The 144179-nt window shown below is 32.9% G+C and overlaps 6 protein-coding genes and 1 non-coding gene across 7 annotated transcripts; 4 read left to right on the plus strand and 3 right to left on the minus strand.

The window, feature by feature from the left end:
• Positions 1 to 24802: 24802 nt before the first annotated feature.
• LOC120076142 (uncharacterized) lies at positions 24803 to 38773 on the plus strand. The gene is made up of 2 exons (XM_090312679.1): positions 24803 to 24999; positions 38422 to 38773. The coding sequence occupies exons 1-2, from the start codon at positions 24803 to 24805 to the stop codon at positions 38771 to 38773; spliced, it is 549 nt and encodes a 182-aa protein (XP_090168805.1).
• A 32622-nt stretch (positions 38774 to 71395) lies between these two features.
• Positions 71396 to 72081, minus strand: LOC150038317 (monothiol glutaredoxin-S10-like). The gene has a single exon (XM_090306190.1). The coding sequence runs from the start codon at positions 71970 to 71972 to the stop codon at positions 71664 to 71666; it is 309 nt and encodes a 102-aa protein (XP_090162316.1). The 5' UTR covers positions 71973 to 72081; the 3' UTR covers positions 71396 to 71663.
• A 20699-nt stretch (positions 72082 to 92780) lies between these two features.
• On the plus strand, positions 92781 to 93445 carry LOC120091666 (Thioredoxin superfamily protein). The gene has a single exon (XM_039049771.2). The coding sequence runs from the start codon at positions 92897 to 92899 to the stop codon at positions 93203 to 93205; it is 309 nt and encodes a 102-aa protein (XP_038905699.2). The 5' UTR covers positions 92781 to 92896; the 3' UTR covers positions 93206 to 93445.
• Positions 93446 to 106526: 13081 nt separating this feature from the next.
• On the plus strand, positions 106527 to 113307 carry LOC120076871 (Galactose oxidase/kelch repeat superfamily protein). Its single transcript, XM_039030854.2, has 18 exons — positions 106527 to 106673; positions 106913 to 107100; positions 107383 to 107461; positions 107555 to 107713; positions 107826 to 107903; positions 108065 to 108169; positions 108373 to 108439; positions 108513 to 108574; positions 108665 to 108804; positions 108972 to 109098; positions 109203 to 109317; positions 109800 to 109888; positions 110366 to 110449; positions 110540 to 110597; positions 110686 to 110885; positions 111162 to 111656; positions 111764 to 111823; positions 112917 to 113307. Exons 2-18 carry the CDS (start codon positions 107060 to 107062, stop codon positions 112995 to 112997), a joined length of 2040 nt encoding a protein of 679 aa, XP_038886782.2. The 5' UTR covers positions 106527 to 106673; positions 106913 to 107059; the 3' UTR covers positions 112998 to 113307.
• A 3993-nt stretch (positions 113308 to 117300) lies between these two features.
• On the minus strand, positions 117301 to 123438 carry FASS (tonneau 2 (TON2)). Its single transcript, XM_039049669.2, has 12 exons — positions 123047 to 123438; positions 122129 to 122220; positions 121738 to 121800; positions 121539 to 121637; positions 121020 to 121178; positions 120278 to 120349; positions 120029 to 120161; positions 119767 to 119831; positions 118924 to 118999; positions 118602 to 118703; positions 118217 to 118406; positions 117301 to 117847 (listed from the first exon to the last, which is right to left on the minus strand). Exons 1-12 carry the CDS (start codon positions 123183 to 123185, stop codon positions 117610 to 117612), a joined length of 1428 nt encoding a protein of 475 aa, XP_038905597.2. The 5' UTR covers positions 123186 to 123438; the 3' UTR covers positions 117301 to 117609.
• LOC120070436 (small nucleolar RNA snoR104) lies at positions 117965 to 118081 on the minus strand. Its single transcript, XR_005479931.1, has one exon. It is a non-coding gene; the product is annotated as a small nucleolar RNA snoR104 (small nucleolar RNA).
• Positions 123439 to 131834: 8396 nt separating the features above from the next.
• Positions 131835 to 138611, plus strand: EMB269 (GTP1/OBG family protein). Its single transcript, XM_039038672.2, has 7 exons — positions 131835 to 133070; positions 134937 to 135210; positions 135488 to 135776; positions 135879 to 136038; positions 136537 to 136645; positions 137517 to 137654; positions 137970 to 138611. Exons 1-6 carry the CDS (start codon positions 131926 to 131928, stop codon positions 137607 to 137609), a joined length of 2070 nt encoding a protein of 689 aa, XP_038894600.2. The 5' UTR covers positions 131835 to 131925; the 3' UTR covers positions 137610 to 137654; positions 137970 to 138611.
• The last annotated feature ends 5568 nt before the right edge of the window (positions 138612 to 144179 follow it).

Here is a 144179-nt window from a genome sequence, read left to right on the forward strand (position 1 = left end):
AAAAAGACTATGGACAGAGACGCGAGCTTGTAAAATGATGAAATAATTGACTGCTTAACCACTTCTCTGAAGAATGCACTTGGTATTTATAGGGCATCAAAGGTGAAAGGCGGCTTCTCTCTCCTAGTTATACAGATGGGACAACTTTAATTCCTGACTGATGCGCCGGATAATTGTCATCAATAAACCTGGATGTACTTTGTGACTGTTATCGGCTGTCAACTTAATTTGGATCCGACTGCCGTCAGCTTTCTGTCCCATCGATCTTAATTGTCCTTTCGTTCGGATGTGTCCACCATGTTGGGGTGATTCTTCTTGGGTGAATGTGCGAGCACGATCAACTCAAAGTCTTGTGGTGAAGTTGCACTCAACCAATGTTTTCCTATGATCACATTCTTTGCATTGTGTTAATGCATTATTCTGCACAGAAATATAAAGATCAAGTGCTCTAATGGATTGGACGCATGTGACCGCAATATTATAGAATTTATGCTTAATGGGCGTAATTTAACATATTTCATCAATGCAATCCGATATTGTTTAAGGATTCAGCACTATGATAACATGTGTTTCCTCTGCGCTCAACGAAGACCAGGAGAATGTGTTGATGAGCATTCTAAGGAAGCATGTGCGAGCAATTGGCTGGATGCTCGCCGACATTAGAGAACTTAGCTCTTCGTACTGTATACACCGCATTCATCTTGAAGATGACCACAAAACAACAATTGAACATCAACGCAGAATCAAACCAGCGATGAAGAAGGTCGTCAAGAAGAAGATAATTAAATGGCTAGATGCGGGCAATATCTATCCTATAACAGATAGCACGTGGGTCAGCCCCGTGCAGTGTGTGCCGAAGAAGGGAGGCATGATGGTAGTCCGAATGAAAACAACGAATTAATATCGCAAAGAACCATCATTGGATGACGCATTTGCATGGACTACCACAAGCTGAATGTGGCCACAAAGAAAGATCATTTCCCTCTGCCATTCGTTGATCAAATGCTAGACCAACTAGCAGGGAATGACTTCTACTACTTTCTGGATGGTTATGCTAAATACAACCAAATTATGATAGCTTAAAAAGATCAAGACAAGACCACATTCACCTGCCCATATGGGACATTTGCTTTTCGCCGCATGCCGTTTGGCCTCGGCAATGCGCCAAGTACGTTCGAAAGGTGCATGATGGCCATCTTTTTCAATTATCTCGAGGACTCCATGAAAATATTTATGGACGACTTTTCTTTTTATGGGAACACTTATGAAGTCTGTCTAGCCAATTTGCAGAAGATACTGAAAAGATGCGTAGAGACGAATCTGGTGCTTAATTAAGAAAAATGTCATTTCATGGTGAAGAAGGGCATAGTGTTGGGACACAAAGTCTCCCGAGATGGGTTGGAGGTGGACAAAGCAAAAATCGAAGCAATTGGAAAACTTCCACCTCCAACTAGCTTAAAGGTTGTACGAAGCTTCTTGGGGCACACTGGATTCTACAGACGATTTGTCAAAGACTTTTCCAAAATAACACGTTGTTAAAGGTTGACAGAAAATTTGAGTTTGACAACAACTGCCTCAACACATTCAGAGTTTTCAAAGATGCGCTGATTACCGCATCCGTATTAATTACGTCGGACTAGACACTTCCTTTTGAGATAATGTGCGATGCAAGCGGGTATGCGATAGGAGCAGCTTTAGTGCAAAAGAGAAAAACAATCTTGCATCCCATCGCATATGCAAGTAAAACATTAAACCCTGCTCAGACAAATTATACTACCATAGAGAAAGAACTCTTGGCAGTAATTTTTGCGTTGGAAAATTTTCGGGCATATCTGTTGGGAACAAAGGTACTCATCCACACTGATCACTCGGCGATCAAATACTTAATGACAAAGAAGACGCAAAGTCGAGGTTGATCAGATGGGTTCTCCTCCTTCAAGAATTTGACATAGAAATAATTGACCGGAAGGGGACAGAGAACTAAATTGCGGATCACTTGTCTAGACTGGAAAATCTTGAGGTTGACCACAATGAATCTGGGGTGAGTGCGGTATTCTCGGATGAGCAGCTATTCCATATAGAAGAATTGCCCTAGTATGCAGACATAGTCAATTATTTGGTTTGCGAGCAATTTCCTGAAGATTACACCTACCACCAACAGAAGAAGCTAAAAAATGAATGCATACATTATTATTGGGATGAGCCGAATCTGTATAAAATAGGTGCAGACTAGATATTTCGATCATGCATACCAAATGTTGCTCAGCAACGCATATTATCGCAATGCCACGACTCACCATATGGTGGGCACTCTAGAAGGCAGCGCAACGCAACCAAAGTTTTGCAGAGTGGATTCTTCTGGCCTAGATTATTCAAGGATGCGGCTGACTATGCAATGAAGTGTGATCGGTGCCAACGCACAAGTAACATTTCATGGAAACATGCAATGCCAATGAACACTATCTTGGAGCTTGAATTGTTCGAAGTATGGGGGATTGATTTCATGGGACCATTCCCTCCTTCGAATGGTAAACATTATATTTTATTAGCCGTCGATTATGTATCCAAGTGAGTAGAGGCAATAGCATGCGCGACAAGTGATGCGGCGGTAGTCTCCCAATTCCTGAAGAAACATATTTTCACTAGTTTTGGCACTCCCCGTGCCATCATAAGTGATGAAGGATCCCACTTTTTCAACCGTAATATGAAGGAGCTACAGCGCAAATACAACATTCTCCACAAAGTGGCCACTGCATACCATCCGCAGACGAATGGTTAGGCCGAGATGTCCAATCGAGAAATTAAGCTGATACTTGAGAAGGTAGTAAGGCCTTCACGAACAGATTGGGCAACAAAGCTTTATGATGCGTTATGGGCATACCGGACCGCATTTAAAACATCCATAGGTATGTCCCCACATGCGTTGGTATTTGGTAAAGCATGTCATTTGCCTTTGGAGCTGGAATATAGGGCACTGTGGGCGGTAAAGAAGCTAAACTTTGATTTGAAGAAAGCAAAAGAAGCGCAAAAAATGCAACTGGTCGAGTTAGAAGAATGGAGGATTAACGCATATGAAAATGCGAAGATTTATAAGGAGCGCACCAAGCACTGGCATGACAAACGCATATGCGGTAAAAACCTTCAAGTCGGGCAAAAGGTCTTACTCTTCAACTCATGTCCGCGGCTCTTCCCGAAAAAATTAAAATCACGCTGGTCCGGACCCTTTATCTTTAAAGAAATATTCCCACATGGTGCGGTGGAGCTGATTACTGAGGATGGAAGCCGTACATTTAAGGTTAATGGACAGTGAGTTAAGGCATATTTGAGAGGTGATTTCCAGCCAGAAAAAGCCTCCGTGAAGCTGAAAAACCTGGAATACCTCTTACTTGATTCTTGAACTCTTATTCCTTCATCACTTTTATTATCATTTAGCTATCTGCATCTTACTCATTTTTCCTTCCAAAAAAAAAAAGAAAGAAAGAAAAGAAACTTGTTGTTTTGTTTAAAATTATTTGACCCCCTCTTTGTTTGTTTACAATGATTAAGGCACAAGATTGCAGAGATGTTACATGAAGCAGCAAGTTATCTCACTCCATCACCACAATCCAAAGAAAGATATCGCCGCAAAGATGGATGCGTCACTACACAATGTGGGCGATAACGCAAATTTGAGGGAGTATTCTTCCTTATCTTTATTTCAAATTTTGCGCTATCGCATCGCATGTTAGTTTTAAAATTTTATCACCGCATCCTCTTTGATTACCGCAATCATTCGACATAGATAAATTTAGTAAGATACCGCATGATGTCTCTTTGCGAGGTATGATTTCAATGATGAAAAATATGCTTCTATTTTCTTCGTATATACTAGAGTCAACTTAATCTTAAGATAGTCACCTCATAAAATATTTCTAAAAATTAGGGGTTTGCTAGCTTTCTTTCAAACTCTCTTTACGAAGCTTTCTAAGAACATCGCATGACTTATTTTAATCTTTTGGCAATGAGGACATTGTCGTATTTTAAATTTAAGGGTGAGGTATTTATTTTAGACCTTGCTATTCTATTAAAAAAAATGATGTTTTTCAGAATAACAACTCTACTGTCAACGCAATGGGAAACCCATGTTGATAAGAATTAAGTTGTAAAAGGCACTTACCCGTTGTTAGATGTCCGCATGACACACGTGGGGGCAAGCCAAAACAAAAGTAAGTCACTAAATGACCGCAACTCCACTGCCAAATAGGTATGAGTTTAATCTGAGAAAGAGTGCATTGCTCGTAGTTGGATGTCTGCATGACACCCGTGGGTGCAAGCCAAAACGAAGGCAAGGCACTTGGATCAGTGCAAGGTCAGAAAAAAATAACAATGAAAAAAATTTATGCAAGGATAAAATCATTTGACACCCCGGTGGAAAATTTTCTTTTTGAAATAAATCATGCGATGTTCCAGAATTTAGTAAAGTCCTTTTGAAGGGTAAGTTTGCAGTCCCTAGGTCTTAGAAATATTTTAAGAAAAAGACTTGAATAAGACTTAAGGAAATTATGGTATATAGGATTTGAACGTTGTATCCTTGAGAAATCTAGGAAAAGAACATTGCAGTTGACTTGCTAAAGGTCTTTAGTTTATGCTTGAGGACAAACATTGTTTAAATTTGGGAGTGTGATAACGGGCAGAAATGCACGTTATCATAGTGCTAAGTTCTTAGACAATGTTGGATTGCGTTGATAAAACATGTTAAATTGCGTCCATCAAGCATCAATTTTATAATATTGTGTTTGCATGCGTTCATCGCATTAGAACAGTTGATTTTTATATTTTTGTGCAAAATATGCGTTGATGCAATGCAAGAATTGCGATCATAGGAAATTATTGGTCGAGCGCAACTTCACCGCAAGACTTTGCGATGATTGTGTTCGCAAACATTTGCCCAAGAAGGATCGCCGCAACTTGGTCAGCGCAACATGGTAGGCGTATCTGGGTGAAAGGCTAATTAATCGTGATGGGACAGAAAGCTGATGACAATCGAATCTAAATTAAATTGATAGCCGATAACGATCACAAGTACATTCGGCTTTTCGATGACAAATATTCGGCGCATCAGTCAGGAATTAAAGCCGTCCCATCTGTGAAATCATGAGAAAGAAGCCGCTGTTCACCTCGGATGTTCTATAAATACCAAAGGCAGCCTTCGGAAAAGGGGTTCACCATTCTTTAGTTCGAAATTCATATGTTCGCACGTTCTTATTCATAGTTTTCTTTCATTTTAAGGCGGATGTGAAAGAGAAGGTTGTGCCATCAGATCGTTCCGGTAAGCTTGGGAGAGTGTCGAAAGCTTCAAGGACAGAGAGAGGGCCGACGCCTGCGGAAGCAAAAACATCTTTAGAACCAAATAGAGATTTCAGTGTAAAAGCCTCGGTCAACAAGGAATTGCTACTAGACTCTCTACCTTTAACTTCCATTGTTATTTTGTACTCAAACTCATTTGTAAAAATGGAATTTCCTTCTCTATATCTGTTCACTCTCTGTTATTCACGAATGAGTAGCTAAATCAGTTGAATGGATTGAGAAGCATTTAGCTAGCACAACTAGGGAATCTTCATGCCAAGCGATTATCTTGTATGATGTATACTTCATTTGTCCATTAGAGATACTCAGGAGAGTAGTCTAAGGACCGAATCTAGAGTTGGGAAGGTCAGGTTAGAATCTAGGCTGGGAAGAGTCAGATTAGAACGCATAATCAAGAAATAGGAGCTGAGGAATGAGCACTATTTGTTATCAATGCATCGCATGCATCCTATAAATAGGATATGATTGTATGCGGTCACTTTGCTTTTCTGCATTTTGCATCATCGCATAGGACAAGAGTAGAGACTTAGGGATAAGCTCTATGGACACTTTTGCATTCAACACATGCATCCTAGACTTAGGAGCATTGCATTTGCATTGGAAAATGAGTTGTTGTGCATGGTTGTAACATGATCGCATAGTCTGACGCATTCCCAAGTAACACTAGCTAAATATTTTCTCAACCCGTTTATCGCATACTCATTGCGTCTCTCACACAACTGACTTTTCTCAAATCTGCCGCATTTGTTTATTTTCTCATCAACGCAATTAATAACCAACCAACAATTTATTTACTTGGTTACCGCAAAGTTTTCATAAAAATTATCAACGCATCCTGCTTTCATAAGTCCCTAGGTTCGACCCTGGACTTACCAGGAAACTAAGTAGAATTTACACTTGGATTCTGCTGAGGAAACTCGAGTGCACAACAAAATTTCACCATCGCATATCATCCACATTTCCATTTCACAAAAATAAGCATCAAGTGAGTGTTACTGCCCGTGAAAGCTCATCAGGGCCTCTTAAGATTTGTTCTCGAAGGTCATCATGGAGGAATTTATACCACTCATCATCAGGATCGATTTCCTTTAGTGCGTTGGCGTCGTTGTGCTGACTTTCTTTGTCAGTTTGACGCTTACTAGCCTCACCAATGCATGATCGCCGCCTATTTCCAGTATAGGTGTTGGTAAGCTTGGGTCATTAGCAGTGACACGTGGTGGGCCTATGTTGGATTTAAGGGAGGATGGAGGTGTTGGTAGTCTGGTTGAAGTAAGAGCGATGAGAAGAGGGTAGTCTTTGGGAGTATGGGCTTTTCGAGCAAAGGTGGACATTTGTTCAGATCGACATCTAGCCTAGAAGACTTCCTTTGATCATCGTTGTTTTGGTTTGAGGCAAAGTCTGTTCTAGGCTGAGGCGATGGGGTTTAACTTTTGTGAGGCCGGGACCTTTCATAGTGGGGTTGCGCGATCATCCTTTCTTTAACCCTTGGTGAAATAGTCACCTTTCGTTTTTTTGGTTAAGAGGGCAGAGGAAGCGTTAGGATTTATTGGGGCTATCACTTGGTTGGCTGCTTGAGCTGGCTCTCAGATTGAGCTGGAAGTCCCATAAGGCAGCAAAGGGACTGACTTGTAAGAGTGCTTCTAACATTCACATCTTCTCCTTCCTCAAAACTTCGTTGCGCAATGCATAGTTTCGTAATTAACGACAGGAAGAAGAGCTACCCCATTGGCCTTGAGAATGATGACCATATCTGATATGCAATAATGCGACCAACATTGATTGGGATTAGCTACATTATGCAGTATATGGCCATCACTCTATCTCTTGATACGGAGTGATCGTACATTGGTGGGAGTAACTTTTTCTTGACGAAGTACAACCACATGTTTGCTTCAGGCACTAGGCTGTGTGGCGATAGCGTCTTGACCCCTTTTGCTGAAGTAGACCACTTCGTCCCTGGAAAAGCTACCACCTTCAATGCCTCTTTCTATTCTTCAAATGTAGGCGCTTCTATCACTCGGTTGTCTTCAGCGTTGAGGATATCTTCCAAATTATACAATTGATTTATCTTTTTAATATCAAACCCGATAGTTGTTTCACTAACATCCGCTCGTATTGATCTTTGTGAGGTTTTCCCTTATAAAATGTGGTCATTATTGATGGTTTGACCGTTTTTGCCTCTTAGAAGTCTTTCCATCCCAACGGGCTGATCACATCTATGATGAATGAAGGAAAATGTGCATTTTCAGGGAAGAACCCCATCTATATCAGTATTGAAGGCCTCTTCTTAAGCATTATCTCTTCTACCACCGCGGGCGCTTTGCCCTTATTTTCTCTTCTTGCCTTCGCTCTTTTTGGCGCCACTTCCTTCTTCAAGGTGTCGCCTACTTCAAACATTTTCTTCCTCCTTTCTGCTTTCCTTTTCTTCTTTTCTTTTCTCAAAAGTCTATTTTCCTCATGATTTTCTTTTTCAAATTGCACTTGATACGCTCGGTCTTCTTTTTTCAGGCCTTTTTATTCTCATCGCATTCTTCCCTCTACTCATTTTCAAATTCAAGCGCGGAGATATCCACATTATATAAGGATTTGTCTGATTGTGGTTGGGAAGATGCCCCTGCTTGTTCAATATCTTCATCGTGTATTTCATGGTGCATTTCTGTCACCGCAATGAGAGCCGTAGCTTCGATCCTTAGCCCTCTGAGGCTCTTTTTTACATTTTTAACCTTGCTCTCGATTTTCTCTAACAATTTCTCGGTAGATGATGTGGGAAAGATCACTTCATTGCTTCTCCTATTTCTCCCCATTGTGTTCTTTTGCTGCATAGGTTCGTCTTCTACATCTACAACATCAACGCATGCCACTTTCATCGCGTTGGTTTGTCTTCTTGCCTTTTTCTCTTCGAATGCGATGAACATCCTTCCTAAGTGCTCTTCCTTGATGCCTAACGGGCTCGGTACTTTAGATGTTAGCGCCTCAGGGCCACACACCGCATGGCCATAACCATGTTGAGTCATTTCAACACCAACCCTCTCCTTGCTCGGTTGGTTTACTACATTTCATCTTCGAGGGAGTTGAGTGATTTGAGGTTTTTCATAATATCTCTGTAGACTTCCCACTCGTCACATCGCCTCGCTTCATAGGCGTTGGATACTCTTGTTCGGAGGCATTCATGTAGTGATGAAGAATGAGACAATATTGGTTCAGGTCTACCGAGTGTGGGGTTGAAAGAGAGAGGAGACGCCACAGTGGGTGGTGGCGGCTGAAAAGGCAATGGGCTGAAGGCTGAATGAGGGGGAAACCACCTCATAAGAAGAGGAGGATGTGGCGGCGTGGATGGAAGAATGGGTGTTTTGGTGAGCCATTTGTGGAGGAAGAGAGCTATAACGTTCAGATAATGGGTTGGCTAGAAGGCTAGGGTTGCCGGAAAGTTCAGAAAGCTTTAGGGTTAGTTCGTTCAAAAGTACAGAGAGCTTGAGAGGAAGAAAAGGATTGGTTTAAATAAGCTTTCGAGTGGAAGAGAAAGCAATTTGATGTGTTGCTCGAGATTTGATGCAATGATGATTCACGCGCAATAAATGGATGGGAAAGAATGTCAGGCGGAACGTCCCTTCATTTATAGTTCCCTCACCTACGATGAGTTTGATAAGGATGCGTTGGATTGCAATCCCCACCCCAAGCTCATTACAACACTTGACGCATCTAAACCCCAATCGTCCCCTCCCCAAATTTATCCAATTCTACTGAGCAATCAAATGTTCCAAAAGTAGTAAATTAAACGAAAGGCAAAGAAAAAACAAGAAAATCATAAAAGGATACAAAAAAAAGATATAATGCATCCCTGAAAAAAAAATGTCATCGCTTCTCTAAAGGAACTCAGGAAAGAACCTTGAGGGGAAGCAAGATCATCCCAAATCCATTTTTCATTGAATGTAAGTTTTACAGTAAATTAAGAACAAGATATGCATTTACATAAATTATAGCATGCATTAATAAAGGAAAACTTAGGGTTTCAGAAACTCTTACCTTTGATGACTATTCTTCAAGAATCCCTCAAACAAGTCATGAACGGATCTCCTTCTCCAAAAAGGACACCACCAAACAAAGCCTCCTATATTCTCCTTAGGAATTGAGAATGGCAGAAGGTGTGGCCTCTGCCTTAGGGTTTTGGAAGAAGGAAGGAGATGGAGAGGAGGAGAAGGAGAAGAAGAACTTTTCTTCTCTTTTCGTTTTTCTAGAGAGTAATATTCTCTCAGTGTTTCATGGAGGAATATCAATTAGCACCATTCCTCTCTCTGACCCCTCTCATCACGTATTTGGCTGAGAGAAATTAGAGGGGGGAGGGAAGTTGTAACTCCCCCCCTTTAATTAATTAATATTAATTTAATAAAATAAAATAAATAATAATTATACATATAATAACGACATTATTATATGTATATAAACTATATGTTATATCCCATATAACACATAATCTATAGTTACATATTGTATCAAATACAATATAATTTATAGATGTATTTTCTTTCAACTATACATGACATTTAATATAAATCACATTTATAGTAAATTCACTTATATGAACCTCATTCATATAATTGACATTTGGATCATATCCAAATATTTAATTCCTCTCAAAATAAATCATATTTATATTAAATTTAATTACATGAATCACATTCATATAATTAGTATTTGAATCATATTCAAATTCCTATCATATTACTTTATATTATAATGTATCAAATACATTATATTAATTATATCACATATATAATTAATTCCCTTAATTAATTTTAACACTTCAAATTAATCCAAAAATAATTCTCAATTAAATCTTGTTGAGCTACAGAGGGGACCTTATGGACCTGTAGATTGAAACTCCAACGGTACTTGGATAATTAATTAAACTCTTTAATTAAATTACCCAACATCCATTAACTGCCAGTCATTCTACTACAGACCGATAGCTGCACTTTTTGCACTATAGATAATTTTTTATGTCCATTGGATATAACCAATCAATAGTGTGATGACCCTTCACAAATTGATCGTAAGTACAATTGGGCCAAAATTATCGTTTTGCCTCTGTAGTTACATATAACTCCTTAAGTACCACGGGTCCCCCTAATGAACAATAAATCATAGTCTAATTATGACCAAGTCCCTCTCGGGCAAGGAGAGGGTATGGTCAATATGTTCAAGCCCTGGAATTAGTCCTTAAGGGAGTAATTTATCTACTTGTCCCTGCATCGAGGAATGAGTGAATTCCATCTCATGTAGCTGTGTTTCCAGCTCCCCAGACAGACGAATCCTCAAAATGGTAAGATTATTGAGTTGGCAATCTGGCCACTTTCACCATACAAATCAAAGGACCGCCTTCATGAGCAGGAGTGCACAACTCACTCAGGATTCAGGTCATATCACCTATGGTCATTCTAGTGAAATGTAAGTCTCTATTATTAACGACGTTATATAAAGAGACTAATCATTTCGTGGTTAAGTCTTATACAAACTTTTTGTATAGGATACTCCCGCTCACACGTCTCTGTATGAATTATCAAGATCAGATCATTTGTAGTACTTTATAACACTTGTAATACCTACAAAGCGAGCCGTATCCATAGTGTCACCAAGATAAGGTACCCAATCTTATCCATCTACTACAAACCGTTTAGGTTATTATTTAAACAAGATCCACTTGTATGTATCTACATACTTGTTTAAATTACATAAAACAACCTTGGATCTTAATTTATTAGATCGAGTATATGATTATAAAATAAAACTTATTTTATTAACAACAATATGTTTATACAAAGTTTACAAACTACGAGATTACAAGGAGATTCAAGGCACCAACCAACATTTCAGCACCGAGACGCCTCGCACTTTATTACTCAAGTTTTCCCAAATCTATGGAGGCCTTTTCATGATCAAACTCGCCTCTATAGTAAGGTTTGATTCTTTGACCATTGACCTTAAATATGTTTATTCCATTCTTCATGCGTCAACTCTACCGTTCCATGAGGGTAGATTTCTTTTATGATGAAAGGTTCTGACCGTCGGGACTTTAGTTTTCCTGGAAATAAATGCAATCGTGAGTTAAATAGTAAAAATTTTTGGTCAATTTCAAAAGTTTTCTTGCTGATGCGTTGGTCGTGCCAACACTTCATGCGTTCCTTATAGATTTTGGCATTCTCGTAAGCTTGCAATCATCACTCATCCAATTCCAACAATTGTAGTTTTTTTGCTTCACCTGAAGCTTCCATGTTGAAGTTGGGTTTATTTGTTGCCTAAAATGCTTTATGTTTGAGTTTTAAAGGCAAATAAATAGCATGCCTTTCCAAAGACAATTGCATATGGGGACATCCCAATAAGTGTTTTGTAAATGGTGTGATATGTCCATAATGCCTCACCTAGTTTTTACACCCAATCCTTGCGCGTGACTTAATAACCTTCTTGAGTATTTACTTCATTTTGCGATTGGACACCTCAGCTTGACCATTTTTTTGATGATGGTAAGTTGTAGCTATCTTATAATGAACATTATACTTGACCAAGAGCTTACTTATGATGTGGCTGATGAAGTGAGTTCCTTCATCGCTTATGATAGCGTGATGGGTGCCAAAACAAGTAAAGAAATTCTTTTGCAGGAACTTCCAAACTGTGGCCGCATCGTTTGAGGCACATGAAATTGCTTCAACCTATTTCGATAAATAATCGACAACTACCAGAATGTAGCTATGGCCATTGGAGAGTGGGAATGGGCCTATGAAATCAATTCTTCATACATAAAATAGCTCAACTTCTAGAATGACGTTTAATGGCATCACATTCCTTTTAGAAATGTTCCCTGTGCCTGGCACCTACCGCATTTTATGACGTATTGACGGACGTCCTTGAATAATGTAGGCCAGTAGTACCGTTTTGCAGTACTTTTGCCGTTGTGCAGTGGCCACCGTATGGTGACTCATGACATTGGTACATAATGCAATGAAAGATGTCTCAATAACACATTGTCTTAAAATATTATAAGGGCCTCTCTTGTACAGATGTGGCTCATCCTAATAGTAGAACTTGCAGTCGTGCATGAGCTTCTTTTTTTGTTGTGATGTATAATCCCCTGGAAACTAAGTTAATTATCTAAAATTACTGAGTTTAAATTTCCCTCTCATTTGGAAAATTGGGATTAAATTGAAATAATTGAAAAAATTTTATTGGTTAAATTGAATTTAACTGATTAGATATTCGAACTGATTATCTTGAAAATATTGAATTTTGCTCCCATTTGATTTTGGATTTTAGGGCCAACTTAAAAAAAATTAAAAGAGATAATTAATTTCATATGGTTTTGAATTGATTTAATTTGTATCAAATTGATGGATCTTATGCCCTCTAATTTTGGTTTTTGAAGCCTAAATTAAGATAATTTGAAAAGTTAATTGATTTATAAATTTAATAGTATATTTGGAGATTTTGGAGATATTGTCATAAAATATTTTATTTATCTTTTCAAATTTGGAAAAAAATAATAAAAGAATTAAGATTTTTTTTTCAAAATTAAATGAGCGTGAAAAGAGGCCAAAAATTGGGAGAAATCAATTCGATTTTTCAGCGACAGCTTCCACAAAATTATCGATTTTTGGAGTTTGAACTGTTGGATCGTGCTCAAATTTGGTCAGTCTGTTAGAGACATATAGAATTTCATTTTGAACGATTGGATCATTGTTTGACGGTCTGGTTTGTTCGTAATAGCTGCTGAATAAAACCTGTAAAACTAAAAATTTCCCTTATCTCTCACTCTCGCAAACCCTCCTCATGCAAGACCCTCACTACCAGCTGCTAACCTAAACAATTTATACCATCCGACAGCAACACCCGCTGCCTATCTATGGTAGCCATGAGCCGATGCGCCATCAACCGCCACTATCTTTTCCAAAATCTTGAGAAAAACCTTGGGTAAGACTTGTTTTTTTCCTTATAATTTAAGAGGTGAAATTCACCCATTTGATTTTGGGTTAAATTAGTAACCTCTTTTTGGTGTGAAACTTAGATTAAAGATTTGAAAGTTTTGAGGCATTGACCATCAAGCTAGAGACCATTTTTCGTTTTGTAGAAAATTAATAATGGTCGGTAAGTTCTGGGTAAGAGCGGTTGAGTTTAGAAGGTTCTCGACTGCTCATTAAATTTTGGTTTTCTTTTTGGTTGATGCCGATTATATTTGGAATTTAGATCCAAGATTGGAGTACTTCAAAGTGTGCAATGTGCTGTCCAGCGGATTGAGTTCGTTCGGCAGGTAGTTTGGTAAACATTGTGATCCTTATTGTTGGTTGTCGGCCACTTATTGATTATTGGACTAAAAGAATGGTTTAATTTTAAGTATTTTGAAGGTTCTAAGTCGTTATCCATTGAGTTTTAAAATCTGCTAAGAGGATATTTTGGAGTTGAAATTCTGCGAGTATTTGTTGATCAAGTTTCGTTTGGGTAAGTTATTTAGTGACTGTTTGATTAAATTTGTATGTTTGGGTCCTGGTTCCAAAGACTGAAATTTAGTATTATGTCTGTGTTAAGGGACTCAATTCAAGACTTATTTGGTTGGAGATCATTAGCTTGGATTAATATATGAATTTGACTTCAAAGTAAGTAATTTTACTACTAGAACTACTCACGGGTCAGACACTGGATGTATGCTAGCATGATGGTTGAATGTTATGGTAGAATGACAGCATGATGAACTGATAGTTTAGTATAACCAATGTGTGTTCTTGCTTGAGGATCTGAAAGACGTATTTGTGCACATAGATACTTGAATGCTAGCATGAGATGGTATTGATTTCATGAGGTTGTATGTGATATGTGGATATTGAGGCATGTGTATGTTGTAGAACCATGATGTTGAGGCATATATATATTTCATAGAACCATATTGTGATAATTATGGTGTCGAGCCTATGATAGTGATTTTACTAATTAGTTAGAATGCCCACTAGGTTTGTGTTTCCTTCGAAATTCACCAGTTTGTGTTTCCTTTGGGATTCACCAGTTTGTGTTTCCTTTGGGATTCATCAGTTTTTGTTTCCTTCGGGATTCACAAGTTATTGTGTTTCCATCGAGATTCACCAGTTTGTGTTTCCTTCGGGATTCACTAGATATTGTGTTTCCTTCAGGATTCACCAGTTTGTGTTTCTTTCGGGATTCACTAGTTATTGTGTCTCCTTCAGGATTCACCAGTTTATGTTTCCTTCGGGATTCACCAGTTATTGTGTTTTCTTCGGGATTCACCAGATGTAGTGTGCATATTTAGCTACAGCAGGATAGAACTCAGTTTTTCATGTATGTATGTGTCCCATGAAGACTAGGACAATTTATATGTTCCACCAGAGGTAGGCATCTAAAGGACATAGATGCCTAACTTGACCCCAGTAGTGGAGTTACTTATTGAGTATTTTATACTCATTCTTTCTCATGTTGTTGTTTCAGGTAAAGGTAGAGATGCACTAGCGATGGACAAGCAGAATTCGTGATCGAGCCACTGGGACTAGTTTTATGCTTTCGCTCATGAGATTTAGATTTCCTTTTATGTTTTTCTTAACTTTCAGTTTTGATGTTTAAAACTTACTATTAAGAATCGTTTTCAGACTTATTTATTATCATTTATGATTTATGAGTACCCTACTGTTGTTTTTAATGTTTGAATTTAATGAAAGTCTTCTGAACTTACCTTATTTAATTAGCATTTATTTCACCATAACAGAGTGTCATTTTAAGTTCCATGCATACACGTATTTAGTAAAGGCCTAACTTAAGTCCTAGGGGGTTGGGTCGTTACACCCTAGGTCTCGCATTTTTTGAGGAATTATTGTGCTGCAATCTTGCGTCAATGCCACTGTCTCGTAATTGCCTATTTTTCTCTTTTTGGATATTATATCCTTAAGGAATTGGGCATATGCTAGCATTTGTTTTAACGCCTCTATGAGTGGGATATTAATGTGTAGTTATTTTAACACTCCTAGAAAGCGTTGAAACTAGCATTCAACATTTTTCTTTCTTAATCTCTGTGGGAATGGAGATAGTTGTACCTCATTTGATGTCATTGATTTAGAAGTTGTTGCAGATGTGTCTCTGTGTTCCTCTTGAGCTTCATGTGATGGCTGAATGTTGCTTTTATCAGAAGAATATTTGTGTGCTTCTTCAGGGGATTTATTTGACTTTTCCTTCACGGTTTTTGTTGTGATGCGTCCACTCCTTAATGTCACTGTTTAACATTTTTCTTTTCTTAAATTCCCCACACTACGAGGGATCTCTGTGGTGCTTGAAAGTGAACTTTGCGGTCTATTCTTCAATTCCCCTACAATTTGTCCCATTTGGATTCAAGGTTGCAAATCGACGTCTCTTGGTTTTGGAGGACTGATTCATTCTTTTGTATATTTTCCTTCAACAAAATTTTCAAAGGTAAGGTGGCTGGTGGTTGAGATTAGCTGGTTGCTTGTTGATGCCCATTTTGTCTTTGATGGAACACAGGTGGTCCATTTCTAGGGGCGTTGCGAGAGTATCCTTGTGGTTGCTGATTTCCTCCCCATGAAAAATTTGGGTGATTTCGTCAATCAGGGTTGTAGGTGTTGGAGAAAGGGTTATTTTTGATAAAGTAAACAGATTGTGGGTTGCGCCGATATACTTCAAACTAATGAGGTTTTTCACAAAGAATGCAACTTTCATTAGTCATCTGAGTAACTGCGTTCACTTGCCCATTTCTTGCGCTAGATTTGGTCATGGTCATCGCCTGTAGTAGGTTAGTCATCCCGCTCACTAGCATTTGAAGCATTGCGATGGCATCATTACTCTGCCTGTCATTTGACCATGAACCATTTTCATTTTCTTTCCAATCTTCATAATTCGAGATTCGATCAAGAATGTTTTTAGCTTTAACATATGTTTTTTCCAACAGCCCACTTGCTACAATGACATTAACTTCTATTTACGATGCTGAGTTTAGCCATAGTAGAAAATTTCCATTAGTAGGTAGTTAGGGAGTTCTTTATATAGGCAGTCTCTTACTAACCTCTTGAATCTTGCCCATGCATCACTGAGCGTTTCATTTTCTTCTTGCTGAAAATTTGTAATTGCCCTTCTCCTCTTCACATTTTCTGTTAATGGGAAGTATTTTGTCATAAACTTTTCTACTACTTGCTCCCAAGATGTGTGGTTCAAGTGAGTATGCCCACTTTCTGGAGTCATCGCACAATGAAAACGGGAATAATATAAGTCAAACTTCTTCCAGGGTGATGTTTGGTAATACAAATGTATTGCGAATTTCAATGAAACTCCTCAGATGGGCATGAGAATCTTCGCCACGCCTTCCCCCAAACTGGCCAGCTGTCTGAATCATTAGAAGCATTACAGGCTACATTACAAATATGGTTCCATCTAAAGCTAGTCGTATGATTCCTTGTGAGAAATCATACAAGTTAGGTGACACATAGTCCTTGATGGGCCTATTGCAATCATTTGCCAAAAGAATAGGGTTGACAAGGAGAACAACATTATTATTGATCACTGCATGTGATTCTTCCAGATGATCTCGCTGATCTGCCATTCTTTGAGCCCTATTCCTTTGTCGTATTCTTCTATTTTCTCTTTGTCTTCTGCGAAAAGTCCTTTCGATTTTTGGGTTGTATACAAGCTCGGACGTAGATCCATCACTCATCTTCTTCATGGGCAAAGGTACGATACTCTAACAACCGAGATCTGCAAAAATAAAAAACAATAGTCTTAGCACACTTGATTACCGTATTCCCCGACAACGGTGCCAAAAATTTGATGCGTTCATATCATGCGATGAAATGGATCGTGAAAATTGGGTTCTAACGCACTGTTTTATCTAGTTAAACCTAAGTATAAGCTCAACTAGGATCTTGGTAAGTCTAGGGTCGAACTTAGGGATTGATTTATTATGAATGTGTTGACCATTAATGTTCTAATCTTGATGTAATTTGAACACTAAACAGTGTATGCGATGTATTTTGATGCTATTATAATGCTAAGATTAATTTTAGTAATGGATGCGATAGGATTTTCACTTCAAGTGAAACAATGTATGCGATGAATGTGAAATTCAAATGAGAAATGGTAGGGTCGAGAAGAATATTCACTAACATTCCCTAAGCAAATATATAAATCATGCAAGTTCAAGCAGTGCACTCGATATTATAACCTGCACCTTTTAGCGTACATAGCCACCAATCCTATTTCTAGGATGCATGCGATGAGTGTATATTGTAAAAGATATTTCTTTATTTTTAAAGAACCTCTCTTCTTTTTTTATGAGTTCTAAATCTCTAGTTCATTCAAACCTAGATTTAATCTACTTAGAATAATCTCTCGAATTATTCAAACATTTCAATAAGTATGCATAAAACAAGTTGAACACATGGTTTAAATATTGTTTAGTTCATATTAGCTGCTTCTCAATCCATGAATGATTTAGTTACCCATAATGAAAATAGAAATAATAGGCGAGGAATAAACTAAATATGTATTCATATTAAGAAAAGAGGTTTTTCAACGTTTATACAATATAAATATACTAAGACAGGAAATAGAGATAGAGAAATAAGTCGTGGTGTGCAATTTCTTATTTTCTTCGGCTTTATCAATAAGTGTTTCACTAGAGTATTGAGAATGGAGTTCCTTTTCTGCCTTCAGAGGTGATTCTTAAGTTTTCCCTCAAGATCTACAAATGGTAGAAAGAGGAATGGAGTCTTTTGTAGAGTTTTCTTCCTATCCTCCCATGTTCTTTTGCATGGCGATTTCATGGTGTATGTGTAGGCGTTCAGAGGTAGCTTTTCCTCTCTTACTAATGATTATGCTGATAAGGTGCATTAAATTTTATACTCTGATGCAACCATCTGCTGCACGTTAGAAGTTCATTGGTTTTGTAGTAAAGTTTTCTTATCAGCTATCACTTGATCTTTGGTTTGTCCAACCGCCCACATGTCATGTCATATCTCATCGCCTGATACCACCGAATTGGCTGACTATGCGATCATATATCGGTGTTAAGAACTCATGCAATCGCATCGACATATTTTCTGCACCAAACAAAGTATGATTTTTAACCTTTTGTAGATAGATTAAGTTTTTTCGTTTGTATGATCGCATAATGTAATTATTTCCATAAATTCCTTATCAAGTTGTTGCATTTTCAAAGCTTTTTCCTAATTGTTTTAGATAAAAGAGGCAGAATAACTTGTATTTCTACGTGTTATCACATTTCAAACACAGTTTTCTTAAACCCAAACTACCTAAACCTTCCGGCCTAACTCCCAAACTTAATATTACCAGATTTAACATTTCAAACCTGCGCGCCAAACACCAATGTTTTTTTTCATATTTCTTTCTTTCTTTTTTCTTTTTTTTTTTTTTAGAAAAAGAGGAATAACCAAGGAACTCAAGTAAACGAACCAAGCACGGAGAACGGACTATCCTTGTTTAACGTAATAAAGATTCAAACTAACACATCTCGCCGTCTTCCATAGAAAAAGACCCGATAACTTAACTTATGCGCAACCGAGATCCCAATACGATTACAAAAAGAGAAACTAACACGCTCAGAGCATTGAACTTAAAACATAATAACAAAATTGATCTTTGACAAGTCAACAATCTCATGACTCAAAATCTCCTACAAGTCAACATGTCATGTTTACTTTTCTTTATTGTGTGTATATATATATATTCTTGAATGTCACCCTTTATTACAAAAATATCTTTATTATTTAAAAAATTCAATATTATCCTTCACATCTTATAAATGTTAAGTATTTCTTGGAGTAGAAATTATTTACAATGTCGGCCGAAAAGCCTCTAATATAAATTGTGATCCGAATATTGTGCCACAAAATTCTAAGTTACCATCACACTCGTTCGAATTCTCAAATTTCATTCAAAGAATTTCTTACTCCAACAAGATTCAAGAGTTTATTTTTTTTTAAAAAAAAAAATAGCTGGTATATATGTTAAATTACAAGTTTAGTTTTAAAACTTTGAAGTTTATGTCCATTTAGCCTCTAAGCTTTTAACTAGAGTGTCTTAACAAACAAATTTTGATTTTGTGTCCAATAAGTCCCCAAACTTTAAAAAGTGATTAATCATTGAACTTTTGATTTTGTGTCCAATATATCTTTAAAATTTTAATTGTGTGTTTGTGACCTAAAAATCCATCAATCTACTAGATACAAAATTGAAATTTTATATTTTTGTTAGTTATGAAATTAATAGATCAATTAATTATTAAAAATTTTAAACATGACAGCAAGTCAGCAAGTCAGCAACTTGAAAGCTTATAACTATATTATACCATTTTTAATTTAAAGACCATTATATACAAAATTAAGAGATTTAAAATCAATTGAACACTTATAAAAGTTCGAGAACAAAATACACTCTATTCTTAAAATCTTGAAAATAAACTTGTAATTTAATACACAATAAATAAATAAGTAAATAAATTACTCAGGTAAGTTACTGATTTTTTTCGAACTGGTGGAAGAATCACATCCCAATACCAAATATTAAAAAAATAAATAAAATAAATAAATAAAAATAAAAATAAAAATGGCTTAGTCAGCATAGTCAAAAAGTTGGTCGACAATGTTGGGTAAATGATTTTGAGGTAAATTTATTTCTATTTATATCGACAATCACGTTTTTTCTAGTTATCAAATTATTCAAGTCGATGATTACGTTTTTTTTAGTTATCAAATTATTCAAGTCGAAGCAGTATATAGGTGCGATATAGATCATAGATATGAAAAATCACAATCGTAACGGTGAAACTATGTTTGGACGAACAATCACGTTTCGTACCTTTTAAAATTTCATAAATTTCTATTTTGTATTCCCTTTTCAAATATTTACCATTCTAAATTTTTAAAAAAATAATTTTTTTCTTACCATACAATTATATATACATATATTCATTATAATTTATTTAATTTCATAATTATCTTTCAATTATTCATTCTCTAAATGTTCTCTAAAAATAATTATTTTAAGTCCATAAAATCCAATTTTTTAGAATTAAATATTGAAATGGAATGTTTAATCTTAATCAATAATTGAAAATAAATAAATAGATGTTCTAACCTCTTATTTTTTAAAATGAAAATTTAGATAATTAATTGGAATAATCTAAACCAATCTAATCCAAATATTTTATAGTTGGGTTGGGATCATCATTTAATTAGTATTACCGCATAAACATTATTATCCATAATTAGATAAACCTCTAAACTACTACAATTCTTTTCTTTTATTTTTATTTTGAAGATTCAAATCCCACACTTTATTATAGGGATATTAAAAAAATCCGATGCTCCGAAAAAATCAATCAACCAAATCCAACCAATGCAGTTTGGATTAGGTTATCAACTCATTTGATTTGAGATAGGTTGGGTTTAAATCAATGAATTTTTTTTTTTGTTAGGTTGATTCTAGGGTTCACCTAAAGTAATCCAAATCAATCTGAACCAATGCGAACAAACACAAATTTATTATTTACTTAAAATTGTATTTTTTTTACTTATGATACAACTATATACATATATATTTATTTTTATTTTGTTTAATTTCATTATCTTTTAGATAATTTATTCTTTAACAATTCATAAAAATAGTTTTATAGCACTTTGAAAATAAAACTTGCATTATATAAATTGAAATGGAATTGTTAATCTTAATTCAATATATAAAAATAATTAAATCAAATTTCTACATATTAACATTTTACTTATTTTTAGAACAAAAAATTAAATAAATAACATGAGCAATCTGAACCAATCCAACCCAAATATTTCATGGTTGGGATGGGTTGGGTTCTTTTTTCAATAAAGGTTATTTAAGTTAAGAAATTTACCATCCGAATAATTAGGTTGGGTTTAAAAAGTATTTCAACCCAACCTAATTCACCCCCGACCCACAAACACCTCTAATTCATCACATATTCAACATGTTTTTTTTTTTTAAAAAAAAAGTACCAATTCTAGAAACATAAATCTTTTATATATCTTTCCTTTTTCTTTCTAGAAGATCATTTGGGGTCTCTTTTTAATGGGTTTTGTCCATATCCTTTGAATCAATTTGCTCCATTGTTCTATATCCATTTTATATTTCAGGAATAGATGATATTAATAATTAATTGGGTTGCATATTATTTAAATATTAAAGCTATATATAGCTACCTATTAAATTTTCCACCTTATGTGAAAGAAAGAGAATCTAATATAGAGGGGGAATCAATTCCATCTTATAATTAGGTATGGTGAGAATTTTTCTATATTTGGAGAAAAAATAATTTTGACATTTTCACTTATTTTATACTGTGGTTTCTTTTTAATTGGATGCAGTAAAAAAAAAAAAAAAAAAAAAGTTACAAACATATCAATGGTCTAAAAGTGAAAAATATAGCTATGGAAGAACATCTCTACTTATATTATGAGGTCTTTTAAGTGAAAGTCGGTTGGTCATTTGAAGTTTGTAAATAATGGCACATTTTCCATAAAAAATTAAGTTATTTCATTTTATTTTTTCATATATCCAAAAAAAAAAAAGTAATTTCAATAATTCACCTCTATCATATGTTTTAAAAGAAACTGTACCTAAATTTACGAACACCTATTTGACACACAATTGAAAATTTAAAGATTTATTAGACATTTTTGAAAGCTTAAATAACAAATATATAGTAGAATGTTTGTGAGTTTTTAGGTTGAATTGAAGCACTTTTTATGCTCAACTCAATTATTAGGTTATAATTTTTTTTCAACCCAAATACCCTTATTAAGTAATTAACTCAACTCGACATGAAACATTAGACACTTTTGAAAGTTCATCGAAACAAATAGACATTATGGTACTTGTGGGTTTGGTCGAGTTGAAACACTTTTTAGATCAAATACAGATTGTTTGAATTGTAAGTTTTTTCAATCCAAATAACCCTATTAAATAACGAATCCATCCCAACACAACTATAAAACAGTTGGATTGGATCGATTCGGGTTATTCATGTTATTTATTTATATTTTTATGAAAAAGAAGTTAGATGTTATATGTAAAAAAATTATTTAATTATTTTCATATACTAAACTAAAATTATCGACTCAATTTCAATTTATATCAAGAATTTTTTCTCTCTAAATGGTTAAAAAGAATGTTTTTATGAGTTGATGGAGATTAAATTACCCAAAAAGACAATAAAATAGAAATAAATCTATGTTTTTAGAAATTTTTAAGTTGAGTTGATCGAGCATTTTCGATTCATCAGATTTTTTTAACAATTTTAAGAGACACAAACATCAAAATTTATGGACTAAACTTGAAATTTATGTTTATTTTCGCCCAATTTTCTTATATTATTTTTTTCACTTTCTTAAATAAACATTTGAATTCTTAATTAAATTCATAAAACAAAAACAATTTTAAAAAAATAATAGTAGAAAGTGAATAATAAAATAAAATAACTTAAGAATCGTATCTATAAGTTATTATTTTGGTCTGCTCACTATTTTGGCCTCCAATTATAATCGCCGACGATGTCAATTATTATAAATTCACAATTAACTACAACAATATTATCTGACTTATTTTTTTTTTGTTATGATGTTAACTATTTTTTATTTATCCTTTCTTTGTGTTATGATATTTCCGTAGACTAATATAATTTATACTTAAAACACATATTATTATACCTATAAACAATAGTGACAAACTGAACACACGAAAGTTTGCTATACATAAGTTGAACAAAACCTTCTGCTCTGGAAAATCAATTCTAATCCAACCATTCAGTTGAATTCAAACCTTCTCCATTTTGGGCTTATTGGGCCTAAACTTGCAATACCTATCTTCGGCCCAAATTTCAATCCAACATTAATAAGGTAATCGTTTGATTCACCCCCACAATTATTGAACTAAAAAGAAAAATAATAACAATCAATTTTCTTTCCAGAAAAGACACAAATGTGAACATATATCTATGTAAAGGTAATAAGAGGAGAATTCTTCTCTTTTATTTTCACCCTTACAATTTTTTACCATTTCTATTTGTTCCTATTCTATCTTTTCCGTTAAAACATTTCTAACATATATCTCATCCATCAAACTCTTTCATCGAAATACCCTTCTACTAAAGGATTTCATTCCTTCTACAATAACTACCTTAACTTTTTTATAGGATTTTATTTATATTATTACCAAAGATTGAAATGGAATCAGAGCGGACATGACTCTGAAATCTAGGGCCATCGTTGATATGACCAAGTGATAATTTCAAAATGATAATTTCAGGTTGAATTTCAAAACGATAATTCTAGATTCTTTTTGTTATCTCTTTTATTTTTGTTTGAATTACTTTTTGGAGAAAATGTTAATGGTCCTAAAATTTTTACTTTGGTTAACCGGACGATTTTTTGTGACTTTGTGTAGGTGTTGAGAGGCAACGATTTATGACATCGTTAATATTTTAGAAAATGTTGGAGTAACAAATTGGTTCTTGTTGTACTCTTTGTTCTTTTAGATGCATGTTTTTGTGCTTTTTTGTTTAGTAATTTCCATTTGATTATATTTTTTTGAGGAATAATTTTCATTTTCACTTAATTCTTTATAGAAAGACGAAGAATCCATATATTTTGATAAGATTTTTTGGCATTCCCAAGGCCGTCCGACAACAAGGTATCTGTATTCATTTGTTAAAATTCATATTTACTTTTTTTAAAATACATTATATATATATATATATATATATATATATATACAATCATTTTATTTTTATTAAATTCTTATGTTACTCTTTGTCAATACTATGAGTCTTTTCGAGTGTAGGTATCCATTCAAAAGTTAATAGATGTGACAATTCTAATTTTTAATTTACAAAATATATTTTTATGTTTCAAAATTAAAGTTTTATGTAGAATATATGCAACTGGTGTTGACGGGACGCTAATCTTCGAGCGTATGCGTTTGATGAGCATTGATTGATGCAAATGATGCTAACAAGATGTGAGGATGATGGATACACATCGAACAGATGCTTCTTTTCATGTAGGTGTGAGATGCATACATAAAACAATAAGTTTGCTTATGTTCTCACTACAAGAAAAGAGAGTTTTAATAATAATTTTTTTAGCAGCACGTGCAAATTTTGTCACTAAAGGTCAATTTATAACAACGTTTTGCAAAAATGTCATAAAAAATTCATTATTAGCAACATATCTTAAATTTGTGTCACTAAAAGAATTAGCAACACACCCATCAACGCCACTAAACATTAAAACTTTTAAGCAATACATTAAGATGAAAAAATGTATATATTATTGTTTAAAAAAAAAATTGTGGCTTTCCTAATTTTTTGACACTCATTCCTTTCCCTTCTCCCCTCTATTCCTTCCGTCCCTCTTAACTCATGCATCACTGCCAGGACGAACAGAGGTTTCTGCTCACCGCCAGCAACGAACGCTGTTGTTTACCGTTGCAAGAACCTGCTGCGAACCCACGAGATGAATGGCCTGCTGCGCAAAAATGGAACTCCTTGTTGCAAAAGGAACACCCTACTGCCAATATATCGCCAATGAATGGACACCTACTGCGAACGGATCGCTGGTGAACAACCTCCCTACTGTGAATGGACCATTGGTGACCGGATGTGTTGTCGAACCCACTCATTTTGGAACTCACACATCACAACCAATGAATGGGTTGAAATAAACCTACGAGATATTTGTTTCCACGTGATCCCACTCATTTTCAAGTGATTTTTGTGTGAAATTTTTATCAATTAGTACACATTTAACCTCGATTTCCAGACTCACGCAGCTCTTTGATGATTCCCACCTTCTTCTAACCACAAGGCACTTGTTTTTAGTGAACTACTCATTTTCAAGTACTTTTATGTGAAATTTCCATCAATTAGTACACTAGAAACACTTTTCGATAGTTTTCTACCTTTCCACAAACTAGATGTTGTTTTCGATAACCCACTCATTTTCAAGTTATTTTTATGTGCAATTTCCATCAATTAGTATGTATTTTATTAGTATATTTAGCCAATCAATTTTTCATCAAGAGCTTATTTTACGAACTCAACAAGTTTTAATTTCTAATTTTAAGAACATATGGGTTTGGTTATTTAGATTAATGCATGTTAGTTTCTTTATTTGTTGAGAAATGCTTCTTGTATATTAAAGATAATATGATAAAGAATTGAGAACCTTTGTACAAAATCCCTAAAATTGAAGTTAAGTTTAAGAATTTATGGATAGTTTTTCCCTAAAATTGAAGTTAAGTTTAAGAATTTATGGATAGTTTTCAATCTTTCCTTATATTAGTTCATGAAAAATAGAAAATTTGGTAAAATAGTTTTTTTTTTGCTGGTAGTGCAACAACTCTATTTAGGTATCTTCTCTCACTTTGAATATAGTATAGGGTAGTTTTAATGATTTGTAGCAAGTGATTTTAGCTTCGATTAAAAAATTTACTATATATCCCAACTCATCAATTTAAAACTGAATGTTATTAGTAATTTAACGTGGTATTGAAACATCTAGTAATTTAACTTTAAAATTATTTTGATCGCCTATTTTACAATTTACATATGACTTAGACTCCATTTTGATTTATAACTTAGGTACTTATTTGTATTTGTCCCCTCCCCCTTCCCCCTACTTTGTTTGGTCCATTTTAGTATGACACTAAAAAGTCATCCATCTAGTATGAGTTTTCTTGTTTGTGTTATGTTCTATGTTAATGAGTTTTCTTGAATTGGCGATGTTTAGCATGAGTATTCTATGTTATGCTTTTGACCCCCTAATCATATTTAGCATGAGTTACTTTGTTTGGTCCCTTTTAGTATGTCACTATGAAGTCATCCATCTAGAATGGATTTTCTTGTTTGTATTATCTTCTATGATAATGAGTTTTCTTGAATTGGCAATGTTTAGCATGAGTTTTCTCTATTGTGCTTTTGACCCCCCAATCATATTTAGGATAGTTACTTTGTTTGGTCCCTTTTAGTATGACACTATGAAGTCATCTGTCAACATGAGTTTTCTTGTTTGTGTTATGTTCTATGTTAATAAGTTTTCTTGAATTGGCAATGTTTAGCATGAGTTTTCTCTGTTTTGCATGGTTTTTGTTATTGATATTTAGAATATGGTCGTGCTTTTGACTCCCCCTCCCCCTCCCGCCCAAATCGTATTTAGGATAATTACTTTGTTTGGTTCCTTTTAGTATGAAATTTAAAGTTCATCCATCAATTTTTTTATCCTTACGTGCTTACATATTTCACTTCTTTGATTTCCGGCTTTGATGTCTCGATGTCTCCCGTACAAGATGTTTAAGTTCAACTTGGAGATGGGAATGGATAGAATTGGTATTGGCATTTTATACTTTTATTTCACAGTGATATTGCAATGCTTCAAAGACCTTCAGTTGAAATTTTTGTAATGAAAACTTGTGATAGCTAGTATTCTTTTTGTGATAGATAGTGCCGATACTAAATTTGTTCATATTATTGAAGTTTATTGATATAACTTGTAGCCAAGTTAGTATTATTTCTTTTTGTTTCAGTGATAGTCTGTGATATTGGGAATATGTATCTTCAATTATAACTTTTGGTTTAAATATAAATTGATTAGTTGATTCTTGATTTGCTCAAAAGATTATTATATTTTAAATTTTATAACAAGTTTATATATTAAATTGTGTATTATTTTTTAATTAATAAAATACTTTTACTGACGTTTTCTATAAAGTCAGTAAATTGTATCTTTAAAAAAAGCATCCAAAAATTTACAATGGCATAAAATATTCATTTTACCAACACTTGCAAAAGATACTTACAATGATCATTGATCTACATCTAGCAACAGTCTTATATGTTGCTAAAACATAACTTTCAGTGACAAAATGTCAGTGTCACTGTATATGACAAATAGTGACAAATAATGTGTTGCTAAAGTTAATATTTAGTGACGTATATGCGTCAGTAAAAAATTACTTTTAGCAACGTGTGCTAAACACGCCACTAAAACCTTTAGCTACGCGACAATGACGACATTTACAATGACGTGCTTCTACGTATTGCTAATACCTTTAGTGGTATTTTTGGGCTTACAACAATATTTTTTGTGCGCTACTAAAACTAACTTTTTTTTGTAGTGTTAGTTAAACAAAAAGTATTTCATAGAGCTAAAATGTAGGGAAAAATACAAGAATTTTTAAAGAGACAAGTCTAAAAGTAAATAAAGTAGATTTATATATAAAAAAGTTCGAAGATTAAAATTATGCACATGCGCATAAATTAATTACGAATCTTGAATTTTTACTTAAAAACTAGAATAAAGATTTCAAAACAATTAAAAAAATTTGAAATTACTGAATTTCAGTAGAGATGATTAGTTCTCAAATTAAAAATTTACATGTATTGTATTGGTTTTTTAAAATTAAAATATAATCTTAATTTTTTAAGTAATATTATATTACATTTTTTCATAAATTTTATGGAGAATAAAACAAACTTCAAATAATATTTAATTATGATAAAATGATCTTAAAAAAAAAAAAAATAAACCTCTTTTAGTTACTTTAAATTAAGACAAGATTTTATGATGCTATAAAGAGAATATTTATCTTACTATTTAATTCTTAATTTTTTTTTCATAAAATCCTCTTTTGTCATTCTGTTCAAGTAGTTACCAACAAAAAATAAATTGTTTGGTACTCTACAAAATATAATATAATTTCTTTGTTAAAAAACGATAATATAAAAATATAAAAAAATTGTTATATTTTCTAACTATTAAAAGTTTATGGTAATTAAAATAAAAATAATAATAATTTATTTATTACAGACTAAAAAATCACTATAGTTAAAAAAAAATTTTAATAAAGACTAAAGCTTTACATGCATATCCACGTGTTTCTTGACTAGCATTTTTAAAATTTACGAAGAGGATTGATAGAATTTTTTTTCTTAAGAGAAAGGTTAATCATAAACTAACAACTAATAGGACTAATTTTAACTTAAAATCAGTCCTATTAATGATTTAAGAATGGTTCTACATTAATTTCATAAAATAAATTCAAATATGATTACCAATTTTCCACTCTTAAAATTCTTATAATACTACAATAAATCTGGCCTTTTACAACTAATAAAATTCATTGCTAAAACTATATTTTTGTTGAAAAACATTTTAGTAATTAATATATATTGTTGCATTTATTAGACGCTAAAGGCATTCGGTGAAAGTTTTTTGCAACTTTCTGAACAAAATCGTCGCATCATGCAACAATTCTGACCAAAGTCACAAGCTGTGACGTCCAAGATGCCTAAACGAAAGTCACAGGATGCAACGTTTACTACAAAGTCGTAGGATGCGATGTTCTACATTAAAAAGTTGATAGATGCGATGTTTTTATGTTCATTGCATTGTTCGTTGTCTATGTTCTCGATGCAATACATGATGTTTTAAGTTATGTCTCAAATTTTAATAATATTTTAAAAAAATTAGTGGTGCAAATCTATCGTACTATATTAGAATATGTTTATAAAATATTTCATATCCACTACAAAAAAAAAAAAAAAAAAATCAACAAAGTTATTGCTACCAACAACTTCACAACTAAGTCCAAAATGTAGCCTACTACAAAGATTACAATAATAAGCTATGGTTTAGTCCTGCACACACGAATAGATACATGTTACATTATTTTAAAATGCAAGTCACATATTTCAACAATATCCAAAGTTAAATATCAAACTTAAACAAATTTACCATTTTACATAAGAAGATTAATCCATTTTATGTTATCACTCGGAAGTTGGTCTAAAACATAATTATCACGCAACTTAATTTCAAATCTAATTATTACAAAAACTTATCATGTCACAACAAACATAAATTCTCATTCACCAACTATAGTTTTCACAACAACAAATATGAAATATTCATTAGCTACTACATAATAAAAATTATAAACATATTTCTTAATCACGCATATTTTGCATTTATTCTTCTCTCTCCTCTCTCTCCCCCCCTAAAATATGTAGTTTTCATATATGTAATTTTCACCCCTAGAATAGTCGCTACAATTTCTTCATCACTCACTGGCGTACTTGAGTTTTCTAGCTCTAGTTTTAAGGCAATCATTTTTTTCCTATATGATTCAAAATAAACAAATAAATGTCATAAATATTAAAACATTTGAAACTAATATTATTTGTTAAAACACTTTAAATAATACTAACATATGCTTCATGTGTTGCATCGCCAATCCAACCTTTTGTAACAGAGCAATAAGTTTGGTAGAAGATGTCGATGGGACTTAAATAAGTACCATCATCCCCTATCTTCGAAAATATTATTCAATATTAGTAAGTAAAATAATATAGGTAACTATAGATAAAGTATAGTATCATAACTTTTGAGCTCGATGAGATAGAAATGATGTTGTTCCAGCATAATGATCGAAAGGAGTTTACTTCTACTACTTTTTGTTTTTGTTTTGATTTTTGTTTTTTGTTTTTTGTTTTTTGTTTTGTTTTTTTTTTTTTCACTTTTCGTGCATTATAATGTATAGTTATAAACAACTTGTTTATTTATATATTAGAAATTATTAATACTCCAATTTATCACACAAAAATTGTCATTCTTCAGTTGTAACACCTTTATACGGATGTTGACAAGCTTGCTCTGAATCACCCAATTTTCTATAATACTGGTATAATCTTGCTCTGTAGTCCTTAAATTGATTACCAATCTCATATCTAATGTAGCTTCTGATATGTGGTTGAGACTAGTATCTACTGCAAGATAACAATGTTATGACTTATGTTATAGCAATCCACAAGACAATTATCAAAATGTAGAATAGATAAAATAACACTAGAGATTGGTAACCCAATTTGGTGTAAATCACCTACGTCTGTGGTACAGTATACCCAAGGAAGATAATTTCACCAATGTTAATGATAAGTAATTACAGCACAATATTTATCTGTAATAGATGCACGACTACGGTGACTTTCGTATAACTTTATCACGCAACTAATAAACTAGGCTCCCCTAGGTGTGAGACTCATTCTCATGGTGTTTTAGACTCCCCCTAAGTTATATTAGTGAAGCAAATCTTAGGCTCCCTCTAAGATCGAGACTCTCTCTCTATAAGGCTTGAGCTTCCTTCAAGACGTGGACTCCTTTTCACTCGTGTTGTATCTTTCCTTCTAAAAGCTAAGTCCCCTTTGCTCGAATGGCCTAGGCTCCCCCTAAGCTTGAGAATCCCTTCTCAAAAGATCTTTTACTCTTGATGTGAAGAACACAAAGTACGTCTTTGAGAAAAAACACAACTTTGTCAATGTACTACAATGTTGACTTGATACACGTTGATTGTTTGATTCAATAAGAGCTTTTTACAATAATAAGAATCTTTTAAATATGAGCAGCAAAAACACATCGGACAACCCTAACTTCCATAGCAACCAAAACAACAACATTTGAAAATTATTTTCTTCGTCTTCTCCTCTTTCTTGGTCATGCTTAAAAAAAACTTGAGAAGATTTTACCAAGGGAGATATCATCCACATCGTCATCCTATGCATCAGAGCTTCCACTCTGACAAAGACCATTGTTCGTCACCTTATATTCGCCGTTTGAAGTGCGTAAGTGTACTTAACTTGAAGCTTAAGTCGTGTCTAAGGTCGAACGCAGGGATTTTATAATGTGACTCGTTGAATGATTAAATGATCTATTGTAGTAAAATGTAAATCGTAAGCAATGATGACGTGTTTATATTAAATATGTTAATAACTACAATGGTGATGGTGATGATGATGCGATGACTGTGAGATGATGACTAGGCGAGCAATACAAAAATAACAGGCGATGGAATGAGGTTGAAAAAAGATGCATAAAGTAGAGTCAAGAAGATTCACTAACAACTCCTTAAGCATAGCATACGTAAGCATTCATGTATCGATTTTTGTTAATGAACCCACCTCTCGATGTCAGAAGTTACATTTGTTCTATCCTTAGAATGCATACTGAGTTGATTGTTTCACAAAAGATCTAACTTTATCTCTAAAGCTAAATCTCTCTTTATTTAATTAAGTCTAAGTCACTTGCTCTTTCAAGTAGTTGACCATTTATACCTAATCGAGTTTTCACTAAATTAGGCATTAAAATAAATGTAGATTAAACAAGATGAATTATTTTACGTATGTATACTTTTGGAAAATGTTAAGTTATCTTCTCAATTCATTGAGAGTTTAGTTGCACATGGTAAAAGAGAAGGAGAATATGAGTGAGATGAAATGTATAGTAACCATATATATATAAAAAATAACAGAATTCTTAAATGTGATTCGTAATACGAAATATGAAATGAAATGCGAGAATAAAAATAATAGATAGAGATGTTAAGCTGTAGGTTGCAATCTCTTACTTCCTTTGGCTCAAACGTTACCTACTACTGTTGATTGCTTCGTAATAAACGGCGAATTCTCCCTCAGTTCTAGAGAAGAGACTAAGCTCTCACTTAGATTCTTCACTTAGAACTTATGAGATTGAAGATGGAGGTATTTTGGCAGAGCTTTTGCAATCTCTTGTAGAGCCTCTATGTCTTTTTCATGTGCTGCCACGAGCTATTTATAGGTATTGAAAATATATTATGAACATCTCTCTAATGATGATCTGACACTTTTACATTTAATTCCATGTCCTACTACGCCAGCTAATCGTGTCATAGATTCATTGGATTTGGCTTGCTTGGGTTGAGGTCGGTTACCAATTTGCTTTGTAATTTAACAGTTTGCCAACCACGTTATCGCTTTGTGGTTTTGTCGTGTACTAGAATCTTACTCGCATGGTTGTTCTATGTGTACAAGTTTTGTATCACCTTCCTTTTGTCTCTGTGATTAAGGCTGTAGCTTTCATCTTTTCATGAGAAACTTATTCCTTTTTTTCATCAAATCTTGCGTCGAAAAAAGTTAAAACTTTTAATTTCCAAGATATTATTTCTTCTAAATATGTGATCACGTAGCTTGGATTGTTTTTATGAATTCTCCTTGAGTTAACACATTTTCTTCTTATTTTCCTTAATTATTTTAAATAAAAGGTTAGGATAACTTGTATTTCTACAAGTTATCACACTTTCAAATTTAAAACAATACTTGTCCTCAAGCATATTTTTAGAACTTTAATTAGATTCTTAACTTGAGATGCAACATTAACTAGATGTCTCGACATGTTTCCAATGTTTAGGACTCGTTGGGCAAACTGATCACCCCAATGTTTTATTCTATTTCCCACAAAAGCATTTCTTTAGTCTATACGCAACAAGTTTAAGTCTCAAAATACCCTTACTCATTTCTAGACAATCTTTTTCTCCCTTTTCAGAATGGGCCTATGGTTCAAAGATTTACAAAAAAAAAAAAGAAAAAAAGAAAAAAAAGAAAAAAAGGTATTTAACTCCTTGTGTTATTGAGTGATCATGCGTTCATACGGGTGTCTTACCTTCGTTTTGACTTGTCCTCATGAGTGTCATGCGAACATCCAACTATGAGCAAGAGCTCTTTTCAAATTAAACTCCCGCCTTTGAAATTTTCTTTCAATTTACGCAATGGAGTTGTGCTTATCATTGATCATGATTCCCGCCTTCGTTTTGACTTACTCTCATAGGTGTCATCCAGACATCCAACCACGAGCAGGTTCTAATCTCAACGCTATTTATTATCATCATCACCATCATCACCATCATCATTATTATTATTGATGAAAACAAAAATTTGAACGCATTTAGCTCAAACCTCACCCCCTCCAAAATTTGAAGGCAGCAACGTCCTCATTGTTGAAATTGAGTTGAACGCCTAGCAAATATCAGAAATGCTTCCTAAGGCAAATTTCCTAAAACTAGAGTTGAACGCTTGATTGTTGAATCCTAAAGTATGGTTAGCATAAGTATCTTCATTGAGGTCATCATTGCAAACACACCAAGGTAGGAAGAAATAATTAAAGTAAAAAAAATAAATAGACTAAACACAAAAAAAAAAGAACATAATCCAAAAATGGATAACCAGTGACGTATTTATAATAATAGCAAATATAATATAGTGATCACAGGTACAAAATATAGAAAGAAGAAGGACAGAAACAACCAAAATAAGCAACATCCCAAAATTAATTTCTCCTTGCATCATTGTCATTATTGGGCGTGGGAGGATCGTTGTCATGCTGGAATGGTAGGGGTTGTTGAAGTATTGGTGGGATGACTGGGGCGGGGACGCGTTAGACAAAGTGTTAAGTTGTATGTTCTAAAACTCATCGTTTGTAAACATTAAACATATTATATTTTGTAATAAACATGTTATTGAGGTTTATTTAGTAAATATGTTATTGAATATGTGAATTGCACCTTTTAACCCTAAATCCAATAAACTAAGAACCCCTGGCTATAGCATGAATATTTGAACTATATATGGATGTTGGGATTGGTGTCCTAATTCTCCTGGTAGTCTCATAGTTCTTAAATACTCTATAAACATATTGTTATTAATAAAATAAGTGTTATAATATAAGCATTTACTCAATCCAATAAACTAAGATCCAATGTTATTTTATGTAACATAAGCATGTATGTGGAGACATACAAGTGGATCATGCCTTAAGTAATAACCTAAATGGTCTGCAGTATAAGGATAAAGGAGGGATACCTTATCCTTGTGACACTACGAATATGACCCGCTTTGTAGATGTTACAAGTGTTGTAAAGTGCTACAATGGTCTGATTCTGACCATTCATGTGGAGACATGTGAGCGAGGTATCATATACAAAGAGTTTATATAAGACCGGACCACAAAATGATTAGTCTCTTTATATAACGCCATTCATAATTGAGACTTACATTTCACTAAAATGACCATAGGTGACATGACCTTAATCCTGAATGAGTTGGGAACTCCTGCCTATGAGGGCGGTCCTTTGATTTGTTTGGGTGAGAGTGGCCAGATTGCCAACTCAACAAGCCTACCATTTTAGAGATTCGCCTGATTGGGGTGCTGGAAACTCATCTACACAAGACGAAATTCACTCATTCCCTGAAGTAAGGGTAAGTAGAAAAATTGTTCCCTTAAGGGCTGATTTTGGGTCTTGAACATAGTGGCCACACCCTCTCTTGGGAAGAGAGGACTCAATCATTGTAGAACTATGACTTATTGTTCATTAGAGGAATCAATGGTACTTAAGAAGTTAGATGTAACTATAGGGGAAAAACAGTGAATTGACCCAGTTGTACTGATGACCGATTTGTTAAGGGTCATTGCACTGTTGATTGGTTGTATGGACACAAAAATATATCTGTAGTGCAAAAAGTGCAGCTGTCGGTCTTTAGATGAGTGACCAATAGTTAACGGATGGTGGATCTCGTGATTAAAGAGTTTAGTAAGTTATTCACGGACCATTGAAGCTTCAAGCTACAGGTTCATAAGGTCTTCTTGGTAGCTCAATGGTTCAAGTTGAGAATTAGATTTTGGGTTAGTTTGAAGTGTTCAAATTAACAAGTTCGAGTATATAGCCAAAACGGTCTATAATATAGTGATAAGGCTAGATACCTCAACCTGGGGACACTGTGGATGTGGTCCACTTTGTATTTGATACAAATGATGTGATTCTGAATCGTTCATGTGGAGACAAGCGAGTGGGGGCATCCTATGTAATGAGTTTGCATAAGACCGAACCACGAAATAATCACTTTTACTTTATAACGTCGTTTATAGATAAGACTAACTATTTCAATTCGATGACCTAGGTAACTCGATCTTAATCCTGAGCTAACTATGAACTCTTGTTTACTCGGAATTATCCTATAATATGCATGGGTGAGAGTGGCTCAACATACCGACTCAATAAGTCTTCCATTTTAGGGGTAAGACCGGGTAGATAGTTGGGAACATAGTCCTGCAAGATGAAATTCTCTCCTACCTGATTTTAAGGATAGTAGATAGGTTGTTCTCTTAAGTGCTGACTCCAAGTCTTGAACAAGGGGCCGATCCTCTCATTGGCCTGAGAGAAACTCAATTTAGTGGTTGGACCACAAACCAATCGTTCATTAGAGTATCGGTGAGACTTAAGAGACAAGATGTAATTATAGGGGTAAAATGGTAATTTTGACCCAACTGTAATTATGTACAACCTCTGAAGGATCCATTTACTAATCATGGTTATATCAAGTAGACAGAAATATATCTATAACGAGGACAGTGTAGCTACTAGGATTTAATGGAGTGTCCCGGTAGTTAACGAATGTTGGTTAATTAGGTTAAAAAGTTTAGTCGGTTAACCTCAAATTATTGGAACTCATCATCTATATGTCCATTAGGTCCCCCTGCTAGTTTATATCGCACTAAACCTTAGAGCAGTGTGATGAGAGAATTTGAAACGTTCAAATTTGGTTTAGGGAATGATAGTTAATTATGTGCGATATAATTAACGTAATTATATAGTTTAATTGTTGAATTAAACGAAATTGGAGAGTTGTAAATATTTAAATTTAATTTAAATATTGTACACGTAAATGAGGATTCACGTTCAAGATTGGTGTTTTATTAATTTAATATTTGATATTAAATTAAATTGTTTAATTAATTATTTGAAATTAATTATTATTTTAATTATTTGAAATTAATTATTATAATTAATTGTATTTAAAATTGTTTTTAAAGAAATTTTAATATTTAAATTGATTTTATGTAAAACTAAATTTCATTTCAAAATTGGATTTTTGGAAATTCATTTTTTTTAATGAAATTGGAGTAAGTGGAATTATTCCACCTTCTCTACTTTGCTTAAACCCCTAAGCCCACCCACTTTTGCATGTTGAATTGGTGTCAACATGAGAAGCAATTCATTTTGCATGATTTATTTGACTAAAAAGAGAAATTGTTTTCTCAAGTTATTAGCTCCAAACTCTTCCAAAACTCTAAAATCCCCTTCAATTTCTTTATAAATTGGATCACACAATCCATTCTAAGGTCAAAGAATAGTGGAGAAGACTCTAGTGCTAGTCCACGACGAGTTCATGATCAGAATTAAGCAAGGGATTGCAGAGATCTACAAAGGTTGTGTTTCTGAAACCCTAATTACTTGTTATGAACATGCATGCTTTAATCTTAAAATTAATGTAGTTAAAGTGCTTATAATCCTGATTGCTTCCGCATGTGCGTTGAGCATGATTTAAGCATTCAATTTGCATTAATTTTAGCTTGGTAGGTGTTAATTCATGTGATGAATGTTGTAGTGGCTGAAGTGGATATATTACGGTTTTGACATTAAACTTTACCTTCAATTCTGTTGTAATTGTTGTAATTGGCCCCTTGTTTATGGGTTTTGATGTGTGAAGAAGGGTCTTTAAATTTGCTAAAGTATTCAGAGTTGTTCTTTAGCAAGGTGCGTGTGCGAGGAGCAATAGTCCAATTCGACCGGTTTGGCTCGATTCAGCCCATTTCGGTTTGGTTCAGTCTATTTTGGTGCCTTGGAGGTTCGGTTCAAGGGTTTTTTTAGCTGGTTTGGGTCGGTTCGAAGTGTTCGGGAGCGGTTCAAAGCTGTTTTTTGATCATTATTGTAATAATTTAGTTATTTGCTTGCATAGGATGCCAAAACCAATCCACTTCAGTGTGTTTAATTAATTTTGCATTTGAATGTATGTTTTAATTAAATTAAATCTTATTTATGTATAAAGTATGCCATGTAGATTTATAATCCTACCATAGGAAAGCATATTGCATGCATTGAAAGTATATTATAATTGTTATAATATATATTATGCATGTGTAGGATTTCATGGGATTTAATATAAGTTATTATATTAAATCATGAAATATGTGATGTATGTTATGGAGAATGTCTAAGTTATAAGTGTTACTAGATATTTCAAATATATAACAAAGATAAATGCATGCTCACCTAGGGTTGACAGATTACAACTTATTTTAATAGTTGAAATAGGTCGTTATCTTGTAAAACTTTGGTAACAAACTCACCCGACAAGATCCTGTCTAAGGTTGGAGGTACTTACGTTGACGGTTTATAAAACACCTGCCTTCTGAAGATCGAGCCGGTTCTTGAGTTTCGTTGACTCGGTTTTATGAGCATGCTTGAGCGATGTAAGGTAATAAATAGTTTATCACTTAGAAATCGTAAGTTAAATACAGTGTGAAAGTTATACTCGGATAAACACCTAGATTTAGGTTGTATTTAATTAGCCGGAATATACTTAAGTAAAAATTTACCCAAACTATCTAGAACACTTCGGAGGGAGATTATTGATATATATGATATATTATTTTTAGCTCTCACGTTCCTAAGAGTTCACACCGTGAGATTCATGTTTGGCTTTATGTCGTTTGTAAGTGACCGCTCCATTCAGAAAGTGTTTGCATGGGTCAATAACAAGGTGAATAGGAGAAGTTGTTCATAGTAAGTGGGTGACAGAAGCGTGTCAAAATATAATACAGTCTCCTCCATTAGGTTGCACTGTGAGATTCCCATGTTCCGACTGTGTGTCGTTTTTAAGTAATCACCCATTTGGAGGGTTGTTTCATAGGGATCGAAACAACACAAACTCCAGAAATGGATAGGGTCTCCTAGATCCATCTTAAGCATTGTCTATCCCTCTGTAGCTTATTGATACCGATCTATAGGATCTGAAAATGGCGGCTTACACTAATAAGAATTAGTAAGTATTAGTAAGTTCTTTACCAAAAAGCGACAACTAAATGTCTTGATTCAAGGAAGGAGTAATTGACTGCCCCTTGTTAGCGATTATTTTGACTCATTCAATGAGATATAGGTACCTTATTACTTTTACTGAAGCTTGATTGGATTTAAAAGCATTTCACTAATAGAACTTGTTTAATTTTTCAACATGTCTAGCTCAATCATTCAACTACTCGCTTCTAATAAATTAAACGACAACAATTACACAACTTGAAAATCTAATTTGAACACGATACTATTGATTGATGATCTTAGGTTCGTTTTAAATGAGGAATATTCTCCGACTCCCAGCTCATCAGTAAATCGAAATGTTCGGGATGCCTATGGTAGATGGGTTAGAGTAAATGAAAAAGCTGGAACCTATATCTTAATAAGCATATCGGATATTTTGACTAAGAAACATGAGAGAATGGTTACTGCTAAGGGGATCATGGATTCCTTACATGCAGTATTTGGACAACCATCCTCATCTGTCAGGCACGATACTCTCAAAGAGGTTTACAACTACCGCATAAAGGAAGGAACCTTCGTTAGAGAACATGTTATGGATATGGGGGTAGAAGTAAATAGTGCTGTCAGAGATAAGAAAGTTGAGAAAGCAAAGTAAGGTAAATATGATTTACTCGTTATTGAAACATGTTTAATAGAGAATGATACATTGACATGGATACTAGATTCAGGGTGCTGGAAATCTCTTAGAACTCAAAGTTCGTATTAAACATTCTATTTATCAATAATAATAAGTTGTTGATTTTTCATTCTATTATGAAAATCCAATAAACATATTCATGGCTATAGTCGGAATACTTTAACTTTATGTGGTGACATAAACAGGAATACTATAAATGGTCTAATAAGTATATAGATGAAATTGGGTATCTCATCCTGGTAACACTATTGGATGCGGCCCACTCTGTAGTTGTTACGGAGTTATAAAGTGCTACAAACGATGTGATCCACAGATCGTTCATGTTGAGACATGTGAGTGGGGGCATCCTATGCAATGAGTTTGCATATAGACTGAACCACGAAAATAGTTACTTTTCTTTATAATGACTGTTTACTGTTAAAACTGACTATTTTATTATTAAGTAACCTAGGTTAACTTGATCTTAATCCTGAGTTAGATATGAACTCCTGTTTGTTCGGGATTATACTTTGATCTACCTGGGTGAGAGTAGTTCAACAACATTGCTCAATAAGCCTCCCATTTTGGGGATAAAACCAGATGAATAGCTGGGGATATAGCCCTACAAGACGGAATTCACTCCTACCCGATTTAGGATTAGTAGATAGGTTGTTCTCTTAAGTACTGATTCCAGGTCTTGAACAATTGGGGCCCCATTTCTCTTGATAGAGAAAGAACTTGATTTATAAGCATTATGAATAAAAAATTGTTCATTAGAATGTCAATAGAAACTTAAGGAACAAGATGTTTTCATAGGGGTAAAACAGTGATCTTGACCTAGCTGTAATTACCAACGACCTATGAAGGATCGACTTACTTATTATGGTTATATCAAGTGGACATAATATATCTACAGTGAGGGGAGTTCAACTATGGGCTACGCTATAGTGGAGTGACCCATTAGTTAACAAATGGGGATTAATTCCGTATAATGAGTTTAGCCAATTAATCTCGAATCGTTAGAGCCTATGATCTGTAGATTCACGAAGTCTCCCTACTAGCTCGTAAATGGATAAGCTTTAGAGTAGCATGATAAGTTAATTTGAAACATTCAAATTAGAATTAAACGGAAGAGGAGAATTTATACTTAAATATGATTTAAATATATGAAGATGAATTTGTGTAAAAATTAATTTAATATTTGATATTAAATTAATTAGAATTATTTAAATAATTATTTATTAATTTTATCAGAAAATTAATTTATGAAATTAAGTTTATAAAATTAATAATATTTTCAGTTTTAAAATCAAATAGATTGATTGAAATCATTTGTTTTTTTTGGAAAAATTATAAAAATATGCACAAAATGGAAAAATAGTTTTTTCTATTACCATCTTCAACTAGCTCACTCAAAAACCATTCACTTTCTCTTCAATTACTCCAAGCATGAGTTGCACCTCATGTAGCCATCTTCTTTGCATGTTCAATACAATAAATAAAGAAGATTGGAGTGGAATTGTGGCATGCATTCAAAATATTTTTATTGAAAAATCGGCAGAAGAATTGTTCTTCAAATGGTTTTGTAGCAGTGAGCTTTACACCTAATTTCTATTTGTTCAAGTTGTTCTTGAGTCCCACAACTCATTCTAAAGCTTCAAGAGGATAGTGGAGAAGATCTTAAGGTGGTTCATGACAAGTTTTGGAGAAGACATCTGTTGAGGATCAAGATCTTGAAAAGTTCTACAAAGGTATGACTTTAAACCCTCTTATATTAGATGGGCATGCTTCAGTTTTTGCAAAAATTAATGAATTAGAACGCTTATTGATCCTTGTTACTTCCATTGCATGCTAATTTACTCTTACACAGGGGAGGCTAATCATATTTATGCTTTCGCTCAGGAAACTAATTGTTGGAGGCAGCTTGTAAAAGGCGAGATAACCTTCAAAGTTGGAACAAAAGAAGTTGTCTAAGCTAAAACAGTGGAAGACTTGAAGTTGTTTTTTAGAGATAGATTCATTTGACTTGAAAATATATTGCATGTTCCTATTATGAGAAGGAATTTAATATATATATCTTGTTTGTTAGAACAATTGTACAAAGTATCTTTTGAAATAAATGAAGTGTTCATTAGTTCAAGAGGTATTTAAATATATTATACAAAACTAGAAAACAACTTATATGTGTTAAAACCAACCGAGGCTAAAGCTATTTTGAATACTGAGATGTTTAAAATAGTTGAGACTCAAAATAGAAGACAAAAAGTTTCTCCTAGCACCTATCTTTGGCACTTAAGACTTTGACACATTAATCTCAATAGGATTGGGAGATTGGTCAAGAGTGGATTCCTAAGTCAGTTAGTGGACAACTCTTTACCTCCTATCTTAAGGGTAAACTAACCAAAAGATCTTTTACAAGAAAAGGACTTAGAGCCAAAAAAACCCTTAGAACTTTTACATTCAGACCTCTATGGTCCGATGAATGTCAAAGCATGAGGAGGGTATGCATATTCCATAAGTTTTATTGATGATTATTTAAGGTATGACTATGTTTATCTAATACATCATAAGTCTGAAACCCTTAAAATTTTTAATGAATATAAAGCTGAGGTTAAGAACCTGTTAGGTAAAACAATTAAAACACTTTGATCAGATCGAGGTGGAGAGTATATGGACTTGAGATTCCAAAACTATTTGATAAAACATGGAATCCAGTCTCAACCCACTGCACCTGGTACACCTCTACAGAATGGTGTACCAGAGAAGAGAAATAGAACCTTGTTAGACATGGTTTGTTCAATTATGAGCTATGCTCAGTTGCCTAATTCGTTTTGAGGATATGCAGTACATATTGCGAAATACATTTTGAACATGATTCCTTCAAAAAATGTTTTTGAAACACTGTATGAGTTATGGAGAGGGCGTAAAGGTAGTTTTCATCACTTCAGAATTTGGGGATGCTCGACACATATGTTAGTGCAAAACCAAAGAATTTGAAACATCGTTCAAAACAGTGCTCATTCGTAGGAAACCACAAAGAAACGAAAGGTGGTCTATTTTATGATCCTGAAGGTGACAAAGTGTTTGTAACGACAAACACTACATTCTTAGAGGAAAACCACACGAAAGATCATCAACCTCCCAATAAACTAGTATTGGATGAAATTTCTAAAGAAGCTACTGATAAACCAACAAAAGTTGTTGATCAAGTTGGTCCTTCAACAAGAGTTGCTGATGGAATAGGTACTTCTGGTCAGTTACATCCTTCATAAGAGTTGAGAGTGCCTCGACTAGTGGAAGGATTGTTCAACAGCCTGGTCGTTACAGGAGTTTAATAGAAACTTAGGTTATCATACCTGATGATGGTATTGAGGATCTATTGACCTATAAATAGGCAATGAATGATGTAGATCGAGACTGTGGATTAAAGCTGGATAGGGGTAAGACCTATTGGTAAGACCAGCCGGATATGTACTTCAATTCGGTCTGGAAACTTGTAGATCAGTCGGATAGGATAAGACCTATTGGTTGTAAATGGATCTACAAGAGGAAATGAGACCAAGCGGGTAAGGTACAAACCTGTAAGGCTCGACTGGTGGCAAAGGGTTATACCCAAAGAGAGAAGATGGACTATGAAGAAACCTTATCTCCTGTTGCCATGCTAAAGTCGATTAGAATACTTTTATCCATAGCCGCTTTTTATGATTATGAGATTTGGCAAATGGATGTCAAGACAACTTTTTTAAATGTCGATCTTGAAGAGAGTATCTATATAGTTAAACCATAAAGGTTTATTGAACAGAGTTTAGAATGCTACAGTTTTGTTGACAACACATTTAGAGCCTCGACCTCAACATGTTTAACATTTTGAACAATTTTATCAACATTAAATTCAATACCCAATGCAGTTAGACTGCTTTAAGTCAAATTATCTTTTGAAGAATTTGTAACATTAGAAACCCTACACCCTTTTACTCTACTTTCATCATTTTGAGTTTGATCATCATTCATAACATGCATGAAAACCCCAGGCAATGTAAAGTTTTCATTTCCAAAGTCAACAAGGGGAGGATCGATAGTTGGAGAATTCTGAGAATCATATGAAAGTTGAGAGGGATCAATTTTTACACCAGGACTCACAAGGTCCTCCATGGTCAGTCTAAGAGAGATCTCCCCCTTCTTTTTCTTTTTTCTTTCACTCGTTGTCATGTGACACAATTTTTTTCACTTTTCACCAGAAGAGGAAACAACATTACTTTGACGCGATGTCTCAACATCAGGATTTGAAATGTGATCAGCTTCAATAACATTAATTGGAGCATTTCGATCAGAAGATTCGCCAATATTTTTCCTGTTGGCCTTTTCTTTATAGCGCACAATTTTTTATTTAGAAGTGTGAGTTCCTCTTCGGGTACTCACCATTTTGTTTGGAACCACTAGAGAGAAATCACTGTTCAAAGGGGAAGTTCAAGAGAATGTGACATGCAAAAATTCAAAATCTTCTTTCCTACCAAAAGACAACTGACGAGAGTTATGATAGAAACACAAGCAGTACATGTTTCTCTACTTACAATGATCTGCCACACGACATGAACTACTAGAATGCCACAAGTCCTACGTCAGAGAAATGAAATGATGCCTGATGTCAATATGTTTTGTTCTACTCTGTTGAACTGGGTTCTTAGAAATAAATATTTATGGCACTCAAGTTTTCATAGTACAATGTCATAGTATTTTGCGAGACATCATATTCTTTAAGCATCTGTTTCATCTAGAAGCTGAGTGCAACTGCTTCAAGCAGCAACATATTCGGCTTCAGTAGTGGAGAAAGGCACACAATTCTGTTTCTTGCTGAACTAGGACACCAAATCATTTTCTAAAAGAAACATCCACCAGAAATACTTTTCTATCTTATGAGCTTCCAGCTCAATCCAACAAATGACTAGCTCTCGGTTTAACTTGATATCTGGCACAGACCCCTACAGCAAAAGCAATGCCAGGCCTACTAACAGTGAGATAAAGTGAACTGAGAATAATGCTTCAATACAGGCTCTAATCAACACAAGACCCATCAGAGTCATTATACATTTTAGCGTGAGTAGGAGCAGGGGTTCTCTTTGTACAAGAGGAACAAGGGTTCTCTTCATACAAGCCTTTTAAAGCCCAAGCTTTTTTACTAGGTCTTTTGCATGTTTTCTCTGAGAGATGAAAATTCCATGTTTAAGCTGCTTGATTTGGAGTCCCAAGAAAAATGTCAGTTCGCCCACCAAAGTCATTTCATATTTAGTCTGCATTTGATTTACAAATTGATCTACGAGAAGCTGAGACATTCCTCTGAACATAATAACATTCATATAAACTTTGGATATCACAAGATTCCTTTTTCTTCCTTCATAAACAACATTTTTTTTGTCAACTTCTCCTCTCACATATCCCTACTTAAGAGGAAATTCATATAAGTGAATGTACCAAGCACTAGGGGCTTACTACAGACCATACAAAGCTTTTTGAAGCTTATACACATGACCAATGTGAATAGGATCAACAAAGCCTTTAAGTTGTTCGGCGTAAACTTCTTCATTCAAGTACCCATTGAGAAAGGCACTTTAAACATCCATCTGATCAAAATTGAACTTTAGTAAATAAGCAATACTAAGCAAAACTATGATGGCTTCCAGACAAGCTACAGGGGCAAACATCTCATCAAAGTCTACACTCTTTATTTGAGAGTATCCTCGAGCAACAAAGCAAACTTTATTTCCTGGTGTCATAATATTTGCTGAAACGGGATGTGGAGCCAATGACCAGACCTGAAGTTTTTCAAACTGCACCAATTCTTCTTGCAGATGATTAGCCCAACACTAATCTTTTAAAGCTTTAGATGCTTGGGTTCCATAGGCAATGTGAAACAAATGTTGTCAATCATTTGGAGATAATACACCTTTTCTTTCTTCCTAGTGGAAATTCCAAACTCAACATCTCCTACTAGAAGGATGATTCTGTAAGGTTCTACTGAAAGGCCGTTTTGAATGTTTTATTATCATCTTCATTGCCTCAGACAGTACCATATTGATAAATTTTAGTCTTGAATTGTTATCAATATTTGGTGGAATCGTCGGCTTTGGTTTATGCACATCTGTCACAACAGACACAACATCATCTTCATTTGCCTCAGCATTAAATTTTTCTCCATCTGTATCATCTATAACAACATTGATAGATTTTATAACACACTTTGTATGCTTGTTAAAGACCTTATAAGCTTTGTTGTTTCTGAATAATCCAAGAATATTTCTTCATCACTTTTGAAATCCCCTTTTTTTTTATCTCAGTTAACTAATATAATAGGGACTGCCAAAAATATAAAAATATTTGATATTGGGTTTCCTCCACTTCTAAATTTTACAATGTCTAGCCAGTGCTAGGACGAATAGTAATTCGATTATTTATGTGGGAAGCAATACTCAGAGCCTCGGTCCAAAAATGATAAAAAAAAAAAAAAAAGGTCATAAGCATAAAGCATGACCATAACCATCTATTGTAGAGTGCGGTTTTCTATTCGAAAACTCCATTCTACTGAGGTGTGATGGGAGCAAAGAATTCTTGGTGTATTCCTTCATAATGACAACATTTAGCAAATTGACTGTTTTCAAACCCCTTTTCTCTCTTTGCAATTGAACACACGGTGTCTTGAGCACCTGAAACGACTCAAACTTTTCTCTTATGAATTTAACCCACATGTATCTAGAAAAAGCATCAACATAGACCATGACATATCTTTTTCCACTAAGGCTTTCAACCTGTATGGATCTCATGGGATCAACATGAGTCAGCTCAAGAATCCGATTTATATCAGTTACTTGTATCTGTTTATGAGACACTCTCGTTTGCTTCCCAACTTGGCATTCCTCACATATAACTCCTTCGTAGCTATTGACATTTTGAAGGTCAATCACAACATTTCTCATCACAACCATCTTTCAATTTAATGTCGATATGTCCAGGATGTTTGTGCAACAAGGCAGATTCACCTTGCTTAGAGACAAGACTCCTTTGTTTCGAGTCAGTAGGAGTTCACAGATTGTCTAATGAGTGCTTTCTTGTCATGACAAGAGATGTGACATTATTTGCAACAATACAACCATCTTTGGTAAAGTTCACTTTCAGCCCATGATAACAAAGTTGGCTTATGCTGATCAGGTTTGTCATCAAGCCCTCTACCAGCATCACATCATGAAGAATAGGTAATCCATAATATTTAAATTTTCCTTACCAACAATCTTCCCTGTGGCTCCATCACCAAATGTGACCTATTCTGATCCAATAGCCTTTATATCAAATACATAGCTCTTCTCACCAGTCATATGCCTTGAATACCCACTATATATAAAAAAAAAAAAAAAAAACAATCACCTTTGGTGGAGGATCGAAGAGATGTAAGAACCGCAATACAACGATTTGGGTTGGTTTTAATTTTCCACACCTTCTTCACAAGGGAAGAGATTGAGTTTTGATTGTAGACGCCCTTAGGAAATCTTGAGTGATTCTCACGTTTATGATACTCGTGTACCTTCTAGCAATAGGGTCTTTTATGGCCTCGTTTTCCACAAAAATGAAAGATCCAATGTACTTTATTTACATAATTCTTGTTTCGAGATTCACTTGTGGTAGAACATTCAAGCTATGAATTTCTCCAAGGCTCTTGCTTGTTGACAAAAATAATCTTATGTTTCCCTTTGTTTGAATATTGTCTCCCTTTTGAAGTATTGGAACCAGTAAACCCAATGCCACAAACATCCCTAGATATCTTACTTTCGTAGAGAATCTGTTCAAAGTGATCGATTCTGGAATTTAACACCCCTACAAATTTACACTTCCACCCTTTCTTAGCTTTAACTTAATTGAGTTCACATTTTAAGCTAGAGATAACAGATATGAGGCGAGTGTTATAAGCACTAAGAGATTATAATCTTTCCTTCTGAACATCAAGAGTCTTAGCATCCTTACATTCCTACTTGTAAAGATCACGATAGCCAGCTGCAATAGATGGGACATGAGTTTCTTCATCACCAATAGTTGTAGTGAAGTCATCTATGGAATGTTTATCTTATGAGCTATCAGATGAGATGCAACGGAAAAATCCTTCACATCTTCTTCTGGATCACTACTGTCATCAAACTCTTCATATGACAAGGTCAAATATAAATATTGTTGTCGTTTAAAAAATGTAGAGCATTCTACCTGATAATGACCAAATCCTTTGCATTCTCTACATCAAAACAGCTTATCTTTGTTTGTATCGTTCCATTCTAGTTTTTCAGAGTCCTTCTTGTACGAATGGAAGCCCTACTGCAGCGAAAGAAAAACACAAGATCATTGCTCGTTATTAATTTAGGTATTTTGAATTATCAGTACTCTAGAAATTCTAGAAATAATTATAGAGGCCAAAAATAAAAATAGCCTACCGTAAAATTAATCTAGGTTAAGCATGCAGTTGAATAATTCTACAAAAAAAAAAAAATAATAAATAAATCTTACTATCGTTGGACGACTCATACGAAGTGGCAAATTCTCTCTTCTGATTGAAATCAACACCACCACAAGTGTAGTCTTCCTATCCTCTGAAAAACCTTAAGGATTGATTTGTGGGAACCAAATATCAAAATTAGGGAAAGGATGGAAGAGGTTTTTTTAGAGATAATTGAGATAGAACCATTCTGTATCATCAGATCTATCACACAATACCTGTAAAAAATATGTTTTGTAGGTTTTGATCAAAGGAGAGAGAGAGAAACGTGGGAATCATCCCACGTTTTTGTTAACTCCCTGCATAAGAGTTAATTTTTTAATTTAATAATTAATTAAATCTTATTTAATTAATGATTTCATTTAAATCAAACATCTCTCACATAACCTTTGGTTTTAATTCAATTAATTTAATCAAATCAAATCAAATTAAGTTAAATAATTATTTAATTCTCCAATTAAATAATTACCAAATTAAATATCAAATATTTGACTTAACCTACAAATGAATCATATTCAGTTATATTTCTCTCATAACCTATGGTTGTAATATGCTTCAAATACACATTAATTATAATCTATAGTTTCAAGATGAACTCAATTCATATTAAATTAATATTTGAACTCTTTCAAATATTTAATTCTCCATAAATTATTTTTTAGTCATATTCAAAATTAAACTTATATTATAAAATTTAATTAAAATATAAACTTTATATTATAATGTATCATTATACATTGTATTATTTTCCCTAAGGGAATTTGGACATTTCAAACTTAATTCAAGACATAGTTACCTCAATTCCTTTTACGACTAGGAAGAGGACCTCCTGAACCTACAAATCAGAAGCTCCAACGATATAAGATTAATTGGCTAAACTCATTAATCATTAATCAATATTCATTAACAATGGGTAAACTTAACTAAAGAGCCACAATTGCACTATTCTCACTGTAGATATATTTATGTGTCCATGAATATAAACCAATAACAACAAGTTAGTCCTTCACAAGTGTTTGTAACACCAGCTAGGTCAAATTATCGTTTTACCCATAGGTTACCTCTATATTCTTAAGTACCAGTGCTCCTCTGGGTAGGGTCTTTTGTTCAGGTCCCAGAGACACCACTTAAGGGAACAATCATCTACTTACCTTAAAGGTGGGAATGAGTGAATTCCATTTTGTATTATTATGTTCCTAGCACCCCACTCGGTCTTGTCCCTAAAATGGTAAGCTTATTTAGTCAGCGAATTGGCCACTCTCATCCATACTAATCAAAGGATAGTCCCTCGTGAACAGGAGTTCATAATATACTCAGGATTAAGACTAAGTTGCATAGGTCATCCTATTGAAATAGGAACCTAACTAGTTAACGGTGCTAGATCTAGTGGTTACTATTTTGCAATCTAGTCTTATGCAAACTCATTGTATAGGATACCTCAACTTGCACGTCAACTACAAAAACGCATTGGATCATTGTGTTTGTATCAAATATAAAGTGGATCGTATCTATAGTGTTACCAGGATAAGGTACTCAACCTTATTCCTATACTATAGACACTTCAGGTTGTATCGTGAACATTAATCCTTGTATGTCTTTCCACATAGTTCAAGACTCATAAAGTAGCCTTGGATGTTAGTTTATTGGATTTAGGGTTATTAAGACAAAATAGACAAACAACACAAACAATAACATTTATTGAATTAATATCTTTCTCTTTATTGGTGACGATCAATTAATAACATTTACTATCTATGAGTTTTAGGGCATAAAACCCAAAAAAACTCCCACTTGAACTAAAACTCTAGTCAGTGGGTTGTACATGATATCAGGTTCTAAAAGGCAGAATTATTGTAAATAAATACAATAAACTAGGGCATCCATATACCCATTACACATCTTCCACTTGCCCTAGATTATACAATGTACACTTCTCATATACCTAGATTCTCTAGATGACCGTCAAACACTTTAGCCAAGAGAGAGCATTCATAAATAGATCAGCAACGACTACTTCCCCATTGTTGGCACAATTTAAGTTGTTGGGCAAGTTCATATTTGGAACCACTTCCAAATCACTTAGGAACTTCTTTAGCCAAACTGCTTCCTTTTCTGCTTCACAAGCAACTACATACTCAGCCTCCATAGTGGAATCTGCAATACATCCTTACTTGGAGCTATGCAACACTATAGTTCCCCTATTCAGGGAAAACACTGATTCTCACGTAGATTTTCTAGAATCCTTGTTAATTTGAAATCAGAGTCGGTTATTCTATAAGGATTAAATCCTTAACTCCATACACCAACTTATAGTCCCTTATTCTCCTAAGATACTTGAAGATGTTCTTAACCACAGTCCAATGGTCTAACCTCGGATTGGATTGGTACCTACTGACTATTCCCACTTCATAACAAATGTCTGGCCTAGTGTAGAGCATAACATACAATAAGCTGCCCACAATGTCTTAGGACACTGTTTCATAATGTCAATAAGGTACCCTACATCATTTCCAATGAGTAGGATATCGTCCACGTAAAGTACTAGAAAAGCTATTTTATCGTTGATGATTTTCTTATAGATACAAAGCTCATCAACGTTTTGATCAAAATCAAAAGATGTGATCATTGTATGAAATCTAATGTTCCAAGATTTGGATGCTTATTTCAACCCATAAATAGATCAATTCAGCTTGCAAACTTTTTTGCTTCTGACCTTGGGCTATGAACCCCTCAGGCTTAGACATAAAGATATTCTCTTCAAGATTTTCATTCAGAAAGGAAGTCTTGACATCCATTTTCCATATTTATAGTCATAATATGTGGCTATGGACAAGAGAATTCTTATATACTTAAGCATAGCAACATGGGAAAAAAAGTTTCCTCATAGTCAACCTCTTATCTCTAGAAGATAAAGTATGCCTATTTGTAGGCTACCCTAAGGAGACAAAAGGTGGTCCATTCTATGATCTTCGGGAAGATAAAGTATTTATATCAACAAATGCAACCTTCTTAGAGAAAGATCACATAAAGAATCATAAACCTCACAGTAAGCTAGTATTAAATGAAATGTCCACAGAAGCTATAGACAAATCAACAAGGTGTTGGGTTTTATATCCTAAAACTCGTAGTTTGTAAAGTTAAACATATTCTATTATCAATAAAGTTGTTATTGAATCTATAAATTACATACATAAAGTCCAAATCCAATAAACTAAGATACATGGCTATTACATGAATACTTGAATTTTATGTAGAGACATAAAGATGGATCAAGTTTGAGTAAATAGCCAAAACGGTCTATAATATATGAATTAGGTTGGGGGACCTTAGTCTAGTAACACTATCGAATGCGACCTACTCTGTAGAGATTACAAGTTGTTGTAAAGGTGCTACAAACAAAGTGATCCTGATTTGTTCATGTATTGACATGAGGAGTGGGGGCGTCCAATGTAATGAGTTTGCATAAGATTGGACCAAGAAATAAGTCACTCTTACTTTATAATGATGTTTACTATTTAAGACTGACTATTTCACTTAGATGACCTAGGTAACTCGATCTTAATCCTGGGCTAACTATAAACTCTTTTTTATACGGGATTATCTTTAGATTTGCATAGGTGAGGGTTGGTTCAACATTGCCGGCTCAATAAGCTTTCCATTTTAGGGAACATAGGGTGCAAGACGGAATTCATGCCTACCCGATTTGGGGTAAAACAGCACATTGACCCAATCGGTATTACAAACAACCTGTGATTGATCGACTTACAGGTTATGGTTAAATCATGTGGACACAAATATATCTACAGTGAGAAGAGTGTAACTACCAAGCTATAGTGGTATGACTAGATAGTTAACGAATACTGATTAATTCGATCTAAAGAGTTTAGCTAATTAATCTTAATCGTTGGAGCGTATGATCTGTAGGTCCATAATGAACACCTTGAATTATTAAATTGAGTGAATTTGGGATGATATCAATTTGAGTTGTTCAAATTGAAATTAGGGTTTTGAGTTTGAATTAATTCAAATTCAAATTAGGGTTTGCATAATTATATTTGATATAATTAAAGTTTAATTTATTGAAATTAAATGAAATTGGAGAGTTTATAATGCTTAAATATTGTTTTAAATATCAATTACATGAATTAAATTCATGTTTTAAATTTAGTATATGATTGATTTGATATTTGATATTAAATTGATTAATTAATTAAATATGTTTAATTAATTTCCATTTTTAAATTTCAATTTGAGAAATCGAAAATTGAAATATAACATTTGGTTAATTGAGAATTAATCAAATTAAATTTAATTATGGAAATTAATTTTTGAAAAATGAAAAGTAGGAGAAACTGGGTTTATCCCACTTTTCTCTAGCATGAGGTGTAATCCTCATGTTTGATCACAATTCCACTAAATTAGAAGAAGCAGCTACTGGCCATTAGTTTTTTGTTGATGCTTGCATGTTGTTGAAGTACAAAATACCTCCAATTTGTTGAGTAAGAGGGGATTGACTTAGAATTGAATACAAAAAAAATAGTTTTTTGCACTTCATCTTCTTCTCTCTTCAAACCTACAAAACACTTACGAAATTCATTCAAATCTGAGTTCCACCACTCAAATTTAAGGTTGATATTAGTAGAGAAGACCTTTTGGTGGTTCACAGACTTATTTAGAACTGAATTGGAGTAAAGAGCAGCTTGGATTTGAAGATTTCATTAAGAAAGGTATGTAACTTGAAACCCACTTAAATATGCATGTTTTAGAACTCAAATTAAAAGTAATTAGAGTGCTTATTGATTTTGTTTGCTTTCATTACTTGCTTGTGTATTCTATCAAATGGTATCAGAGTGTGATTTAAGTATTCAATTAACGTTAACTTGAGTTTTGGTTGGTGAATTTCTGAAGTTGCATGTTTGGACTAATATGACTGGTTTTTATCAAATTTGACATCAGATTCCTCTTTGATTTCCAAGTTAAGTTTGTAATTGTCTATTGATTAATGAGCTTATATGTGTGCTCTAAAGTCTGTAGTTTATTTGAAGTCATTGGAGTCTGAATTAAGCTGTAATTTAAAGATTGAAGTAAGCAAGGTCGAAGAGAAAATTTCTGGAGAATGGATTCTGCCAGGCAGTGTTGCAACGCTGCCCTTGAGCGTTGCAATGTTGTTCTTCGTGGCTGCCCAGATTGTGATGTTCTTCCCGTAGCATCGCAACGTTGGGATGTAGCGTCACAACGCTATTCATCCTAGCTAAGATCCAAGGCGCACACTCGAGCCGGTTCATGCAGGAGAGGCCTAGTTCGACTAGTTCAACCCGTTTTTTATACATTGGAGGTCTGGTTCGGGTCGAGTCGGACAATTCTACACCAAATTGAAGCTGTTTCTTAGCCTGTTTTTGTAATAATTTAATTATTATGCTTGCTTAAGATGCCAAAGTTGAACCATATCAGTATAATTTAAATAATTATGCATGTGATGTATGTTATATTTAAATTTAAACATGTTTGTGCATATCGTATGCTATTTAGATTTTAAATCTCACCATAGGAAGCATGTTACATGCATTATTTATATGTTATAAATTGTTATAATGCATGTTGTGGATGTATAAGCATGTCTAAGTTTTCTAAGTTGTTATAAAATTGAATTAAAAATTAAAATCCATAACAAAGATAAATTGCATACTCATGTAGGTTAAACACTTGTTTTAATAGTTAAAATATGTCGTTATCTTATAAATCACGGTTACAAACTCAACCAGTATAAGGCTGGAGGTTCTTAAGTTGACGATTTACGTAACACCTCCTACCTAGGGACTATGGTCGAATAATTGAGCATTGTTAACTGGGTCTATAAGTGTACGTGAGCGATGTGAGATAATAAAATGGTTTATCACCTAGACATTGTAGGTTAAAATCCAATCGTTATACTTGGATAAACCACATAGACTTGGGGTTGTTTTAATTAACCAAAAAGAACCTAAGTATAATTTCACCCAAATTAATAGAACACTTCAGTGGGAGTTTAATAACTTATATATGATAAAGTTATTAGAACACTTTAGTGGAGATTAATAACGTATATGGTATGTTATTTTTAGCTCTCACATCCCTAAGAGTTCACAATCGAGATTTAAACGGTACTTCGTGTCACCCTGGTAGTGACCTCCATTCGAAAAGTATTTGTATGAATCTAGATTCTGGCGAATAAGGAGAAGTCGTTCAAACATCAATAAAATATATGATAAATAGATTTCAACTTCCACATCTCCATATAGTTCACATTGTGAGATTCATATGAGGCTTCGTGTCACCCTACGAGTGATCTCCATTCGAAAAGTGTTTATATGAGTCAATAACAAGGTGAACGAGGGAAGTAGTTCATAGTAAGTTGGTGAAAGATATGTGTAAATGTGTCCTGCGGTCTCTTCCGCTAGTTTGGACCGTGAGATTTCTATGTTGCGCCTGCTGGTTTGCTTTAGACGACCCTTGCTAGTTATTTAACGACGACTATCCCCTTTGAGGGTTGTAACATAGGATTCAGAACAACTCTAGAAATGGATAGGAATTTCTTAGGTCCATTCTCAACCTTGACTCTCCATTTCGGTAGCATAGTTGAGACCAATCTCTGACGTCTTAAAACGAAAGGTTACACTTATAGAATTACTAAAGTATTAGTAATTTCTGATAAAAAAAAAAAAAAGGTAACTAAACTGTTATAGAAATAAGACTTATTCTGGAGATAGGGTTTGGTCAAATTTTTTTTGCTTAGTGAATGAGTATCTGACTGCCCCTCAGTAGATAGTATTCTAACTCACTAAAGTATCGTTGCAAATAAATAATAGTTATAGGTACATTATTACTTGTTTTGCTAAAAAATGGATTTATTTGCAATTTGCTAATTAGAATTTGTTTAAATTTTTCAGCATGTCGAAATCTTCTAGAATACTTGCTTCTAAATTAGTTAACGGTAAATTCAAATCGACATACAAATTACTAGCGGTTAATAGTTCTAAAAGGGCTTTAACAGAGGATTGTCCTCGATCTCCCAATTCATATAAAGTTTTGAACTATATAGGTGAGAATACAATATTCGAAAAATAAGATGAATATGATTTACTTGTTATCGAAGCATGTTTAGTGGAAAACCATAAGACCTGGATAATTGATTCAGGATCGCTGATCATGTCTGTACTTTCTCTCAGGAAACAAGTTCCTGGAGACAGCTGACAAAAGGCAAAACAATCTTTAAGGTAGGGATCAGTGAGGTTGTTTCAGCTAAAGCAGTGGGAGATATGAAGTTATTTGTAGGAGATAGATACATTTATCTTAAAAATATTTATTATATTTCTTCTATGGAAAGGAATATAATATCTATCTCTTATTTGCTAGAACAAAATTATAGAGCTTCTTTCGAAAATGTTGAAGTGTTCATCAATTCAAGAAATAACAAAAAAAATTTATGCAAAATTAGAAAATAACTCATATATGTTAAAAGACGTAAAGGTTGTTTTGAACATAGAGACCTTTAAAACTAATGAGACTCATAAGAAAAGGAAAATTTCTCCAAATGCCTTTCTTTGGCACTTGAGACTGGGTCATATAAATCTCCACTAAATGAGTTAGAAGATAATTTATTACCGCCATGTGAATCTTGTCTTGAGAGTAAAATGACTAAAATAAATTTTTCTGGAAAATGTCTTAGAGCTAAAGAATCCTTAGAGCTCGTATATTCTGACCTTTATGGTCCGATGAATATTAGAGCTAAAAGAGGGTATGAATATTTCATCACCTTTGTTGATGACTATTCAAGGTATGTGCATATTTACCTAATGCACCAAAAGTCTGAAACATTTGAAAAGTTCAAAGAATATAAAACTGAGGTTAAAAATCATTAGGTAAAAAGATTAAAACACTTCGATCAGATCGAGGTGGTGAGTATATAGACATGGAATTCCAGAACTATTTGATAGAACATGGAATCCAGTCTCAACTCACAGTACCTAGCACACCTCAGCAAAATGGTGTGGCGGAAAGGAGAAATAAAACTTTGTTAGATATAGTTTATCCATTATGAGTTATGCTCAGTTACCAAATTTTTTTTTGGGACACGCAGTTAAAAGTGCAGTGTATATTTTGTTCCTTTGAAAAGTGTTTCTAAAACACTTTACGAGCTCTGGAGAGGACGTAAAGGAAGTTTACATCACTTCAGGACTTGGGGTTGCCCGGCACACGTGTTGGTGCAAAATCCTAAAAATTTAGAACGTCGTTCAAAAGCTTGCCTATTTATAGGTTACCTAAAAGAAACAAAAGGTGGTTTCTTTTACAATCCTCAGAAAGACAAAATATTTGTATCGACAAATGTAACTTTCCTAGAGGAATACCACATAAAGAATCATCAACCTCGCAGTAAACTAGTAATAGATGAAATATCCAGAGACACGGCAAACACATCAACAAGAGTTGTTGACAGGAAGGGTCCATCAACAAGAGTTGTTGATGATATTAATACTTCACATTCTTCTCAAGAGTTTAGAATGTCTCGTCGTAGTGGAAAGGTTATGCAACAGCCTGATCGATACATGGGTTTACCTGAAACTCAAGTCATCATACCAGATGATGGCTTAGAAGATCCATTGACTTTCAAACAAGTGATGAATGATGTGGACAAAGACCAATGGATTAAAGCCAGGGACCTTGAAATGAAATCTATGTATTTAAATTCAGTTTGGGATCTTGTAGATCAACCTAAAGGGGTAAAACCCATCGGTTGCAAATGAATCTACAAGAAAAAATGAGATAAAGCTGGTAAGGTACATACCTACAAAGCTAGACTTGTGGCAAAAGGGTTTACCCAAAGAGAGGGAGTAGGCTATGAAGAAACCTTATCTCTGGTTTCCATGATCAAGTCAATAAGAATACTTTTGTCTATTTCCGCATTTTATGATTATGAAATATGCAAATGGATGTCAAGACAGCCTTTTCTAAATTGTTGTCTTGAAAAGAGTATCTACATGTCTCAACCATAAAGGTTTATTGAATAGGGTCAAGAGTATAAAGTTTACAAGTTTAATCGATCCATTTATGGGTAGAAACAAGCATCTAGATCCTGGAATATAAGATTTGATAATACAATCAAATTTTGTGGCTTTGAAGGATGTGACCTTCCCATTTTCAGATCCCAGAGTCAACAAGCTACCAAAAGGAAAGACAACTGTTGAAGTTTGCATTGTTCCGATCCCCATGATCAGACCATTCGAAGGGATGGTCGCTCTAGGATGACACGCAGGCGAACCATAGGAATCTCACAATGCAACATAATGGAAGAGACCGTAGGATACATTAACATGCATCCCTTTCCCACTTCCTATGAACACTTCCCCATTTACCTTGTTATTGACCCATGCAAATACTTTCCAAAGGGAGGTCGCACCCAAGGCAACGCGAAGCAGAACATGAATCTCATCGTGTGAACTCTTGGGGACGTGAGAGCTGAAATTTTGATATATCACATATACCAATATCCTCCCACGAAAGTATTCTAATATTTCTTTTTATTTTATTATATTTAGTTAAAAGTCGGCTAATGAATTTATCTAAGTCATTTTTAATTTGCTCAATATAACATTTATGTTGAATAATTTAACAATACTTGATTTCATTTATTAGACATTTTTAATAAAATCAATCATTTATTGTATGCTTATAAAATATTTGTCCAATTCACCTTCTGGGTCGGTTCCCGGATGGAGGTGTTCCGTTTTGTCAGCTTAAATACCCCCTCCTAGATAGAAACTTCCTTAGATGAAGGTCCTTTATGGGCAATTATTTTATAAATTTATTATTTTATTTATATTCATTTTAATCCTATTAAAACAAATTAAAAAGATTAACCTATTTCTAATCCTACTAGAAATAACATAAGTCTATGTTGATTAATTTTAAACTATTTAAAACTAATTAGGACCTATGTTTGCATGCAATTCTTGATTATAGATTTTAAACTATCTCATTAAAACTATAACACTTAAATTTTAATGAATATCTCATTAAAGATATTCACGCACGTCATTCCACTATTTATTATAACGATTTTAATATATAGTATGATGCATGAACATATTTAGGTTAATCATACATCACTAACATAACACTTATATCATCATGCATGAGCATGCTAATTTAATCATACATCTATATAATATAACCCTTATATTTAATTATGATGCATGTACATGTTTATCCTAAAGTGGGTATATTTGAATCTATATGACATACAATATGTAATATGAATTCAAATATTAATTTAAACATCTATCAATGCATAATTAAATTAACTTAAACAACAAAAATTAGACCAATTTTAATACCCTAATGAAAAATTAATTGATTAAATTAATATAACTATTATATTAATTTAATTAATTAATAATTAAATTAAATAATACATTAAAGAATTAGGTTAAAACAGCTGTTGAAAACGTATTGAGTGTGTCGCCTGCTTTCCGTCAACTCTCAGAGCATTGCAATGCTGTGACTGCTATGCGCTGCTGCTGCCTTTCAACGTTGCAATGTTGCGATAACAGCGTCGCGACACTGATTGGCATAATCATTCTGTTTTGTACGTTTTTGGCTCCAAATTTGCCCCGGACACCTTCATTTCTTCTCGATCTCTTCAGTAACCGTTGCTCTCTCAATCGGCACGGACCTACAGACTCAAAGCAAGAATTAAAATGCCTAAAAAAATACAACGGGCTCTGACAATTTAATCAAATTAAAAGTAATTTAGTACCAAAATTAAAAAAAAAAAACATTCAATTTTACAAACCGGCATTCAAACATTCCAAATGAAAAATATTAAACCCACCTCTAAACTGATTTTGTTTTGAAAAATACGAAAAACGAAGAAGCAAGAAATTGGCTCTAATACCAATTAAAGGGATCAGATCCCGCAACGAAGGTATTTTGTTAGAACGCCTTGCATCCTGCAATTCGATTTTTACATGAAATCATCATACTAAAACAGAATATAAACATGTAAATTAGCATGCTTTGGGAAAAGATTAGAACCATTCTTACCTTTGTAGATTCCCAAGTTCCAAGAACGATCCTCTCGAAGTTCCAACGAATAGCTCCTCCTACCGCTTTGATTACGAACGATTTCTTGAGTGATCTCAAACACAACCACGAGAATAACCTCGTTATTCTCTAGGATTTCAATAGAATGATAGATGGTATCCAATTGGGAGAGGGGGAGGAGAAAAGGCTTTTGGGGAGTAGAAAGGATTCTCTTTTTGTAGCTTCAAGAAAATTTTCCACAATAACACTTGTGTGTTGTGTATTATCTCTGTATCTTCAAAAGGGGCCACAAGTAGGTCTTTATATAAAGAATGGTCAAGCCTTTTTCCTAATCCTTTTCCTATTTCCCTTTTCCACAATTAATTAAAACTTATTTAATTAATTTAGCACAATTAAATAACACTTATTTAATTTAATTTGCACATTAATTAAATAACTATTTATACAATAAATCCAATTTAATATGTATATATTAATGATCATAAATATCGTATGTATATGTGCAATACCTCTCTATTAATTAATTCTTTATGAATCTAATTCACTTGAATTAATTAATCGAATCTTATTCAAATATTACTTTCCAATTTATTTTTAGCTATAGATCATATCCATAATCAATTATATATTAATCACATTAATATACGGTTTCCTCAAATTAATTTGAACAATTCAAATCATCCATCTTAAATATCCTCTAGTAAGCTAACAAGGGAACCTGATGTGTTAGGGAACCTGATGGACATGTAGATCAAAAGCTCCAACGATATGAGATTAATTGGCTAAACTCATTAACCATGTCAATCAATATTCGCTAACTGTGGGCGCACTCCACTAAAGACCCACAACTGCACTCTTCTTACTACAGATATATTTATGTATCTATCGATATAGATCAATAATTGCAAGTGAGTCATTCACGAGTGTTCGTAAATCCAATTAGGTCAAATTACTATTTTACCCTTGGGTTTCCTCTGACTCTTTAAGTATCAGTGCTTCTCTAATGAACAACCTATTTATCATCCAACCAATAAACATAAACCCTTCCTAGGCCAATGAGAAGGTAAGACCCTTTATTCAAGTCCCAGAGAAACCACTTAAAGGAACACTCATCTACTTACCCTTAATGCAAGAAGAAGTGAATTTCATCTTGTATTATTATGTTTCTAGCTCACCACTCAGTCTTGTCCCCAAAATGGTAGACATATTGGGTCGGAAAAATGGCCACTCTCACCCATACAAATCAAAGGATAATCCCTCATGAACAAGAGTTCATAATATACTCAGGATTAAGACTAAGTTTCCTAGGTCATCCTATTGAAATAGGAACCTACCTAGTTAACGGCGTTACATCTAGTGATTACTATTTCGCGGTCCAGTCTTATGGAAACACATCGCATAGAATACCTCCGCTTGCATGTTAATTACAAGAACGCGTTGGATCATTGTGTTTGTATCAAATATAAAGTGGGTCCGTATCTATAGTGTTACAAGGATAAGGTACCCAACCTTATCCTTATACTATAGACCCTTCAGACTGTATCTTGAACATTGATCCCTGTATGTTTTAACATATAGTTCAAGACTCATAAGACAACCTTGGATGTTAGTTTATTGGATTTAAGGTTATTAAGAAAAAATTGACAAACAATGCAAACAATATCATTTACTGAATTAACATCTATAACTCTTTATTGATGACGGTCAATTAATAATATTTACTATGTACGCATTTTATGGCATAAAACCCAACAAATAGGTCATCTATTTTAAGAACTTCAATATCATGACTATGACAGAAGTCATAAACCATACTCAATAACGAATCCCAATCAAACTCTCTTGTTTTCTGCAGTCTTTCTTTACAAATTTTGACTAAATTCATTGCATTCACAATATCTTGATATTTTCTTTGTAATGATTGGGACAAATCATTTGTGATTCTTAAGATAATTTTCAAAAAATATATATGAAAAACAAAGTCAAAAGATAGAATTGAACTTATTAGAGTTTTTGCTTCATATTTTTATTTTGAATTTGATCCACCTTGCACAATTGTCTTAAGTACATCAACTACTGGAGAAAACATTGTAATAAAACTCGTTAAAGTGTAGTAACGTAATCCCCATCAAGTATCTCCCAGTCGTTTAATCATTGTCTCCTAATTTATTCCTTGACCACTAAATATTTCATCATTATTTAAATCTTCAAAAATTTTCATTCTATGTTTCTCTCGTAGAATATCTCGATATTTTGCTGATGCCCCAATTACATTCGTCACATTTGTAACAATTAAAAGTAGACCAACAATTTCCACATGACCAGACATCCATTTAAAAAGTTTCAATATGTTGTTTTTCTTTCAAAAAAGCCTCACATTTACCGAAAAACCTTATTGTGTGCACTATTAGGACCACCAATATGAATATGCAATTTCTCTTTTTCCTTCCAATTAGAAAATCCTTCACTAACAAAACAGTCACCTCCTGACTCTTCACTTACTTCTAGTTTGAACAAATAGCAATGTAAACAAAATGCGGCATCATTTAAAATGTTATATTCTAACCAATTAGAATATTCACTAAATCAAATTGGGTTAAATCTTCTTGACTTTGTACCAAATTTCTTAAGTGGAAAAGTACAATTAAGAGGCTGACAATGACCATTTAGTAAATATGCTTTATAAACTTAATCTCGAATATTATAATTATAATCATAAATTTTGGTTCTTAGACCAGGATCTACGGGTAGTTCTTCTAGGTTGAATTCTGTATAAGATCGATCATAACTCAAAACATTTTTCTTCTTTGAAGATGATGCCTCCATTGTCTCTATTGTTTTTTTTTTTTTTTTATAATATCTCACCATATTAATTTTGAATTAACTCTACAAAATTATTAATAATAAAAATATTACATTATATTACATAGGTCCAAAAGCATGAAAACTAAGTCTAAGAATATTTTAAAAAGTTTGTGTATCCAAACGAGTGACAGTAAATAATCCTCTAACTTGAACTCTGAAATTAATTTTAAAAACCTATACGAGTAATGTGAATGTAAAAATAACATGAAAACAAATGAAAATATATAGAGTAATGTGAAATAAAAAATATGTACAAAAATTTAACGACACGATAAAAATATCTCTCCATTTTGAATTAGAGCTAACTCTACAAAAGTATTCACAATAAAAATATATATATATTAAAAACTATTATGTAGATTTTAAAATATAAGAACTAAAAAGTCTAAGAAGAATTTCAAACTTACAAATCAATAATATGATACGTATAGGCTGACGAGTAACAAATAAATTATCATATACAAATCTAAAACTGATATATATAACGAAAATGACGTGGGGAAAGAAAAGTAAACATTACCTATTCAAGAGTAAAAAAATCCACTTTTATTTCCAATAAATTCAAATGAAGTCCAATGAGAATCAAACTTGAGTCTTGTACAAATTCAATCAACCCTTTAACCACTAAACCACAAACAAGATTTAGTAATAAGAATGCATTTCTTAATAACATTATTAACTAACTTAATTAACACATGCATTTATTAATTGTACAAGTTCAATCACTTCTAAATTAATTAACACTTATTTATTTAATTAAACATAATTAAATAACATTTATTTAATTTAATTTGCACATTAATTAAAAAACTATTTATACATTAAATCCAATTTAATATGTATATATTAATGATCATAAACATCATATTATATGTGCAATACCTCTCTATTAATTAATTCTTTGTGAATCTAATTCACTTGAATTAATTAATCGAATCTTATTCAAATATTACTTTCTAATTTATTTTGAATTATAGATCATATTCATAATCAATTATATATTAATCACATTAATATATGATTTTCTCAAATTAATTTGAACAATTCAAATCATCCCTCTTAAATATCCTCTAGTGAGCTAACAATGGGACCTGGTGGACCTATAGATCAAAAGCTCCAACAATATGAGATTAATTGGCTAAACTCATTAACCATGTCAATCAATATTCGCTAACTGTGGATGCACTCCACTAAAGACTCACAACTGCACTCATCTCACTACAGATATATTTCTGTGTCTATGGATATAGACCAATAACTACAAGTTAGTCCTTCACGAGTGTTCGTAACTCCAGTTGTGTCAAATTATCGTTTTACCCTTGGATTACCCCTAACTCCTTAAGTACCAGTACTCCTCTAATGAACAACCTATTTATCATCCAACCAATAAACATAAACCTCTCCCGGGCCAATGAGAAGGTAAGGCCTTTTATACAAGTCCTGGAGACACCACTTAAAGGAACACTCATCTACTTACCCTTAATGCAAGAAGAAGTGAAGTTCATCTTGTATTATTATGTTCCTAGCTCACCACTCGGTCTTGTCCCCAAAATGGTAGACATATTGAGTCAGAAAACTGGCCACCTTCACCCATATAAATCAAAGGATAATCCCTCGTGAACAAGAGTTCATAATATACTCAAGATTAAGACTAAGTTGCTTAGGTCATCCTATTGAAATAGGAACCTAACTAGTTAACGGCGTTACATCTAGTGATTACTATTTCGCGGTCCAGTCTTATGCAAACTCATTGCATAGGATACCTTCGCTTGCATGTCAATTACACGAACGCGTTGGATCATTATGTTTGTATCAAGTATAAAGTGGGTTGTATCTATAGTGTTACCAGGATAAGGTACCTAATCTTATCCTTATACTATAGACCCTTCAGACTGTATCTTGAAAATTGATCCCTGTATGTTTTCACATATAGTTCAAGACTCATAAGGCAACCTTTGATGTTATTTTATTGGATTTAAGGTTATTAAGAAAAAATTGACAAACAATACAAACAATATCATTTATTGAATTAACATCTATAACTCTTTATTGATGACGGTCAATTAATAATATTTACTATGTACGCATTTTATGGCATAAAACCCAACAAATAGGTCATCCATTTTAAGAACTTCAATATCATTACTATGACAGAAGTCATAAACCATACTCAATAACGAATCACAATCAGACTCTCTTGTTTTCTGCAGTCTTTCTTTACAAATTTTGACTAAATTCATTACATTCACAATATCTTGATCTTTTCTTTGTAATGATTGGGACAAGTCATTTGTGATTCTCAAGATAATTTTCATAAAATGTATATGAAAAACAAAGTCAAAAGATAGAATCGAACTTATTAGAGTTTTTGCTTCATATTTTGTTCTGAATTTGATCCACCTTGCACAATTATCTTAAGTACATCAACAAAAAACATTGTAATAAAACGTTAAAGTGTAGTAACGTGATCCCCATCGAGTATGTCCCGGTCGTTTAATCATTATCTCCTAATTTAATCATCGACCACTAAATATTTCATCATTATTTAAAGCTTCAAAAAATTCCATTCTATGTTTCTCTCGTAGAATATCTCAACCTTTTGTTGATGCCCCAATTGCATTTGCCACATTTGTAACAATAAAAATCATACCAGCAATTTCCACATGAGTTTTAGCAGCAGGTAAGCGTTAATTGAAGCTAATGAGAAAAACAATGAATGTAAAAAGCATATTCATTTTCTTTCACCATAAATGCTTTCAATCCATTGAACTGGCCTTGCATATTACTTGCTCCATCATATCCTTGTCCTCATAATCGAGTTTGATACTCAACTCGTGCTTGGCCAGAAATCCTATTTAAAAAGTTTCAATATGTTGTTTCTGTTTCAAAAAAGCCTCACATTTACCCAAAACCTTATTGTGTGCACTATTAGGACCACCAATATGAATATACAGTTTCTCTTTTTCCTTCCAATTAGAAAATCCTTCACTAACAAAACATTCACCTCCTGACTCTTCACTTACTGCTGGTTTGAACAAATAGCAATGTAAACAAAATGTGGCATCATTTGAAATGTTATATCCTAACCAATTAGAATATTCACTAAACCAAATTGGGTTAAATCATCTTGACTTTGTACCAAATTTCTTAAGTGGAAAAGTACAATTAAGAGGCTGACAATGACCTTTTAGTAAATATGCTCTATGAACTTAATCTCAAATATTATAATTATAATTATAATCATAAATTTTGGTTCTTAGACCAAGATCTATGGGTAGTTCTTCTAGGTTGAATTTTATATAAGATCGATCATAATCCAAAACATTTTTCTTATTTGAAGATGATGCCTCTATTGTCTCTATTGTTGTTTTTCTTTTATAATATCTCACCATATTAATTTTGAATTAACTCTACAAAATTATTAATAATAAAAATATTACGTTCTATTATATAGGTCCAAAAGCATAAAAACTAAGTCTAAGAATATTTTAAAACTTACTTGCCAAGTTTGTATATCCAAATGAGTGACAATAAATAATCCTCTAACTTGAACTTTTAAATTAATTTTAAAAACCTATACGAGTAATGTGAATGTAAAAATAACATGGAAACAAATGAAAATATATAGAGTAATGTGAATATAAAAATTATGTACAAAAAATTAACAGCACAATAAAAATATCTCTCCATTTTAAATTAGAGCTAACTCTACAAAAGTATTCACAATAAATATATATATATATATATTAAAAACTATTGTGTAAATTTAAAAATATAAGAACTAAAAAATCTAAGAAGAATTTCAAACTTACAAATCAATAATATGATACGTATAGGCTGACGAGTAACAAAGAAATTATCATATACAAATCTAAAACTGATATATATAACGAAAATTACGTAGGGAAAGAAAAGTAAACATTACCTATTCAAGAGAACTTTGTTGAGAATTGAGATTAAAAGCTTCTCTAAATTTTGAAGGAAAAAAACTTCCACAGATTTTCTAATTTTTTGGAGACTGATTTGCAATTGCAACCTTAAAAGCTAAAACCTACTTTGTATTTTAATTTCATATTTTGATTTTTTTTTTTTTAAAAAAAATCCACTTTTAATCCAATAAATTCAAATGGAGTTCGGCGAGAATCAAACTCGAATCTTGTACAAGTTCAAACAACCCTTTAACCACTAATCCACTAACAGGATTGAGTAATAAAAGTGCATTTATTAATAATATTATTAACTATAACTTAAAAATTTATATTAAAAATACAAAAACTGTTAATTTGAGGGGGGCATGTGCTCCTGGCCCCTTTGTGGCTCTACCCTTAGTCGAAATGTATTTTCATCACTACCTGCGACATATTTATGGATAGTTGCAAGTTTTTTTTTGTAACGGTTTACTATTTACGCAATAGTTGTGCGATGATTTCGGTGGATCGTTGCAATCTTGCAACTTATTATTTTTTCGTCGCATTGCTAGAGACGAAAATTGAAAATTATCGACAACATTGCGATGATATGATAATAATCGCTATTTATTCATCGCTAAAGGCTAGATTACTTGTAATGTAATATTGTTATGCACAATTATATTTCTCAACATGATGACAAGTGATGAAGGATAATATCGATCTTCAAAAGAATTTCCAACTCTTATCTTCTACTTAGTTTCATCCTTATTTTCAAATCAAGTTGAACCGATCTCTTTTCTAAAGGGTTAAGAGATCTATTGTTTGAATTTTTGTGATTGATTGATTTGATTTACAATTTATTCTTGCTCAATAGTTGTTTGAGTTTATTTTGTTTTTAATGCTTCTTCACTTTTGGTCATAGGAGAGTTGATTCTAAAATTAGATTCTCTTGCTTAGTAGAATTAGGAAACATGCAATGGCAATATCCCATGAGGCACGCCTAAAGAATTCTTTGTTCATATTAAAACTTCAACATTTTATTCTAGATAGGGAATTTTATGAATTTGAAATAGAAATTATGAGGCCAACTTTTGCTCATAAGAAATAATTACATAAATTGGAATTCTTGTCTACAACCCAGGAACAAAATAACTGAAAATTAGTTGGCATAAATGGCATGGTTTTAATTTATTAAAATCATGCAGGTAAAATCAAATCCAAGCCTATTTTATCTTTTAAAAAAATATATATATTGTAACCTTTTATTTTAAATTTCGAAGGTCGGTTAAATTTTAGTTTATCTAAATATAAATTATGGTTAATTGTCCCTACTTTAGAATTTATATCTCAATCTTAGAGGACATGGAATGTAAAAAAAAAAAAAAAAAAATTAAAATTACAAATATAATAAAATGTCACTGTTTATTAATGGTAGACAGTAATAGACTACTATCATCTATGACTGTTTATCAATATATATCACAGATAGATTGTAACATTTTATTATATTTGAAAATATTTTCAACCGTTTTATCATTTAAAACAATTCTCCTTTTAAAAATAATTCGTGTATATATATATATTTTACAAAGGATTTGTATCTCCTTTTAAAGCATGGGACCGATAATCTCTTTAGTACAATAGAATGTGAGGGGATTTAAACCGTGAACCTCTTGGGTATTAATATATAGTATATGTCAGTTGAACTATGTTCGTTTCACTTTGGTACTGTTATTTTTTATGCAAATTTATGTTTATTATATAGTTTTTTCAAAGATTTTCTTTTATATATTATTATCATAAACTAGATAAGCCCTACAAAGCATTAGAAACCTACCTATGGATGAAATTAGAAAAAGCTAATTAATGGGATATTGGAATTTCCATGTATAGGAATCTATCCCATATTCTTAGCCAAAGAATATATTCTCTTTTCTTTCTTCTTTTTTTTTTTTTTTCTCATCCAAATTTATTTATTAATTTATTTGAAGCACATCCAATTTTATTTATTGATTAGACATTGGAATATAAAACAATCTTTTTCAAATGCTTACACACCACATCATCAATGTTGATGCATTTATATTGCATAATTCCTACGAATTTCTCCAATAAAAAGTGCTCGTGACGCTCACGTGGGCCCTAAAATTTCTTTTTTCCTATCTAATTTCTTTCCCTTACGTAAAATAAATAGATACATATGGAGATATGGAGATATGGAGATATCGAGAGTTTAAAATGTGGATGTCCACTAAAATTTTGATGTCCCAAATTATATAAAATTTTAGATAAAAATATAGAAAATGTTCATATTAATAGATGTTTTTTTTAAAAAAAAAAAATTATAAGAACAATTTTTTTAAAAGAAATATTTAAATTAGTAAACTAATTGTTATACTTTTTAAACTAATTAAAATATTTAGGTTTAAATACTATTTTAATTCCTTACACTTTGGATTTTGATTTATTTTGTTAGAATCGAATGTCGATTCTTGTGCCGTAGATAAACTCATTGCCTTGAAAGCAGATCGGCGCGACCTCGGTGTTAAATTGCCAAAGCCGGTTGCTCCCCAAAATTAACACAACTCTCAATCTTTGACGTGCACTTGTCGGAGAATGAGTTGGAATCGATTAAAATAATAAATCTAGAGAAGAAAACATGAGGAAGAACAAAAAGTGAAATATTTTTCGTCTCTTTTCTCAAAAACTAAGAATCATTCTTAAAGGAAATGGAGGAATAAAAAGTGTTTTTAGAATTAATTGAATAATTAAATAAAAATCTTTTACAATCAATTGAAGAATTAAGTTTCACCAATTAATTTTTGGAATTAATTTAAATAAACAATTACAAAACGGTTAAAAACTCTTTTCTTTTTGCTATAGGCTAAAAGCCCAAAGTCATTCCTAACACATTTTGGTCTCTACACTTTGACCGTGTTTATTTTGATTCATGTACGGTCAAAATGTTCATTTTGGTCCCTACATTTTTATTTCATTTTTTAGATATTAAAATGACCATTTTTTTAAAGTTTAAAGACCAAAATGAATTTAAATTGAAAGTACAAAAATCAAAATGAAATTTTGAAAGTACAGAAACAAAAATGAACCAAAGTTGAAAGTATAGTGATAAAAATGAACACTTTTAAAATGTAGGGACCAAAATGAACCAATACTCAAAGTATAGATACCACGATAGTATTCAAACTAAATATTTATTATTTATATTATATTCACATCATTGAGTTGCTTTCTCTTTATATGTTTGACTAATTTCTCTTATAATACAATGGAAATATCGATTCACCATTCATATTGAATAGACATATCAACCATGATTAGGTCAAGTTGCCAATTAACACTTTTGGTAATATCTTGCATCATCGTCTTAGACGATGATTATTACGATTATAATATTTTAATAATAAATTTCAAAACAACCATACATTTCTGACAAGGTTAAAAAACACAATATTAATAAAAAAAAAATTGTATGTTTTATTGAACTCAATATGACATATAGGAGAAAATAGAATAATATCGATTTATTTATTTTTACTTATTTGTGATTGTTAACAGATATTTTTCAAAAAGTTACAAGAACAAAAATATATATATATATATATATATATATATTTAAATTAGTAAACAAAATTTTTTATGCTTTTTAAACTAGTTAAAAAAATATTTAGTATTTATACTATATTCACAACATTTGATTGTTCTCTCTTCATATGTTTGATTAATTTCTCTTATGATATAATAGAAATATCGGTTCACCATTCATATTCAAGAGACATATCAATCATGATTATGTTAAGTTATCAATTACCGTTTTTGGTAATATCTTGCATCCTCCTCTTAGACGATGAAGAATACTATTACAATATTTTAATAATAAATTTCAAAACAACCATACGTTTTTTATAAGGTCAAAAAGAACCATTTTAATTATAAAAAAATCGTATTTTTTAATTGAAATTAAAATGACATGGGAGAAAATAGAATAATTTCTATTTATTTATTTGTGATTCTGCTTGAAAAAACTTAAATGGTTAGGTTATGAATAAAACCTAATATTTTTTATATATATTTTCACGTGTGTTTGCTCACGTGGTGCTCAACTCTTGGTCTAAGTATGAGAGACGATATTAAAAAGATATTCATATTCTTTTACTTGACTTTTATTTTTTTATTTTTTTTATTTTGGAGCATAATATCGTCATGAAATCTTCCATCTTTATTGTGTTGAATTACATTTTTCTGATAGCATCAAAACTTATACTTTCAGGTTTTTTTTTCTTTGGTGGTGTGTGTTTTTTTATTAGGACGGTGCTCATAAATAAACAAGTTTTCGTTTGATAATTATTTAATTGTTTTTATTTTTTAACCCTACAAACACATGTTTCACTTTAAAATTTTTTACTTTTTCGTCTAAAATATTTTTTTTATTTTTTAGAATTTGACTAAAATTCACTGTTTTATTCAAGAAATATGAATATTATTATAAGAAATTGAGAAATAAAATAGACCTTTAATAACTATTTAGTTTTTTGTTTTTATTTAAAAAATTAAGTATATTTCATCTCTCAATTTGTTTCTATTTTTCTTAAGTAAAAGAGTTTGATTTTTAGCCAAATTTCAAAATACAAAAAAAATATTTAAAAAATTAATAATTTCCAATGTTTAGCTTAATTTTTTTAAAACACTGATAAAAGTAGATTATAAAACAGACCTTAATAATTCCAGTGTTATGAGAAGTGAGAATTTGAAAGAAGACCCTCCTTTTGTTTTTCAATTTTCAATTTTTTATTTTGATTTTGAAAACATTAGTAAAGATAGTTAAAATAGTAAAAAAAAAATGAAAATAATATTTATAAACTTAATTTTAGAAAATTTATATCAATAAACCATTGAAAAATGTGGTTACAATCACATTACTCAACCCCAACCTCCTCTTTTTTTTTTGTTTTTACATGTCTACAATTTGTTGAAAATAAAACAAAATTTGAAAAAGTGCATTTATTTATACTTTTAAAATTTAACGGTAATAACAGTCCGACTATATCTTAGACACTCAAATATATAAATGAATAATTGAGGTGGTTTGATAATCATTTTATTTTTAGTTTTTAGTTTTTAAAAATTAAATTTATTTTCTTGATTTGCATATTTTTTTAATTACAATTGTTGAATTGTTAACCAAATTCTAAAAATAAAAACAAATTTTTAAAAGCTACATTTTTAGTTTTCAAAATTTGGATTTGTTTTTTAAACTATTGGTAAAAAACGATAACAAAGGAAGAAATTTGAAAATAGAAATAGTGTTTATAAGTTTAATTTAAAAAAATAAAACATCAAATGATTACTAAACAAGATTTAAATTATATGAAAGTTAATCTTGTTTAACAATTCTACTTAAAAAAATAGATCTTGTTTAACAATAATAAATATTTTTAAGTAGATCTTGTTTAACAATAATAAATATAGGTCTAATTTAATCGATAGAAACATTTGATAATCATAAAATCTTGCTTACCAGATTTTATATAACTGGATTATTATCTTTTTCCATCTACCCGATTTAACCCTCGACGATTTACATAATGTATGTATGAGTGTGTTAGATCCGTTAACTAACTATTTGATTTTTTTTTCCCAAAAGAATAACAACATTTTAGTTTTTAAAAATTCTACTCATAAACAATACTACCACCAATTAAATTTCTTTTTATTTTGTTATCTAATTTTATGGGTTATTTTAAATAATCAAGTCAAATTTTAAAAATTTAGAAAACAAAAAACAAAAAAAATGGTTTTTGGTTTAATTTAAAATTGGGCTATGAAATCTGTTAAGTTAAGAATAATAAAAATCATTAAAAAATTGTAAGAAAACAAGCATAATAAGAAAAATTGCAAAAAACACCAGTAAATTATGGTGATAGTTGCAATTACACCCTCAAACTTCTACAAATTTATAAGTTTGGGGACCTCATTTTAACAATTAAATTTAAGGATTCAATTTTTATTATTAAAATGTGTTTGGACCCAATTTTCACAATCGTATAACTTTAAGGGTCTAATTTTAATATTTATAAGTTCAATGAATCAGTTTTTATACAATTAAAAGTTTGAAGGTGTAATTTTGACTACCACCATATTTTAAAGGTGATTTTTACCATTTACCAAAAAAAAATATTAAAAAAATAAATAATTAACGAATGGAGCATAAATTAAAGTTTTCATACCATATATATCCTTGAAGTAAAAGTATTAAACTCTTCATAGATGGTAACTTCCCTTTGGAAAAACCTCATGAATTAAAAAAAAGAAAAAAAAAAAAAAAGTAAACTTAGCTTATGTCATCTACTATTCTCTTACCCACGTGGTGTATTTTCATTGGTCTAATAAACAAGTCAACTCTACTAAAATCTACGAGCGCGACTAGAAAAAATACACCACATCAGAAAGTCAAGTACGTCGGAGAATATCAAAGCCAAAGAGCTCCGGCTTCTTTGAGCAATTTGTTGAGACAGCCATTGAGGTGGAGGGTGATGATAGCATTGGCGGAGCCAACGAATCGGCCACCGATGAAGACGGCAGGGACGGCGGGGTTGCAGCCAAGGTGTAAAAGGGCCCATTCAATTTCTTTACCTCTTGAGTCCTCGTCGAGCTCGTACACGGCGGGGCTCACTCCTTGGTCGTAAAACAGTCTCTTGATTGCATGGCTCATGCAGCATGAGCTCTTGCTGAATATCACCACCGCCTTCTGTGACGCAACTTTCGCTATGCGTTCCATTTCAAATATATTCTTCTGTGCTTTGATACTCGGAAAGACACCGTCGGAAATCCTATCGTCTTCTCTCCTTCTTGCGAAGTATTGTAGAGGGAATTTTTATAGTTGAAGAAAGAAGAAAAACTATTGGTATATATATAGGCTACAGGTTGTGGACTGTATTTTTTTTTTCCTTTTTTTTTATTAGGTTTAGTTTTTTATATCTAAAAGTGACCTGCGTGGAGACGACTAATCGAATCTCTAGTCTTGAGATTGATATTACAAATGGGTATTTGTAGTAGGATTTTTTCTTTCTTTCATAATATATGAGATTGAGGAATAGAACATATGATCTGATAAAGTTCGACATTACAAGTTTTATGTCAGTTGAATTATACTCGTTTCAACAATAGGTATTTAATTTTTTTTTTTTTTTTTAATTTTTGGACTTTAAAATTTTATAACAAAAGGTTTAGGGAATTATTTTTTATGTTTAATGGATTTATAATTCTATCTTTGTTAATTGAAATTGTGGAGTAAACATTGAAATAAATTCAATTCAATGTTAGAGACCCACATATATTACATACGAAATTGAAAGTTTAAGAATTCATCATAATACAAAATCTAAATAGAATCTAATTCTGGGAAGTTCATAGATTTATTGAAAACTTTATTTTACAACGTTGAAAGTTGAAGAATATATATGTGGATAAGTGCCAGTTAGGTATTTAAATCAGGTAACAAATAAAATCAATTTTTTTATTATAAGAAAAGAAAAGTTAGGGGCGGTTTGACTTAGAAAAAATTTGAAACATAAAAATAAAGTGACATATTTAGCCTAAAAAGGGATTGAAACTAAAGAAAAAGCAAAGGTAGGGAGGGAAGAAGGATTGAGATATGGGGGAATGTTTTGGCTTTAGTAAAATGGAGTTTTTTTTAAAAAAATATATATTTATTATTTATTATTATTATTTAAAAGAAAAAAAAAAAAAGAGTCCTATTTTTGACATTGACATGTGTGGTTTGGTTCAAAACTGTCTCATAGTTGAGAGAGATAAAAAAGAATCTAAGTTAGATTTATAGAGACAAAAACCATACAGAGAACCCAAAAGCTTTAAATTTATTTTACAGTCCCTAGACATTTTTTTTTCTTAATTTGTGTTCAAAAGGTGAATTAATAAGTGATTAAATTTTCCATTTTATGTTTAATAGTTTATGCGTAGATTTTTGTCTTATATTAGATATAAAATTAAATTTTAAATTTAATAGGTTTCGAAACTTTAAATTTAGTGTCTGGTTGATTTTTAATTTTTTTAAAAAAAACATCGAAGAAAAGTCAAAAATTTTATTTGATACAATTTTATATTAGACCTTTCTAAAATTCAAAAGACTAAATTTGTTATTTAACTAATAAAAAGTAAAGTTTTACCTTATCACTTATATGTGTAATCTTTCAAGACTAAAATTGGTTAAATATATGTTTTAGTCATGTGATCATTTTTCCTAAAATGTTTTCTATTAGTTATTTATATATATATATATATATTTCATTTGGCTACTTTCTATTGTTCATGGTTAAAATTTGGCCAATTAAGGATAGACTTACCTAACAATATACTAACTAATGAAAGGATAAAATTTAGAGGAAAGTGATATGCTAAATTTCTAAGAAAAAGTAGTAATATGAATATCAAGTTTTTTTTTCCTCTCACATGACAATTTTTCTCCAATAATCTTTTAACCGATTCAATAAATATATTATATATCTCTCGTAAATTTATGTCATCAATCAATTTAACATTCACAAACCATAAAGGATGACTAAATTTAATATATATATATATATATAAATAGAAAGACTAAATTGGAACTTGTTAACTTTGAACGTTAAAGATCACGTTTATTCTTGAAGAAATGTAATAAATCAATGATAATTTGAAATGTGGTTCATTTGATTATGTGTTGTTGTTTACTTATGTTTCGTAATCATCATAAAATATGGGGTCTACCTCTAAATTTGTAATCGAAGAACACAATCCAATTAAAACGTGAAAAATGACCCGTCCGATTGGATTTCAAAATTACTTGAGATCCATTCGCAGATATTTTATTACTAAGAGATAGGGGTGTTCATGGGTTGGGTTGAGTTGGTTGAAAGACTTTTTAGACACAAGGTTGTACATTTTTTCAACTCAAATGACCCTTATTAAAAAATGAACTCAACCCAACCCAACCATGGTTTGAGTTAATCTGATCATTTATTTAAAATTTTGTTCTAAAAAAGAAGTAAAACGTAAATATGTAAAAAAACTAATTTAATTGTTTTCATATATTGAATTAAGATTAACAACTCAATTTCAATTTATATAGTGAAAATTTTCTTTCTAAAGTGCAAAAAAAACTACTTTTAGTTGTTGAAAAATAAATTGTTAAAAAAATATTGGAATTAAATAAAATTAAAATCAATATATGTATAAATAATTGTGTTATAAGTAATGAAAAAATTATTTTAAACAGGTTGATTCAAGTTGGTTTGGGTTATATTAGGTGAACCCAAGAACCAATCCAACCCATAAAATTTTCATTTATTTGAACCCAACCCAACCCAAATAAGTTGATAACTCAACCCAAACCACATGGATTAGGTTGGGTTAATCGGGTTTTTTTGAATATCCCTACTAAGAAAACATATATCATCCTTCCTTCTTCGCTCTCTCTAATGAACAACAACCCAAAAAAAAAATGAAGAAGATAATCTTGGGAGAATGTCAACTATATATCCCTAAGAAGAAAAAAAAACAAAAGGAAAAAGAGAGTGGGATTGGAATGTCGCCGCAGATGCGAAGAAAAATATGGTTTTTATTTTTTGCAATCCGAAATTAAAACTCCATTTTCCATAAGCTTCCATGAAAATGATTCTCCACAAAGAGACGTATGTATGGTCTAATAATATTCTTCAATTAGAAGATTTTGTGTGTTTCTTAAAAGATCAGAAAATTTTATTCCTTTTATATATTTATTTATATGATAGAGAAGAAGAAGACGACGACAAGTAGAAGATGATGAATGTATGAAAAGCAATAATGGGTTAGTACATTGATTATTCCACAAGAAGGATAAAAAAAAGTTTGACATGTATATGGTGGTTAATAATTGCCTAAATTCATGTAATATGTAATTTTTATTTTAAAAAATATAAGACTTTAAAAAAAAAGTGTGTAAAAAGAAAGGGGAGTTACATGAGAGCATATGCAATGGAGGGGGAAATAATTTGCTAAGAGAGTTTGAGAGTTTGAAGACTAAAGTATAGAGATTATACGTATATACGAATATATAAATTAACAATAAATTGTTAATCAGTTGTTAAGGATTTGAGAAATCCTATGATTTGAAGTCGAAGTGCATTATTGAAAGTTGTTTTTAGAGAAAACATGCCCCACGTACGCATTGAGTACTTCGACATTCCACCCCAAGATACAACACCTTACAAGAAAGTTTGTGTGCAACGTTAAGCAATCTTGTGAATTTTTATTGGACTTGTAAGCTCATGAAAAACCTTTTGGAATCGTATTATTTAAATCAAGAATTTTCTATGTGAATAATATTTCTATATAAACTAAATTCACTCCTTACGATGATTAAGAACATAAAAAGACCTAACCAGATTCCACAATTTCCTTAAAAAGAGGAGGAAACGGACTCATTCTCATCCACTAACTAAACATTTAACATTTAAGATAAAAGAAGTAATTAAGATAAACTTAAAAATAAAATAAAATAATCGTTAAATTATCATCAAAGGGATAAATAAGAAAATATTAATGCAAAAGAATTCGATCATGTTGAGAGTTATCGCTTGAAGAGAAGAATGAAATTCTTTGGAAGAAGAATGAAATTCTTTGGAAAAAACAAACCATGTTTTTATCCTTCAACTTGGTCAAATATAATTTACTCTTCTATTTTTATCATATTCCACTTTCAACTTGAATATTAAACACTGTAAATTTATCTTAAACTTCAAGAGGGTCTCCTTTTTTTCATTTTTTTTTTTTAAAAAAAGAAGGTTGAAAAAAATCTTCTGATGTGCATTCAATAAAATCGATATATAGAATTTAAAGAACAAATACACAAAAACAACTATTATTAAATTGTTTAAAGCTTAGATTGACCAAAAAAAAAAATCAAATAGAAAATGAAATTAGTTGACAGTGAAAATTAAAATAACTTTAATTTTTTTTTCACACAATTATATAATCCAACAACTTTGAGAGCTTTTGGAGCGAGTTGGTTTTTATAGTCGTAGGTTATAATAATTTGTGTTTCGGATGTAAATTATTTTAATTTGAATTATAATAGTATGTGTTCGAAGTGTAAATTATTTTAGTTTGAGAAGAAAACAATAAATACTATAGCAAAAAATAAAAAAATGATGAAGGTAAAATAGTAAAAATGGTAGCAAATAGTAAATATTGTAGCAATGGAAGTTTTGAAAAAGTATTGACTATAAATAGTATTTACTATAGCAAGATCGTGGTTATTATACCCTTAGGATAATTCTTATCCCAAATGCATCATCTAAATTATTGGACAAGTAAACTAACAGTTGACAATAAAAAAAAAAGATAGCAAATGCCAAATTCGTTTTATAGAATTGATGACACAATCTATTCTAAAACTAGGCAAATTATGCCCCTAAATCGTTATCATTGAGATTCTATATATTACCAATAGTTGATGTACGATCTAACTAGTTAAGTAATATTAAAGTGAGATTTGCGCCTTCATAATGTAACATTCTTTAATAATATATGTAGAAGAAAATCAATCTTTTGATCGACCTTTAAAAAGGAAATCGATGTTTTTATTAATTAAGTTATGTTCCCATGACACGTTTTAATAAATAGGAAAAAAAAATCAATTTAGAGTCTCAATGTAAATAGAAAAAAAAAATTATTGGAGTTGCATAATTAGTACTTAAAAGCCCCAGTTAATAATTTTGTATATTTTAAGATTCGATTTTTTCAATTTAGAGTCTCAATCAATTTGTGTATGATTTCTTCCTATGGACTGTTCTACGCAAAAACCTCAACACTATGGAGACGCTATAGAAAAGATTAGTGAGTTTCTCTTCAAATCCAAATTGGTGCCCGTTATGCAAACAAAATGGTAAAAATATGGCGGATCATCTTTTTATCCATTGTAGGGTGGCCAATATCCTTTGGAATAGACCTCAAAATTTGTTGGGGATCAATATCAATAATAGAAAAGACTTGCTCACTCTCTAAAAAATCTATGCTATTTGAATTTCAATTCTAAAAAAAAACATCATCTTCAATTCATCGGTTATTATATGATGGACTATATAGCTCGAAAGAAACAATCACACGTTCAACAACTCTTACAGTTATAATGCGAAATTATGGAAAAACATATGCTCTTTGACAAGTTGCTAGACATACCGATCAAAGCTCTTCAAAGATCATAACTCCTCCCCCATCTCTCTTAATCTTGCTGCTTTTATGTAATTTACTATCTTCTTGGGGATTTCTCTCTAGCCCATATATGCCCTTTTGTTTTGATTTCCCTTTGTTTTCTCAATATACCAATAAATATTCTGGAATGTGATGATGGTGCTAAGAATGTGTCTATTGGGGTTGATGCCCTAAACTCTCGTAGAGTCTTGTAATTTGTAAACACTTGTATGAACAAACGCTTGTGATGTAATAATATGAGATATTTTCTTCACTATTGTCTATGAAATATGAGATATTTTAGTTGCATTTACCACAAACTAATAAACTAAGATCCCTGGTTGTCGTTGTAACTTAAGCATGTATGTGAAGACATACAAGTGGTTCATGTCTTAAGTGATAACCTAAATAGTCTGTAGTATATGGATAAAGAAGGGAAACCTTATCCTTGTGACACTACGGATACGGCCCGCTTTGTAGATGTTACAAGTGTTGTAAAGTGCTACAGATGGTCTGATTCTGATCATTCATGTAGAGACATGCGAGTGGAGGTGTCATATACAAAGGAATTTGTATAAGACTGGACCACGAAGTGTTTAGTCTCGTTATATAACGCCGTTCATGACAGAGACTTTTATTTCACTAGGATGACCATAAGTAACATGACCTTAATCCTGAGTGAGTTGAGAACTCCTACCTATGAGGGTGGTTCTTTGATTTGCATGGGTGCAAATGGCCATATAGTCGACTCAGACCCACCACTTTGGGGATTCATCTGATTGGGGAGCTAGAAACTCAGCTACACAATATGGAATTCACGCTTTCCCCGAAGCAGGGGTAAGTAGATAGATTGCTCCCTTAAGGGCTAATTTCGGGGCTTGAACGATGTGGCGCCACACATCTTCTCATGGCCCGAGAGGTGTCCACTCATAGTAAGACTATGATGTATTGTTCATTAAAGGGATCAGTGGTACTTAAGGAGTTAGATGTAACTACAGGGGCAAAACGGTAAATTGGTCCAATTGTACTTACGAGCATTTGTGAAGGGTTATCGTACTGTTCACTGTTATATCTGATGGATATAGAAATATATCTGTAGTGAGAAGAGTGCAATTGACGATCTTTAGTGGAATGCCTAGTAGTTAACGGATGGTGGATCTTGTGACTAAAGAGTTTAGTCAGCTATTCACGTACTATTGGAGCTTCAAGCTACAGGTTCATAAGGTCCCCTTGGTAGCTTAATTGATTCAAGTTGAGAATCAGTTTTTGGGTCAGTTTGAAGTGTTCAAATTGACAAGAGTGAGTTTGATTATATATGATATGATTAAATTGGTTCGGTTATATGTGATATAATTGATATGATGTATGAGTTACATTAATTGGAGGAATTTGATATAAGTATGATTTATATCAAGTAAACGAGAAAAAGACTTTGGTTTAAATGTTACATATGATGTGATATTAAAACTATAGGTTATAAATATAATATGATAACTTAGTTATTATATTTATTTATAATTAAAACAATTATGAGATAATTGTGAGTGGTTTCTCCTTTAACCGTGTATGAAGTGGGAGGTTATATTCAGTTTTCATAACTGAAGGATAAAATGAAAAAAAATTTCATTTTGTAAAGAATTGCTTCATTAAGTACACTGCTAATCGTTTAGCTCACGAGAGACTACTCGACCACCTTCAAGTGTTTGTCTAAACGATCGTGTACACGCGTCATTCTCTAAACTAGCATTTTACCAAAGCAAATGACATTTTTGTAATTATTCATTTCTTCTCCACTTAGGGCTGGAAATAGTGTGACTGATTGGCCAAAAGAAAAACGCAGTAGCCGCCTGAGAGAAGAGCCATCGCAGCCATCTAAACAAAAGGCAAGGAGCAGCCGCCTGGACTTTGAGGAATCGGGAAGCCGCCGGTCCATGCAGTCGAAGAGAAGGGAGTCGTCGTTCTATTCATCGTCCGATTTTGACGTCAGCGGTCTGAGAAAGCGGCGGGTTCCAGTTCGACAGCGTGGGTTGGTGTCCGTCGGCTTCGCAGGTTGTTGTCTGGTCAGCTCCGATCTAGTGGGTGCCGGGTTCGAGCGTGCGGTCTGGTCTGGTCAGTTTCAGTGTTTTTCGATCGGCAGGTTGTCAGCGAGAGAGAGACGCGCGGGTCATGTGCGTGGTTCGCCGGTCAGAGGCGGTAGTGCACTGTTTTGGACTATTTTGCAGCGGGTTGTTCTCGGTGGCAGAGACGACGTCTAGTGCAGATCTCTCGGTATCAGTGGATATTAAATTATAGATTAGTTTATTGTTGATTATCTGTAATTGTAAATTCCTTATTGCTCATAATAAATTAATTCAAGTTAGTTCTCAAAGTGGATGTAGACCAAACTGGTCGAACCACTATATATTCTTTACTGCTGATTTATTTCTGCTAATTGTTTGCATTCTGTTTGGCCATTTAAGTTAGGTTCAGAAACTCTCACATAAACGCTCGTTTGGCAAGCAAGATTCACTAAACGATCGTGTAAACGATCAAGCCTGTTTTTCCTAAACGATCATGTACCTACCGACTCTTACTAAATGATCAAGCACAAAGTCTATACGATAGACAGTATACTCTCCTGCTTGCTTGGTTGTATATTGTGATCGTAGTTTCCTCCAACCCTCTACCAAATTCATAACAGAGCCCACACCTCCTAGATTTTCACATCGAGAATACCAAGGTTACTAAGTGGTGGTGTCCAAGAGGTTTGTTCATGGAGAAGATTGTTCGTGATTGACCAGACGATTGGGTAGACGATCGCAGCGATAGCGAGAGGTTGCTGTTCCAAGTTCTTCAAATGTATGTCTCTCGTTTCCTTTGTATTTAATTTCTAAAGCATGCCGTAATTTTTTCTAAGATGTATAACTAGTTTGTATGTTAGTGAATGCTTGTAATTCTATCACAATGAATTTGGATCGATCGTGCTTCCACTCATGGGTTCTCTTTGATAAGAGTTCCTTCAGTGTCAACCTAATTGAGATATTTTAGTGTGCCTACTGACTCACACAATTGTATCTTTCTCAAAAAAAAAAAAAAAAAAGAAAAGAAAATAGAGGTATGGAAATGGTAGAATCAAATGAAGGAGCAACTTGTCATTAATAGGAGTTGTGTTTTTCATATATTAGTATTCATTTATTTTTCTCTACATATATAGAAAGAATTACATTAGTCACTAATACATCCATAAGTCAGTTGAGTTGTGTACGTTTTAACTACAATGTAATAAGTTAATAACATAAACTTATGTTTTAAAATAATATGTTAAGTTCTATCATAAATATAGGTATCAGTCTATTCTCTAGGCAAAATAATTTATCGTTAAATTAGTTATAATTTCAAAATTGTAAGGTATGTTTGGTCCAAGAAGTTTGCGTGGTCATTTGTACCCGATAAGTTTTACGACTAAACAATTTCACTTTTTATTTTGAACATCTCCAGAGTCTTTATCATTAATTACGATCATCAACTTAATAATGACGATTGAACAAATGTAAACTGATTCGTCACTATATACCATGCATCAAATATTATGTAGATGAAACTAGACAACTAAGAGAATAAACAATGTACATTCCTTTTTTTTTTCTTGGACAGAAAACAATGTACCTTCCCTTTTGAATAACTTATCAAATCTCTTTTCATAGATTGTGTTACGAACTCATCGAACAAAATGCATCTGACAAGTAGAATAGTGGGAAGATCCACGTGGAATAATGAAAATTCCAGTGGATAAATAGGGTTAATTAATCAATTAATTAATTAGATGATAACAATGAAATATTTAAGATGAAAAAGCAGAAAGAATGTTTTTTTTTAGAGAGAGAGAGAGAGAATAATTAGATAAATTAAAAATAATAAATAGCGGAAAGGGAGAACAGAAACACGTGAAAATAGCGATGGGTCATTGGAGAAAATATGGAAAAACAAAATATCATTTTAGGGCATATTTAAGATTATTATACTTTCTTTTGGAAAAAAAATATTATTATACTCCATGCACTAGTTTCATTCTAAGGGCATGTCAAAGAGTTATGTTGATCTTTTTACTTTAAAATTGCTCATTCGTTTAAATTTGTTATATTTTAATCGTCGTTTTATTTTATATTTATAACAAATTATTGACATCGTTTTCTATATGTATACTAACATATTAATTATATGAATATGATTTCAAGATATGTGATTAAGGGACGACAAGTAGATATGTTAAATAAAAATAATATAGCAAGAACCAAAATGGTCGTTTTCTAAAAGTCTTAGGGACTAAAATAGATATTTAAGAAATTTAATGATTATAAAAAATAATTAAAATTAAAAGTTAATTAAGAAAAATAGTATTTAAACTAAGATCGGATAAAATGGATATGTTCAAGAAAAAGATAGTCTAAAATACTATTTTAATTAATATACTTTAGGAATGGTTTAGTTTTAGTCATTGTCCTTTTAAATCTCCATCAATTTTAGCCTTTATATTTTTAGTAAATTTTAAATGCAGACCTTACCGTTAGTTTATCGTTGATATATATAATAAAAAATATTATTAATTAACTAATTACAATAAAATTAATTTCGATAAATAAAATTTAAGATTTATAAAAAATATATAACCTAAACTCGAATGGATCGTGTACATATTCACTACTATAAAAACAACATTACTTGACGCTTGCAATTTAGAAGTACTTAACGTTTTTATGAAAAAATGTTAAGTAATATGTAAAAACGTCAAAAATAATGAAAAATGTGAAGGATTTGCAAGTTTTTCGGATTTTTTTTACACTGACTAAGTACTTGATAGTTAAAAACCGTCAAGTTCAATTTTGTTTTCTTGTCATTTTTAAAACATCAAATCTAACTAATTTTCTTAAATTCTAAAAAATCCTTGCGCGCAATTTTGGCTTCCATCGTATGCGGAAAGAAAATCGATCGACACCCACGCTTTTGGCTTCGTCGCCTTTCATTGTCTTCAAAGTTCTTCCCAAAAGTTCGGGTTTGACACTTGCAATCGGTGGTTCCACACTACCGCCGGTGGTTCCACGCAGCTGCATCGACGATAGTACTGACGCAAACCCCCTGTAAGTTCAATTCACACATTTCGATTCTACTTGCTTTCTTCTTTTTAAAATGGATGGTACTCTCTCTGTAGTTTAGGTTTTTCAGCTCTTTGTAATGGATGGTGCTCTCTCTGACTGATGTTTATCTCTATTTTCTCGGTGGTTTTCTCTCTTTCTCTTCTAGTTTGGTCTTTGTTTTCTTGGTTGGTCTGGTTTTATTTAGAGATTTTTGGCATTGTTCTTGCACAAATGTGAATCACATTTAGGTCCTAAAATGTTTGTTTGGTCCTATTTGATGTTTTATTTGGAGATTTTTGGCGTTGGCCTGCTCTAATTTTTCCTAGAATGTTTGTTTGGTCCTAAAATGTGTTTAGTTCTTAAAGATAGAATTGGTTGGTTTTACGAACTTTGCATTGTAGTTTGTAGCTTCACACCCATTGAAAGCTAGAATGTTTGACCCAGAGATACTTGTGTAAATGGTTGCACTGGAAATTAATTAGTAAGTGACAAATCTCTTTAAACATCTCTAATTTCTATTGATTTGGTCAATATATCTCACTACCTCTGGTATTCATCACCTAAGACATGACTTTGGTCAAAGTTGTCACCTAATTTGTTACCCACACTTTATTTGTGGAAGATTAATTAGTAAGTGACATTTGTAAGTGTCATGCTTTAATATAAAGAATATAATTTTATCGAAAGTTAATTATTAATCGTCATCTTTTCTTACTAGATTTACAATTATGGATAAATCATGGATGCACAAGAGTAGATTATCCAAATATTATGAATTGAGTGCAGAAAACTTCATCAACTTTGAACTTTCTAATACAAATAATGCCTTTGTTTGTTGTCATTGTTTGAAATTTGAGAATTGTAAAAACCAAAGTCGCAATGGTATTAGAGATCATTTATACGTCAATGGAATTGATGAAAGTGATAAAATTTGGTTTTGGCATGGTGAACAACTACCTATCTCATCCTTACATGGGAAATCTTATAAGTTTGACACCTACATGTATGAAGAGAACGATGTTGGAAATATAAAAGACATAGTTGAAGTTGCTCATGAGGAATATTCAAAAGGCCCAAATAAATTTGAGAAATTGCTTAATGATGTTAAAACTATTATACGAAGGATGCAAAAGATTCACCAAGTTGTCTACATTGGTCAAGTTGTATAATTTAAAAGTTAGACATGGATGGAGTGATATTAATTTTTCAGAACTACTCAAAACTTTAAAAGAAATTTTGCCTACTACCAATGAGCTCCCAGCATCAATGTATGATACAAAGAAAACATTAGGTGCACTAGGAATGAATTATGAAAAAATTCATGCATGCTCTAACGATTGTTATTTGTATAGAAAAGAATATGCTAATGCAATTGAATGTTCTGAATGTGGTAAATCAAGATAGAAGTATGCTAAGAATGCAAACAAAGGGGAAAAAAACAAATTCCTGCAAAAGTTGTATGGTATTTTCCACCAATTCCACGATTTAAAAGACTATTTAGAAGTATTGATTGTGCTAAGAATTTGATTTGACATGCTAATGAATGAGAAGTAGATGGTACGAAATCCTACAGACTCTCCGACCTGGAAGTTGGTAGTTTTATGTGGTCAGACTTGATTCTAAACCTAGGAATCTTCGTTTAGCATTGTCAGCGGAATAAACTCACGCGGTGAAATGAGTTCTAAATATAGTTGTCGACTCGTAGTGATAGTTATTTATAATCTTCCCCCATGGTTGTGCATGAAAAGGAAATTCATGATGCTATCAATGTTGATATCGGGTCTAAAGCAACCAGTTGATGACATCAGGACATACTTAGCACTACTAATTGAAGATTTATAACTCTGGAGGGAAAGTGGTGTTGAATGTTATTATACTTATCAAGAAGAACTATTCAATTTAAGAGCAGTTTTATTATGGACAACCAATGATTTTCCTACATATGGAAATCTTAGTAGATGTAGTGTGAAAGGGTATAAAACATGTCCAATTTTTGGAGATAATACGTCTTTTATAAGATTGAAATATGGGAAGAAAATGACATACCTTAGACATCGAAGATTTTTAGTACGCAATCATCCATACTCGTCAAAAGAAGTCATGTAATGGTTAAAATGAGTTTGGAACAATGTCTGAATCTTTGTCTAGAGAGGTTATATATTCAATAATAAAATATCTTGAATTTCCAAAAGGAAAGAGGAAGAATAAAAAGCAACCTGCGAAAAAAAACACAGAGTTGTTGGAACAGATTGTTTTCTTTTCCTTTTTTTTTTTTTTTTTTTTTTTTTGAGCTACCACATTGGAAAAATCTTTATGTTAGACATTGTCTAGATGTGATGCACATTGAAAAAAAATGTTTGCATGAATATATTGGGTACGCTTCTTAATATTCCCAAAAAAAATAGGGATGGATTGAAAAAAATGTTTGCATGAAAAAGTAAGGTGATACAACATCTGCACGTGGATCTTGCTCCAAACCAAGATTGACATATGAGATTAAATCTGAAAATAAATTGAAAAAGAAGGTAAAGATGAATGATGCTATGCAAGAGGACAAGGTGAATATGGACATGATCATTCTGAATGATGAACGTGAGAATTTCAATAATGGAAGCAAACATGAATAAACTTTAAAGGTAATTAGTTAAGTTTGCTCAATTTATTGCACTGGTTGATGTTTGCATTATGAATTCTACTATCAATTTGCCACTACCTTTAAAATCAATATTTAGGTTTGCTAAAAAGATAATGGCCAAAGAGTTTGTCATTTCTTTTCAACTAACTATTGAGCTATTTGGTATTAATAGAAAGAGTTATGTTTTGCGGGAGGATATTATTGATTTCTGTAGCATGAGAGAAGTTAAGACTTTGACGTTGGTAGCATATATGATGTAAGTAATATAATGTCATTTGTTTAGGTATTCAAATTTAGTATAGGTACTCCTTTATTAACTTTTAATCTTTTATATGTACTTGCACTCAAAAGATTACATATTTGTTGACTCATCCCTTATATCTGTTGGACATCACTTAAGAAATTAGAGTTCAGAACCTATGTAGCAGATTAATGACTTCACAAGAAAACCAAATCGTTTTTGCTCCTTTTAATCCAGGGTTAGTAAAGTTTTACTAGTCAATTCATTGAAAGTTCTTATACTAACAGTAAATGTATACTACTTATATTTTATTTAGTGGTCATTGGGCACTACTGGCTATTAACGCATATGATGATATCTTCTATTATCTTGATTCATTACGAACATCATCTCGAGTAGATATCAGATACATAACAAACATGTAAGTTAACTTCTTGTCCTATGATGTTGTTCGTCATTTTAAAGTTTACATTATTTTATTATTTTGTGGGTATTACTTGACAATAAGGCTATTATGATCTTTCGATCTTAGAAAAATATTCAAAAAGGTTGAAAAAAACATTATGAAAAACCGTAAAGGAAAATATAAACATATTTTAGTTTATGCATATGTAGGTTATTCCTAGTGTATATGCAACATAAATTATTTTAGTTTATGTATTATTGCAGTGTTCTTTATAAGTTGGAACCACTAAATGTGGATACTATGTGATGAGGTACATGAGAGATATTATCATCAAAGGGAGCAAAGTAGTCACAAATTCGGTATGTTGTTAATTAATACCTATTTGCATTATTCTCGGTAGTTCAAATATATAACATTTGACAAAATAAGTATTGACTTCAATATTTGGGCTTTATATTAGATTGATACGAGGGACTCGTACAATCAATTTGAGTTGGACAAAGTGCGAGTAGAGCTAGCTGAATTTTTGGATTCCCATATAGATGGTGATGATCTATATGTTTTGGATATTTACATTCAATTTTTTGAAGATATGGGTTAGACTTATATTATTGATATTGGATATAGGGGTAGAATGTGCATATTGTAATTCTGGAAATGTGTGTGTTGATCATATGAGGTACCTAGACCTATATAGTTGTTGTAATTTTGGAATTGTAGATATTTTGGTTTGTTCTTTTGGGATTGAACATTCTTTTTGAAATTGTTCACATGCATGGTGGGTTTGATAGTCTTCTATAGAACTTACAAATTAGCTATATTGTTCATGTATGGACTTTGTTCTGAATTTTGTAAACATTTTATGTTGTAAGTATATATAACGATAACTATGTTCAAGGATATATATGCAATTTTCTTACCTAGGTTGGTGGAAAGTTTCAAATGATTGAACAAGTTTAAAGAGTTCAATATATGTGTTGTTTGTAATTTCTATATCATTTTTGGACTTCAAAATAGGAAATTATACAGATAATTTCTAATAGTACAATTTTGAAAGGAAAAAAAACACGCTTGACAGGCAAAACATGTCAAGTATTCCTTTTAACTTGCCAGTTTTTGGGTGTCAAGAAGAAATTATATTTGACAAGTAAAAATTGTCAAGTAATGAAAAACTTGATCTATAATAAATGTTAAAAATTTAGATACTTGACAGTTAAAATAAGTCAAAAGATCTCATATACTTGACACTTATAACGTATCAAGTAAATTACAGTTTGACGCTTTTAGACAGTCAAAAATTTCTCTTATTCTTGATATTTTAAAAATATCAAGTAACACTGATACTTGACTAAAAAAAAATCGTGAAGTAATACAATTTTTGTAGCAGTGATTATGGCACAAACAAAGCGAGGTGGAAACGTCATTTTTATAGCTAAGGCTGAAAAAAGTTGACATTCTTTTTTGGGCATTTTGATTAGCACCACACCCAAATTATTGTGCCCACTTGGCCTTAATGTGCTTATAGAATTGAATTGTGATTATTATTTGCATCTTATCCCCACAACAAAATAAAATGACATATTTATCCCCCTTTTTCTATATGGTTCTTTAGCCCATCGTCATAATAATAAGAATAATAGTTATTATAAATCCAAAAAAAGAAATTGATAATTGTTATTATTATATGGATGTGGTTTGAGAGTTTGATAATTCGATGATACATGTATATACATAGTCGATTTCTAGAAAGAGGACAAAATTTTACATCTTCTTAATTTTCTTTCATTTGGTGTCACTATCCTACCAACCTCATCGTCTTCCACCATCTTGTGAAATAGTATAAGATCATCTCTTAAGCCTAAAAATAGGACAAGAAATGTACTTTATTCTATATATATATATATATTTAAAACTACATATATTTTCTTTTCAAATATCTCCACAATGGTATGATATTGTCCACTTTAGACATAAATCCTCATGGCTTTGTTTTTTGTTTCGATCATGTCCCCTCGAACAAAGGACCATCGATAGAGTTCAACCATGGATCATACCATGACTACTTCCAAGGCTCCACTATACATCTTTGTTCGGCACCGAGGATTCTATCGAGCATGGTTAATTCAAGAGCATGGCTCTGATACCACTTGACAGGGACAAGACCCCCAAACTATCTCCACAATGATATGATATTGTCCACTTTGAGCATAAACCCTCATGGCTTTATTTTTTGTTTCACCCCAAAAGGCCTCATACCAATGGAGATAGTCATCCTCACTTATATACCCATGATCCTCCTCTTATCTAACTAATGTGGGACTTTGGTCGTATTTCCAACAATATATTTTATTCTAAAGAGAATTGAGAGACCCCTCTCTCTTTGTGTGTGTATGTATAATCATGATATATGACAATTTGTTTGTGAATTTGATGGTTTGATATCAATTTGAGTAATTGAGATTCATCTATTTGAGAAAACTTAGAGTGAGTGGAACTATAAGACAAGATCATGATATTGTCTAAAATTTAGGTAGCTAGTGACTGTGTGATGTATTGTGTCTTGTTTTTGGAAGTGATGTTGTTGGAAAAAGTAGTGGTACTTGGTAGTTTAAAATGGTACCCCCTCTACCATATATTATGTCTTGCAAGAAGAGACATTATTAGCCATTAATTGTCCCTAAGAGTATACATGATTAAGAAAGTTAGACAAAGATCGTTGTAGAGTATTTCAGTGATATAATTAGTTAATTACAAATTTCGGGCACTTTAATGTCCATCCAAAAGAAATACATAATATGTGTTGTTAATCAATGTCATAACTTTATAAGTTTAAATTTAGAAGTAGAAATAAGAAGAAAAAGAAATTAGAACCTCTTAGTTTATCACTAACTTCCTAATTTACATTACTATTAGATTGGAGAAGTTTTGATTAATATATCTATATATAGAGAGAGTGAGAGAGAGAGTTCAACAACATGTGGGGTTGGAGAATTCGAACGACTCTTGACCTCTTGATCAAGAGTGTAGTTGAATTATATGTTTAATTATTTATTGCTTTTCAAGTATGCAAATCATCATATACCCAAGTGTTAGTGTTTAGTATCTTATATATACTTAAATGAAAATATATACGTTATAATTAAACGATAAAGGTAATGATGTGTGACAATATACATACATATGTATCATCCTAAAGAACCAACTTGGGTTTGGTAAGGCCAAAGTAACCCCTCACCAACCCCATCGGGTAACATGTGAATAAAAATATGGCCTTTGGATGTAGAACAGGGACATTTTATGGGTATGGGCCTCGGCATCCATCCACATAAAAGTCAATGTGCATGCATGTATATGCCCTAATGTTTCTTTGCAAATCCTATGGAAGATCAGAATATTTTTAGGTACATCTTTTTTTCTTGGTACAATCTTTTTTATGCCCTAAAAATATATACTTCCACCTTCTTTTTTTTTCATTTTACATACTTTTTGTATATTTCTACCTTTTTTTCATTTTTTTATAAAAGCATACCACACTAACATTGTGAAATTCCTACACACCACTAATATTATTTCTCTTTCCATTTTAAAAATTAGTTTATCATTTTTTTTTATTTTATTCTTATCCTTTGTGTCTGTTTCATGCCAAAAGACATTTGTCAAATGTTAATTGAAGTATGAAAAAGTTATAATACGACCAATAATTAGGTGTAGTCTAGGATGCACCTAATCTCATGCTTCTTTTTTAACATAATATAAATAAATTTTTTTTAAAAAAAATCTATTGAATTTTGTTTGCCACTTGGCATAGTTGCATCCAAATATTTTTCTTATAATATTATTGGAGTTGTAGCTGTGTGATCTATGTTATAAATTATAGTAAATTACAAGTTAGACTTCAAACTCTAAAGTTTGTGTTTTTTTGGTTTCTAAATTTTTAAAAGTGTCTAAAATGTTACTAAATTTTCAATTTTGTGTATAATAGATCGCATGAACTTTAAAAATATTCAATATGTTTTTGAATTTTCAATTTTGTGTATATTAAGTCTCAATATATTTGAAGTTTTTAGAAATTGATTGACCTATTAGATATAAATTTTATGAAACATTAAACTTTTAATTTTGTATCTAGAATATTCCTGCATTTTAAAAAAGATCGAATAGGCGAAAATCTAATAAGAGATACATTCAGAAATCTATTAGATACAATTTAAAATAAGTTTAAGAATTCATTAGATATTTTTTGAAGTTTAAAGACTTATTAAACCTACAACTTAAAGTTCATAGATATATTAGACACTTTTAAAAATTTAGAACTAAAAATAACCTTCATAAAATCTAGAACTAAATTTGTAATTTAAGTCTTATTAATAAAAAAAAATAATAATGATAAATTTGTTGAATGAAAGGATCAAAACTCATATTTATCCGTCTTAATGTAATACAAAATGTAATGATTATGCTAAAAGTTTTATTGTAATTAATCAAGTCCTGTGAATAAATCTATAAACATACATATAAATTGAATTATAATTATTTACCGTTCAACTGATATATGATATATGTTAACGATGAACAAATTAATAGTAGAAAAAAAATGGTGAAGTAAAGATTAGTTGAATAGGAGTTTGAAGTTCTATAGAAATGAGAATAATTTAATCTCGAAAATAGCATTGTAATTTAATTTAAATATCCATCTATCAGCACTCCCCTAATATAACAAAAATTTGCTTCATAAACTTTTAAGTGGTTGCTTCACAATTTGATTCGTTAATACCATTGGACTCTACATTATTATAATGATGGTAATAAGTGGTTGATGATTATACATGAGAGTAATAAATCTCCGGCACCCATTCGAATATACGTTAATAGATCATACATATAAGACATCATTTTAAAAGTCGATGGTTCAATCTTATTATAATTTATTGGCAATTTTTGAACTAACAAGATTATTCTCTATTTTAATGCACACCCACACAATATAGCAAGATACATTATTCAAATAGCCAGTATCACCAGTTTTATGTCATAATTAGATATTCAGAAAAAAATAGATAGACAAAAGAAGATATAAGTAGAGACAGACAATAATGAAAATTTCATATTAGGGTTTCCAACCCAGTAGACGTACTTTGACGTATAGAAAACATAAACATAAATTAAATAATACAATTAAAAATATTATAACGCATATTTTCTTTTTTAGATATAGAAGAAAGACATTAAAATTATAGTTTTTGCTATACATCCAACAATTTAGATTATAGATTGTTTTATGTCAACCGCTACCTAATTGAGATTTGAAAACATATGTTTTGAATCACAGTTGGATTATGCTTATATAGACGACAATAGTTATAGAGTAAAAAAAAAATGAGTATGTATCAATTACGGTCGAACTAAACTTTTTTTACCGTTAATCTGGAATGTTTTAGATTTAAAAATTAAAATAAAGGTATTAAATTTATGTGGTGAGAGGGGGGCGTCACAATGGCATCGTATAGTATATGGAAAAAGTTTGGATAAAGTTTGGGGACCTCACATAGCATCTCGAATCCACCCCCGCTACCCCAACAACACTCCTTTAAAAATATTTAAAACCAATAATTTCCACATCATAAATTATTGTTTAATAATAAATTTAATTATTAATTATGGTAACTATCCCATTTTAAAAGCAAAACCAATTGAATTGAATTCAAAATTAACATTTTTGCGGATCCTTTATTAAAATTAAATCTAATCTTATTGAACTTAATTAAGTGGTTATGGATAAATACTCATTTTCTTGAGATATGAAGTTTGAGTCGTACTATAATTATTGTACTAAGAAAAATAACTTCATTAAAACGGTCAAAATATACTACTAAGTGTATTTATTTTGGTTGATTTTTTTCATTAAAAACTTGTATATATACAAATAATAATAATGGAAAATTTTTAAAATTTAAATATTATTTTAGTTATTGTCCTTACGACTTAGTTCATTTTGGTATTTTTAAAATATTCCATTTGATTCATGTACTTTCAAAATATCTATTTTAGTTACTGTAATTCTAAAAACCAACCAATTTGATCCCTTTTGCAAAAAATTTAATGGAAAAGTTTTTTTTGAAAAAAAATGATAGAAATAAAAGTTAAGGAACTCCACACACATATTTCTAAATTTCACATTAAAACTTTTATGTGCCCGTATACATAGGAATTAAATTAAATCAAATTTGAAGTTATATAAATCAAATCCAACATTTTAAAAGTATATGAAAAAATCCAATCAAAACAAAAATTTATAGAGTTTAATAGAGAATTTTGAAAACAATTATAACTTTTTAAATAATATTTAAATTATCAAAATGAACATAACTCAACTGACATAAAAATTATAGTATCAATATAGATGTTAGAGCTTCAACCTCCCTCCACCAATATTGTCAAAAGTAATAATAATAATATTTGGATTTGGATTAAACTTTTTCATTCTTTAATTATAGATTTAATATTTATAATATTTATATTATATTATATTGAAAAAAACAATGGATAAAATTTTAAGCAGCGATGATGTGTGGTGCCGTACGAAGGACAAGTCTCTATTTTCCGCATTGCAATTGCAAAGATTCCGACGTTGTCGTTTTACTTTATATCTTCCCAATCCAACATGTCGTCACTGTACCTTTAAAGAATTTTAAACTTGAAATTACATATTTGTCCTTTTATTTTAATTATTTGGTTTGTAAAGTTCTACTTTCTTCTAATTAAATTTAAAATATTTGGGGGAAAGAAGTGCATTTGATATTATTATCTTAAAGCGTGATTGTGAAACCAACCAAAATATATTATCTAGTGGAACATTCTTATTTGATTTCCTTTTCAATCATTTTCTTTCTTTCCCAAAAGCCAATTCATTCTTTTACCTTTCCTCTCATATTTCTTTCCCTAAAGAAATCCCTTATAAATAGCCTTCTCTCACTACCTCAAATCCTCGGTTCTCGTTCGTTTCTACATTGCATACATTGTTTTAGTCGGAGGAAAAAAAATATTTAACGTTAATTTAAAAAGCTATATATACTTTTTTACAATGGATAGAGTCACAAGGTTGATTTCAGAGAGGCCAGTAGTGATCTTCAGCAAGAGTACGTGTTGCATGAGCCACACTATCATGAGGTTGCTGAGTGGTTTTGGAGTTAACCCAGCAGTGCATGAACTAGATCAGATCTCGAGAGGTAGAGAGGTCGAGCAAGCTCTCTCTAGGCTCGGATTCAACCCTATTGTTCCTGCTGTCTTCATTGGTGGTGAATTAGTCGGTGGTGCTAATGAAGTCATGAGTCTTCACCTCAATCGATCCTTAATTCCCATGCTTAGAAGAGCTGGTGCTTTATGGGTTTGAGCTTCATCCTACATCGAATAAATTGACCAGCACAATAATTCACCTACTTAGATAAGAACTAGTGTTTTATGGGTTTGAGCTTCTTATTACATCAAGTAAATTGAATCTCATTGGACTATTGTGATAATCAATACCTTATATATATAATGTATGTAACTGCCCCTTTTTGTAGTACTTTAGTGCAATGTCATGGTAGTCTCTTTTGTGGAATAAAAATTAGGCATTTTGCTTTTTTATCAAGTTGAGGGCATATTTTTTACACACCCCCATCATCTTAAAGCAATTTGGGCATTGAACTTTTTTGTGAAGATTAGGACCTTCATTTTTTTCCCACTAATAGGTGAGATCATTCCTTATTTGAGTTCTTCCACTTTTGGATAATTATTATCTTTCAAACTAAATCATTCTTATTAACTAATCTTATGGAAAAAAAAACAAATAAACAAATGTCAAATAATTATATATATCTACCTCGGTTTCAAAATTCACATAGAATATTTAATATATTAGATAAGTGTGGTAGTTGTTCAAATTTTGTGGTCTAAATATATATGAGTTTTTTTGTCCGTTGTTTCATGAGGTTAGTCGAAGTACGTGTGTGTGTATATATATATATATATATATCAAATTTGATATGACTGTCAAGTAGAAGTAATATTGATAGAAATTTTAAAGTTGTATGAATTTTTCCATCTAGTATTACCAAAGTACCTACTTATTCCATTTATAATTTGGAACGTCATAAAATGATATATCTACATTAATTAACTTTGTGAAGATTCAATCATAAATTTCAACAAATAATTTAGCTCTAACATAAGTTTTTATCAACTTTATATTGTACATATATTTTTATAATTCATTAAACGAATAAGATAAAACTTTATTGTGGTGATATATAAAACTTTATTGTGATGATATTTAGAGCAAGAACTTTTGAAGGTTAAAATTGCAACGTGCCTATTTAAGTTTAAGATTGAATTACAATCTTTATCTAAATTTTGAAGTACAATTTGATGAAGTTACAAGTATATGGTAAAAACTGACCTAACATAATAAATTTAGGGATCATAATTGATTATTCATTCATTTTTTTTAATTCAACCACTAAGAGGATGAAAGATAAAATTATTAACTTTTGACAGTGATATTTGGATTGACAAAATACGCTAAAACAATTGTGAAAAAACCAAACCATTCTTTTTGGAGTAGTCAAAGGTAGTTCCTTAAAGACATAAAACTAGAAACGAAATTTGATATTAATATATTAAACAAGAGGTTAGCTAGTTGTTATTATTATTATTATTTTGGAAAAACGAACTTCATTTAAACAATTAATCACCAACATAATCCTCATGGAGAATAGAGGATAACCATTCAGGATACAGGACTCCCAATAGGTCTCATACACTTCTTGAACAGAAGAAGAAGGTAGGATACCAAAAGATCAAAAATAGCAAGCAAGCGAGTAAGCCACAACATTACAAGAACAAGAATAATTCTTTGTGATCTCAATCATACTGATAACCGGCACAAATGCTAGTTATTATAAGCCTTTTATTTAGAATTATGAGGGCTAACAAGTAGAAAATGCGGTGATAATACTTAGAATTTGTGAAAAATTAAGTTTTGCGTCGATCAGAACCTAAATCCTCACTAACCCCAATATTATGCGTTATTCCGTGTCAAAGTGTCTATTTTTGTAACTATCATAGGAATCAAACGCATGCGCTAGAAACAAGCAATCACAAAATCAAACGCATGCGCTAAAGCCAGGCGACCGCAAAGACAGTCGCATTTGGTGAAGCCGAGCTATCGCATAGACGAATGCATGCGGTGATTTTATACATTCATCACAGGGATGTTGCGGCCATCAACCGCATGCGTCCATCGCATGGAAGTTGCGGCTATCGATCGAATGCATTCATCACTTGGAGATTAATGCGTTATTTTATGAGGTGGAATTATGGATGAAATGCGGTGATAGAAATGTGTTGAGCACTCAAGTTTTCTCAATGGAATCCAAGTGTAAACCCCACTGAGTTTTCTGGTAAGTCTAGGGTCGAACTCAGGGACTTGGGAAAACAATATGCAATGATAATTTTTCAAAAAGACTTTGCCGTAACCAGTAACTCAATAATTGTTTGGTTTGTTGTTTGCGGTAATAAAAATAAACAAATGCGGCGGAGTTTCGAAAAGAGTTGATAATACAAAAAATGCGATGAGTATGCAGTGAACGGATTGAGAAGGGATTCGGCTAACACTTCCTAGGATGCGTTCATGCTATGCGATCATGCAACACACATACAATAGTAAACCACCTCTCGATGCGAATGCTACGACTTCTAATGTTAGAACATATGCGATATATGCGATAAGTCTATAGGACCTACACATAAGCCTCTATTCTTATTTATGCGATGATAAAATGATACACACACAAATAAGGCGACCACATAATATCATACCTATCTCTAAGGTACATGCGATGCAGGTTGACAAACAGAGCTTATCTCTAAGTCCCTATCTCTTGCTTATGCAGATCTAATCTTGCTCTCTCGAGTTTAGATTCTAACCTAGCTCTCTCGAGTCTTTAGGTTCTTTCTTTAGACTCTTTCTCGAGTAGCTCTAAAAGGGTTTTGGGCATAACATAAAACAAGATAATCGCATGCAATGAAGATCCTAGGTCATGTTAGCTTATTTCTTTTCAACCCATTCGATTAGTTTAGCTACTCATGCGTGTTAAGAGAGTGAACAGATGTAGAATAAGAACTTCCATTGTATAAATATAAAGTTGAAGTACAAAATAAACATGCAAGAAGAGAATAAAGAGCCTGGTAGTAATCTCTTGCTTCCCAAGCTTTTACACTATCTTTTCTACTCATGATCAAAAGATAACCTCGCTCTCGCGAGAGTCAGCCCGCTCTTTTCTTTCTCAACAACTTGATGACGGGAAATTAGATGTCAATTTCTCAACAACTAAGATTCCATGGACGCAATATGCGATGCATGTTCTTGAAGTATGTATTGATTGTCATGCGTCGATGATCATGCGTTAGAATGACTATGCGTTAACAAATGTATGCGATGACCATGCATCCTGTCACAAGTTTTCTTGCACTCATGCCAAGTATAACGCGAATGCAAGTTTATAGGATGATCCGAGATCGAACTCAGGGACTTGTAGCTAGATGAATGCGGTAATGTGCATGTGGCGGTTGAATAAAAGAATCGATGAGAGGTTTCTAAGCTAACACTACTCCTAATTAGCAGACAACGCAATGAGAGTATAAAAAAGAGGCAGATACACGACAACTCATGGCATGAAATAAATGAATGGGAAAATAGATAAAATGTAAAGATGATTTCATTGCAACCCTTAAGAGTGATCGTAAGGGCAACCCTAGTCAACGCAAGCCATGCGATCATGCTACACACACTTGAGCCTAGCTCTAGGACGTATGCAGTGGATATGCGAAAGTTCCGAGAAGCCTATGCCAGCCTAAACCCCTATAACCCGCTCACGTGCTTTTGCCGCATGAGCGTGATGGCCGCATATCACCACCATATCCTACTTCCTGGACGCATGCAATATTCTATCCGTAAGGTGCATATGCTGTGTGATAGCAAACGGAACTTATTCCTAAGTCTCCATTCTTGCTTATGCAAACCTAATCTAGCCCTTTCGAGCATCGATTCTAATATAGCTCTCTCGAATCAGGTTCTTTCTTTAGACTCTTTCCCGAGTAGCTCTAAAGGTGCAATGGACGCATACATAAGACAAGGTAACCGCATGAACTTGGCTAACATAATATTATTCCTATCCCTAGTGAATACTTGCTTACATTGCTTAATGCGACCAACCACTTACCCTCCCGAGCAGTTAGTTGTTGCTGACTCTACTCATGGACAAGCGTGCTACAGCTTCACTCTAAGTAAATAAGATTTTCTCACATACTCACGCAACACACACCTTCTGGTGGTTTGCTACATGTTTCATATCCCTAATCCACATGACTAAGTATGTGATACTCTAGCAATCTCACTAAGTGATGCAACTAAAGATGTTAAGTAAAGAAGATGGAGATGAAGTCGAAGGAAACACAGAAGTACATTGAACACATAATGTATTAATTTCTTAATCACAAAATGTAATACAATACAACATAAGAAAATGAGAGAAAATGAAATGACCAGCTGGAAGCAAAGACTTGCTTCCAGCAGATGTACGTCAAGGTTGCCGATTGTGCCATAGATGTGTTGGTAGGTGAGATGTCAACATCATCTTTTGATTTTCTCGAGGTAGATGTGTTGATACGTTCATTCCACTAACCTTGCGTTGATCCCATTAGTATGCGTTATCGTGTAGCCGCAATCATTCAGTGACCGCATTCACTTAATACCGCAAATTCTACACGATGACCGCAATCGCTTGACGAGCACAACTCTCATGCGATGGACGCATGCGGTAGATTACTGCAACACCGCGTTGATCGAACACATTCGCCTTTGCGATAGAGAGTTTCTCCGCATGCGATCGTCTATGCGGTAGTCCGGTTTTCGTTTTGTGTCCACTTCTTGCGTTAGCTACAAAAATAGAACATTGAACGCATAATAACGTATAATAATGGGTTAGTCGAGATTCATCATGTTGAACGAAGCAAACTCATTTTCTCATGAATTCCTAACATAATTGCCGTATATTCTGCTTGGCAGCCCTCATAATTCTAAGTAAAAGGCCTAAGATGACATGCATTTCTGCATGTTATCAGAGATTGCGGCCACGGAATGATAAACATAAATAGAAGGGCGATCATAAGATAGGTGGAATACGTTGATACTTCAGTTGAATCAAGCTCGAATGCATACTTTGGGAGTATCAACAAGATAAGATGATGTGACATTGCCCATATCACAACAAAGGCAGCAGTGAGACATAAAGCAATCATGATTACCATTGGCGTTTAAACTCTATAAATAGCCCCTTGGACCTTCATTTCAAGGCATCCGATCTTCTGCCTTAAGGCAGCTGCTTGTGGTCACAGATGTGAGCATGACCGAGATTTTCTTTGAGGATTCTTCACCTCCATAACCCATTCCGAGTGACGACTGGAGCTTTCGCCGGAGTTAGAGCTCAAGAGAGACATCTCCACCATCCATCCATGGCAGCACCAGCAACCTTGACGCATAGCCTTATATTTCCTTTCTGATCTCTGTATTGTATTACATTTTGGGCTTAAGATACTTATATTTTGTATTCAATGCATCTCTAAATTCCTTCAACACCATATTCTTCATCCTCTTTATCTTTATCATCGTTTACCTTCATCGTTTATTTATTAAATACGATCGCATACTCGATCGTGTAGCCTAGAGATAGGACGCATGTAGCAACCTACCGAGAGGTGTGCGTTGTGCGAGTATAGTGGGTTAATCTTATTTGCTTGGTGAGAGGCTCATGCTTGTCTATAAGTTAATTAGCCACATCTAACTGCTTGAGAAGGTAAGAGGTGGAACGCACTAAAGTAAAGTATGCATTGTTCCTAGAGATAGGCACGGTCTTATGCTCGACGCAACCATGTACTATAGAGATATAGTCATGCGGCTGACCACCGAGAGGTGTGTAATGAGTTAGTGTGACGAGTTAGGATTACTCGAGCGATTTAAGATAATAAACATTAATATACGTTAACAGTTGTTGTATATCTACCAATTCTCATCGCAAGTCTTCCATTGCTCAATCTATTTAGTTAGGAGTAGAAGTAGTGTGTAATCCATTAACTTCTTCATTTTACTTTTATTCATTGCCTCAAACGCATTGCTTCACAAGCACTATTGAGTTACAAGTCCCTGTGTTCGACCTCGGATAACCCGAGAAACTTGCGTTCTCGTTATACTTGGCAAGAAGGCAAGAAAACTTGTGATAGGAACGCATGGTCATTACATACTAGACTAATGCATACTTTTCTTTCCAACGCATGACCTCCGACGCATGGGTACAAACGCATAGCATAAGACATGCATCATACATAATTGCGTCCATCCATTTTTTTCCTCGAGAATTTTTTGGCACCGTTGCCGGGGACTTGGTAGCTAATATTTGTCACATGAGTTGGAAGCAGTCTTAAGCGCATGTCAGCCAACATGTGTCCAACAATTGCTGGAAGCTCCAATGGTTAGGACAACGAGTTCCTTGACCTAAGCAGTTGAGATCAATCTCCTGCATGGAAGACTCCTTGCGGTGGGTTCACTCCACTTTCTCCAGGGACGTCTTCCACTCTATTTTTACTTTGTTTTCTTTGTTAACTTTAGTTTATTTATTTGAATATTGTCTTTTTGGATATACGGCTGTTTTCTTGGATGAATGTGCGTTAGCTCTTTGTAGGTGCGTTAATAATTTCACTCGGTGCGATGGTTCCGAAGAAGAATTTTTTCTATCATTCAACGCATGGCTATTTCACCGCATGAATCTTAAGTAATGACGAAATTGATATTTTGCTCATAAGTCCTTTCTCGTTATCTTGTATGTGTTATCCCTCTGAAATTCTTCTTTACTCGCTTGCTTTCTTATGCGTTGATAAACCAGCATCCATGATACTTACAATTATAATTCACTACATCCGCTAACTAAGTATCGCAAGGCTCTCCTTACTTTTAAATAACTTCTTCAAATTTTGACGATCTAAATTTTATTTTGTGCAAACCTCTGTCCAAACATTTGTTACCGCATTTCTATTGATTTTGTCTTTAGCTTTGTGGCCAAATTAAGCAAGACATGAGTTTGAGTTGAATATGGAACGCAACCGAAGTTGGATGCTCGCATGACACACGTGGGGGCAAGCCAAAACGAAGAGTGTAACCGGGTCAAACGCCACATTCTAATAAGTAATCGCAAAGTTTTGAATTGTTTTGAACGAACGCATTCTCAAAAGCTAAACGCAAAGTTGCGGGGAATGAATAAAAAGTTTTTGAGCAAAGGCTTGTCAAATCTAAACTTAGAAAAGACCTTTTTGAAGAAGCAGCTAAAGTGGAGGAGAGCGTTCTTGCCATGGTCAGAGGTATGGGTGAATTATATTGTGAAAAGTTGGTCATCGCAAAGGAAAGTTAGAGGATAAATTTTGAATTTCCTAAGTATAATGCATGCTTGAGGACAAGCATGATTCTAAGTTTGGGGGTGTGATAGCTGGTAGAAATGCCGAGCCTTTTATTTAGAATTATAAGGGCTAATAAGTAGAAAATGCGGTGATAATACTTAGAATTTGTGAAAATTTGAGTTTTGCATCGATCAGAACCTAAATCCTCAGTAACCCCAATATTATGCGTTATTCCATGTCAAAGTGTCTATTTTTTTAGCTATCGCAGGAATCAAACGCATGCGTTGGAAATAAGCAATCACAAAATTAAATGCATGCGTTGAAGCCAGGTGACCGCAAAGACAGTCGCATTCGGTGAAGCCAAGCTATCGCATAGACGAACGCATGCGGTGATCGCATACATTCATCGTAGGGATGTTGCAGCCATCAACCACATGCGTCTATCGCATGGAAGTTGACTATTGATCGAATGCGTTCATCACTTGGAGATTGCGGCCACGGAGTGATAACCATAAATAGAAGGGCGGTCGCAAAATGGGTGGAATGCGTTGATACTTCAATTGAATCAAGCTCGAACGCATACTTTGGGAGTATCAACAAGATAAGATGATGTGACATTGCCCATATTGCGATAGAGGCAGCAGTGAGACATAACGCAATCATGATTATCATCGGTGTTTAAACTCTATAAATAGCCCCTTGGACCTTCATTTCAAGGCATCCGAGCTTCTGTCTTAAGGCAGATGCTTGTTGTCACAGATGTAAGCATGGCCGAGATTTTCTTTGAGGATTCTTCACCTCCACAACCTATTCCGAGTGACGATCGGAGATTTTGCAGGAGTTAGAGCTCGAGAGAGACGTCTCCACCATCCATCCATGGCACCACCACGACCTTGACACATAGCCTTACATTTCCTTTCTGATCTCTGTATTGTATTACATTTTGGGCTTAAGGCACTTATATTTTGTAATCAATGCAACTCTAAATTCCTTCAACACCATTTTCTTCATCCTCTTTATCTTTATCATCGTTTATCTTCATCGTTTATTTATCAAATGCGATCGCATACTCAATCGTGTAGCCTAGAGATAGGACGCATGTAACAACCCACCGAGAGGTGTGCGTTGTGCGAGTATAGTGAGTTAATCTTCTTTGCTTGGTGAGAGGCTGTAGCAACGCTTGTTGATGGGTTGTTGCAATGCTTGTCTATAAGTTAATTAGCCGCATCTAACTGCATTATTCCTAAAGATAGGCATGGTCTTATGCTCGACGTAACCATACACTATAGAGATATAGTCATGTAGTTGACCACCGAGAGGTGTGCGATGTGTTAGTGTGACGAGCTAGGATTACTCAAGCGATTTAAGATAATAAACATTAATATGTGTTAACAGTTGTTTCATATCTACCAATTCTCATCATAAGTCTTCCACTACTCAATCTGTTTAGTTAGGAGTAGGAGTAGTGTGTAATCCATTAACTTCTTCTTTTTACTTTTATTCATCGCCTCAAACGCATTACTTCAAAAGCACTATTAAGTTACAAGTCCCCGTGTTCGACCTCGGATCACCTGAGAAACTTACGTTCTTGTTATACTTGGCGAGAAGGCAAGAAAACTTGTGATAGGAATGCATGGTCATTGCATACTAGACTAACGCATACTTTCCTTTCCAATGCATGACCTCCGATGCATGGGTACAAACGCATAGCATAAGACATGCATCATACATAATTGCGTTCATCCATTTTTGTTCCTCAACACATACCTTCAATGACGTTTTTTATTTTTGAAATATCAGTTGACGGGTCATTAAGCGTATGAATAATCTCAATTGAATCAAATTCAACAATAAGGGGCTTCTTTATAAACCTCGAAAAATAGACAAAACATGATAGCCCTATTATGGTGACCTCACTTCCGAGCGCTTTGATTGGCTATCCATAATCAATGTGCTTAAACCTAGAATAGATAGAAGATCTACGAGACTCACGAATCACCCACCCTATTCCACCAAAATTATTTTCACTATACCACGAGGCATTAGCATTAAGCTTCCATCAACATTAAGGAGGAGAAAACTAACGATCCTAACTCCCACAACTCTCAAATCTCATCAGCATAGGGAACACATCCCCACCATCAAGGCCACATAGGAGATAATTATCAATCGTGTTGGGTACTTAAAGACCATCCAATTTTTCACAACGATAAACCGAGGAGAGGAGGTAATTTATATGATTTCATAGACTCCACATCACTCTAACAACCTATTGAAGATCATTTCCCCTAAGCTTGCTCACCAGCCATCTCCAAAATTCCATTGTAAACCACTCATCCCTGCAATCAAAAAACAAACCGAATAAGTAGGGGAATAAAGCACACCATACTTTATGGGAAAACTTACACCTCCAGATAACATAACCAGACGTATCCTTGAAATTCCTACAAAACACATAAAAAAGTGTTAGTATCAATCCCCCTTTTTTGTTATCCCGAGTTGGGAGAGAGTCATTTATGATCTCCGAGCGCAAATCTTAGCTCTTGAAATCGCCTTAACATTCTAAAACACGACATTGGCTTATTGTTGTTATTATCACTATTTTAATCATCATTGACCTCTATGTTTCTTTCTTTAGATAGGTAACCTAGATAATTAATGACTAACATAATTGACTAGAGTGATGATAGTTTCATTAATTTGTATACTTTTGGACATTTTTTAAGTACAATATAAGCATACGGATTTGGACTATGTTTGTGTTGATCGCTAACACAGATTGCATACCAGTTGAGCTATATTCGCTTTGGCTATTTGACATATTATGAGGTTGTGGGATTTATTTGTAATGACTCTGTAACCTATAAGTAGAAGTGCAACAAAAAATCAAATTGATCCAACCCGATCCACTAGTTTGGTTTATTTTTAGTATAAAATTGGACATATTAGTTTAACCAAACAGCATTGGTTTAGATAGGTTTTTTTATTGGAATAACGAATCAAAACCTAAATGAATTGAGGGTATATATATACCCTTAAAATAAACTTTGCATTAGGTATCTTTTAGTATTTCAATTACTATGGTGCATATATATATATATATTTTTTTTAAAGACCAAGTATTATAGAGCGTGTCTGCCTTTTTTTTTTCTTTCTTTTTGAAAAGTGCCCAGAAAAAAAAAGTCTGATTTTAATCTACAAAATAAATTTTTTAAAAACCCAATTTTAATATGAAACTAGCAAAAATGACCATTCGAAACAACAACACAAAAATAAAATTTTGAGGAGAAAAACAAAGAAAGTGCCAAAATTGATAGTCATAATAAATCGAACCAAATAAAAGCCAACCAATTGATTTCGTTCTTTATTGGACATCAATTTGGATCTCTTCTTTATAAAATCGGTTAGTTTGGTTTGGTGCTTGAATAGTCTCAAAACCAAAAAAACGAACCAACTTTCACCCCTACCTACAAGGATAATTGAACATTAAATGTGAGAATAGAATTGTAAGTTGTAACGATCTTGATAGATGATAAAAACAAATAAGCATAATTCAACTGCGTCAAATATTCGATTTTTTTTTACCAATATATTGTCAAAAAAAGAAATCCTGATGGTTCCCGATTTTTGTATTATTAAAAAAAACCATTAAATTACTATAATATCCTCATTCAATAACCTAAATGGATGAACAATGTAGATCTTGTTGATGAAATTCAATTAATTTCCTTCAATCATTCATTCATGTGGATTTTTGCTATAATTGTTTAAAATTATATTATCTACATAAGATTACATAACCAACCAACCAACCAAGAACAATGCCATTTAAAATGATTGATTTGACTTTAAATGGGCCCAGCCCAACTATTTGTTACCCCAAGAATCCTGGGGGCCCATGGAAGCCCACGGCAGTGTCAAGTCCATGTTTGACACGTGAGAATCCAGATTGGGCAGAATCCTGATACCCTTTCCTTTCTTTCCTTTCCTTTCCTTTCTTTCTTTCTTTTCAATTTTGCTCCATTTTCCAATATCTCTGACAATCTAGTCCCCATTTTTCTGATAATAACTAAAAAGTATCTTTAAAATATCATTTCCACCTTTTCTTTCTGGTCCCCATATTTCTTATAATTTGCTCTACTTTCGTATATTTTGATTTTATTGTACAAATGATTGTTTTGTTGACCCTTCCATCTCAATTTTTTTAATCACAATTTTAGCACAAGCATAATTTATGAAAAAAGTTACTTTTCAACTTTTGAAACCTATGTATAATTGAACTTTTAAGTTTTTTAAATTTAACCTGGTTTCGAATTTTTAAGAATAGATGTAATTGGTTATTTAGGCCCAATTTGATAATTATTTGATTTTTTATTTTTTTTTTTAAAAAATAAGATTACGAACACTACTTCCTCTTCCAGATATTTTTCTTTGTTATCTATCTTTTACTAGTAATTTAAAAAACTAAGTCAAGTTTTAAAAACTAAAAAAATAACTTTTAAAATATTGTTTTTGTTTTTCGAATTTGACTAAGAATTCAACTATGATACTTTAAAAAATGCAGATCATTTTAAGAAATTAAAAAGAAATAGATATAATTTTAAAAAACATAAAACAAAAAATTGTTACAAATGCTTAGTTTTCAATATGAATCTTTTTACTTCTTAAGTTTTCAAGTGTGAATTTAAAAATTCTATGAAGTGGTTTTTGTGAACATTTTAAATGTTTATATGATGTTTTATATTAGATCAATAATTTTTTTAAGTCAATGTAATTTTCTTTTTCTTTTTTTTTTTCCTTTTTTTTTGTAGCTAAGCATAATTTTTTGTTCAAATATCTTTGTAATATAGATTTTTTTTGTTAAGTGCAAAAAGTGGGAGTATGGAATTTGAACCTCCAACTTCAAAATAATGAGTAAATGTTAAATATGATTGAATTACAGTCATTTTAACATATAACATCGATATATTACTTTACAAATACAAATCAAAGTAGTTAATTCCTGACAATACGATTATTAACTATGTGGTCAACTTAAGCTCAGTTTGGTACAACGTTGTATTCTCATCCAATGGTTAGATATTAAGAAAAATGAACTATTTGTTCACTCTCTCTTTAATATATTTGAACCAATATAAACTTCCATTATTTTGAAAAATATAATAATGGTATATACAAAGATAACAAAAAAAAAAAAAAAAAAATCGAGTTAAAACTTTGTTTGATGAGTATATGATTTTTTTGTCAAGTTCTCAAAAATTATACATATAAAAATTATTTATACCTGGAAGTTTATTTATTCTATCATCTAATCCTTAGTAATTACAATTACAATCCAAAGTGAGTTTAACTCGACGACAATTGACATAACCTTTCACCTTAGAGATTGGAGATTTGATTCTTCATCTGCGTAATTACTATACTAAAAAAAAACATGTTTTAAACTTGAAAACTAAATAATAACAGTCATCATCATTATTTTTATCATCGGATATTTACCAAGTATTCAAATGTCACATTCTAAAAGATTACATCGATTTATAAGTTTAGTTCATAAATTTCGAAATTTGTGTCTATATGGTCTATAAACTTTTGAAAGTTTAGAGTCGAATTAGATGTAAAAGTTTACTAACTAATATCTTAAAGTTTTCAAAAACTTAATAAACACTCTATTAAAAAACAAACAAACTAAACAAGTAAATGTTAAACTTATAATTTAACATAAATTCGTAACTTGCAAACGTTTAGGGAAGGTGTATCACAATAAATAAAAGGTAATTTGGAAAGTGTGATTTTTTTTCTCCCTCTATGTTTGTTAGGTGATCAATTGAATTACATCCGAAAATTACGTTGTATTATTACTATAGTCATTATGATTATGATTATGGTTACTGTTTTAGAGAAAAAAAAAACTACGAATTCTGCTGTTATTGTTACGATTTGACTAGGGTAAAGATAACCATAGCGATAACAATAAATTTGATAAAATTATTAATTTTAGGTAAATACGATTAAAAATAATTTAATTACCTTTGTGATAACAATGGATTTGTTAATAAAATTCGATTAAGATTATAACAATTTTCATAACGAATTGAGCGGGTAAAATAAAATAAATAAGGGACCAAAAAATAATATTTATATATATAAAAAAAGAAGTAAATGCAGTGTGGCCCACCACTGTTTCTCTCTCGAGCAGATAAACCCCTCCTCCCTCCAAAATCAACGGTCATTTCTTTTTCTACTTCCTTCACTTCACTCTTCTTTTTGTCTGCTTCTTCACCTGCAAAAGCTTCACATGGCGCATTCTAGCATTCTCCGTTTTCCGCTATTACTACAAGACAAAGTCTATGCTAAACTGCGCCTCCTTTAAGGTCGCTTTCTTTCTTCCTTCTCTCTTCTTCCCCACTCGCATCTGAAAAGTGGACGAACGAAGCAAAAAGTAGCCGATCCTCCTCGGAGTTTGGCCTTTTTGCCGGATCCAATGTCTTTTTTATTGATTTCTTTCTATTTTTCGTTCTTCTGAGCTTTTCCATCGACATCGGCTTCAATTTCCAGCTTGCGTATTGAATACTTCTGTGCTCCGCTGTGGTTGTTTTGTTGCATTCCGCAGCTTCATCTGGACTCGACGAAGGTTTTTGTTTTTTGGTTCGCGGCTGTGTAGCTTCGTTTGCTGTTAATGTAGCTGTTTTCTCTTGAAGTGGTTAGGGTTTGGAGTTAGAGGAAGTTTCTTTTGGTGCTGGTGAAGAAGTTTTAGTTGATGAGAATGTTCGGGTTTCGAAGGCGAATGAAGCTTGGAAGGTGAGTGATTGTTCTGGTTTACATGTTGTTATTTTGTGATGGAGGAAATATTTGAAGCTTTTGTAGATTTATTTGACTTCTGAAATTTCTGGAGCGAGTTTTTTCTAGGAGTTTCGACGATATATCTAAGTAAATTGGTTCGTTGCTCCGTTGCTCCGTTGCTTCGTTGCTTCGTTTTGTTTTTACTTTTAGCTTCTCTATCTTGCTAACTACAAAGAAATGCGACTTAATGAGCCCACATTTTGCTTATTTTGATTGAAAATTTGTATTTCGTTACTGTAGATTGAAAGTTCAGCTTACGGATCCTGCTCAGGGAACTAGGAGTCCTATAAGACACCCCAAACGAGGGAGCAGCTCCAATGTAAGACTATTTTTTCTTTTTTCTTTTCTTTGGATGCTTTAGATTTGTGTTTGAAGTAGAATAGCTTGTTTCTTAAGCTCTCATTCCTTGCAGAGTGAATGTGCTGCACCGGCAAGTAGGCATTCTGAAGAGCATGATGATGGGCAACGAGCTTCTGACGTTCCTGATATTAGTAATAATGGTGCTTCGGGACAGTCTGAGAATTGGATGGTCTTGTCAATTGCAGGGGAAAAACCAGCTCCTCGTTTCAATGTATATTGTCTGGTTTCCATTGCCATTAATGAATTTTTCTTTGGTTTGGTCACGTGTGGTTCTTCTATTGTGAAGAAGGTGACTTGACTTTGTTGCTCTTTTCTTTTGACAGCATGCCGCAACTGTGATTGGAAATAAAATGATTGTTGTTGGTGGTGAATCTGGGAATGGATTATTAGATGATGTACAGGTAGGAAATCTTTTTTCTGTCTGAAAGATTCATTTTGCCTTGCACCAACATAGTAGCGCCAACAGAGTACAATATTAATTAATGGAGTTTAGTTTATGATGTGAGTCACTCAAGTGATTGCTTTGCCTGTGTGGATAGTGATTATTTCGTTTTCTATGCAGGTTCTTAATTTTGATAAATTTACTTGGAGCAGGGCCTCATCAAAGCTTTACCTATCACCTAGCTCACTGCCATTGAAGATCCCTGCATGCAAGGGTCACAGCCTGGTAAGTTGTAACAAATAACAATAGACAGCGACTGCATGTTTGTGTATATATATATTGTTGGAAAGCTATGCGTCCATGGAGACAAGTTCTAATGCACAATAGTGTCATCTATTTCACTCAGTACAGTGTGATCACGCACTCTATTGCATCTACTTTTGTTCAATTTGCATCTCTAAAATATATATCTGCTTTTGTTTTCTAAGGTTTCTTGGGGGAAGAAAGCTCTCTTGGTTGGGGGTAAGACAGAGCCAGGAAATGAGAGAGTGGCAGGTTAATATTCTACTTTTAATATTGATACTGCTTCTCCTTCTGTTTTGTAAGCTAATCTTTGTGGTGCTTGCAGTGTGGGCATTTGACACAGAGACAGAATGTTGGTCGCTGATGGAAGCAAAGGGAGATATACCTGTAATGTTTTATATTTTCTTTACCTTGTCAAATTTAAATGTTAGTGGAAATCTTTGTAATACAAATCCCCTACAACTTTAATTATTGCAGGTTGCTAGAAGTGGTCACACTGTAGTTAGAGCTAGTTCTGTTTTAATCCTTTTTGGAGGTGAAGATAGTAGGAGGAGAAAACTGAACGACCTTCACATGTTTGACCTTAAATCTTTTACTTGGCTCCCTCTACATTGCACGTGAGTAACCTTGGCGTTGGTTGAATTCTTAGTAGTACTTTTTCCTGAACTTTTGCATAATTAATGCTATGTTATTTTAAGAGAACCTTTAATTTTCCACTCTCTCTTACACAAATTGGGATATTAGATGTTTTCTTCTTCTCCTTATAATTTCTTATACATGTCAGAGGAACAGGACCTTCTGCTAGATCCAACCATGTGGCTGCTCTTTATGATGATAAAACTCTACTTATATTTGGAGGGACGTCAAAATCCCGGACCCTGAATGATTTATATTCCCTTGACTTTGAAACAGTATGTAAATATGCTTCCTTACAAAGTTGACCCTGACTATAGTCCAGAATGTCACTCGAATATAATCCTGATTCTATGTAGAACTATTTTTGTACCTTTGCCAGATGGTATGGTCAAGAATAAAGGTACGGGGTTTCCATCCATCACCAAGAGCTGGTTGCTGTGGCGTTCTGTGTGGAACTAAATGGTGCATAGCAGGGGGTGGAAGCAGAAAAAAGAGTATGTTCATGGTCAAAAAAGCAAATGCTTGAACCTCTTCTCTTGCTTAATTTTTTTGTGTCGTATTTGAGATCAATGTGATTTAATGGAATTATAATATTACTCTCTCTATGGTCTATTTCATATCAAGATATCTGGTTTTGATCCTCAGCCATGTGTAATTCAATAAATCTTAAGTCAATTTCTGGAATAAGATGATGATACTCGCTATTTACCCTTTAAATTATTCCAAGTTTGGCAACTACTGATGATTGCATTTCAAGTTTCCATTTTGGTTAATATCTTCCTATAAAAAAAGTTGTTCAATATCTTCAAACCCTTGGCACATCTATCAGAACCCTTTTCACTCCCTTTTTCTTTTAATGTTGGTTTTATCACTGTGTACAGCATTAAATAATAATGCGTACTCAAAAATTACATGATGTATCTTTTTTACCATGAACTGATTTCTCTCTTTCTCATTTTTTTCCCTCCGCTCCCAGGACATGCGGATACTTTGATCTTTGATGTGCTGAAACTCGAGTGGTCTGTTGCTGTCACATCACCCCCATCTTCTGTCACCACCAATAAGGTTAGTGGGGAAGATTTTTAATTTGCTTGTTGCTGTATGGTGGCCAGTTGCTATTTAATAGTTCTTTATATTCCCTCTAGAAGGGAAAACTTGATAATGGAACTTTATTATTGTTTTAATCAATTCTTGCGGTGAACTCAGAGGATGGTCACTGCTTAGTGCACATTTTTTTGTTAGAAATTTTATGTTTTGGGCCTGCAATCTCTTTTCATGATCAGTGATTAAAAGCCTGGCTTTGAATCAAACAATCTTTTTTGGACATTATTTTGCCAGTAGCACATAGTCACACACTTTCCAAGTAGGTCTTTCACCTTGAATGTGTATAATTGTTTCGATCGTATACCATCTATCCTTAAAAAAAAAAAAATTATATTATGGGAAAATCATTTGAAGTTAATATATTGTGTTAACAACCAAACTCTTACTTTGTGCAACAACCATTCTTGAATGGATACTTAAAGATAGATGTGTTATTAGGGTTTCAGCTTAGTGCTCGTGCAGCACAAGGAGAAGGATTTTCTTCTAGCATTTGGGGGATCCAAAAAGGAGCCATCAAATCAGGTAACGTTCAATATTATATTAAGTATTATTCTTTTACTCGCCGAAATGTTAAATTGTTTTCTTATAATTCTCCCTTCATGGTTGTCCCAGGTTGAAGTATTGACCATGGAAAAGAAGGAACCATCTTTGAGGCACCGATCCAATCCCAGTAAAATCCCAGAAACTTTTAGTTCAATTCAAGTATTTTTTTTTTCAACTTTGCATGGAAACTTAATGATGCTTCCTCACACGTTCAGTTGACTCAACTGCTAGACAAAATCTAGCTTCTGCTATTGAACATGGCTCTGGAAGAAAATCCATTTCAGAGACCTCACTTGTTGATCCGAATCCTATTCCTGGAAATATTTCACTCCGCAAGCAATTTCATAACGATGAAGCTTTCGACAAAACTACTAAGATAACCAAGACTCCAGAAGATGATTCCTCCACTTCTCAGGTAATTCCAGTTGGTTATATTGTTATCACTCTCCATTATGCAAGTAATACCTATTGAGCTCAATAGTGTATTTATATTTATTGATCTTGGCACTTTTATGTCTCTCCTTTTAGTCCTAACCTTCACTGTTTGATAAAGTTCCAGTTATTGTAGGATATTGTTTGAATTTTGCCTCCCATCTTTCTGCATATTTCATTAGGAAAAAGTTTAAAGTGATGTGAATCCCTTGCGTTTATTTTTTAGCAAATTTCATAAATTCATGACTGGTTGGTGTAGGTAACAGAAAACAAGTTGACTCAATCTGGAGGTGAATACCATGGGGAGACACTGCCTTCCGTATACGAGTATGAAAGCTCAAATCCCTTCAAGGAAGGAGTTGGATATCATCCCATCGATAATACTGATCTATTCAGTGAAAACAGTGGTAAAATAGTAACGTCATCCACTTTTTCAAGTATATATCAATTCTATGAAGCGAAAATGGCGGCCTTAATTAGAAAGAATGGAGTTCTCGAAGGGCAATTAGCAGCAGCCATGGCGAGCCGAGAAGCGGTGGAGAAAAATTTGTCCTCTGCTCTAAAGATCCGGCAGGAGATGGAGAAAAGAATAGCTGATATGATAAAGGAGATGGAGATGCTGCGAGATAAGCTAGCAGGAGTAGAAATAGCAAAAGAAGAAGCTAATAGTCTGTCAAATATTGTCCACTCTGACAATGTACGCCTTGAACATGATGTTGCTTTCCTCAAAGCAGTTTTGGATGACACCCAGAAGGTATTATTATTCTCGTATCGTGGTACGGTCTACGGTCATGCCGTACTGTATACCTACGAATTTATGTGCCATGAGGCTCAAGTATTGGACCTTATTTTTTGCTGTAGGAGCTTCATTCTACTAGAGGAGTCCTTGCTGGAGAAAGGTCAAGGGCGTTCCAACTACAGGTACTCAAACTAGCTGGAACTGTGCTCTTTTTCTCTCTACCATTTAATTTCGTTCTTGTGAACATAGTAACCAAGCAGGTTACTTGGGGCATATTTGAAATTGATTTTGAAATAGTTGAAATCATGTTTAAAATCAGTTCAAAACACGTTAATGTCTTGAAATAAAATTTGATTTAACATCATGTTTAAAAGTGTAAAATTAAATTTCAAATTGACTTCGAATGATTAAAAACTTGTTTCGAAGTGATTCTAATTCTTGAATAATGACAACACTGGTTTTATGACCATTTCATAATCACTTCCAAATACCCTCTTGACATCTATGGCAACCGAGCACCAAATTGAATGTTTGCTCTACAACGTGCTTTCAATGTTGGTGCTTTGTAAGAAGCACATTCATCATACTTCTTTTATTCTATTCCAATTGGGGGTGGAAATGGTTTGGTTTGATTCAGTTTGGTGGTCAAATCGAACCGAACCGAATTTTCTAATATGTGAAACCGAATCGAATTGATTTATTGGTTCAAACTGAACCGACCGAACTGTATATATGCGGTTCGGTTCGGTTTTAAATTTGGTTTTGGTATTTTAAAAAGTCTATGTTATAATTTTTTAAAAATTTAAAAATGGTTCAGTTTGATTTGGTTTTGGTATTTTAAAAAAATCTATGTTATATTTTTTTTTTAAAATTAAAAAGCGGTTTGGTTTGGTTCGGTTTTAAACTCGGTTTTGTTCTTTCAATTTAAAACGGTTCGATTTCAAATTCGGTTTTCGAAATTGAAACCGAACCAAACCGAATTTATTTTGTTTCAAAATTTCTTCAAACCGATCCGAACCACATTTTTCAGTTTCACTTAGTTTTCGCTTCGGTTTTTAGAAACAGTTCAATTTTTGCGGTTTGAATGGCCATCCCTAGTTCCAATAGTCAGCAATTGTGTGGTTACGATTATCCCCGGGTAACATTTTACTTAGTTGGAAAGCCTTTATTTGGTGGGATTCTTTTGAGCTTGATCTTTTTATATATCCTAATATTTGTTTTCCCCGCAATGATAGCAGTTGTTTGGATCTAAAAAAGTCAATTGTATGGTTACAGGTAGAGGTATTCCATCTAAAGCAAAGATTGCAATCCATGGAGAACCGAGCACCAACGCCGAGGAAACCGTTCCACATGTAGCAATACGATTCAAACAACCTGAATCAGCGTTGAAAGCATGGTAGGTTCATGTAAATTAAAACGATTCTAATTCTAGATGAAGAGATTAAAGTTGCCAGAAATAAGAGCTTATTGGAATAAAATCCCCCCTTGAGGCAGCAGAAGTAAGATTTTGGAATAGAAATATTTGTCCACAAATTTGTTCCCACCATTAGGCTTAGATTGTGGTAGTTGTAGTTCTAGTTGTAGTTTGTAGTGTCGGGTTTGAAACCTTGTATTGATCCAGTAAGTGTAAAAAGAGTATGCCTCAATTATTCATCTATTTTTTTTTTTCTCTGCTGGCAAATTCCATTTAGAAGACCCTACAGGAACACACAAACACTTTTACCAATTTCTTTTCGTTTTTATATTTTTTTAAAAAGCCTTTAGTAATCACAGATGTATTGCCTTTACAAATTTGTCAGACGAAATGTCTATATTAAAAGACAGCATATGAAAGTAATAAGAATAATTAAGAAATTTTCGTGAAGTTTGTCACAATTTTGTACATGTAGATATTTTAATAAGTATCAATTTAGTCTTTTTACCTTTTATAATGCCATACCTTTTACAAGTTGAGATTTAATGACAGTCATATAATAAAAAATTCACAACTAAGTTGAATGAAATTTTAACGATAGTTGCTATAAATTAATATAAGCTTGAAAGTAGAAAGACGAAATTGTCGCATGTTAAAGTTTAAAGACTAAGGTTCCGGTTGGTAATAATTTTGTTCTTCGCTTGTTATCTACTTTTCACTAATGATTTAAAGATCTAATCAAATTTTAAAAACTAAAAAAAAAAAAATAGTTTTTAAAAAGTTTTTTTTTAAAAAAAATTAACTAAGAATTCAATCATTGTAATTAAAGAAATATGCAAATCAAATGTGCATGAAGTATGTTTAATTTTCAAAAACAAAAAATCAAATGGTTACCCAACGAAATTTAAATTATTACAAATTTTAAAGTATAAAGAATCTATGGGTACACATCAAATTTTAGTGACTAAATCATGAAAGTAAAATTATCGAAAGTAACATTGAACTTGCAATGGTATTGACTTGAGTATAAATCCATTATAATTTAGGGAATTGAAGCGTATGACAAAATTTAGGGTTTCGTTTTGAAAAATAGTAAAATCAACCAATAATAAAACTTTTAGCAATTCATGTGACATGCACATGACTACAAATTTCTAAATACCTAATTTGCCCTTGTCTGGTTCATAGTTTAACTGACCTCCAGATTTTTCTACCAAATGTTATATTTTAAATTTCCATAAATGATCAAATTTCATTTTATCTAATCAAATTTCATTTTATCTAATCAAATTTCAAATTTATTCTAATTTTTGAATTGTTTCATAATTTTATACATATTCTTAATAAATTTATTCTAATTTCCATAAGTGTTTATCGATTTAGGTTTTCTTATGGTTTTTTCCACAAGCTATTGTTTTTGTTATGGCTTTACACTTCTCTTTTCCTTTTTTTCTCTTTTCCTCTTTCCATCGATTTTCCTCTTTTCCTCTTCATTTGTTCTTGTATTACGATTGAATCTTTTTTTGTTTCATTATTATAATCACATTTCTTTGTTTTTCAGCCAAAGAAGATGAAATCTTGTTTATCGGAGAGAATAAAAGTTAGACACTACAATAAATCGGAACTTCCACGGTTGGGAGAACGTTGGAGAATTGGAGTTATGATTTTTGTGTGGTGGTTGACTATTTTCTAGTGTACCTGTGAATCTTGCGAATACATTATACATTTGAATAATAATTAAATAGAAACATAACCTTTTTTCAACCTTCTAAGCACATTATTATCAATTTTGGTTTAATTCTTTTTCAATTGCTTTAACTTTTTGTTACCAGATTTAGTTTTATTTAAATATTTTTCCATTAGTTTAAACATGTTATTATCAGCTTCAAAACGTATCATAAAGTTAAACATATTTCCAGTTTGCCCTAGATGAGAGTTGAAATTTAATTAATATACGTTTATAGATACAGTGTAATTGTAACATGAAATTGTGAGATTAACTAATCTACATTTACACCTACATTGTAATATAGAGTTATGGCATTTTAATCTTCATTTTTCGTATTTGCATATTTAAATTATAGATTCTCCTAATTTTTATCCAACAATATCTATTTGAATCTATCTTTTGTTATTAGATTCTGTTTTATCTTCTTTGTTATATGTTTATATATTTTGTTATTATATTAATTTTTTGTGTGTATATTATTACTATTTATATACTTATTTATTATTTTAATAAGACTTGTTTTATAGTGTTTCATTTTAATTTTTTTTTAAAAAAACTACTTTATAATTTTTGTAAAAAAAAAAAAAATAGGCAGTTTGTTCCCTACATGTTTTTTTTTTAAAAAAAAAAAAAAAATCCTCCTACTTTATCTCCCTCTTATGCCATTTATGCCATCGTTTTATTTCTCACTTTCCTATTTCCTAATTGCAGTAAGCTTGTAAACCATCACCCTCTGCCACATTTTAGTTTGCATGACTGGCTCATTATCGACTGGTTCTCTAAGCAGCGCCACCAATAGTGACCATCGCACCACAGATACGCCATCGTGATCGTCCATTGAAGATGCCGCAAATTGTTTCTTGGTGAGGCCCATATCGACAGTTTTTAGATTTTCGAACCATTCCTAAAATTTTGACCATGCTATTTGCTTTTTAGTTTTGATTAAGATTTTTTTTTTTTTCCCTAAAAGTTTAGGTAGAGGGTATTTGCAGTTTTGAGTTGGTTTTTTATGCATAGTCTATCTTGTATTCAATTTGTTAAGCTTTGAGGTATTTTGGTCATTTACCAATTTGTATTTTTTATTATTTAAATTTATTTTGCTATTTTTATAATTCAAAAACCTTACAACCATTTTTTTTCAAATAAAACTTTAAATTTTGTTATTTCTCTTGAAGGGATGTCATGGACGTTAAAACTTGAAATGAGTGTTAGTGGTAAGTTCCAATTTTCGTTTTTTCACATCTCTAAGTTCTTGGACAGTTTTCATTGGGCCACATGACCACACCACAACCTCTCATTAAATAGAATTCAATCCATCAACTTCTCCATAATGGATTGAAATCGATATTCCCCTTTTTTAGGTCAGTTTTTACTCGCTTGGATTTTGACGTCTAAATGCGTAATGCTGATACAAAACTATCATTTTCATTTACGCAGTACCCAAAACAGGCAAAGACTCACATTTGCATGCAAATCCTCACACCCCAATTTTGAAATGAATCAGGATATCTCAACACATCTATGTAACGGATACTCGAACTCCATGCTAGGGTTGCAAACAAAACATATTAGTAAAGATTCGTTAAGTGCTTTTAGGCATGCTGATGAGAAGAATGATTAGATAATTAATATATTTAGTTAATATCTGTCTAGTTCTTACTTTAGATTAATTAGGGTTTAATATTAGTTATTTCAGAATTAATGAGTTAATTATCTTTTTATTTTTGTAAGGCTATACATAGCCACTAGGTTGTAAAATATGGAGCTTTTTGAATATCATTTTAATATAGAATTTGTGTTCACTAGGAGAGTTTCTCTAACTTTTGGGATGGATTCCCCTGGTTTGGCCACATTTGGCTAATATCTCAACCCGCTGCATCACCAAGTTCATCACCAGGTTGGGAAATCCATCCCTAATTGGCCATAGAGAACCAAATATTCTATCTCAAATTGATAATAAAAAAATTCCCTATTACTGCAGCCAAAAAGTGGCTATATAGTCTTAAAAGGAAGTGTGAAAATGACTAATAAAACACTAATTAATTTAAATTAAAAACTAAACAAATTAACTAAAATATACTAATTATCAATAACACACTTATCATACCCAAAAGCACTTCTTCAAAACATGCTTTTTCAAAATCATGTTTAAGAGTAACATAAATAAAAGCATTTCTAGGAAGAAAAAAAGGAACTAAAAGTACAATATTTTTTGTCCAAGAGCTAAACTTGGTACACTTCAGCTAAAACCACTTGCTAAACAGTACTTTCTTCACATGACCTAAAGGCTAATCTAACTTGTTAGGGTTGCTTAGCAAGCAGAACAAGTTATCAGTAAACCTAACTGCTAGGATGGCAAAAGAAACTCTTAAGCCTAGCAAAGAAAATTAGTAAATCTAACCAAAATTTTATGTTACTTCCAAGCAAGCGCAAAACAACTTTGGTTGCATACATAAGAGAGGTTAGTAAATCTAATGGTGTCAATAGAAAGTCGGCAAAGCATAGAGATGATCACCTTTGTGCTTCGAAACGCCTTTATAATAATAATCTTGGTGTTTCTCCATGGAGGCTTCAGTTGTGCTGTATACATTGATTTACACCCAATATTTTGGCTCTGTTTTCACATCCAAGTACAACTATAAAAAACAGTCAGAATTAGAACAGCATGTTAAAATTTAGCATATGTACCTCAAACATGATAAGTAGTACATCAAAGCAGTTATCTACTTAAAAAAAAGTTCGAACGTATCGACTTGATGATTCATGTTGCAATCCCAAACTTTAGAGGAGATTTCCAGGTTAGCAGAGGAAGGCTTTTTAGTCATTCATTCTTCTTCTGGTTCTTCTTCTTCTTGGAGAAGGTTTTCTCTATTATCATGAGCCCAGAAACCACGTACGTCAATTAGCATGCTCGCAACTGTGCCACCTTGCTTGCAGTTCAGTAGATCAGTTGAAGTAATTTTTAGAGGGTCAACTGGCTTGACCATGTCCCATATCTCATCTCTAACATCTTCGATGCACAACTCATAGTTTCCACCCTCTATCCATTTTTGATGCACATCTCTGTATCATGGGGAAAAAATTATTTCATCATAAAATGCAATTTTCACCTAGCAAAAGAGATTGCACAGTATGCAACTACTGAAAGTGCTTCATACAAGTAAAATAATAATGTGTACTTTATGTTTCTGGTATTATGAGGCTTGTAGAATTTGCTCGATTCTACAAGCAGGAAAATACAGATGTTTCATGTAGGAAGATTGTATCAGGTAACATCACAGCTTTTGGATGTTCCCCTTCTTTAACTTCCTTCATTTGAGTAGGAACTTAGTTGACAGGATTTTACCAAGAAACTGGATTTGAATCTAGAAGTGCTTGAAAAAAGTCAAACAAACTAAGATCCTCCCCTCGAAGAAATTAAATTGTCTTTACCTGAAAAGAGTGTGAATATCCACAGTTGTAAGGTAACCTCTCCCATGAAGGTCAAGACACCGAAATAAATATGTCAACCCTTCGGGAGTGTCTTTGTTTTCAAGGGCAAGGACAAAGTCCAGAAAACTATCAAAGTCCATTTCCCTTGTGTTTCCTCCACCTTTGCTTCGACGAACATGCTCATCAAATACTATTGAAAGAGAATTATTAGCTAACAGACAGACAACTAGCTGTTTTATAAAATGAGGAGAAGATAAACATGATAATGGCATTTGAAGCATATTTTCCTAAGAATTAAGATAATTGAAAGAGCATAGATGGAAGGATGGCAAATGATGACTGGTGAGTTTATAGAATTATACTAGGTGAATGAAACAGGACAAACCTCTTTCAATGAAAATTTCAGTCAAAGTCCCATCAGCATATTCTCGAAGCTCTTGCTTGCTTAATGTTCCATTCATATCTTTATCAAGGGCCAGAAACATGTCTGTAGGAATAAAAGTACAGTCGGCATGACAGCAACTAAAAGCATAGACTCTTTTCCAGATTAACCACATGCATACAAGACACTAGAATCTTGGCAGAATTAACAGCATATAAAGACTTGAAAAGAACAACTAAAATACTTCAAACAAAAAATTACTACATGGATAAAGGAAATAATATTGGGTGAATAGTTAAGTAGGAATAGGATGAATGTTACTCACCACAAATGCGTTGAGCAGATGTTAGGGAGAACCAGTTCTCTGCTTGTTCAGTATCAGTAACTTCTTCCTCAGTTTCCTATAAAATAGATAATGCGTTAAAATTATAATATATCTGCATGTAATTCAGTAAACTGTATATTCTTGAGTCAAAGTGCACAAAACACATTTCCGTTGTTGCTGTTTTATCAACATGGACGGGGGTTTATTTTGTTGTTCTCATACTCTCAGTCTTTACAAACTTTGTCCAAGTGCTTTATGTAAAAGTATAAATTACTAGCACTTTAGTAACACGTATATCATAACAAATGTTCTTGTTTTCTACAAAGTGCTAGTGTGTGCTTATTGGTCAAACATTTAAAACCAAACTTTTTCCAAAGCCCTTTATGTTACATCAAAACGTGAAAATCTCGAGTTAAAAGTGCTTTTGGCCATGACAGAAGCATTACCAAACCCAAACAAGCCCTGAACCCTAAAATCTCTCTACATCCTTCTTAAAGATAGTCTAAAGCATAGATCACTGAAAAATGAATTCGATCACTGCTTCATAATGGCTTTCTATCCACTCATGTCATAAACCACAAATGAATAATTGTGTTCTACATTGGTTCATTTTGGTGTATGAACATATTTAGCTTTTTGCAATTAAATTGTCATATCATGAAAATACGGAACTCTTGTATCAGGAAATTAGAATCTTTCAGATTTTCACACAAGTATTACGAAATTCATTTTTATCTGTAAATTTAAGTTTACGTTTTGTCTTGACCAGAGCCATAGGTTAACACCAAAAGCCAATTTGGTATTTGATAACATAAGCATTTAGCGTAACAATGCATGATCTACCTGATGCAGTTCCATTAATTCCTGCAGACAATTACTGAGCAGCACTTTCTTTATGCAGGCTTTTCCTACAAAAGCAACAATGAAGTCAGGAAGACCCTTTATTTACAAGCTGTACACAAATTATAGAGTTCATGAATCGAGAGCTATTTATAATTAGCAATGTTACCATAAAAGAATAGATATTTTAGGGATAAGGATTTAAGGAAGGAACTATGTAACATTTTGATAACACGTTCCTAACATAATAAGGCTGTTGGCGAACCTCTTCTTGCAGGATCACAAAAGAAGAAGAATTTGCGAGCAGCTATACGACAATATGTTTGCACAAAAGATGCAGGAATATCTCGCAGTTGAGCCAAATTTGGAATAAGACCTCTGATATAGCCCTCCATTTCCTGCAAAAAGATAATTGAGCATTCATTACTTTACTGTGGTTACATACGTTGCTACTGGAACAAAATAAAATATCATATCCAGTCTTTGAACACATAAATATGCAGAAGGCTCATACATGAGGTTGAAGGAAACCATCAGAATCCTCATCAAGTTCACTCATATCAATTCTGGCTTGAGTAAGCGAGACCTGCAGAATAAAAAGAGAATCACACAGGAAATCACACATCAAATTGACATGGAAGAAGAAAAGCCTCCAAACATCTCAACATCCTTTCATTTTTTTCTCAATGAAAGCTGTTGTTCTTATAAAAAAAAATCTCAATATCCTTCTCTCTAGCACTTACTTTTTTTATTTTATTTTTTTAAAAAAAAAAATCCTACACAAATAAGAGCCTTTTATTCAGCAGAGAAACCTAAAAGAAATTTATTCAAGTTCCACTCCCTTGGAATGCTTGTGCTTCGTGCATAAAGTATGCAAACTTTTGAGGATGAAGTGGAATGCTGAAAAGATTTTTTCTTTCTTCTTTTTGATTGAAAGAATGCTAAAGGATATCATGTAACTTAATAACTTCAACAGAGTCCCATATGAAAATTCAATTGGCAAAGACTATTCGGATTAAAGCAAACATCTTGGGTCCCAATCCCCCACTTCCACTTGCTTTCGTTAAACAAAGATGGAGAAAAATTAGCAGTGATACCTTGACATCAAAAAGTTGCAAGGGGTAAAAAAGAAACATGATGACCATTGACTTCTAAATGCAGTTGATTTCAATCAACGTCATTTATACTTCCTCATACATTGAAATGACAGCATATTGTTTATAGCACATTGTTATTTCCATAGGGTATAAACTCACCGTTCTCATCACATAAAGGTAGAAGGGAAGGATAGCAATTCTTCCAGACTCATCTTTCTCAAACTTCATGAAATTAGAGGGACTGAAAAATCGCCGGCATTTAGGTCCTATTTGCTCAGCACATACTGAAGCAATGTGGCAAAAATCTTCATAGTTCATCTACAGATTGAAAAATTAGAGAACAATTACGCATTACTATAGATCCAGCGTAACATGATGCAGTCATAAAATCTCAAGAAAATATATGAACTTTAAACTAATACAAACAATTCTCTGTTGTACATGTACACTTGTCCTGCGAACTTTAAACTAATACAAACAATTCTCTGTTGTACATGTACACTTGTCCTGCTGAACATCGCTAAGACTAAACTATGTGAGCCTATCTGGAAAAGATTTTAATAACAGTCCTGAGTCGATCCTAGTCGCCAAGTGAATTTCAGCTTGAGGCGTATAACAGACTAGTAGATAAAAACTAACATTGCATGTTGCATAAAAATATCAAGAAAGAAATATTACCTTTTCTGCACCAGTTGCGTCATCAATTACACAGTTTTCCCTCAGGCAAACCCACATTGCATCTAGATCATCAGCATTTAACAGAAGGTCTGATTGTTTCTGAACAGGAAGAATGTGTTATGCAGAAAGCTCAATATTAGTGTTCATGCAGATAAATCTATGCGACATCAATCATTGAAATGATAAAGAGTGATCATACCCTCAGGAATCTATACTTGGCAAGTCTCTGAACCCTGTGGCTGATGGATCCCTCCTCAGGTTTCTAAAGAAGATAAAAATGCAAATTCAATGAAACAAATCAAAATAGACAACACGACTAAGTTATGGGTTTGCACTCTTCTACCCTGCATATCTATGCACCTCAAGGAAGGGGAAAAACAAACAATAATATGCAAAATTGTTTGCATCTCTTCTACCCTGCATCTCCGTACACCTCAGAAAAACATTAGTATGCAAAATTGCATCTCTACTACCCTGATGTCAAGAGTACATTAGGACATTATAAAGCATCCCTGTTTCTACTCAGCATCAAAAGACTAACTATGCAGTAGAGTTTACTCTTAGAACACGTGAACTATGATCACACATGCCTTCTTATAAAAACTTGGGATTGTACCAGCTTCAGCAGCTTTCCGTTGCTTCTCTTTGAAAATATCAAGTAGAATTTTTTTTGTCTCAAGCTCTACAAAAAAGAGGGGGAAAAAAGAAATTAAGTTCCCCATTTCACTGTCATGCTTTTTTATAATATTCATGTTTAGTTTTTCAGATACACAGTAATCAGGATGCAAGAGCAGTAAGAGTGGGAGAGGAGAAAACAGAAGAAGAAGATTAACAAGAAGAAGAAAGGAGCTCGTCGTTGTCAGATCAGAATCATCAGATGCACTAATTGCCAGATCATAATCAAGGATTTCCTTGAGGAATCTCGGCTAGAAAATTCAATAAATTCTATAACGAAATAGATCCAAGAGGAAGGATAATCATTAAGAGTCTCCAAAATCTACTTAGTGAATGCTTAAAGCACCATGAATTTTGCATATGGACGGACATGCATGTTTAAAAGGGTCAAAGTACAAGATCAATGTTCAAATGTAAAATAAAGGTTCTTCGATGACTGTAACAAAAAATGAATGCAATTGAGGAGCCATGCATTTGCTGCTTTTGAAATGAACTCAATATGCAATAACCCAAGTTGACTTGAAACAGCTAATGCAGCGCTTGATCCAGTTCAGTTTTTGATGCCTCTACAAACAAACTGAGTATTGGATTTTTTATCTTTTGTTCCTGAATGCTGAGTACTCCACGTTTTACACCAAAACATTACAGATTCAAAGTATTGAAATAACTTTCGATTTTCCTCATTATGTGCAATTGAGTTAGTCCTCGTAGTATACTTCACGACAATGTAACTACCAAATGGAGATAATTATGAAACAAGTGAGATAAAGTAGAACCGCGTCCATGAAAATTGAAAATTAACTGAAAGCAAGAAGAACGAGAAATGTACGAACCCATCAAAGCTTCAGATCCCAGCCCGGTGCCGGTTCCGATGAATCTCCGGAGGTTTCTAACCCACGGCATAGACGAAGCTGGAGGGATCTTCCGTTGCGGAGCGTCGTGGCCTTCGCCATCACTGGAACCACTGTACATAGTTGAGTAACAACCGCGGGAGCTTTAAAGGTTAGGCAAAGAAGTGGAAATTGGAATACGACTGCAAAATTCAGACTGAAAAAGCCTCTCAACCGCCGGAGAGGCTCCAGTGAGAAACCCTAGCTCCGATCGAGCCGCAGGTGGGTGGGTGGAAGGTGGTTCACGGATGAATGAACTCGGTTTTGTGCGTTCTGTCTCTATGGGTTGCTGATTAAATTTACTCGCCACTCACAGATCTCTCTAAATCGATAATTTTTTTTTAAAATAATGTTTTCTAATAAATAATGACAAAAATAGGATTGGAAAAATATTCTCAAAAATAGTTATTTAAATCGTGTACCAGGTATACGATTATCGGGTACATGATAAGCCATAAATCGTGTACGATTACACAAGTACCTGGCCACTTGGCACGTCCAGCCTGGCGTGGCAGTCATGCGAGGGAATCGTGTACTGGGTACACGATTACCGGGTACACGACTTCCTCGCATTAAAAACTCCGCCCACCCCTTCTTCTTCCTCACCGAAACGACCCCTTCTTCTTCCTCACTGAGACTACCACTTCTTCTTCCTTATCGAAACCAACGATTTCTTCCTCTCACTGATTTTTGCTTTCAATTTCTTCTTCTATTTTGCTTTCTATTTTCCAAAATCTCGTTGATTTTCCTTATCGAGGCCTCCATTTCACCGAAATCTTCCAAATTTTCGATTTTGTTCGATTTTCAATCCTTCATTTGACCCTCACCGAATCCTCCATTGTAGCGGTCGTGTTGCTCGATTTTCATACCTTTTTGGCTGTCGATTTTTACTCATTTCTGTGGTATATTTCTTTCTCTAATTGGGTTGATTGTATTTATATGTATGTTTTGGCATGTTTTTTTGGCTCATTTTATTTTAGTTTATATATAGTTTATGTATAGTTTATATATGTTTTTGGGCTGATTTAGTCTATGTATAGTTTAGGTATGATTTAGTTTATGTATGTTTTTTGGCTGATTTATTTTATGTATGATTTAGTTTATGTATGTTTTTAGGCTGATTTAGTTTATGTATGTTTTTGTGCTGATCTTATATTTTTTTATTTGTTTTGATTGATTTAAACTTATAAATCTTATATGTATTTGTTAGGCTGATCTTATATATATATATATATGTTTGTAGATCTTAAATCTTATATCTTATATTTGTTTATTTGTTTGGGTTGTTTTAAATATATAATTTATAAATCTTAGATTTTGTCTGATTTAAATGTATAATATTTAGATCTTCTATGTTAAATTTAGAAATTGGAGTTTGTTGAGTTGACATATTAACATATTTTTTTGTCAACTATAACGGTTGAAAAAAACATAATAGATATGTCGATGCGTCCTAAAGATTTAGTAATTCTTGAACCTGAAAATGATGGAGATAGTGACATTGACGTTGAAGTTGATGAATTATTTGGAAACGACAGTAGTGGTGAACATGATCTTGAGTTGGTACTGTAAGAAATGTTCACCCAAATGGATTGGGAAATGACAAATTCAACTTGTGAACTAGGGTATACTTTGGAATAAAGGAAAGTAGATAACTGTAGTTTAATACAAAAAGGAATATTGTTTAATACCAAAGAAGATTTACAGTTTGCTGTAAAAAAATATTGTGTGACATAACACTACGAAATTGTCATAGTGGAATCAAATCAGATATTTGGTATATTAAATGTAAATCATGGAGTGACGGTTGTGCTTGGAGACTACGGGCATGTCGGCGCAAAACTCCTGGGATGTTCGAAATGACAAAACTTCAAGGAGAACACTCATGTTTGTTTTCAGAATTGACACAGGATCATTCATAGTTGATTCAAATTTCACGAGTATCAAAATTTAAAGTTTGGTTAGAGCTAATCCTGGAGTACATGTGGCCCTACTTCAAGAACTATTAAAAGCAACATGGCTATAATATCAATTATAGACGGGTGTGGCAAGCCAAAAAAAAAGCGTTAATTGCTGTGTTTGGCGATTGGGAGAAATCATATTCGGAGCTTCTGTATTGGCTGAGTGTTGTTGTTCATTACAATCCAGGAACACGAACATATTGGTTTTTTCTTCCCTCTGATATGCCAAGTACGACTATTTTTGGACGAGTTTTTTGGCAGTCTTATCTATTGATGCAAACGGACATATATTTCTTCTTGCTTTTGCTATCGTATAAGGTGAGAATTCGTCCAGTTGGTCATGGTTTTTTTGATTGCTTGAATATGTTACCATGTTACCTAAATAAAGGGGTATTTGCTTGATTTCTAACAGATATAAGGGCATTCTTGCTACAATTAATAATGAAGAAATTGGTTGGAGTGAACCCAAAGCGTACCACCCACCGATATTGTCTTTGCCATGTTGCCAGTAATTTCAATACAAAATACAAATCGAAGCAACTAAAAAATTTGGTGTTTAAGACCGGAAATCAACACCAAAGGCGTAAGTTCATTCGGTGCATGAAAGAATTGAAACAATTGCACCCTGAATGTCTTGAATTTTTTTCAGACATTGACTTGGAAAAATGGACACGGTCACATGACAGTGGGTACTGCTATGGGTGGATGACCAGCAATGCAGCTGAATGCATGAACGGCATTTTCAAAGGTGCTAGAATGTTACCAATTACTTATTTGGTTAGGCTAACATTATATCGCACAATATTGTATTTTGAACGTCGGAGACAAGAAATCAGTGAAGCACTCGATTGTGGGGACATATATACATAATATACCCTAAAGAAACTAAAGAGGTGGGAAAAACGAGCATCAACACATACGGTGACATCCATTGACAGGAAAAGTCAAACTTTCGAAGTACAAACTGGCATAAGTATGATTTATCCCTACAAAGGACAACACACCCAAGTTTTAAGCTTGAAAGAAGGGACATGTTCTTGCAATAAGTGGCAGTCATTCAAGATTACGTGCTCTCATGTAATTGCAGTTTGTAATTACATGCATATGACATACCTACCATTTATTGATGAATGCTACAAATTGTCCAATTTCAAGCGTGGTTATGAAGGCCGCTTCCATCCAATTCAACACCCAGATTATTGACCAGAATTATCATTTATAGAAGTTCGTCCAAATGCGGACTTGCTCAGAGAACAAGGTCAGCCAAAAAGTACGTGCATTCATAATGAAATATATTGGAGAGAGCAAGCCAAAAAGTGCGATGTACAATTTGTAAAAGATAAGGACATAACAGACACACTTATCCATACAGTACACTAGGTGCCTCATCGTCTTCGGGTCATTAGGTGTATTTTTTTGTTTACTTGTATATTTTGTGTATTTGTATTATTTATGTATTTATATTTTTCATGTAATTATATATTCGTATTTTTTATGTATTTATATTTTTCATGTAATTGTATTCTTTATGTAATAAATTCATTTTATGTAATTATGTTTTTTTATGTACTTTTTATGTATCTTTTATGTCATGGATTTTATTATGTAATATGATTTGAACTTTTTAGGTAATTGAGCCTGGTCTTTCTAATCTTGTATAATTGTACCAACAAAACACGCATCGTTCATAGACAGTATGAGATAGTTCTTCCACTATAGTGTTGAGTTGTCGGAGAAGAGAGGCGACTACACAACATATTATCCCATTTGATCATCGCATTATTCCATATGTTCAAGAGGGAAGGTTTTCTTAAGGTTGCACATATTGGTTTCATCCAGCTTGATTGACACCTTATTACTACTCTAGTTGAGCGTTGGAGACCAGAGACCCACACATTTCACCTACCTTGTGGGGAATGTACGATTATACTACAGGATGTTGCTGTACAATTTGGGTTACGAGTGGACGGGCAACCACTGACAGACTCACCACAGTATGACTGGAAGAATGTTTGTGAAGAGCTCGTAGGCGTTCTACCAGAGGATCTGAAGGGATCAAACTTGAGTGTCCCTTGGTTGGCGTCCCAGTTTCCCGAATTACCTCCCGATACTGACGACATCAGCGTACATATGTACGCATGAGCATACATCTTGCACCTTATTTGAGGATTTTTATTTGCCGACAAGTCAAATACTCTAGTGCATCTCATGTTCCTCCCATTATTGTCTGATTTCGAACACGCTGGTACGTACTCGTGGAGTGGTGCATGGAGAACTTTGTTGGGCTTCTAATGCACAAGCGTTGGAAATAGCAGGGCAACTGATAATATTACAAGTATGGGCTTATAATCGATTTTCAATTATAGCACCACAAGTCCAACTACAGACCCCAGATCATCGTCCACTTAGTGCCAAGTATTATTTTATTTATATATTTATTTCGTTACCATTTTATGTAAGAATATAAATTAATTGTATTTTTTATAATTTTAGATGGAGTGGTGTATTAGCTGTCTTTGAACAGTCAGCAAATATGTTGCTCGTGTACAGAAAAATATTCGACATGCTGGCGCACAATCATGTAGTAAATATGTATATAAATGAATATTTAAAACATTTTATATGTATACTTTTTTTTTTGTTAGGTTATTTGGACGCCATACACATAGATTTGGTCATCCTTACCTGATTATTGTCGTGTTGGTGAAGACATCTGGTTGACTGTTAGCCTCTTATATGCTTCCATATAGTAGAGTGGCATCATCCAGATCATGTGCTGAGATAGTTCGGTATGCGACAAATGATACTTTAGTTGTCCTATACACTTCCAGCACTACACCAGATCGATTTAAGAGGTAAGCACGACCAAGATTGGCATTGAATCCATGCAAAATATTTATCCTACTACCATGGATGATGTGATCGTTGTGCACAGGGAGAATTAACAAATGAGCTAGCTGTATCAAACGACTACTTTCTATGGTACAATTCGATCACGAGGCGATTTGTCTCACCTGACGGCGCTTACTATTACTGCATGGTAAGAGATTTAAAATTAGACATTTTCCATATATATGATATGAATATTGTTTAATATATATATATTTTTTATTGTGCAGAATAATTTTATCGGCGATGTTCAACAATATTTAGTGTAGAACAACTTACCAGAATTGGGTTCAATGTGTCAGCAAACATTGGTCAACGTAGAAGGTATTATTCAACAAACAAGACGACTCAATGTTGCTGACACCGATCAAGACGTATTCATCGTAGACGACAAAGACAACGAGGTGAACCTAATTTAGAGGGACACAAAGACAACCCCACGAGGAGTAAGGGCTAGGGGGTTGTTTTTAAATCCCACATTGTATCCTTTTCAAATTGTAAATTAAAGAACTAATTGTAAATATTCTTTAATATCATGGTGTTTTTTTTTAATACGAGTGCAAGATGTTTTCATTGTAGATTAAATATATAATTAAGTTTAATAATGAAACAATTAAGTTTAATAATTAAGTTTAACAATTAAAAAAACAATTATAAGTAATAATGAAGGAATTAAGTTTAACAATTAACTTAAAAAAGAAAAAAAGAAAAAAAAATATATAAGCGAATCGTGTACTTGAGTATACAAGTTCGCTTGACTGGATTAAATGGTACTGGTGTACCGGGTACACGAGTATGTCACATGGTAATCGTGTACCGAGTACACGATTACACTATACTAGTTTTGTTAATACTTTCCCAAAATACCTATTCTTAGAAATTATTTTCCTCCAACCCTATTTTTGTCATTATTTATTAAAAAACATTATTACAAAAAAAAATTCCTAAATCAATGATACTTTACAAATAATTAATAAGGAACAAATCTCTACGAAAATTAATAAATTTGAATTTTCCCATTTTCCCCTTAGGTAAAGAAATGAGTTCGTAACCATTTTTTCTTTTAGTCTTAATTTTTTAAAAGAAAGCCTAATACATATTATTTTTTATAATAATGTACATTTTTATCAACTACTGTGATTGAACTTTTAGCCAAAATTTGAAAATAAAAACAAAATTTTTAAAAATTATGATTCTGTTTGATAATTATTTGTTTTTTTAAATTTAAGCCTATAGACATTACTTCTACCTTTAAATTTTTTTCTTAATTATCTACTTTTATCAATAATTTAAAAAACCAAGTTAAAATTTTGAAAACTTTTAAAAAGGTAACCTTTAAAAAGTTGTTTTTGTTTTTTAAATTTGACTATAAATTCAACCGTTGTACGTAATAAAGATGTAAATTATTCTACCAAATGGTGAGAAAATAGACTTAATTTTCAAAAAAAAAAAAGTTATCAAACTATATATATTTTTTTAATTTTTAAAATTTGGCTTGGTTTTTTAAATTGTAACTTATATTTAAAAAGTGTTGTCGTCTATGAAGCACAGACACAGATACAACTACATGATACAAATACGATTGGATACGGCGATTCGGCGATTTTTAAAAAACTAAGATACAGATACATCTAAGGATGCGCCATTTTTTTTTATATATATATATATTTCTAAAAAACGAGGATACTGATACGTTGAATATATTTTTTTTCTTTAAAAAAATCTAGAATATAGATAAATTTATCATATAAGTTAATAATAATAGTACAAAATAGAATACAAACACTGAAATACAATACAAAAACAACACCTAAGATGTTGAAGTACGTTAGTCAATAAAATGCAATAGAAAAATAACTCATATTGCAAATAGAAAGAAGAAGATTAGAGAGAAGTATGAAGATAAACAAATAACTTGTTGTGGAATATATCTAAATAGTTTATATTTTGGTGGACTTTGTGGGGATTCAAATGTGAATATAGAGATTAGATGATTCTAGTCTAGGTTTGGTCCGTTATTTTTTTTTTTCCTTTTAGTTTTGGACTCGAGTAGTGAGTTTTTACATAGGTTGCCTAATTTTAGATTTGGAAAGACTAGATGAGTTCCTTGTATTTTTTATTTTTTTAAAAAAGTATGCATAGAAATAGATACGTTAAATCGAGTGTTATATACGTATCTGGAAAGTATCTATAAGTATCGGCATCTGATACATGTCTGATACTAATTCTTTGCCTCACGTGAAGTATATGTGCTTCATAGGTTGTCGTCTTGACCTTAAATTGTAAAAGATGTAGCAATCGTAACATTTTAATAAAATATTGTTAAAATTATATATTTCAATGAATGATCAAACATAATACCATATTTACCTGTTAAATTTTTAGAAAAAAATAACACTTTTTTTTTAAAAAAAAAAAAATTATAAATTTTGTAGAGTTATTTATGGGTTAATTTATGCATTAGTCAAACTTAAATTTCTACACCATTTTATTTTATCGAAATCAATGAATTTATGAAGATTTGTACTTAGTTTTCTATTAAAATTAATGGGCTAATCCATGAAAATTGAACAAGGGCACAAGTTGCAGCACTTATTTATATTAATGCATTGATGATTTGATTTGATTAAGTTGAAAAATTATAGTACACTCGCCATAGTGATCAATCTTTGCATGTCTGAATAGCTAAATGGATCAATACAGCACATGTCATCGTCCTTCAATGGTCTATTCTTCTTACAAAAAAACGTACAATATAAGGTACAATGTTTCCTCATTTGACAATTATAATTGTATGAAAAATAGGTATGCCAAATTTAGGTACCATCACATGCAACATGGATAATTCTATAACCATCGATGATTAGTGAGCTTGATGTATATTCACAACTTCTTTAGAAAAAGGTCACGTACGTTGAAAGTCTTTTTATTATCCTTGCAAAAAGCATAATTTGATAAAGTACGAAAAAATCAATTGAATTCATGAATATACAAAAACATTTGAATATCAACAAAAGTAGGACGGTCTCGATTCTCATTCTCACAATTTACTATACAAGCAAATAAGACAAATGCGAAAACTAAGGTCTCCATAGAGACTAGTTGAAAGATGGTGACCGATTAAAGGACACAATGTGCTTCTACCTTTTTTAAGGTTTTAGTATCTTTGTGATTTCATGAAATGAAGTTTTTATATACATCCAATAACCAAATTGTCCATTGTCGAGATAGAAAAGGTTATAGTCCTTAAGTCTAATAAGTTTCACTTTGCTTATCAGATAAGGGACAAAAAAATCTCAACGTTTTATTTATTTTTCAAAACGAAGATATAGAGGGAAAACAATCTCTAGCTATGTTTTCATTAGTTATCATACTTCTAGTTATATCATAAATTTCGATCGAATTAACTTGATGTGACGAATAGTCCAAGAAAATGATTGCATTTTATTCAAAATAGTTCAAACCTAATTGAATAAAATAAAATACCCGAAACATAAAATGTCTAACGATTATTCCTATGTTCATAATATTTTTGTCAATCTGTATATATTTTTTTTAGGAACAAGAACAAGCGACAACCATGAGAAAAATCAACGCACCGAGGAAAACCAACAAGGGATCCTATAAACATCTCTCCAATCTTCTTAAGTGATAAGAAGGGGACGAGACAAAACACGCTTCCCAACTACCAAACAAGAGAATAACTCTAGTAAGACAATAAACTATACCAATTGTTGAATGCGAGCACCACGAAAAAGACATCATTAACAACTCTCGTATGAAAAGTTAAATATTGTTTTTACGAGAATTCTTAAAGCACAACGTTCAATAATAGGTTTGAAATGAATTTATATATCTATAATAGGTTTGGAAAAACAATAAAAATCCAACGCAGTCGTTAGTTCAAAACGACGTCGTGGAGAGAAGATTAGCTCTCAAGCAGATTACTAATGGACACGTGTCCTAAAACGAATGGCTAGAAAAACCCTTCTCATCCCAAAACCCGCGAACTTGGAGTTCGCACAGAAATTCTGCCGTTTTTTCATTCGGATTTGGAAAATGGCGGCCATTTCAATTTGCTTTGCTCCACAAGCTCTGGCGCGGCCCAGAGTTCGGAACCCTAGAAGCATACCGTCGGCCAAGAAGCTTCGTGGGAACAACAAGCCCAATCGCAATAGCGTCAAGATCAAAACCAATTCAAAGGAGTTATCTTCCATTGGCATTGAAGCCACCACTTACACTCGCCTCCCTCCCAGGGAAGACTTCACTCTTCTTAGCTTTGATTCTTCAACTCTTAATTCTGCTTCTTCATCGAAAGATTCGTCTGAGGTGAAGCTTTTGGATTCGGATGTTGCGATAATCGAGGAGGAAGATGATTCGGATTCTTTGAACTATGAAGAGCCGGAGGAAGAAGGGGGAGGAGGATTTGATGGTAATTTGGGGTTTGAGGATGGCTACGGGAAGTTTGAAGTGTTTGACGGGGAATATGATTCTGAATTGGAGGAGTACGGTGATAGTGATGTGGAAGAGGACGATGAAGAAGGAGAAAAGGTTTTAGCATTTAGGAAGGGGAAATTTGTTAATGCTGATGAAGCTTACGACGCTGGCGAAAAAGCAAGCTCTTTCATCGACGTTGAAGATGGGAAGGAGAAGGGGCTGCCAGCCGTAATGCGGTGCTTTGATCGAGCGAAAATCTATGTTAAAGCTGGAGATGGTGGCAATGGTGTTATGGCATTTCGGCGAGAGAAGTATGTGCCGATGGGTGGCCCATCAGGAGGAGACGGAGGGAGAGGTGGGAATGTGTATGTTGAAGTTGACGAGTCGATGAATTCGCTATTGCCATTTCGAAATGGTATACATTTTCGTGCTGGAAGGGGTAGTCATGGGCAGGGGAGAATGCAGAATGGGGCAAAGGGTGAGGATGTAGTGGTGAAGGTGGCACCTGGAACAGTGATCAGAGACGCATTTAGCCAGGAGGTCCTTTTGGAATTATTGCATCCGGGGCAGCGTGCTCTGTTGCTGCGCGGTGGAAGGGGTGGAAGAGGCAATGCATCATTCAAGTCGGGGACAAATAAGGTTCCAAAGATTTCAGAAAATGGAGAAGAGGGTTCAGAAATGTGAGGTTTAATGCTCTTTCTTTCTCATGGTTTGTCTTTTACAGAATACTTTCCAACTTTCTAGATTTAGCATGCTAGATTAAGTATAGTTAGAACCGTGAAAATTCTATGAAAATGGTACTTCATTCTCTCTCTCACACAACACGCTCATACATAGTCTAAATTATTTTTCACCCATTCCCAGTGATGGTCGTTTTTTCAAATGCATCATCCTTTGTGCTTGTGAACTTTCCGTGTGAGGGTATTATTTCTTTCTAACAATAAGGATTGGTAAGCCAGTTGTACTCTTAATGATCTTGCTCGGTGAGTGGGGTTGGTGGTGAATTGAGAGAAGAGTTGTAATGCTGAAATCAAGAGTCAACTGGATGAAGGAAAGGGATTGCTTCTCATCTGTCTTTCATAATTTTGGCAATTTCAGGAGTTGCAAAAATTTCATCATCTCCTGTCCATGATGATGATGATGTGTGACTATTAGGAGACAAAGATATAGGAAAGGCGATCAACTCATCCTCTCCCTTGTATGCGCATTCCCAAGTTTTTGAGCCATTTTTGGAAGAACTAGATTTACATTCTGAGAGGGTAAGTTTGGAGAAAGATTTTTCATACTGACGCGATTGAGGGGCTGTGTTCAGTTTTGACAATTTCATGTTGTGTCATATCCTAATAGTTTCCTTAGGCCTATATTTGGGCTAGTTGAGAGACTAGTAAGCTCAAGCTCGATTTACTTAAGGATTTTAATGAACCTTTCCAAAGTGGTATAATCAGCGTGTTTATGAATGAGACCTACATGTACATTCGTCTTCTTCCTAGCCACCTTATCTTTTCATAAGTTCCTGTCATGTTATTTCTAAGGCTGTGGCAGATAGAGTGAATTATGTCATATTATATTTCATAAATCTTTGTCATGTCACACAATTTCTTCTAATTAGGGTGCTATGTGGCTTAAATACATTATGGACGTGGTTCTCATCGACAGTAAGGCCATCAATGGCATATAGTTCAATGAAACTTTCATGTTTCTTATAAAACCAGCCAGAAAAATCTTGTGACCACTCGATTTGAGATTTTTTTGATGAAGTTTTGTGGAAGAAAATATATTTTTTTTCTACAAAGCCTATGATCTCTAGAGTTGAGATTTTCTTGATAAAATTTTGTCGCAGAAAGACATTGTCCAGGGGTGTGGATAGTGGCTTTTAGTCGAAGGCTTGACAGTGGGAAGGAAGGGTTCCATATGACAGTTTTGCAATTTTAGGATGATTCTATTTTCTTTTGCTTGGGGAGGGAGGAGCTCTTTGTCAATCTCAACAGGATTTTCATCTTCTTTTCTTTGCTTTTTATCTCAAGATCATTTGGAGGTGATTGCACTTCACTTCCTCTCCATTTAAAAAATTCTTTCCTCTATTTGTGCTAAATTAGTAAAATAATCTGAGGGATTTTTATGGAAGATGTGGGGGAGGACAATAGCTCTCATTAGTTTGGTGAGAGCTAGTGCCTAAACAGTGTGCGGATGCTGTTTGGGAATTGGGTATTTTGGTTCCAAAATTTTGGATCTTTTGTCCCTATGGTTGTCACACTTTCCCTTAGTACAGCATTGTGACACAAGATCATTGAACAGAATGGGGATGTCATCCTAATGGATAGGACTGAAATGAGGTGGGAACAAGCACTTCTAGGAAACTCTTTAAAAACCATTCGCCGTTGCTTAATGAAAGTAGTTTGCTTATAGCAAAAATATTATTTCAGTCTTTATGAAGGGAAGATTATTTGTAGTTGTTGTGACTAGGCTGATGTATCGTGTAGAATGTCTTACAGTTAGTAATGGAATCCTATAAAATATTTGGTAGAAGTGCTTATTGTTTTCTTCAGGTGGTTGGAGTTGGAGCTAAAGCTTGTTGCAGACGTTGGAATAGTGGGAGCACCAAATGCAGGGAAAAGCACACTTTTGAGCGTGATAAGTGCTGCACAGCCAGATATAGCAAATTATCCTTTTACCACTCTACTCCCTAACTTAGGTGTAGTTTCGTTTGATTATGATTCAACTATGGTGGTAGCAGATCTTCCAGGATTACTTGAAGGGGCACACGAGGGCTTTGGTTTAGGCCATGAATTTCTACGTCATACCGAAAGGTGTTCTGCGCTGGTAAATAACAATAATAACAATAATAATATATCATATTCCATAGTTTACTACTTATCTACGTTTGTTTATGGAGCTAAATGACTACCTTCTTCAAGGCTTTGTAAATAGTTCATAAAAATCCCTGATCCATTGGAAGGATGAAAGGTCATAAATACCCACTATACTTATGGAAAATTAAACTGCAATCTCTTGTTCTATTTTATTTTTCTATTGCATTTGTTAGCATCATAATGCAGTGAAAGTTGAAGGATCTCCATTTTCCCTTGTGGAATTGTAGGTGCATGTGGTTGATGGATCAGGACCACAACCAGAATATGAATTTGATGCTGTTCGTTTGGAGTTGGAGCTCTTTAGCCCTGAACTAGCTGAAAAGCCCTATCTTGTTGCATATAATAAAATGGATCTTCCTGAAGCGTATGAAAACTGGCCAGCATTCAAGGAAAAGCTACAAGCTCGCGGGATTGAACCTTTTTGTATGAGTGCAGTAAAACGAGAGGGTACTTATGAAGTCATTAGTGCTGCATATCAGCTGCTAAGGGAGAATAAAGAAGACAAGGCATTTCAAGGTCGTATAAATTATTGTCCCCAGAATTTGTCTCTATTATAAATCTTTGATTTGGCGTTTATTCACCATCAATAATCGTGTTAACGAGTTCTGTCCATTTTAGGTGGGAAAATACCACAGAATTTGGACCATGTGGCAGATAGAATACACAAGCAGCGTAGTGCTTCTATTGATGACTATGAAATTATTCATGATGGCGGTTCCAATATATGGCATGTAATAGGATCTGGTCTACAGCGTTTTGTTCAAATGACAAATTGGCGGTAAGTTAATCTTTACTCGTGATGTCAGTATAGATATGTTTAAATTTCCATCTCTACCTATTTGCAAATAAGAGTGTGAGTTTATACTTCAACCAGCTTTAGTAGGAAAGGAAAGTAAGCTGGATTTTCCAATTTTAGGAAAAGCCTTCAGGTGGATTTGGAGAGGGGAAAAAAAAAAAAAAAGAGAAAAAAAGAGAAAGAAAGAAAGGAAAGAAGAAGTCTTCTATATTGGAAATATGTTTTATTCAGTCCCTACTTTGTAAATACTTCGCTATAGAATTTCTTTTCTAATAAAAAAGAATTCCCTTTCCTTTCCTGTAGAGAGAGATCTCTGGTTCCTAAGATATTGTTCTTATTTTTTTATTATTTATTTACGAGTTAAATTGATGCGAGGTAGTTCAACCATGGATCGGTTCCTGCACTTCCTAAATGTTCTTTTTCATTTCTATCCCTCTTTTGGGTTTATGGTTACTGAAATTAATGGATTTCGTGCAATAGTTACATGGAGTCTGAAAGAAGGTTCCAACATGTCATGGAGGCTTGTGGTGTCAATAAGTCTCTCAGAAAACTTGGCGTCAAGGAGGGTGACACAGTATTTGTTGCAGAGGTACATTTCATGCTTAATTTGATTGTTAAATGGTACCTTGTATTTTTTATTTATTTTTATTTTTTGCTCGACCTAGCACTGTTGCCAACTTGCCATTAGTTCAAAGAAAATCTGCACAAATACACATTCTGAAACATAACCGAAGATCATGCAAAAGCAAAGACAATTGTAGTGAGTAGATGACCTAAAGCTAAAAGTCACTAACCTTTAATCTTTTTTGGCTTTTCTAGAGTTATGTACTCTCTCTCTTTCTCTTTCTCTCTAACAACAAAGCTTCTATAGTTGAGATTTTGATGGTTCAATTATCCATCTAAGACATCAATATTAAGCCATGAGCAACTAACTCAATACCTTTATCTTACATATCCATCATTTAAATAAACAACTATTTAATGTGGTTATTTAGTTTTAAGAGCCAATATAGCTTATGACTCCACAAATGAAGGAACAATTGTACGCAATTGCTTGCCTATATATGAATTCCATTCTGGCTTGGCCCTCCTGTAGGATTAAGGTTTGCATCCTCTTTCCACCATTCATGCTAGTTATATTTCATATGCTACGTACATCACTTACATTTCCAATTATATCTTAGCAACTGTCTGGATGTATGTTTTCGGTAACAGAGACTGGAAAATTAAGAAGTCTGAAGAAATTAATTTACATACTGATTATAGAAAGTTGATAACATGAGAAAATTAAAATGAAGAAGATACACTAGAACAATTACAGGAAGTCTATCACATCCACACAGCATAACTTCTCTTTATTATAAATCCTCATGAATGTAGCTTCAATGAGTGGGATTTCTGGATATTAAGATAAAAAAAAGTTGAGCAGCCTACAACTTTTTTGCTTTGTTTATCTTCAGATGGAGATGATCTGGCATGATTCACCAAATAGTTCTGGTCCATCTAATATGAAGAAAAGATCAGATTCTGTCAAATGGCCAGAGTGGAAGTAACTCATCATTGTTTGCTCACTGGTAACTTAATGCTGATAACAGCAGGTACATCGTTAGATTTTGCTTGCTTTGAAAGTTGATATTACTTTAAGGACCTATGAACGTTCATGGTTGGGAGTGATTATTAAATGATTAAAATCTTTAAAATCATTCCAAAATACATCTTTGTTCACTCAAAATCAATTTAATGTTGCATTTTTTTATACCATTAAAATTGATTTTGAAGGATTAAAGGTATTTTCTAAGTAATTTTGCTCTAAATTTTGAGAATGTCCGTCATATATTTATGCTCAGTGCTATTGTCAGTTCCATTGTTATTTCTCTAGAGCTAATAACATCTATAATTTTTAACATTTCCAGCGAGTTTATAGTGGTGCTGTCTGTATTTCTATGGTATATTGCAAACATCTTTAAAACGTGCAATAAGACGGATGAAAAGCTTTGACCTTCATTGCCATTGCTGAATGGTGGGAAGATGAATTTTCGTAATGGATCAGATGGACAGCCTTGCCATCCTGGAGATCCGAATGAAGAAGCAGTGTTTGTGAAGGTTTCTTTTGCACCCACCTCTCAAATGCTTAGATGAGAAGAAAGGAGTTCGAATTTTCCAAGAAAATTGCAATCAAGTCGACCACAGATCATAAATAGAAACACAATAGGCAGCATTTAATTGATCTGCAATTAGAATGTTGTGTAATTTAGTGTTGTTCTGAAGAACAAAGCTGTTGCAGTTAAAAGGTTTTGGGCTGTTTGTTATAAAGTGGTGGTGAGATTATTTAAAGTGTAACTATCCTTATTCTGTGTAATCTATGTAGTAAGAAACAGTGACTAACAATTTTTCTCTTTTTACATTGTGCAAGGGTATATTGTATGGTCAAGTGGTTGTTCGGGATCTCGATAATTTTTTAGGGAGGGGGTGGACTCCAACATTATAAATGGAGCTCATGTTATTTGTTTTAAATCACTCTAATTAACATAGTATTTCAAGCTTATGTATGCTAATTACATTCTCTCTTTTGTATTTTTTTTACTTTGAGAGTAGAAAAAAATGATATAAGTAGATGAAAGCTTTGAAGAGAGTAATTTTGTAATTGGGGTTAGGGAGAGATTTCTATGTGATTGTAACAAATTTTCACATAGTTGATTTTTTTTTTCTTCCGTAGTTTTTCTCTAATTGGGGAGCTTTCTTTGCAAATTCTTGTCTTCTTATTTATTGCTTTCTTTTAATTTCTTTATTATTTTCTACTTATTTTTTGCATTAGAAGTGGGAGGTTTTTCCCAACAAGCGGTATCAGAGCAACATGTTTGTAGTTTCTTGAATTTCTAAGTATGTTTTGTGGTTGCAATATTGTTTGATCTTCCATATCAGAAAAGAATTCTTGAAACAAATTGTGGTATTGTAAATAGTGTTGGTTGTTTAATATTTGCTCTCTTGCTAGGAAGAGAAATGGACATGTCAAGCTTTATGAGTTTAGTAAAGTTTAATGTGGAGACATTTGATGGAAGGATCAACTTTGGCTTGTGGCAAGTGCACGTCAAGGATGTGCTAATACAAGCTGGATTACATAAGGCGTTGAAGGGCAGACTAGGTAGTGGTGCTTCTAAAGAGTTAGGCGGTAATTGTGATTTGGAGAGTCCAGTGGTGGTTCCAGGAAAAGTTTTAAGACGTCCAACATGAGCGATGAAGATTGGGAGGAGATGGATTTGAGAGCTGCAAGTGCAATCAGAATAAATTTGGCTAAAAACGTTCTTGTAAATGTGCATGGAATTTTGACAGCCAAAGAGCTTTGGGAGAAGCTTGAAGCAATGTATCACACAAAAAGCATGTCAAATCGATTGTACCTGAAGGAGCAGTTTCACACGTTGGGAATGGTGGAAGGTACATAGATCTCAGATCATCTGAGTATTCTCAATGACATCGTTTCTAAGCTGGAGGTGATAGGAGTGAAGATAACAGATGAAGATAAGGCATTCCAACTCATCTAGTCACTTCCTCCTTATGGACATATGAAATCAATCTTGATGTACGGGAAAGAAACTTTAGATTTGCTGGGGTTACTTGTAAACTTCTGTCAGAGGAAAAAAGACTGAAGAGTGAAGGGCGAATGTGGACAATCTGGATACATGAAAAAGGATTGTCTTAACAGAGCAGATTCGTTAAAAGGATCTAAGTCAGATGTTGACATTGTCTTTCTCGCTAGGGGAGATAGTGACCCCTTCTAAAGAAGACGAAAATTCATCCTTGTGGTATGTCTGCTTTACCATGATAGAGGATGTGTGTTAGCGACTCCATAAGTTTGCACATGAGGCATTGATTTGGCAGCTATGCAAGGTGTGTGATAGAAGTTATGTTGATGGTTGAAGGACTTCCAAGTAATAGGTGGATGTTGTACCATAAATATCAGTAGGATTTTGTCGGCATGTGACGAAAAAGGAAATTCTTGGAAGATGGTATTCCAAGTGGTTTACTTGTTATGATGGAGTGATTTATAATTCTCTGAGTTGGGAATTATGATAATCGGTGAAGACAATGGACGTTTAAGAAGATGTGGTGTAACGACCGAGTTCAGGTGGGGTACATGAATGAACTGATATCACATATGAATGAGAGGGATCCTAAGGACATGAAAGTATGGTTAAGAAAGGTTTAAAAGAATTGAAAGTTACTATCTATACCAACAACGTGCACCTTTCTTTTCGGTGGCTTAATCATACCCGTATAATTACTACCTATACCAGGTGGCAGGAATTTCGGGGCCATCAGGGTCCGAATTGCCTGGGGTGTTACATGTGGATTCTTTGAACATCTTGTCAAGGTAAAATTTGTTGGGTTTGGCAAGATATGATCCCACATCGGTAAATTTTTAGGAAGGGGGTGGGCTCCAATCCTATAAATGGCGCCCATGTCCTTTGTTTTAAATCATTCAAATTAGCAAAATACTTTAAGCTTATGTATGCTAATTAAATTTCCTCTTTTGCATTTTCTACTTGAGAGTGGAAAAAGAAAAATGGTATAAGTAGATAAAAGCTTTGAAGAGAGTGATTTTGTAATTGGGGTCAGGGAGAGATTTATGTGTGATTGTAACAAATTTTCACATATTAGATTTATATGGTTCGTGGTTTTTCTCCAATTAGGGAGTTTTCTGTATAAATTATTGTGTTCTTATTTATTACTTTCTTTTAATTTCTCATGACGTGGGAGGTTTTTCCAAGACTTAAGTTGGATTAGACACTCACATATATAAAAAAAAATAAAAAATAAAAAAATAAAATAAAAATTATTCAAGGGTTTGTGATATTGTATAGTAATTATACCATATGAAGACGTATCATTTGATATACAACTTCATAATATACAAGTTATGAAGATAGGTACTCAAACTGTACGACACGGCAGATATTTATCCTTGCAATTTTATCACGTTCCATTTAAAAGAAAAGGTTCTTCTTATTAGTTATTTGGATTCAACACTTGGGGGTTGGAGAGATTCAAACCTTAAATCTTGTAATCAAGAGTATATGCCTAAACTAATTGATTTATGTTTTGTGCTAAGATTGACAAAAGAAAAGAGTATTTATTCGTTTATTATTATTATTATTATCAAGTTAAGTTCATGTTTGGTAATCATTTCATTTTTGTTTTTGGTTTTGAAAATTATGTCTATTATTTCCTCCCCATTTCTTACAATGGTGGTAAAAGTAGTGTTTATAGGCTTAATTTAAAAAAAAAAAAAAAAACCAGGTCTGTTTGGTAACCATTTCGTTTTTCGTTTTTGATTTTTTAAAATAAAGTATATTTACTCTCTATTTTTTACCATGATTTGCATCTTCTTAAGTACAATGGTTGAATTTTTAACCAAATTTCAACAACAAAAACAAGATTTTAAAAACTGCTTTTTTAGTTTTCAAAATTTGGTATGATTTTTTTTTTAAACAATTGATAAAACGTAGATAACAAAAGAGGACATCTGAAAGTGAAAGTAGAGTTTATAAATTTAATTTTTAAAAATAAAAAAAATCAAATAGTTACAAATGGAGTTAAATAGTTATCAAACAGAACTTAAATAACTATTTTCTATTTTTTTAAATTCTCAACCATTACAACATTAAAGTTGTTTGGTAGTATGGTACCGAGAGAGGGCTGTTTCTCATGATTTTCTTTCCAACTAAACACGGTATTCTTGCAGGAAAATGAATTTGAAGCCTATTTTCTTACAGCTAAATAATCCAATCATCTTATTATATAATCTAATTCGATTAATTAAATCTACGGTAATTGGCACATTTTGTGGTACAAATGGATATAAAAGATTTGAATTTTCAACCTCATAGGAGCATATACTAATTGGTGTTAGAATTATACATCAATATTGAATTCATTATCTCTAATTACATACATTTTATGCAATAAAAACGTAAAGAAATAAATTGGCAAAAGATATATTATAGGTCACTTCATGTTAAAGTGAAGTTAGCTCTCAATAGTAATTGACATACATTTCATTTTTATTCTTGCAATTGTTTATTCAAAAAAGAAGAAAATACAATGCTCATGCATATTCACAACAAATCTGAAGACATAAAACACTTTTTTGACTTTCTAACCTAAGTATTTCGCGTGAAGGTCAGTTGTATTTCTCTGTTCGAATTATAGTATCAACATTCATTTTTTTTTTCTTTCCGTCAATTAGAACCTTTGAATTGAAGGGATCAAATCTACAATAAAGTTCTTTGTTTTAGAACTTACAATATAGAGGGGAAAAAAAAGGAAAGGGGAGAGGGAAAAGAAAGAATAAGAAACATAGCTCGGGAGACAATGACATAAACGTTCGATTATTGACCACATCAATTACCATATTAAAGATTAAGAATGGGATACTAAAATATATAAAAAAAAGAAAACTATATCACCGACCCACATCCCGAAATACATAGAAAAAAATCTTGAAATTTCTTAAGTAGATTTTTTTTTGGGTATTTTTATTTGTCAGTGTGTCTGAGATTAGTGTCAGTATTATTTTCAGAATGTCATTCATTTTACATTTTCCAATACAAAACAGTTTAGAATTTAATTCTTCTCTGATTCTTCCTAGTACTGATTTTCTTCTGTTCATGTTTAATTGTTTTTTTTTTTTTTAATGTATAGTACTCTCAAATGTGTCATGTTCTTTGTCTTGCACTCATTATTGTCCCTAATCAATACAATCTAGCTTTATTTCTTCACTTTTTATGGCAATTAAATTGTTATATTATTCTTGATTGATTTTTCATTTTAGAAGACATCTAGAATAATATACATATTCGTGCAAATCATCCAATCACAACTTGACATGTGTCAGATCTTTGTTATTTAATTTTTTTAAAATATTTTAATTATTTTTTAGTGTGAATAATGTAAGTAATAGTAAAGATACGTGTATTTTGAGATGTACTCAAGTATTATCTTTCTAATTTTTTTTGTTTAGAGCTTGTTTGATAATTAATTTATTTTTAATATTCTATTTTAAAAGTTTTTTTTTTCTTTTTTGCAATATTTTTACCATAGTTTTCATGCTTATAAAACTTATTTGAATTCTTAATTAAATTTCAAGACAAAGAAAAGTTTTCAAAATATTTTTTTTAATATTTAGCTTGGATGTTGACCACATATTTAGAAACGTCTATATTAAAAACAAAGAAACTCAAGAATGAAAGTAATACATATAAGCTTAGCTTTCAAAAATTAAATATCAATCCAAGCGTTATTTATTTGTTTTTTTTAAAGTGATATGTATTTTAAGAAGAAAAAAAAGAACTTTAGGGGCAATTATCTTAAAACAGGAGATAAAATATCTAACAAAAGATTGAAATTAACATTCTATGAATGGAAGGTTTTCACATTGATAATAGAAATTAATAATATATATATATATATATATATATATATATATATATATAAAGACTTACATAATTAAGAATGGAAAGATATACATTTTTATTATTTTTTAAAAAGAAGAATACCAAACTTCAATTAAAATAAAATAGAAAAAACGACCTATCTTAAGAGTTGTTTTCAAGTAAAGAAAAAATGAGTCAAATTATTTATAAATATAGCAAAATTTCAGTATATATCAGTGATAGACTGCGATAAACATCTATTAGTGTCAGTGATAGATGTCTATCGTAGTTTGTTACTGATAGAAAATGACATTTTACTATATTTGAAAATATTTTATGCAGTTTTATCATTTAAGACAACTACCCAATCTTACCATAGGTTAGCTACGCTTCAATAATTTGCGCACAATGCTAAAAACCGTCGGTATTAGTCCAAAAAACCATTGGCCAAATCTTTCTTGATGGTCCCGCAATCGTCGACCGAATCGTTGGGAAAGCTTCGTCGGCAAAACCTTCCCCGACGGTATAAAAGCCGTGTCGTAGGGAAAAAAAGTTACCTCGACGGATGGAGGATGAGGCTTTCTTGTTGACCCTAAATAAAACCGTCGGGATAAGTGGTCAACCCATGATGGTCCTAATTTGTAAAAACCATCGGGAGCTAAATATCTCTCAATAGTGACAAATTAGTGTCAC

Source organism: Benincasa hispida, chromosome 1, assembly GCF_027475165.1.
Source record: "Benincasa hispida cultivar pf3 chromosome 1, pf3_genome.v1.1, whole genome shotgun sequence".
Lineage (NCBI taxonomy): Eukaryota > Viridiplantae > Streptophyta > Magnoliopsida > Cucurbitales > Cucurbitaceae > Benincasa > Benincasa hispida.

Bases quoted from the DNA above. Each gene is read 5' to 3' on its own strand.
- LOC120076871 (XM_039030854.2), top strand. From the start codon at position 107,060: ATGAGAATGTTCGGGTTTCGAAGGCGAATGAAGCTTGGAAG. The intron at 108,805-108,971 runs GTGAGTAACCTT...TATACATGTCAG, and splicing joins TGGCTCCCTCTACATTGCAC to AGGAACAGGACCTTCTGCTA. The intron at 110,598-110,685 runs GTAAAATCCCAG...TCACACGTTCAG, and splicing joins GAGGCACCGATCCAATCCCA to TTGACTCAACTGCTAGACAA.
- LOC150038317 (XM_090306190.1), bottom strand. From the start codon at position 71,972: ATGGAACGCATAGCGAAAGTTGCGTCACAGAAGGCGGTGGTGATATTC.
- EMB269 (XM_039038672.2), top strand. From the start codon at position 131,926: ATGGCTAGAAAAACCCTTCTCATCCCAAAACCCGCGAACTTGGAGTTC. The intron at 133,071-134,936 runs GTGAGGTTTAAT...TGTTTTCTTCAG, and splicing joins GGAGAAGAGGGTTCAGAAAT to GTGGTTGGAGTTGGAGCTAA. The intron at 136,646-137,516 runs GTACATTTCATG...GTTTATCTTCAG, and splicing joins ACACAGTATTTGTTGCAGAG to ATGGAGATGATCTGGCATGA.
- LOC120091666 (XM_039049771.2), top strand. From the start codon at position 92,897: ATGGATAGAGTCACAAGGTTGATTTCAGAGAGGCCAGTAGTGATCTTC.
- FASS (XM_039049669.2), bottom strand. From the start codon at position 123,185: ATGTACAGTGGTTCCAGTGATGGCGAAGGCCACGACGCTCCGCAACGG. The intron at 120,162-120,277 runs GTATGAGCCTTC...ATCTTTTTGCAG, and splicing joins ATGGTTTCCTTCAACCTCAT to GAAATGGAGGGCTATATCAG. The intron at 118,704-118,923 runs GTGAGTAACATT...TTATTCCTACAG, and splicing joins ATCTGCTCAACGCATTTGTG to ACATGTTTCTGGCCCTTGAT.
- LOC120076142 (XM_090312679.1), top strand. From the start codon at position 24,803: ATGCATCACTGCCAGGACGAACAGAGGTTTCTGCTCACCGCCAGCAAC. The intron at 25,000-38,421 runs GTGAACAACCTC...TGATGATCTTAG, and splicing joins CTACTGCGAACGGATCGCTG to GTTCGTTTTAAATGAGGAAT.